Raw genomic sequence first — 144,179 nt, 5'->3', positions numbered from 1 at the left:
AGAAAGAACAGAGAGAGAGAGCAAGAAAAAAGAAAGATTAGAGAAAGAAAATGAGGGAAAGACAGAACAGAGAATGAGAAAGAAAAAGAAATAAAGATTCTATAAAGATACCATAGCAGCCCGGCTCCCGACGCAGGACATATCATGATCCGCTCACATGGCCGGCATCCCTGATTCCAAGGCAGTCCTGCTGTCTGCACTGTCGGAGGAGGACACGGTGATGGATCTGAAGCATTCCTAGTGCTATCATAATCTCCTCAAGAAATTATCTCATTTCCGGTCAGCTTCCAGCACATCACTTCAGGTGGAACGTCATGTGTATGTTTTAAAATGCTCCTCGGGGCTCCGCCATGTACTCCTGTGTCCGTGGGAAAAGCCCGCTTTGTATGCTTCGTACACACTTGGCTCAGCTCCGTACATCCCGTACACATATGGCTTCACTCCGTATACCCCATAAACACGCGGCTTCGCTCCGTACACCTCGTACACACGGCTCTGCTCCGTACACGCGCGGCACCGCTCCGTACACCTCGTACACGCGCCGTACCGCTCCATACACCTCGTACACACGCGGCTCTGCTCCATACACCTCGTACACATGCGGCTCTGCTCCGTACACCTCGTGCACGCGCGGCACAGCTCCATACACCTCGTACACACGGCTCCACTCCGTACACGCGCAGCTTCTCTCCGTACACCTCGTACACGGGCGGCTCCATTCAGCACACCTCGTACATGGGCGGCTCCACTGCGTACACCTCGTACACGCACGGCTCCGCTCCGTACACCTCGTACACGCGCGGCTCCGCTCCGTACACACACGGCTTCGTACACCTCGTACACACATGGCTCCGCTCCGTACACCTCATACACACACAGCTCTGCTACATCTACTCTGTAAACCCCTCCTGACCCCACACATACTTACCTCATCCAGCACCATGACAACAGCACTGCAGAGTCTTGCAGACACCAAGAGGCAAGGCTGAACGCACAGGACCTTTAATGAGGTCACAGGAGGGGCAGAGGCCAGGGTCACATGATCAGGGGTCTGGACAAAGGCTCCTGATCATGTGACCCCCCTGACTCCTCCCCTCCTGTGACCTCTCACAGGTCCTGTGAACAGAGAAGAGAGCAGGCAAGCGACGCTGTGAGTGGCTGCGGGGGGAGGTCTCATGCTACGGCGAGGATGGGGTGCATGGCGGCTTATCTCCCTGCAGTGCGGGAGGGTTGGAAGCTATCGGGCCGGCGGCAGGAACAGCAGCCAGGCCAGTGGTCGCATCAGGTGGCAAGTGGCCAGATGAGCAGGCGCTGCCGACCGCGGCCCACATGACAGCGGCCCAGCGGGAAAATGCCCGGTTGGTTATATTACCTATCCGGGCCTGCTACATATAGTCCTCACTTTAAAGACCATGTGAATCTCATCAGCCCTTTCAAAGTCAGATCACCACATAAAGAGGACATGGACACATCACTTTCTTCAAAAAGGAAAAATCCCGGTAAAGACTCTGAAAAATTTGCATCGCCAACCGACGCCTCAAGTTCTGACTCCGGAGACAACTCACCAAACCTTTCTCCAGAAAAATCAAAATTTAAGCTAGATAGCACAAATCCTGCTACTCAAAAAATGGATGTTGAATCCATCCACTCATATATGGACACACTTGCTCAGAAAATAGCATCTAGTGTGGCGCCCCTGAGGCTCAGTCGCCACAGAGGTACTGCACCTTCTCCTAAGGTGTAGTGCCCCACCACCTAAGTAAGTTGGGAACTCCTTTCCACACTCCAACACTCGCACCCCACACAACAAGGTAGTTCTGCACAACCACATTGAGGTGTCTCTCTCATTCTAGACATTAGGAGTGCCTTTGTGGTTCCCTGCATGGAACACTGGATGTGCTGGGAGGTGGGTGGAGTTGAGATCCATATAAAAGGTTGGGAAGGTTTAGAATTACAGTTTAATCTGGACAGTCAGTCAGGAGAGTCTGAGGACGGGTCCGAGAGGAAGGAGATCCCTAGAAGAGGGAGAGAAGGAGTGCTGCAGCTGCCTCAGTGATCTGAGCCAGCTGGCACGGGAGAGAAACAGAAGGAAAAAGACATAGAACTGCAATCTAAGCTTCAATAGGAAAGAGGAGTAGAGAGAACAGAGAGGAGTTGTGGGTCGGAAGAGGAACCCTGCCTATAGGTTCTCAGCGCAAGGCCGGGGCCCGGTCCCCGAGGTTGTTTGGACGCTTATGGTTCTGCAGCAGACACCGGTGGAGTAGTTGGCTGTAAATGCACTACTCCCATCTAAGACTTGGGGCACAACAGCAACTGAATAGAGAGCCAGGACTCTGGAGAAGGGAGTCCCCGAGAGAGGCTACAGCTGTCTGCCATACAAGTAGAGTTGTTAGGAACATCTGACAGGAGGAACTTCAGAGTACTACGGTACTGGAGCTCTTCACACCTTAAGGCGCAATAGAGGTGTCGTTCAGGAGAGGTACATGTTGGCGGAGTGTTGGAGAGGAGAATCCTGACTTGCCCGGGCGGATGATTGAGTCTCTGCCCCGGAGGACACGGCACGGAGGCAGGCACCAGTGTGTACCACGGACTGTGAGTAAAGCTTTGGAACTGCAAGCCCTGTTGTCTTCCATTCATTTGTGCGCTAACACCGTCAGCACCGTTACATCTGGGTACCAGCATTCCTCACACTGCCTGCGCCTATTCTCATCTATTGCCATTACACTGCCCTGGGGTTACAGCTTCACCTGTGGGGAGCTACACCATCTTTGCTGCAACACACCATCAGCCCCAGAGGATCTGCACGCAGCGTTGGCTTAACATCTTGCTTGCCAAACACCACAGGTGGTGTCACGAACTATCACATAAACTATATCACAAAACCACCATTGATTTGGGCGCCCAGGGCCACGGACCGGGTCACTGCTGCTGTGACACGTTTCCCCCTGACACCGGCCCGGTACCGAGTACCCCACAGTCCTGGGAGGGCGACCCACTAGTATTGCACAGTCTTTTGAAAAACAAACAAAAATCCTTCAATCCACTCTAGAAAAATTCAACAACAGACTAGAGAACCATGAAAAAAGACTAACTGAAGTGGAAGAACATACCAAAGATCTATCAAAAGACTACCAGGACATCAGATCAGAACTTCATAGACTCAAAATTAAAGCCACTGATATGGAGGACAGAAATAGGCGTAACAACCTAAAAATAAGAGGAATTCAAGAGTCTATTTCACCTGACAAACTTGAAGATTTCGTCAAAACCATATTCAATAATAACATAATAATAATAATAAATTTTATTTCTATAGCGTCGACATATTCCGCAGCACTTTACATTTCAGAGGGGACATGTACAGACGATAGACATTACAGCATAACAATAATCACATAGATCATAACAGATACCAAGAGGAATGAGGGCCCTGCTCGTAAGTTTACAATCTATGAGGAAAAAGGTAGACACGAGAGGTGGGTGGTAACAATTGCCCTGTTTGCTTGGACCAGCTATAATGTTAAGTGTGTAACAGTACAGACACAGAGGGCTAATGGATGCATAAAGCACGTGGGAACATGATGCGGGGAACCTGGTTATGGTAAAACTTTTGACTGTGCCACCCAGGGATAGATTAGGTTAATGTGTTGAGGCGATAGGCCAGTCTGAATAAATGCGTTTTCAGGGCAAGCTTAAAATTGTGGGGATTGGGGACTCATTGTATTGACCTGGGAAGTGCATTCCAAATAATTGGCGCAGCACGTGTATAGTCTTGGAGACGGGAGTGTGAGGTTCTGATTATTGAGGATGCTAACCTCAGGTCATCAGCAGAATGGAGGGCGCGGGTAAGGTGGTATACTGAAACAAGGGAGGAGATGTAGGGTGGTGCTGAGCCATGGAGGGCTTTGTGGGTGAGGGTAATAAGTTTATACTGAATTCTGGAGTGGATGGGTAGCCAGTGTAATGACTGGCACAAGGTAGAGGCATTGGTGTAACGATTGGTGATCCTGGCTGCAGCATTCAAGACAGATTGGAGGGGGGAGAGTTTGGTAAGAGGGAGACCGATTAGAAGAGAGTTACAATAGTCGAGATGAGAATGAATAAGAGAAACAATAAGAGTTTTTGCGGAGTCAAATGTAAGAAAAGGTCGAATTATAGAAATGCTTTTGAGGTGCAGATGACAAGAGAAAGCCAGTGATCGAATGTGGGGGGCAAAGTAAAGCTCGGAGTCAAGTATGACCCCCAAGACAGCGGGCATATTGCTGGGGAGTAATAGTGGAACCACACATAGAAATGGCAATGTCAGGTATAGGTACATTAGTAGAGGGAGGAAACACAAGGAGTTCAGTCTTTGACAGGTTCAGTTTCAGATTCAAAAAAATTCAAAAAATGCTTCCTTCTCTTACTGATCAAGAGCTTGTCATAGACAGGATCCACAGATTACCCAGACCACAGAACATAGATAAAGAGTTACCCAGAGACACCATCCTAAGGGTACATTTTTTTCAGGTCAAAGAAAAAATACAAAAATTTGTCAAAGACCAAGGAGGATTTTCAGAACCCTATGGCCACCTCAAATTATTCACGGACCTTTCAAAAGAAACTGTTGAAGGAAGAAAAGCTTTTAAAACAGTTACCTCTGTCTTGAGAGAAAATAACATTTCCTACAAATGGGGCTTCCCACTCAAACTCCTGATGAATTATAAAGGAAAGATGACCCCCCTATTTTCACCAACTGAAGGAAAAGATTTCCTATCATACTACAAGATTACCAACCGTCATAGAAGCTCCACTTATTAGGACCCCAAACCCTCCTCTGAGAATGGATGATCTTGCTAAGAGACCTTATCGGCAAAATTTCTCTTTTTTTCCCTAGGCCTCTACATAATTTATGAGTATTTGTTCTTAATATTTTATACTTAATGTTCTATTTCCTACAGGTTTCTCTATATCTCTAAAGTTGTTTTCCAAAACGGACTTGTATTTGGAATAAGGTTAATGTTCTCCTTCCAGGTCTACCTTTTTTTTTTTTTTTAAAGCAGCTGGAAATTTAAAAAGGATGCCTCCAAGGGGTCCCAGTTCCACAAACTTTCCCCACAAAAAAAGTAGAGCTTACCGGTTTGACTCCTTCTGGAGGACAATTTTGTTCCTGTTTTATGTGTCTTCTTCAGTGTTAGGCGTCAGGTTCCTGCCACTGCACAGCAGGAATCCAGATCCTTGCACCCAGCGGTCTCCCATTCTTCTTCGGCCACAGTGGAGCCTGCTCAGCAGATTCGTCAGTCCCGGTGCTCTGCCCAGGCCAACTCCATGGGTTTGCTTGCTGCTGCCACCTCTGGCACAGCTATTACAATGCATGCTGCTCAGCAGCGAGCTTCTCCAGGGACTAAGTCCTCATGTCGGGCCACTGAGCATGCCCGTGGAGTGATCTCCCATTGGAGATCAAGGGTCACATGCTCAGGTCCTGCTCGTGTTCGGATTGGCCCATCCGAGAAGCCAGGAAGGTCCCGGACACCCGTGGCTATAAAGGGTTTGCATGGCTGCTCGCCCATGCGCTAGTATAGACTGTATTTACAGACTATGTGGAGTGAGTGATGTATGCACGTATGAATGTCTCTGGTGAATGACTCTTTAAGAAACCCCTACCCTTGGTACGCATGTGTTGTGCAGCCTAGCCTCCTAGCACCCAGGCTTAGGCGTAGGTAGGTCTGAGGTTGAGTCAGGCATCTGGCCTCACCAGGAACTCGGCACGCCTCAGTGCACGTGCTCCATAGCCAGCGTCTATAGCGGCGCTCGCGGCAGCGACGCCGCGCGTTCAGTGGGCCTAGAAGGACTCTAATCCCATGTCCTTGGGGTAGAGTTCTGTGGCCGTACACTGTGCACTCTTTTGGCCGAGCTCTGTGAGTTAACAGGCTCTGGCATCTACTTTCAGTGGTGGTGGGGCTCTGTGCAGTAACAGAGTTCACCCTGTTCACATTGGGTGACGTAACCCACGTGTGACTGATTTCACACCGCTTAATTCTTCCGCCATTACTTAGCCGCAGTGTACCACCTCTGCACGGTGGACCCCAGGCTGTGAACGCACCTACTATTATTTTATAATTTGGTGCGTTCCGCCAGCCCTAACATTCTGTTACTGTTTAAATGGATTTAATATCTGCATTTTTTAACAAAAAGAATCGTATTTGCTGTTTCTGTTATTAATATACTGATTTCAGTGTTTCCTCAGGTTCCTGGGATCCCACGACCCAGACAAGTTTATTGGTAGTCAAATCTTGCAAAGGTAGGTGCGCTCCAGCTCACACAACTCCTCTATCGAAACCCATACTGTCCTAGCCATCCCCAAAGATGAAATTAAAGATTGTGACATACAACGTCAGAGGTCTAAATAGCCCAAGAAAAAGATTCTCTATTTGTAAAGAGGTTAACGGGTTGCACTCTGACGTGGTATGTATTCAGGAGACAAAGTTCAAAAAAGGCAACCACCCTCCTCTAAATCACAAAAACTATCCATTCGTTTTTGAGTCTTGCGACCCAAAGAAAAAGGCAGGGGTTTTAACCATGATTGGTAATTCGCTTTCCCTTGAGCTTCTCTCTGAGGTTAAGGATGAAAAAGGCCACTACCATAAATGGATCACCCTCCCAGGGCTGTGGGGTACTCGGTACCGGGCCGGTGGTTCAGAGGGAAGAGTCACAGTGGCGGTGACCCGGTCCGTGGCCCTGGGGCTCCATTGTAATAAAGGGGATGATGGATCAAAGTTTATGAATAGGTGATTCGTGACGCCACCTGTGGTGCTCGGCAAGGGAGGTGTTAAGCCGACGCTGCAGACAGATCCACTGGGACAGATGATAGAGTGCAGCCAAGATGTTATAGCCCTCCACAGGCAGGGTGCAGTCCCAGGGCAGAGTAGATGTAGAGATAATGGAGGAGATGTAGGTGGTGTGGTATTAGGCGCTGTGATGTAGCAGCTGGAATAACTGGAGGACACTAGGGCCTGTAGTTCCAAGCTTTACTCACAGTCAGTTGTAGTACAAAGGCCCGCATCCGTGTCGTGTCCTCCGAGTCAGGGGCTCAGTCAACCTCCAAGCCAGATGGAGCACTCCGTCCCAACACTCCGCCAACATATGACTTTCCTGAACGTCTCCTCTTTAGCGCCCTTAGTGAATTCCTCACAATACTGAGTTACACTGGAGTTTCTCCTTTCAGATGTTCTTATGAACTCTACTTGTACGGCAGACAGCTGTAGCCTGCTTCGGGGACTCCTTGCTACTAAGTCCCGGCTCACTATCATTGCTGTTGTGCCCCCAAGTCTTGTGTGGGAAAAAAGCATTTACAGCTTCCTATTCCTACGGTGTCTGCTGCAGGACCATTAGTATCCATACAACCTCGGGGACCGGACCCCGGCCTTGCACTTAGAACTTGGAAGGGGTTTTCCTCTAACCCGGTTTCCACAGGCCTCTTCTACTCCTTACGTTCCGTACTAATCCTTCCTTCTGATGGAGAATCAGGCTTTCCTTCAATGTCCCTTTCCTGTGCCAGCGGACCCAGATCACTGAGGTTGGCTGCAGCACTGCCTTCATCCATCCCACTCCGGGGATCTCCTCAGAACAACTACTCCTGAATCCTATCTTCTCCCACTCTTTGATGCAGACTAAGCTCCACCCACCTCCCAGCATGCTTCGTGTTCCAAGCAGGGAGCCACCAAAGGGTGCTTTGCTACACTACTATGTTGTGTGGGATGCAGGTGTTGGAGTGTGGTCAGGTGTCTCCACCTTATCTGGATGGTGGGGTACCACACCTCAGGAGGAGGTGCAGTACCTCTGTGGCGACTGAACCCTCAGGGGCACCACATACCACCCCATTAAACACAGCACATCCGGGGGCTGCAAGTGAAACATAGATGACAAATATCACAGAACATGCAAAATTTTTAGGCCATGTGCACACGATGCAGATATCCAGCGGATCCGCAGCGGATTTTTCCGCCCAGAAAAGTTGCATATCCGCATTGTGATGTACAGTAGCATGTTAGTCAATTGAAAAAAAAAAAACGCTGTGCAGACGCTGCTGATTTTTCCACGCGGTTTTCTTGTGGTTCAAAATATGCAGCATATCACTTCTTTTGTGCGGTTTTCCGCCTGCTCCATTCTCCAAATCCGCAGGGGGAAATCCGCAGGGAAAAACCGCAAGAAAACCGCAAGAAAACAGGAAGAAATCCGCAGGAAAAATGCAGGTCATTTGACCTGCGGATTTCTTCAATTCTGCGTGGAAAAATCCGCAGGGCAAAAAAGTACGTCTGAACTTAGCCTTATAATGCTAAATAAACAAAGCTTATACTAAATAACCCAATGTGGGAGGCACTGATTCTTGAACGTTGCAAACATTTTAACTATCTATCTAGAACTTAACATCCTGCTTAATTTTAAAGTGCTATCATCATCAACACAATTCTCTTTTCTCTCTTGTCTTGTCTCTCAAATCTTTCACTTTCTACTGTCTCTTCTAGACCTAGGGTGACAACCGCTGGTACCTACCTGAAATTTCAATTCTTTATTCAAAATTTACATTTTTATTTCAACATTAGTATAAGTCTAAACTCTGTATTCAATCCTAATTAAATACCTATTTATTACTATCAACTCAATCCTATAAAATCTGTTAAGGCACATCATACAATAGAACATCAATAATTCTTGAGAGTGCTGGACACCGCTCCCAACCGGGATCTCTTGCAGTGTCCTTGATGAGGAGCCACGCTCCACGTTGACGTAGTCCTTATTCGTAAAAGAGCTATGTAAAACCAAGAAAGGGCACCTAAAGAGGTGCAAACTATGTACATAACAGTTCTGGATCATTCAGCGTCCATGATCTCCACAGTTCCAATGTAAAGGCTGCCAATAAAACTGGGCAACAACTGGGAAAAACAAAAGCATGATAACCGAAAACAGAAAAAAGGCACAAAAAATATTACAAGGCACAACAGTGCAAATACCCTCCTGGGTAACAAGGTTAGTTACTTTGCCAAGGTTCTTTAGTTGTCTCCTCATAGGGTTCTGGAAGCTGGTTGCTTGGGCTGCTTCCAGGGGAGAACTTCAGGACATCCTCTTCCTGATGGTGGATTCACATAGGATGAGTTGGCAGCTGATTTAACTGCTGCCTGGGGTACAGCAGAGGTGGTGACTTGTACCATGGGCTGCGGTACCTTTGTGGACGTAGCCTGACTCATTGGGGTAGGCACAAACACAGTTTTGGTAACCACTGTGGGTGGAGGAACAGCGGTTTGCTCTTTCTTATAAGCCGCTATGAAATCCTCCGTGATGCGGCGTATGTTTAGAGCGTACCAGCCCCACAGCCCCTCATGCCGGGTGAAGGTTACATATTCCCCCGGTTGCAGGTCACGGGCAGGGTGTCCCTTCCGGAGGTGGGATTCCACGTCCCGCCGGTTAAAGAACAAGTCCGATATCCGCTTGGAGTAGGCGATGAAACCGAACCTCCGCTCATGGTTCACATTCAAGACCTGGCCCCATCCCGCTGAGTCTTTAGGACCAAAGTTACCAGCACGGGCTTTCTCCTTACGGTCCAGGTCAGGGCCCAACACTGCCAGCCTCTTCTGCTCCCGCGCCCTCTGCTCGGCTGCCAACTGGCGGATGGTCGCTTGGCAGTGGGCTCTCGTCTCCTCCTCTTCCCGGGACCGACCCCTGCCCACCGTGGACCGCAGCACCACTGTTAGGGGTTGAGATGTTTCCCCCCGGGCACTAGTATCCCAGTCCCAGACCCAGTCCAGCACTACCTGTCCGGCCGCTGTAGCCGGCGGGCACCCAGTGGCTTCCACCAACGTCAGGGGCGACGGGCATACCTGGGGCCTCCTGGCGGTGTGGTCTTGGCTTAGGTGCAGGCACGGTGCGGTTCCTGGTGGCAGCGGGGGTGGTTGGAGCTGCCCGGTTAGGTACCGGAGACGGCGGTGGAGCAGGCGGTGGCTCTGGGTCCACAGAGGACTCCGGTGGGACCTGCGCAGCCGCGCCAGGTCCAGGCAGGGGCTCAGCTTCCTCCGGACGGGCCTCGCTCGGCGGCGGTGACAGCGGAGTGATAGACGCTGCCGGTAGTATTGCAGCGACCACAGGCTCTGCAGGCTCTGCCTGGGGAAGATCCGATGCAGCAGTCGTGGGTACCAGTGACGGGGGTACTGATAGTGTAGGCCCCTCCTGGGCGTGCTGCCAGTTCATCCTCCATAGCGCCTCCTGTCTCAGCCGCAGATGGTTAGTGAGCCGGTCAATCTCATCCTCCAGCTGCTGACGGTCCAAGGGGGAAGCCAGATCGGAGCCTTCAGCCGTTGTGCCGGGGAGGTCCAGCTCAACCTCCCTTCGCTCTTCAGGCCTCCTCTCTCCTTCCATCATGGTGTTCTGGCGTTCTTCCTCCTTCCTGGGCTCTTTTCCCGCCATCGGCCCCCGCTCCTCCTTCTGGGGATGGCGTCTTCTTCCTATTCCTCCATACCAGGCCAGTTTACGAACCCCTCGGGGGGGGGCCATGTCGCTGTAGCATAGAAGTTCAAGCAGGGGAGGCCCAGGACTGTTCGCGGTCTTAGGACCACCCACACTGTCACGCCCTTCTTCACCATGCTGGCGGCGATTTTTAGGGTTAATTTTACAGTCTATCAAATGGGTTATTCGGCACATTTTCAGAAATTGTCAAATCCAATAAATCTTAGGCACACAGAACCTGGTGGAACCGGGCTTCGTCATCCTGTTCGTGACGCCAAAATGGATCGCCCTCCCAAGGCTGTGGGGTACTCGGTACCGGGCCGGTGGTTCAGAGGGAAGTGTCACAGTGGTGGTGACCCCATACATGGCCCTGGGGCTCCATTGTAATAAAGGGGATGATGGATCAAAGTTTATGAATAGGTGATTCGTGACGTCAACTGTGGTGTTCGGCAAGGGAGGTGTTAAGCCGACGCTGCAGACAGATCTGCTAGGACAGATGAAAGGGTGCAGCCAAGATGTTATAACCCTCCACAGGCAGGGTGCAGTCCCAGGGCAGAGTAGATGTAGAGGTAATGGAGGAGATGTAGGTGGTGTGGTAATAGGCGCTGTGATGTAGCAGTGCTGAGTGTGTCGCCGCCGGAAAACTGGAGGACACTAGGGCCTGTAGTTCCAAGCTTTTCTCACAGTCAGTTGTAGTACAAGGGCCAGCATCCGTGCCGTGTCCTTCGGGTCAGGGGCTCAGTCAACCTCCAAGCCAAATGGAGCACTCCGTCCCAACACTCCGCCAACATATGCCTTTCCTGAACGTCTACTCTTTAGCGCCCTTAGTGAAGCCCTCACAGTATTGAGTTACACTGGGGTTCCTCCTTTCAGATGTTCTTATGAACTCTACTTGTACGGCAGACAGCTGTAGCCTGCTTCGGGGACTTCTTGCTACTAAGTCCCGGCTCACTATCGTTGCTGTTGTGCCCCCAAGTCTAGTGTGGGAATAAAGCATTTACAGCTTCCTATTCCTCCGGTGTCTGCTGCAGGACCATTAGTATCCATACAACTTCGGAGACCGGACCCCGGCCTTGCGCTTAGAACTTGGAAGGGGTTCTCCTCTATCCTGGTATTCACAGTCCTCTTCTACTCCTTACGTTCCGTACTAATCCTTCCTTCTGATGGCGAATCAGGCTAACCTTCAATGACCCTTTCCTGTGCCAGTGGACCCAGATCACTGAGGTCGGCTGCAGCACTGCCTTCATCCATCCCACTCCAGGGATCTCCTCTGAACAACTACTCCCGAATCCTTTCTTCTCCTGCTCTTTGATGCAGACTAAGCTCCACCCACCTCCCAGCACGCTTTGTGCTACAAGTAGGGAGCCACCAAAGGGTGCTTTGCTACACTTCTATGTTGTGTGGGATGCAAGATATTGTGGAGGCTTTTGCTGATTATTACAAAAACCTATAGAATATCAACCAAGATAACCCCAATCTACAGCCTACTACACCGTCTGCAGAATTGTTAGGTAAGTTATATTTGAGCGGATTCTTTTTATTATTGAATGACAACTATGTTCTCAATCAACCCAAAAGACTCATAGATATCAAAGCTTAATATTTTTGGAAGTTGGAGTGGGTTTTTTTTAGATTTGGCTATCTTAGGAGGATATCTGTTTGTGCAGGTAACTATTACTGTGCATAATTATTAGGCAACTTAATAAAAACCAAATATATACCCATCTCACTTGTTTATTTTCACCAGGTAATCCAATATAACAACACAAAATGTAGAAATAAACATTTCTAACGTTCAAAAACAAAACAAAAAAATCAGTGATCAATATAGCTGCCTTTCTTTACGATGACACTCAAAAACCTTCCATCCATAGATTCTGTCAGTTGCTTGATCTGTTTACGATCAACATTGCGTGCCGCAGCCACCACAGCCTCCCTGACACTGTTACGAGAGGTGTAATGTTTTCACTCCCTGTAGATCTCACATTTTTTGAGGGACCACAGGTTCTCTATGGGGTTCAGATCAGGTGAACAAGGGGGCCATGTCATTATTTTTTCTTCTTTTAGACCTTTACTGGCCAGCCACGCTATGGAGTATTTGGATGCATGTGATGGAGCATTGTCCTGCATGAAAATCATGTTTTTCTTGAACGATACCGACTTCTTCCTGTACCACTGCTTGAAGAAGGTGTCTTCCAGAAACTGGCAGTGAGTCTGGGAGTTGAGCTTCACAAGTTCATTTTTGATGATACCAGCCTATACCACAACCCCACCTCCACCTTGCTGGTGTCTGAGTCGGAGTGGAGCTCTCTGCCCTTTACTGATCCAGCCTTGGGCCCATCCATCTGGCCCATCAAGAGTCGCTCTCATTTCATCAGTCCATAAAACCTTAGAAAAATCAGTCTTAAGATATTTCTTGGCCCAGTCTTGACGTTTTATCTTATGTTTCTTGTTGAAAGGTGGTCGTTTTTCAGCCTTCCTTACCTTGGCCATGTCCCTGAGTATGGCACACCTTGAGCTTTTTGATACTCCAGTAACGTTGCAGCTCTGAAATATGGCAAAACTGGTGGCAAATGGCATCTTGGCAGCTTCACGCTTGATTTTCCTCAATTCATGGGCAGTTATTTTGCGCCTTTTTTTATCAACACGCTTCTTGCGACCCTGTTGGATATTTGCCATGAAATGCTTGATTGTTCGGTGATCACTCTTCAAAAGTTTGGCAATTTCAAGACTGCTGCATCCCTCTGCAAGACATCTCACAATTTTTGACTTCAGAGTCCGTCAAATCTCTCTTCTGACCCATTTTGCCAAAGGAAAGGAAGTTGCCTAATAATTAAGCACACCTTATATAGGATTTTGATGTCATTAGACCACACCCCTCATTACAGAGATGCAAATCACCTGATTTACATAATTGGCAGTTGGCTTTCAAGCCTATACAGCTTGGAGTAGGACAACATGTATAGAAAGGATGATGTGATCAAAATACTCATTTGCCTAATAAATCTGCACACAGTGTAGTTGAGAGATTGAATCCTTTCTCTCAAGTATGAACCTTCCTAAACTCAACCCAGTTGAATTGGCAAGTTTGTCCTCTCCCTTCAATAAAGAAGAAATCCTTGAAACCATAAATATGCTCAAATTATTCAAATCTACCAGACCAGACGGGTTCAGTAATGACTATTTCAAAACTTTCAGCAGTATATTAGCCCCCCACCTAGTAAAGGTATTTAACGCGGCTTTCCAAACTGGTCATTTCCCTAGCGAGATGCTGGAAGCAGCTATTATTGTCATCCTCAAATCTAACTAGGACACAAGCCAGGTTAATAATTACAGGCCCATATCTCTAATTAACACAGACGTCAAAATATACGCAAAAATCTTGGCTAATAGATTAAACCAATTCCTCCCAAGCCTAATATCAAACGACCAAATAGGTTTCATCAAAGAAAGACAATCCACAGATGGAACAAGGAGGCTCATTAATATAATCAAGCTCATCTCTTCAAAAAAGCTTAAAGCAACCGTTATCTATCTTGATGCTGAGAATGCGTTCAACCGTTTTAACTGGTCTTATCTTGAAGCGACTCTCAAAAAATTCAGAATGCATTCTCGGCTCATGAGAGGTATCATAGCTTTGTACTCCAGCCCAGGGGCGAGGGTCTACTCAAACAATCATCTTTCCTCTATGTTCAAAAGAGCAATTGGGACCAGACAAGGTTGTCCTTTGTCGCCACTGCTATTTGCACTGGCTATTGAGCCTCTGGCCCAATTAATCAGAGATAACAGTAAGATCTCAGGAATAAAAACCTTGAATAGGGAATTCAAAATCGCTTTGTACGCAGATGATATTATATTCGCCCTTACTAAACCAAGCGACTCTATCACTGCTCTACAAAACCTGTTCAATGCATTCTCGAAGATTTCTTATTTTAAAATAAACAACTCAAAATAAAAAATTCTTGGCTTTATCCTTGGAGCCGATCAAGAGGAAATTGAGGGCCTCTCGCCTTGGGGTTGGCCTACTGATGGTCTGACATACTTAGGCCTAAAATTTACCAAAAACATTGATTCTCTAATAAAAACAAACTTGGAGCTCCTTACTAAGACAATTACTAGCGAATTTCACATTTCCGGAGATGGTGGACTCTCATGGTGGGGAAAAATCATGGTGGTCAAATCATACATATTCCCAAAAATCCCATATCTACTCAGGTCAATTCCTTTAAAAATACCCACTTCTTCTCTTACAAATCTCCAAGCTTCACTGAACTCCTTTATATGGGACAACAAGAGACCCAGGATAGCAAAAAATATCCTATTCAACCACAAATCTTATGGAGGAGCAGGCTCTCCAAACATCATGGCATATTACTTTGTAAATTTAGTAAAACAAAGCTCATACTGGTGGCCACATAAAATGTCACCTGCTTGGCATGAGCTAGAACTGTATTTCAATAATTACAAGCCTCTCCATCTACTAATGCTGAACCAGCTCCTCCATAAAAAACCGATCCAAAACCCCCATCCGATTTTCCAAGCTATTTCTGAAGCCTGGAAAAAATTCTCTTTCCTAAAAAGAGGGACAAACAGAGAAGTCACCCTACAAAATATGGCCTTATCAGTTATTTTCCAAGCATCCAATCAAACTATCGACCCTATTTGGTCTGAATTAGGAAACAGAAAGCTCAAAGACCTATACAATGGCACCATTTATATACCCTACAGCGAACTCAAGAAAAATCTCCACTCCTCGACTCCTGCCTTTCTACAATATGTCATCCTCAAGGACAGGATCTGTGAGTTTCTTTCCATCTCTCCAAGAATCTCCGAACCAGCAGTCAACCTTATTTGTAACCTAGAGCATAATATTTTCTGGAGTTTTGAATACACATACAAATGGTGTAACAAAAGCTTTGAAGTGGTCAAGACTCAAAATATTGTCAAATGGGAAAACGAACTTCACACAATTGACCCTTCTGATCTTCAACAGGTGTGTTCCCTCTCATACGCTTCAACTATCTCCTTTTCATTACAAGAGACCCATTTTAAAATCTTAACGAGATGGTATTACACTCCAGTAAGATTCCATAAAATTCACCCAGAAAATTCTCCAATCTGTTGGAGGGGATGTGGTAGACCAGGAAATATCATACATATCTTCTGGCAGTGCCCCAAAATTGTTCCTTTTTGGAGGAAGGTCTCAAGTCTCATAGATCTTGTCCTGGGAAAACGTCTTAATTTGTCTCCTCGGTTGGCCCTTCTATCCCTAGATTCCGACTCAGTTGACCCTCCCAATAGACTGTTAATTATGCATATCCTACTAGTCTCCAAAAACAGTATTGCTTTTCTTTGGAAGAACTCAAAACCACCAGCAATTAATGATATCATAGACCAAGTTAGTCTACACAGGTCTTTTGAATTAAAATTCGCAAACATAAATGACCAATTTGCAAAATATGCCAAGAAATGGACCAGGTGGCTGGAGCTGTTTAATTAGATAATAGCTGGAGTGCACCTACCTGAGACCCCTCTGATCTGGGTCGTTCGTTTGGTACTGACCTAACATGTTATATATCTATTTACATACTTTTGCTATGTTGCATTTCATAATGTGTATCTTTTCATACAAATGTGATTCATTGTTTATGTTCTTTTCTCTTTGTGTAATAATATTTATACTTGGACACTGTTGTCCTTCCACTGTCCCTTTCCTCCCCTTTTTCTCTCACCCATACCCCCTCCCACCTACTTTCCTCCCGTTCTTTTCCCATTTATTGATAAAAAACAATAAAAAGTTTGGAAAAGGAAAATGGAAACCGCAGTGCAGATGTTGCGGAATTTTCTGCGCGGATTTGCTGCTGTTTAAAATCTGCAGAAAGAATTGTCATGGCAATTCTTTCTGCGGATTCCGCTGCGGTTTAACATCTGCTCCATTGTAGAGGTGATAAACCGCAGGGTAAACCCGCAGTCTAATCCGCAGATAAACCGCAGGTCTTCTGACCTGCGGATTTACCTGCGGATTTTACTAAATCTGTGCAGGAAAATCCACAGACCATTCCGCAGCGTGTGCACGTATCCTAAGATTCAGAGCAGAGCCATAGGAGCAGAAAGGAAAAAGATGTGGGATAGGTTCCCACGTGTATCGCCGCAGAAATTGCGGCTTCCTCGGGGAAAGGATAGCTATCTTAAAATACAGCTAGCTAGTTATATTTTGGGTTGCAATTGAGGTGTTCCCTTGTATGTGGGCATGATCTTTTCTTATCCTTTGTTGTCTTGTTTGGGGCAAAGAACGCAATGACTAAGCATTAGATCAGTGGAAATTTGTGCTCTGGCCTGATGAGTCAAAATTTGAGATTTTTTCTTACCAATTGCCATCATTTGTTTTCCAACAGAACAATGGCCCAAAATACACCTCCATGTGGTGACCAAGAAGGGGAGGTATTGACTGCATCGCAAATACTCAGTAAGAGATTGCGGAGAAGAAAACTGGTGAAAAAGCAGGATACAAGTCATATAATGATCAGTTATATTATTTGTTATTCCTTATGTATAAACACAAGACTGCTTATTCTGAAACCATAATTAAGTATGGTTACCCTTTAACCCCCAAGGGTGGTTTGCACGTTCATGACCGGACCAATTTTTACAATTCTGCCTCTGTCCCTTTATGAGGTAATAAGTCTGGAACGCTTCCCTGGATCTGTAACAACCCTGCTGGCATCACTGCATGGCCTCCCATCCCCCGCACACTAACTTACTTTCTGCTTCAAGCCATGCTGTGAAATCTGTCTGTTGCCAGTCCTGTGCTCCGTGCCTCTGCTCTCCATGTTTCCTGACTGTGTGTATAGGGGGGCGGCGCCAGAACTCTCTGGTTCTTATGCAGTCAGGGTACACCTGTCTAATCTCTCCCTGACCAATCACAGAGAGCCCTTGACTATTTAGTTCCGCCACACCCACTGAAACATGGTCTGTGCAAACTGTCACGCTCGCACCTTGGCTGATAGGCGCCAGCCAGGGGGTTTGTGGCCCCACTGTGCCACAAACCAGACTATCCTGGAAGGGGCGTGACTACGACTGCTACCTCGGTCTTCACTGGAGCCTCTGATGGTGAGGTCAGGCTTGTGCGGCAGATAGCTGTCGGGTGCCCCTCCAGGGTGGTGTCTGGCTGTGGCAGCTGGTCCCACTTGGGGACAATTCACTTGGACAGAAGCTATAGACAGGCAAGCATGTAGACACGACAGGCACAGCTGAGACACTGGACAAGCAGGCGTGGCTTGGAGACACTGAGAAGCAGACGTGGCTTGGAGACACCGGGCAAGTGGGTACGGCTTGGAGACACAGGACAGGCGGGCACGGCTTGGAGACACAGGACAGGCGGGCACGGCTTGGAGACACAGGACAGACTGGCGTGGTATGTGAAGGAACAGGTAGGGACCTGTTCACACAGCAGGTGCAGGTGTAGGCAGGAGGGAGTGGCGTATGTTGGAACAGGATTTGGACCTGTTCACACAGGAGGTGCAGGTATGGATATAGGTAGGAGTGCGGAGTAGAGCTGAACCACAAGATCTGTGGAGAAGCTGCAGCAAGAAGGGACTAGCAGCCACAGCCAGACACCACCCTGGAGTGGCACCCGACAGCTATCTGCCGCACAAGCCTGACCTCACCATCAGAGGCTCCAGTGAAGACCGAGGTAGCTGTCGTAGTCACGCCCCTTCCAGGGTAGTCTGGTTTGTGGCTCAGTGGGGCCACAAACCCCCCGGCTCAAGCCAACCAGCCAAGGCGCGAGCGTGACAGGATCCCGGTGATTCTGACATTGTTTTCTCATGACATATTGTATTTCATGTTAGTGATAAAATTTCATTCAAATAACTTATGTTTATTTGTGAAAGAAATGGAAATTTGGCGAAAATTTTGAAAATTTCGCAATTTTTCAACTTTGAATTTTTATGCTCTTAAATCACAGAGATACGGCACACAAAAAAACTTAATAAAAATGTAACATTTCACATATATTTACTTTACATCAGCACAATTTTGTAAACAAAACTTTTTTTGTTAGGAAGTTATAGTGGTTAAAAGTTGACCAGCGATTTCTCATTTTTGCAACACCATTTTATTTTTACAGACCACATCACATTTGAAGTCACTTTGAGGGGTCTATATGATAGAAAATACAAGAAGTTTATTAACGCTTCAGGTGCTTCACAGGATTTTTTTGAATATTTAAAAAAAAAAAATGAACATTTACCGTATTTTTCGGACTATAAGACGCACCGGACCATAAGACGCACCCCAATTTTCAGTAGGAAAATAGGGGAAAAAAAAAATAATGTGCCAAATGGGGGTCCGTCTTACAGTCCGAATTCAGCTTACCTGGGAAGGGATCTGGCACAGGTGGAGGAGTAGTCACAGAGGTAATTCAGTGGTCCAGGTTCGTGTGGTGGCGGCTCTGTGCTGGGGCAGGTTGGTTGTGCTGGGGCAGATGCGCTGGGGCAGGGGCAGCAGTGCTGGGGCTGGGGCAGCTGTGCTGGGGCAGGGGCAGCAGTGCTGGGGCAGGGGCAGCTGTGCTGGGGCTGAGGCAGCAGTGCTGGGGCAGGGGCAGCAGTGCTGGGGCAGGGGCAGCAGTGCTGGGGCAGAGGCAGCTGTGCTGGGGTTGGCGCAGCTGTGCTGGGGCAGGGGCAGCTGTGCTGGGGCAGGTGGACTTTGCGATGGTGGCAGCGGGCGGTGCTCTGCGGTGCGGTGGTGGCAGCGGGCTGTGCTCCGGTGCAGGGGCGGCGGCTCCGCCGGCATTTCTTCGCAGCCCGGAGGCCCCCCGCACTTCCCTTGCTGGCCGCCGCCATGTTGCGGTGGCCTTCGGGAGCATGGACGCCGGAAAGATGGCCGCCGGTCCGGGGACGGCGCATGCGCGGGATCAGATCTCGTCCCGAGATCTCGGGGAATGAGATTCAAATCTCGGCAACGAGATCTCGTCCCCCGAGATCTCGGGACAAGATCTGAAGCTGTGCATGCGCCGTCCCCGGACCGGCGGCCACCTTCCCGGCGTCCATGCTCCCGGAGGCCACCGCAACATGGCGGAGGCCAGCAAGGGAAGTGCGGGGGGCCTCCGGGCTGCGAAGAAATGCCGGCGGAGCCGCCGCCCCTGCACCGGAGCACAGCCCTCTGCCACCACCGCACCGCAGAGCCCCGCCCGCTGCCACCAGCCACCAGCCAGAAGGTTAGTACCGTGTATTGCGACCATAAGACGCACCCCCCACTTTCCTCCAAAATTTTTGGGGAAAAAAGTGCGTCTTATGGTCGGAAAAATACGGTAACTTTTTTCACAAAAAAATTACTTCAGGTCCAATTTTTTTTATTTTACCAAAGGTAACAGGAGAAATTGGACTACAAAAGTTATTGTGTAATTTATCCTGAGTACGCTGATACCTGATATGTGGGGGGGAACCACTGTTTCGGAGCATGGCAGAGCTCAGAAGAGATGGAGCGCCATTGACTTTTTCAATGCAAAATTGGCTGGAATTCAGATCCGACGCCATGTCGCGTTTGGAGAGCCCCTGATGTACCTAAACAGTGGAAACCCCCCACAAGTGACCCTATTTTGGAAACTAAACCCCCCAAGGAACTTATCTAGATATGTGGTGAGAACTTTGAACCCACAAGGGCTTCACAGAAGTTTATAACGTACAGCCGTACAATTAAAACAATCATATTTTTTCCACAAAAATGATCTTTTCACCACCAATTTTTATTTTTCCAAGGGTAACAGGACCCTAAAAGTTATTGTGCAATTTGTCCTGAGTACGCTGATACCCCATATGTGGGTGTAAACGACTATTTGGGCACATGGCAGAGCTCAGAAGGGAAGCAGCGCCATTTGACTTTTTTGGCTGGAATTGCGATTGGACACCATGTCGCGTTTGGAAAGCCCCTGATGTGCCTAAACAGTGGAAACCCCCCACAAATTACACCATTTTGGAAACTAAACCCCCCAAGAAACTAATCTAGATGTGTGGTGAGCACTTTGAACCCCTAAGGGCTTCACAGAAGTTTATAATGCCTGGGCGTGACAATAAAAAAATGGTATTTTTTCCACAAACATGATCTTTTAGTCCCCAATTTTTTTATTTTCCCAAGGGTAACAGGAGAAATTGGACCCCAAAAGTTGTTGTCCAATATGTCCTGTGTATGCTGATACCCCATATGTGGGAGAAAACTACTGTATGGGCACACGTGAGGGCTCGGAAGGGAAGTAGTGACGTTTTGGAATGCAGACTTTAATGGAATGGTCTGCGGGTGTCATGTTGCTTTTGTAGAGCCCCTGATGTACCTAAACAGTGGAAACCCCCACAAGTGACCCAATTTTGGAAACTAGACACCCTAAGGAACTTAAACCAACCAAAAAGAGACTTAGATCATATCGTTGCCGATAAAGAGATCTAGAAAAATAATTAAAATATATATTTATTTATTATTAATTTAAAAAAAAAATTATATTCTTTAATAAAACAGCAAAAGTTTTACCCAGTAGAAGGGTAAGACACGCTGACAAAAATCTAATATATAAAGCTCAAAGTGTGTATGTATGTGTGTATGTATGTGTGTATGTCCAGGCTAGGCATCCGCACCGTCGCAGCTACAGCCATGAAATTTGGCACAGTCGCACGTCTGGACCCCGAGAGCGTCCTAAGCTATGTTGTGAGGCGAAATTTTAACCCCGCGTGTTCCAATTCACCAAACAATTTTGCCCCTATCTACATACTGGGGGAAAAAGTGTGTGCGTGTCAAGCCCCGCCCCTCATTATGATGTCATAATGCCCTTATTTGCATAATGGGGAAGCAGTGTGTGCACATCAAGCCCCGCCCCTCATTATGATGTCACAATGGTTGCCATGGCGACGCTGATGTCATCATAGGTTGCAAGCCCCGCCGCCGCTCATTATGATGTCATAATGGTTGACTATGGGATGGAGGATGTGTGATGGGTATATGGGCACTCGACTATGGGATGGCGAATATGTATGATGGGTATATGGGCATGGGACTATGGGATGGAGGATATGTATGACGGGTATATGGGCATGGGCCTATGGGATGGTGGATATGTATGACGGGTATATGGGCACGGGACTATGGGACTATGGGATGGAGGATGTGTGATGGGTATATGGGCACTGGACTATGGGATGGAGGATATGTATGACAGGTATATGGGCACAGGACTATGGGATGGACGATATGTATGACCGGTATATGGGCACGGGACTATGGGATGGAGGATGTGTGATGGGTATATGGGCACTGGACTATGGGATGGAGGATATGTATGACGGGTATATGGGCACGGGACTATGGGATGGCGGATATGTATGATGGGAATATGGGCACTCGACTATGGGATGGCGAATATGTATGATGGGTATATGGGCATGGGACTATGGGATGGAGGATGTGTGATGGGTATATGGGCACTCGACTATGGGATGGAGGATATGTATTATGGGTATATGGGCACGGGCCTATGGGATGGAGGATGTGTGATGGGTATATGGGCACGGGACTATGGGATGGAGGATAATTATAATTTGTTACTAGATTATGGCCCGATGCTATCGCATCGGGAGGATGCAACAGCTTCCACCCTCTTGCCATGTTAACCCTCAACACACACACTCCTCTCACCTTTCACCATCTCCACTCACTCTTTCACTTCACATACGACCCCTTCTCTCACTCCGTCTCTCATACTCACGCCGTCATCGCCGCTGCTCCACGATCCCCGACATCTTCTTCCGTTGGCGCCATCCTGGATCCAGACGTTGTCCACGCCGGCGACATGTTCTTGCAGCGACGCCGTCTTGAGTACCGTGAAATCCCGCGATACTCAAGATGTTGTAGCCGGAAGAACATTTCGCCGGCGTGGACGACGTCGGAATCCAAAATGGCGTCTGCGAAATCTCGCGAGTTTTCGCCGACACCATTTTGGATCCCAACGTCGTCCTCGCCGGCGACATGCTCTTGCGGCGATGCCATCTTGAGTATCACGGGATTTCGCCAATCCAAAATAGCGTCGCCGCAGGAACATGTCGCCGGCGTGGATGCCGTCGGGATCCAAAATGGCGTCTGCGAAATCTCGCGAGATTTCGCCGACGCTATTTTGGATCCCGACGTCCTCCACGCCGGTGACATGTTCTTGCGGCAATGCCATCTTGACTATTGCGGGATTTCGCCGATCCAAAATGGCATCGCCGCAAGAACATGTCGCCGGCGTGTAGGACGTCTGGATCCAGGATGGCGCCGGCGGAAGAAGATGTCGGGGATCGTGGATCAGCGGCGATGACGGCGTGAGTATGAGAGACGGAGTGAGAGAAAGGGTCGTATGTGGAGTGAAAGAGTGAGTGGAGATGGTGAAAGGTGAGAGGAGTGTGTGTGTTGAGGAGTGGTGTGTTGAGGGTTAACATGGAAAGAGGTGTGCGGTGACGTCACCGGTTACAACTGGACGGAAGTTGTTACAACAGGAAGCTGCTTAGGGCATTTATTTGTTACTAGATTATGGCCCGATGCTATCGCATCGGGAGGATGCGATAGCATCACACCTCTTTCCATGTTAACCCTCAACACACACACTCCTCTCACCTTTCACCATCTCCACTCACTCTTTCACTCCACATACGACCCCTTCTCTCACTCCGTCTCTCATACTCACACCGTCATCGCCGCTGCTCCACAATCCCCGACATCTTCTTCCGCCGGCGCCATCCTGGATCCAGACGTCGTCCTCGCCGGCGACATGTTCCTGCGGCGATGCCATCTTGAGTATCGTGGGATTTCGCCGATCCAAAACAGCGTCGCCGCAGGAACATGTCGCCGGCGTGGATGCCGTCGGAATCCAAAATGACGTCGGTGAAATCTCGCGAGATTTCGCCGACGCCATTTTGGATCCCGACGTCCTCCACGCCGGCGACATGTTCTTGCGGCGACGCCATCTTGACTATCGCGGGATTTCGCCGATCCAAAATGGCGTCGCCGCAAGAACATGTCGCCGGCGTGTAGGACGTCTGGATCCAGGATGGCGCCGGCGGAAGATGTCTGGGATCGTGGATCAGCGGCGATGACGGAGTGAGTATGAGAGACGGAGTGAGAGAAAGGGTCGTATTTGGAGTGAAAGAGTGAGTGGATGTGAGTGGAGATGGTGAAAGGTGAGAGGAGTGTGTGTGTTGAGGAGGAGTGGTGTGTTGAGGGTTAACATGGAAGGAGGTGTGCGGTGACGTCACCGGTTACAACTGGACGGAAGTTGTTACAACCGGAAGCTGCTTAGGGCATTTATTATTATAGATACTAACCACAGTTAGTTACTATGCCCGGGCAGCACCGGGCTCTTCAGCTAGTTGTATATAAAATGAAAATACTGGACCGAACATGACACAATGTGTCTAATTCCTCATAAGGTTGAGAACATCCAATTCACAATTATTGTGATAGCTTCCTGAAAAAATCATTATAATGCAGCTTTATATAAATTTTTTTTTTATATATAAATCAATCATAATTAGACAATGTGCAAATAAACCATGTGACCAAAAGACTGCAGCATTTTCAGGATGATTAGCATACGTATAAAGGGTTAATACTGCTAATGTGCAAATATAACAAAAATACCTAGAGACAATTAAATCTTCTAAAGTGACTGCTGTGCACATACCGGTTACCTGTAACTAGGCTATTACCCAAAGGGAAAAGGACCACATAAATATATTATTCACCTAAGTCGGCGGGGTCCGGATCACAAGAGCAGCGTGTCCACCTTCTCCACCCCAACGCGCGTTTCACAATGGCTTCTTCTGACACCCTAAGAAACTTATCTAGATGTGTGGTGAGCACTTTGAACCCCCCAGTGCTTCACAGAAGTTTATAACACCCGGGCGTGAAAATAAAAAAAATCATATTTTTTCCACAATCATCATATTCTAGTCCCCAATTTTTTATTTTCCTAAGGGTAACAAGAGAAATTGGACCCCAAAAGTTGTTTTGCAATTTGTCCTGAGTAGGCTGATACCCCATATGTGGGGGTAAAACACTGTTTGGGCGCATGGCAGAGCATGGAAGGGAAGAAGCACCATTTGAATTTTTCAACGCAAAATTGGCTGGAATTGAGATCAGACGCCATGTTGCGTTTGGAGAGCACCTGATGTGCCCAAACAGTGGAAACCCCCCAATTCTAACTCCAACCCTAACCCCAACACACCTCTAACCCTAATTTCAGCCCTAACCCTAGCCCTAGCCGTAACCCTAGCCCTAAGCCTAGCCCTAGCCCTAACCCTAACCCTAATGGGAAAATGGAAATAAATACATTTTTTTAATTTTATTATTTTTTATTTTTCCCTAACTAAGGGGGTGATAAAGGGGGTTTGATTTACTATTTATGGCGGTTTTTATGTTTGGCAGCTGTCACACGCTAAAAGACGCTTTTTATTGTAAAAATAGTTTTTGCATCACCACATATTGAGAGCTATAATTTTTCTATATTTGAACCACCGAGTCATGTGAGGTCTTATTTTTTGCGGGACAAGTTGATGTTTTTACTGGTACCATTTTCGGGCACGTGACATTTTTTGATCGCTTTTTATTCTGATTTTTGGGTCGCAGAATGAACAAAAACCAGCGTTTCCTGAATTTCTTTTGGGGGGTGCGTTTACACCGTTCCGCGTGCAGTAAAATTGATAACGCGGTTTTATTATTCGGGTCAGTACGATTACAGAGATAACTCATTTATGTCATTTTTTTATGTTTTGGCGCTTTTATGCAATGAAAACAATTTTATGTAAAAAATAATTATTTTTGCATCGCTATTTTGCATCGAGCTATAACTTTTTTAGTTTTTTCGCTGATGACGCTGTGTGGCAGCTCATTTTTGCGGGACAAGATGACGTTGCCATGGTTATTTATATCCGTCTTTTTGATCGTGCGTTATTGCACTTTTTGTTCGGTGGTAAGATGATAAATCATTATTTTTTGCTTTGTTTTTTATTTTTTAAGGGTTTCGCTAAAGGGGCTAACTAATGGGACAGATTTATAGGGCGGGTCGTTACGGAAGCGCCGATACCAAATATGTGTACTTTTATTGTTTTGTTTGTTTTTTTTTATTTCCAAAAAATGAATTTATTAGGGAATATATATATTTTTTGTAATTTATTTAGCAATTTTTTTTTTTTATAAATTATTTTTACACTTTTTTTTTTTTACTTTATTACACAGTCCCAGGGGGAACATCACTGTCATGTGACAGATCGCTGATCTGTCACATCACAGATCACAGGCACTGCAGAAGGCTTCCTCATGCCTGCGCTTTGCAGGCATGAGGAAGCCAGCTCCCTGCAGGCCCCCGAAGGTCCCCGCTGCCATTTTGGATCCGGGGACCTGTAGAGAAGGAGGCCCCCGCAGCAGTGCTGCACATTGCGCTGCGCTTGGGGTCTCAGGGAAGCACGGATGGAGCCTCCTCCCTGCCGATGCTTCCCTTAACCCCCGGTACACTGCGATCGTGTTTGATCCCAGTGTGCCAGGGGTTAATGTGTCGGGGGCGGTCCGTGACCATCCCTGACACATAGTGCCGGGTGTCAGCTGTGATAATCAGCTGACACCCGGCTGCGATCAGTGGCGCTCACTCTGTGAGCGCCGCTTATCGCTATGAAGTACTATCCCGTCCTTGGGAATTAAGTCCCAGGGCACATGGACGGGATAGTACGTCATATGGCAGAAAGGGGTTAAAGGGAACCTGCCAGGTCCGATAATGCTATTAGGCCGGCGTCACACTAGCGAATAAATCAGACGAATGCAATGCAGTAAAAAATCGCATTGCATTCGTCCCAATGTTATTCTATGGTTTAGCTCCCATCATCCAATTTTTTGTCGGATCTTTTCCTCGGACCGAGACAATCGCAGCATGCTGCGATTGTCACCAATTTTCGGATCGGACTCACCAATGCAAGTCTATGGGTGCGATAAAAAATCAGATTACAAACGGACCACAAGTGTCACGTGCGAGAAAATCGCACCCGGTGTCCTTTAACAAAAGCAGGAAATTCATTTTGCAATACAGTAAAATCACACTGACAGGTTTAATAAAGGATAGATATAGACACATAGAATACATATATATATACATGTCATTTAGACATATATATTTATAATTCATACAGGTCTTCATAGCAGAATAGCCGCTAATTCAATAGCCAGCTTTTGTAAAATCATTCCCCAACCCGACATGAAATGACACATGGTTTACATACAGTAAACCATTTCATTTCATGTTTTTTTTATATGTCCCTGACTAATAATTAGATGAGGGTTTGTGTGCAAAATTTGGGACATCTATGGGTTATTTTAAGGGGTTAATTCGTTGTAAAATAATGCGTGGGCTCCCGTGGTAAAATCGCAACCAGAGAGGTAAAGCAGGTGAGTGAGGGCAGATTTTTATAGCCTTGAGAGGGACCATTCTTTTTGACCCCCCCCGGCTACAAAAATCTGCCCCCAGACACCCCAGAAATGGCGCATCTATAAGATGTGCCTATTCTGGCACTTAACCTCTCTATTCCCATTGCCCTGTAGCGGTGGTGAATGGGTTAATAGCAAAGGGTTAATGTCACCATTTGATTGTAAGGTGACATTAAGCCGATTAATAATGGAGAGGTGTCAATAAGACACCGATCCATTATTAACCCTAGACTATGAAAGTGTTAATAAACACACACACAGACATTAATTAAAAAGTATTTTCATGAAAGAAAGACACCTAGGTTTTGACAAATTTTTATTCCTCTGGTAATCCAAAATAAAACCATTATCTGCAAATAAAATAACATAAACAATCAACAATATCCTTACCTCTCCGCTGCTCAGTCATGTCCCACGCTGCAATCCTTCACAAAGGGGTTAAATAGTTTACAATGAGGACCGGTGGTAATGCTACCAGCCCCACTGTAATCTACTGCAGAATGACTTATTTCAGCTCTGCACAGCCTCACTGGCTGCCTAGAGATGAAGTAATTACCGTGGGAAAGTTTCTGACTTTTTTACCACGCTCATTAGTTCACTTCAGGTCAGCCAGGGGACTCTCCGTGGCCTCAGTGACGTCAGCATGAGTCCCCGGCTGACTTGAGATGAACTAATGACTGTGGGAAAAAGTCAGAAAGTTTCCCATGGTAATTAGTTCATGTATGAATTACAAATATACACTCACTGGCCACTTTATTAGGTACACCTGTCCAACTGTGTGTTAAGACTTAATTTCTAATCAGCCAATCACATGGCGGCAACTCAGTGCATTTAGGCATGTAGACATGGTCAAGACAATCTCCTGCAGTTCAAACCGAGCATCAGTATGGGGAAGAAAGGTGATTTGAGTGCCTTTGAACGTGGCATGATTGTTGGTGCCAGAAGGGCTGGTCTGAGTATTTCAGAAACTGCTGGTCTACTGGGATTTTCACGCACAACCATCTCTAGGGTTTACAGAGAATGGTCCGAAAAAGAAAAAAAATCCAGTGAGCGGCAGTTCTGTGGCCGGAAATGCCTTGTTGATGCCAGAGGTCAGAGGAGAATGGGAAGACTGGTTCGAGCTGATAGAAAGGCAACAGTGACTCAAATTGCCACCCGTTACAACCAAGGTAGGCAGAAGAGCATCTCTGAACGCACAGTGCGTCGAACTTTGAGGCAGATGGGCTACAGCAGCAGAAGACCACACTGGGTACCACTCCTCTCAGCTAAGAACAGGAAACTGAGGCTACAATTTGCACAAGCTCATCGAAATTGGACAGTAGAAGATTGGAAAAACGTTGCCTGGTCTGATGAGTCTCGATTTCTGCTGCGACATTCGGATGGTAGGGTCAGAATTTGGCGTAAACAACATGAAAGCATGGATCCATCCTGCCTTGTATCAACGGTTCAGGCTGGTGGTGGTGGTGTCATGGTGTGGGGAATTTTTTCTTGGCACTCTTTGGGCCCCTTGGTACCAATTGAGCATCGTTGCAACGCCACAGCCTACCTGAGTATTGTTGCTGACCATGTCCATCCCTTTATGACCACAATGTACCCAACATCTGATGGCTACTTTCAGCAGGATAATGCGCCATGTCATAAAGCTCGAATCATCTCAGATTGGTTTCTTGAACATGACAATGAGTTCACTGTACTCAAATGGCCTCCTCAGTCACCAGATCTCAATCCAATAGAGCATCTTTCATTTAATTCCCTGTACACACTGGAGTTACCCAATGCGGTTAAATTAAGTTTCTTATGTAAACCCACATCCAGAATGGTAATTGATCCACCCTTATCCGACTGAACAATTTTTAGATCTTTATTCTTACTCAATTCTTGAAGAGCTTTGTGCTCATGGAATGTCAGATTATGATGGGTCAGTTCCACTCTGTTATTTAGTTCTACCAAATCCCTTTCCACCGCTTCTTTGCGGCAGTTATTCCATATCACTGTTGAGTTATTATTTAATGTTTATATCATTGGTCTGTGTACACAATATGTTCAATATATGTATTTTTCCAGCAACATTTTTGAACTGAGTTTCAACCATTTACTCAGGTGTTTTTAACTGGTTTGTTTCACTGCTTTTAATTAAGGGTCATTTGAATATGTTTCACAAAGGAGGATATATTGCCAGTGTTGGAGCTCAGTTCGAATAGGACCGTGAAGAAGGCACATAGTGCTGAAACATGTAGTCCCTTGCTGGAATGTTACCAATTGTTTGGAGTTCCTCATCTATGTTTTATATGAATTGATGGATAAATAAAGAAGAAGATTTTATAATTCTGGTGAACTTTCATCTTTTTGCTGGATCCCAATTCTCTTATATTTCTATATATATATATATATATATATAGCTCAAGTGTGTGTATGTGTGTGTGTGTGTGTATGTCCGGGATTGGCATCCTCTCCTGTGTGATACTGTCTGCGGAGCCGTGCATCTAATCCTATCCTGTGTGACGCTGACTGCTGAGCTGTGTATCTAATCCTCTCTTGTGTGATACTGTCTGCTGAAGCATGAATCTAATCCTATCCTGTGTGATACAGTCTGCTGATCCGTGTATCTAAAGTAATCCTATCCTGTGTGATACAGTCTGCTGATCCGTGTATCTAATCCTATCATGTGTGATACTGACTGCTGAGCCATGTATCTAATCCTATCCCGTGTGATACTGACTGCTGAACCGTGTATCTAATCCTATCCCGTGTGATACTGCTCTCCTGAAATACTCTGTGCTGCTGTCACCTTGCTGGTTTTATGTGTGAACTATATGGCGGCATTATGTGTGAAGGTTATGGCGGTATTATGTGAGATCAATATGGCAGTATTATCTGCTAAAAGGGGACCCGTTCTAGGGTGGTTTTGACTGAGCACCCGCACATGGGTCAGGGGTAATAGATGCAGTCAGGGGAGGGCTGGTGAGGCAGCTGAAGAGAGGGTCTCATTTTTATTGTTACTGTATGGCTACCTTTCCCCCAGCCTGCTTCCCAGCTTCACCCCGGACTGCGCCTGTCACCTCGCTTTCACACATCGCCAGGACAGGATCTGAGGAGGGGAATGGGGTCTTTGCATGCAAAGTCTGGATCAGAACAGGCCATCAATCAGCAGAAATGTTTCCTGGATTTCTGTGGTGCTGTCACCCTGCTCCTCCCCCATATATCTCCCTCTGTGCCCCCATAGACCAGCATACTGCTCTCCTGAAATACTCTGTGCTGCTGTCACCCTGCTCCCAGAATCCTTGCTGCCTGCCATCCTCAGTGACTGAAGACCCCATTCCTCTCCTCAGATCCTGTCCTGGCGATGTGTGAAAGTGAGGCGACAGGGGCCTGATATATGGTGGAAGGAGCAGGGTGACAGCAGCACAGAGTATTTCAGGAGAGCAGTGTGCTGGTCTATGGGGAGCACCCTGTTCGGTGCCAGGGATTGTACATAGAGTGCTGTGTTTTATACACATGGATGGACCGTCTGCTTGTCTGCGCCACAGAAATCCAGGAAACATTTCTGCTGATTGGTGACCTGTTCTGCTCCAGACTTTACATGCAATGACAGTCAGTAACTTTGCAGGCCCCATCAAAATGGCTGCTCACTGTGTTCCTACATGTCATCCTCTCTTTTCCCTTAGCAAACACCCAGAAGGGGAGGAGAGGAGTGACATCACACCCATGTCAGCAGATTCCGCCCATAATTACTGCAGGGCAGTAATGTGAGCTAGCTGTACACTAGGTTTTTATGCCAAATTTCAGTAGCTGCTCCCCCTAGTGTTAACAAGTGGAAATTCCAAACTTTTTAAAATTATTTTTCATATTTTACAAAATTAAAAACAAATGATAATATTTTTTAAGAAAATGTAAACATTAATTCTTTACATTTTTTCAATTGCAGAAAAAAATTATTTTGGATGGCAGGTTACCAGAAAATGGGTGGAGCAGCTGGAAGTGACCTCATTCTTAAACAGGTGGGGCCCAGGCGAAAAACTCGTGTGCAGCTGCCCGGCATCATTACGTGACACGGCGACGGCACCGATGCACCACTCCTGCACCTGGCACTGCGGCGGCATAGGTCGCATAGAGTGGAAATGGCAGCAGGAGGTGAAAAGAACCCGACCTGGATGACACGACGATGAGATCAGCGAGTGGTACCTGCCACCTGCGGAAGGATGTCACCGGCGGCTGTCGGAGTCTGAGTCATCACATCACAGCGAGCAGGAACACAATCTCCCGGAGCCAAAACCAGTGACCACCCCGATGGAGCACCTGCTGGAGGAACATGCCGCACCGGAGTCACATAAGGCAGAACCATTGTGTTTGGAGCCAGAACCACAGCTGCAGCAGGGGACCGGAAACAGAGACCACCCTTGAAGAGCCTGGGCCGAAAGTAAAGGCCGCGCCGGGACTTTGGCAGCAGGAGCTGAAGAATGCAGCTGCGCCCGCGGAAGGATCTGACACCTGTGGGACAGCTAATTCATCAAGGCCTCCAGCGGTGGGAGTACGGCGACTCCTGACACAGCAAGGACCCAACCCAAGCTGAGACGAGTGAGGACGGAGCGTCACGACCAACAGCGGTGAGTGAGCCCCGACCCTTGAAATCAGAGGGCTGGTCCTTACCGCACTCCTCTACTCCTCCAGGGTGTAAAATTCTTCGGTCCACTGTCCCAGGGAGCACCCCTTGATTTGTCCCACAGTCATCAGGCACGGGGGAACAGGCCTATTATTATTATTATTATTTATATAGCACCATTAATTCCATGGTGCTGTACATGAGAAGGGGGGTTACATACAAAGTTATAGATATCATTAACAGTAAACAAATTTACAATGACAGACTGGTACAGAGGGGAGAGGACCCTGTCCTTGCGGACTTACCGGCCCATGCAAGGTGCAGGTGCAGAGTCAGGCGCTCCCTGGGTTCGCAGAGCAGGACCAGTTTTTACTCCCAGAACAGTCCGCATGAATAGCGGACATAATTGCTGAAAAGAAACAACAGGACAAGGAGATTTGGGCCCAGCTACATCAGCACGGGGAGGGCGCTATGGCTGGACAATTGGTCTACACCAATGTGGACCAGGGGTGCGGTTTTATCCGGGAGGCAGGGACTAATGATAAAGTTTATATTAATGCTGCCTCGGTAAAACATGGGAGACCCCTAATGGAAGGAGACTGGGTCTCCTACTTCAAAGAGGACTGCCCCAGACACTACTGCGCAGTAGTGGTGACATTGTGCCAGGAGAATGACATATTGGAACTATATGCGGGCCCACGACAGGAATGATCAGTGCCTCGTGCGACATCCGCCTCCAGCACTACCCCTGCTGCAACCTGGCAGCCCACGGACTCTGCAGCCCTCTTCAGCCTGTACGCGGGCATGGAGCCCTGATGAGAAGGCGGCACGGGACGCGTGCTGATGAACAATGTGTATAATAACTGTGCTCTTGTTGCACTCTGCTATATAAGCATATTTTGGGACTGTTCTGCGTCTCCACTGGTAAAAAAACAATATGCACTTCCAGAGACGGGAGCAATATCATTGTGTTGAAAGTACGTTTTTCTTGTTTTGTTGCGCTTTTCTGCTGGATAGAAGAACTTCACTTTACTGCAGCAGCAGAACGGTGTACAGGCTGCAGCAACAGACTGTCCGTAATACAGGTGGCCTACACATCAGCGGAAGGACGGTGCTCTGCTCAAAGGAAAGGGGATTACCCTCTAAGACTGTGGACCCTACTGAAAGGGGTCACTAAATGGAACATTGGTGTTAATATGGACACCATCTGAGGACTGTCAAGAAGAGCACTTATTTTAACAACGTAGAGTACAGTTACTCTTTACGGACTCGGCTCTTTGACCTTTCCCTGCGCATGCGCACTGTAGGAGCGCGGTGCCGAGGAGACTGTGTGGATGATGCAGGGACGCGTTATCCACATGAAGCAAGCAGGCGGACGGGTATCGTAAGAAGATGGCTGGCGCCAGGCCAAGAAGAGCAACACCCCTCGGACCGGACCACCCCGCAGGTGAGTATAATAGGTTATTTTTCTTCTCTCTTAAAGGTCGGGTTGGGGGCAGATATACAGCATTATAGAATGCTATATATCAGCCCTGAAAGGTGGTGGCCGTAACTTATATTGGCCAAAACTGGTGATGGGTTGCCTTATATGGACATCTGTGTTTTGATTTCCCTTCCTCTGTGGATTGGATGGGTTGTTGCCGACATCTGGTGAGAATTTCATGTCAATAGCACCTTTAACAATATATTAACTTAGAAAATTGGTGACGTGATTAATACTACTTTCTCTGACGCACAAGCCTTCGTTCAACGGGTAGAAGAATAAATAATGAGAAATATGACTTCAGCACCTTCCTATCACTGGAATCTTTGGATTATTCACTGACAGGGACTACTACTCCCATTTTCTATGTGCCTCAGCACTGCAATATTACACCACAATCAGTTTTAGGATTTTTCTATCCCCATGGGTAATGAGCTGCGTGCTCGGACCTCTTATCATACGATCTCTCTGAGAAAGCTACCTAGGAAACGTTTGTCAGAGTTCTGGGGTTTTCCATTCATGTATTGGTCTCTTTATGGTTTGTGTCATTACTGCATAGCCACTAAGATTTATTTCACTATATTTAATTAATCATTTCCCTGTTCTATTTATGATCTGTACGGATTCGCTGAAATTGTATTTTTTTGCTATATACAATAAGTATAATTTTAGAGGACACAACACCATTATTATTATTCCTATCCCCCATACGTTTTTCTTTGTGAACTTTCTTTGTTGCTCAGCTTCCCTCCATTTTAATATTTTTTATTTATCTATATTATAGAAGATGAAGAGCTGAATTTCTCCATCTTCTCCACTGACTGTGCGAGTACATCGAGTGCAGTGTAATGTTTTACTCGCACTCATAGACTTGAATGGGCGAGTGCGATCCGACCATCGGATACACTTTCAGCTCTCTGCGATTGTTCTCTCATTGCGAATTGGCAGGAGAAGAAAATCACAGCTCTGCTCTGCCCCATAGTGTAATATTGGTCCGAGTGCAAACCAAATGTTAATTGGGTCGCACTTGTCCGATTTATACACTCGTGTGAGTGAGTCCTTAGTAGGATTACAGTCACACCTCCTGCACGGATATTACTAAATCCGCAGGTCAAATGACCTGCATTTTTCCTGCGGATTTCTTTTTTTTGGCGGTTTTACTGCCGTTTTTGTGCGGTTTTCCACTGCGGTTTTCGACCTGCAGATTTGTAGAATGGAGCAGGTGGAAAACTGCAGCAAAACCGCACAAAAGAAGTGTCATGCTGCTTTTTTTCCGCACAAAAACCGCGTACATCACTTGCAGTTCTGCTGCAGATCCGCAGCGGCATATCTGCTGCGGATCCGCAGAAGAAACCGCACCGTGTGCACAGACCCTAATTCTTCTATTTCTCTTCCGGCATAGTTATGTGAGGCCTCATTTTTTGTAGCATAAGTTGATGTCTTTATTCGTACTAATTTGAGGTTTATAGAATTTTTTTATTGCATTCTATTCCGATTTTTGGGAGGCAGAATGAACAAAAAATAGCAATTTAAGATTTATTCTTCAGGTCTGTACAATTCCAGTGATAACAAGTTTATAAAAGGTTTTGTTTAGGTTTTCCTACTTTCACACACTAAGAACAATTTTATAGGAAAAAAAGTTTACTTTGCCATATTCTGAGAACTATAACTTTTTTTTACATTTTTTTTAATTACAGGGAATGTATTTAGATACATTTTATCACATTTTATGTCTCTTTTTGTAATAATTAACAACTCAGCATTTTTGCTTTTTTATGTTGTTAACCCTAAGGGTTAAATAGTGTAACGGTTTTAAAATTTACCGTATATACTCGATTATGAGCCGAGGCACCTAATTTTACCTATGTACAAGTTGCACCCTTTATCTAAAAAAAATACACGCCCCCGGAAGAAGGCTAGTCACCGAAATGCGCGTAGGGACCCGGCAGCACAATTTGTTTTAGGTAAATAAGCCGTTGTTTCTATACCTAATATTGCAGCACTTTATTTTTTACCATATATATTGCACTGCAGCACTTTTTGCATTGTCTGTGGCAAGGCATTGCTGTGGTATTCGGTTATAGCACTTTATTTATTTGCACTTTATTTTACCACAGATATTATATTTTGCACTCTGTCACTTTGTGACATGAATTTTGGTTTTGCTTTGTTATTTTGCACAAATTTTTTTTTTCAATACCAACACTATTGTATTTGTGTTACCTTGTTAACGCTGTGCATATTCATTAAATTGAAACTATTAAGGTGCATTCTTTGATATCTATACAATATATTTTTCATTGATTTATTAGGTAGAGTGATTAAGATTTTTTATGATTGATTTATAGACATATTTTACATGATATTGAGTAATTTATATATTAATTATGGCTATTGTGGCTTATTTTACCGTGTTATTTAATTTTCTTTTGAAATTTATTTATATATATTTTTAAAACGTTCTCCAATCTGATTCATCTGTTTACATCTTATTTTATTCTCTATTATAATTCAATAAAATTAATTTTAAAATTATTTTTATTTTTTGTCTTTATTGCACAATTTTTTGTAGGATTTTATCAATCATTACATTTAGTACCTCTTCAAAGAGTAAAATTTAAAAAAAAACAACTTCCCTAAATCCTGCAGTGTCTACATGGACGCCTGTGACAGAAGTAAATTCTGGCACACATGGCATGTATGATTTGTTGGGCACCCAGTTGGTCACAGTGTTAGTGCTAGAATCAGCATTTTCATTCCCATTGCGCTGCCTATAAATATATGTATGGATTTTTTTTTATTATTTATTTTTGCTTTTTATATCTTTTTTTTTAACAAACACCAATTCCCTAAAATTGTACCTAATGCTAATATGGGTCGCCCCTCACACCCAGGGCAGCGGGGTACTCGGTACTGTGCCGGTGTCAGGGGGATGTGTCACAGCAGCGGTGACCCGGTCCGTGGCCCTGGGCGCCCAATATCAATGGCGGTGATGTCAATAGTGTTATAGAATAGTTTGTGACGCCACCCGTGGTGTTTGGCAAGTAAGATGTTGAGCCAATGCTGCGTGCAGATCCGCTGGGACTGGAGGTGTGGGCAGCAAAGATGGTGTAGCTGCCCACAGGTGGAGCTGTAGTCCCAGGGCAGTGTAGGTGCAATGGATGAGTAGAGGCACAGAATGGTATAGATGCTGGTACCCAGGTGTAGTGGTGCTGGAATAACTGGAGGACAACAGAGTATGCGGTTCCAAAGCTTTACTCACTGTTTGCAGTTCACACAAATGCCTGCCTCCGCACTGTGTTCTTCAGGACAGGGCCCCAGCCAACCTCCAGGCAGGATAGGATTTTCCCCTCCACACTCCACCAATATGTACCTTACTGAATGACTCCTCCAATGCGCCTTTAGGTGCGAAGCACTCCAGTACTTAGTTACTCTGGAATGCCTCTCTCTAGGTGTTCCTAGTCTCTACTTGTATGACAGACAGCTGTAGCCTGCTTCGGTGACTCCTCTCTGCATCCCGGCTCATTATCCATGTGCTGTTGTGTCCCAAGTCTATGATGGGAGTAAGGCGTTAATGGCTCACTACTCCTCTGGTGTCTGTTGCCGGACATAAAGATCCAATCAACCTTGGGGACCGGGCCCCGGCATTTGCGCTCTGGACTGCAAGGGTTATCTCTCTTTCTCAACCTGATTCCCACCGTCCTTCTATTCTCCTTCGTTCCGATCTGTTCTATCTCTCTTATGGAATCTGTAGTCTCCAGTCTACATCTCTTTCTCCTTCTCTTCCTACCCGTGTCAGCTGGCCCAGTTCACTGGGGCAGCTGCAGCACTCCTTCCTCCATCCTTTCTTCCAGGGATCCCCACTCCTCATTGAGTGGCTGTCCTCTCCTACTCCGCCTGCCCTCTTCTTCAGACTGACCGACTGACTGACTGAAATCCTACAACTTCCCTCTCTTTTATATCTAACTTCACCCTCCTCCCCAGCACCTCCCGTGTTACTAAGCCAGGGACCACAAAAGGCACCCTATGACCTTTCCAGCATAAAGCATGGATGGGTCCCTGCTGAACTATCCTGTGTGTGGGGTTCAGGTGTTGGAAAGTGGAAGGGAGTTCCCACCCTACCTGGATGGTGGGGCACCATAGGAGAAGGTGCAGTACCTCTGTGACGACTGAAGCCTCAGGGGCACCACAAATACCCATACCCTAACGTTAGCGCTAGATAACTATTTCTAATCTAATTGCTCCCGTAACTAACCTACACCTAACTAAAGCTATTGAATGATGGATGTATGGACAAGACAAAATAACATTGAAGAAAAAAAATGAAGATATAGAAAAATAATATATATAAAAAATGACATTAGAGGTGGGAGGAGCGACGGGGAGACTGCGGTGACACTGGGAGATATAGGTGATTTAGACTTTTAGAGATATAGCACCTATCTGACAGCAGTAAAGCTCTGATCTCCAAAATAAGTCACTGAAAGAATGAGCTGAGCTGCTCTTTCCCGCATTGGATACATAGCGTGAATGGATAGTTACACTGACCATCTAATCACAGTGATCAGAGAGCAGGGGACTACTGACACTGGTCCCCACATCTCTTCACAACCTTCTAAATGTCGCAATCACTTTTCATCGAGACATCTGGGGGGTTAATCAGGGAGGGGCAGTGCTGGCATTGTCCCTGGCTGTTACTGCAGGACCTCGGCTGTCATCTGAGCAGGGCTCCAGAGGTGATTGTGCAAGAAAGTGATAAGAGACAACTGTGGGCACTCAGCTGTCACTGTGTGTCGTCATTGTTTTCACAAAACGGAAATATGCCGAAAATTTTGAAAATTTTGCAATTTTAAAACTTTAATTTTTTATGCCCTTAAATCAGAGAGATGTATCACACAAATTTCTTAATAAATAACATTTCCCACATGTCTACCTTACTTAAGCACAATTTTGGAAACAACATTTTTTTTTGTTAGGAACATATAAGGGTTAAAAGTTGACTAATGATGTCTCATTTTCACAACAAAATTTACAAACCATTTTTTTAGGGACCACATCATATATAAAGTCATTTTGAGGGGTGTACATGACAGAAAATACCCAAAAGTGACTCCATTCTAAAAACTAGACCTCTCAAGGTGCTCAAAACCACATTCAAGAAGTTTATTAACCCTTTACGTGCTTCACAGGAACTAAAGCAATGTGGAAGGAAAAAATTAACATTGAACTTTTTGACTAATGATTTCTCATTTTCACAACAAAATTTACAAACCATTTTTTTAGGGACCACATCATATTTAAAGTCATTTTGAGGGGTGTACATGACAGAAAATACCCAAAAGTGACTCCATTCTAAAAACTAGACCTCTCAAGGTGCTCAAAACAACATTCAAGAAGTTTATTAACCCTTTACGTGCTTCACAGGAACTAAAGCAATGTGGAAGGAAAAAATTAACATTGAACTTTTTGTTGCAAAAATTTACTTCAGAACCAATTTTTTTTATTTTCACAATTGTTAAAAAAGAAAATGAGCCACAAAATTTGGTGTGCAATTTCTCCTGAATACGCTGATACCCAAAATGTGGGGGTAAACCACTTTTTCAGCGTATGGCAGCGCTCGCAAGGGAGGGAGCGCCGTTTGACTTTTTCAACGCAGAGTTGGCTGGAATTGAGATCGGATGCCATATTGTATTCGGAGAGCCCCTGATGTTCCTAAACAGTGGAAACCCCCAACAAGTGACCCCATTTTGGAAACTAGACCCATTAAGGAACTTTTCTAGATGTGTGGTGAGCACTTTGAACCTTCAAGTGCTTCACAGAAGTTTATAACGTAGAGTCGTGAAAATAAAAATAATTTTTTTTTCCACAAAAATGATATTTCGCCCCCAAATTTTTATTTTTACAAGGGCAACAGGAGAAATCATACCCCCACAGTTGTTGTGCGATTTGTCCTGAGTACGCTGATACCCAATATGTGGGGGTATACCACTGTTTGGGCGCACGGCAGAGCTCAGAATGGAAGGAGTACCGTTTGACTTTTTCAATGCAGAATTGGCTGGAATTGAGATTGGACGCCATGTCGCTTTTGGAGAGCCGCTTGTGTGCCTAAACAGTGAAAAACCTCTACAAGTGACACTATTTTGGAAACTAGACCCCCCAAGGAGCTTATCTAGATGTGTGGTGAGCACTTTGAACCCCCAAGTGCTTCACAGAAGCTTATAACGCAGAGCAGTGAAAATATTCACTTTTTTTCCCTCAAAAATGATAATTTAGACCCCTATGTTTTATTTTCTCAAAGGTAGCAGGAGAAATTGGACCACAAAAGTTGTTGTGCAAGTTGTCCTGAGTACGATGATACCACATATGTGGGGGGAACCACTGTTTGTGCGCATGGGAGAGCTCGGAAGGGAAGGAGCGTCATTTTGGAATGCAGACTTTGATGGAATGGTCTACGGGCGTCATGTTGCGTTTGCAGAGCCACTGATGTGCCTAAATAGTATAAACCCCCCACAAGTGACCGCATTTTGGAAACTAGACTCCCCCAAGGAGTTTATCTAGATGTCTGGTGAGCACTTTGAGCCTCCAAGTGCTTCACAGAAGTTTATAACGCAGAGCCATGAAAATAAAAGTCTTTTTGTTTTCCACAAAAGTGATTTTTTAAGTCCCCAATTTTTTTATTTTCCCAAGGGTAACAGGAGAAATTATACCCCCTAAGTTGGTAAATAGTGGAAACCCCTCAATTCTTGCTCCAACCCTAATCCCAACACACCCCTAATCCTAACCCTAATCCCTAATCCTAACCCTAATCCTAATTCGCTTTAACCCTAATTCTAACCCTAACCCTAATTCTAACCCTATCCCTAACCCTAATTCCAACCCTAACCCTAATTCTAGCACTAACCCTAGCCCTAACCCTAATTCCAACCCTAACCCTAATTCCAAACCTAACCCTAGCCCTAACCCTAACCCTAATGGAAAAATGAAAAAAAAAATATTTTCATTTCATTATGTTTGCCTAACTAAGGGGGTGATAAACGGGGGGTTATTTACTATTCTTTTTATTTTGATCACTATGATAGTTTATCATAGTGATCAAAATGAATTAATGGAAACTGCCAGCCGGCAGATTCGCGGCGGGCGCACTGCACATGCGCCCGCCATTTTCTTCCGGATCCAAGATGGCGGCGCCCACCGGAGGACGCCGGAGGGACAGAAGACCACCGGGAGGGAATCCAGGGTCACCGGGAGGTACAGGGGGGATCGGGGACCCTATTTCTCTCTCCTCTGATGTGCGATCACATCAGAGGAAAGAGAAATTAAATGCAAAATCGCAGCTTTTTTTGCGATCACCGTTATAGGGTTAATAACGGCGATCGCAAAAGCAGGGTCAGTAAAAACCGACCCGATTCATGTTCTCTGGGGTCTCGGCTACCTCCGGCAGCCGAGACCCCGGAAAATATCCGACACTGGAGGGCGCTATTTAGTTACTCCACAGCGCCGTGAGTTCATGGCGCTGTGGTTTAAGTACCCTTAATTACCACCGTTAAAAGGCGTATCGGCGGTCGTTAAGGGGTTAATGCATGACATACAGAGCACATCAAGGTGCGAGACGTAACACCTGTTCATGATGTGCTATATCAGTCACTTGTCACTAAGAAGTTAAGCCAGTTTTCTGCTATAAAACAACTTGAATCAGTGCAAAATGTTTGTACAATTTGCAGATATGCAAAAAATTAGACATTTGGCATTTAAACTCCCATTCTGATCCGTAAAAAACAATACCATGTGAACAGCTCCATAGATTATCAGATTCCCCACATTGTGCAGTTATTCCAATCACACTTGGAGAGTAGAATCCTAAGACTCAGCACCGGCGTTAGCACCCAGGTAAGTGGCAGGGCCCTGAGCAGGCGGGGGATCTTGCGGTCAAGGACACCAGTGCTACTAATACTTACCTCTCCCCATTTCTCCATTACGGCATCTTCCGCGTCTCCTGACTGTGAAGTTTCAGGTCAGTGGGCCGAGCAGAGCAGCAGCCACCAGCAAGGAGAGGTATTTCATTTTTTTAATGTTTGGAGCAATGTATGGGGACAATCATATGGGGCCCATTATATATTTAGCATTATATGGGGCCCATCATACATTGGAGCATAATATATGGGGCCTATTATATATGGAGCATCATATGGAGCCCATTATATGTAGCATTTTATTGGGCCCATTATAATTAGAGCATTATATGAGGCCTATTCTGTTTGGAGCAATATATAAGGCCCAGCTGTTATGAAAGAGTCACCGGAGGAGGAAAAAACAAAAATGCAAGCTAAGTCCAGAAAACCAGAGAGGTTGGTAGCTAGCAGATTGCAGACCCCTGATCCTATTCACAACAACTAACAGTAGCCGTGGAGCGTTCCTACGGTGGTCCTAGATGCCTCTTCACAGCCGGAGAACTAAATAAGCCTAAAGAAAGAAAGGGGAATTCTAAACTGCCCCAGAGCAGATCCCAAAGCAATAGACAGCAACATGAATTGTCGGTGAAAACAGATGAAAACACAAACACAGACAGAAAGACAGGCAGAGCAAACGATGGGGCCCAACTAACTAGATAGGAAAGGACTGCTGGCTGCAATCCACAAAAACCCTACCAAAAATGTCCCAACATTTCTGATAGGAAAAATGGCCCTGAAGTCACTAGTCTTCAAAATCCCTATATCAGCACTCCGATATATTCTGAAGACAGAGCAAAAGAGATTTAACCGATCAGGGACAAAAATGGAAATTCAGCAGAGCCCCAGCCGGGGCTGGCAGAACACAAAACTAAGCAAATCAGACGAAATCTCATGGAACAATAACAGAGCAAAACTTAGCTTTAGAAGACAGGAACTGAACTGGAGGCTAGAGCTCAGAGCAGAGAAATCACCAGCAACCCTACAGGGCGTCGGCTGCCTTATTTCCACTCAGAGATTCCAGATGTCCCATCGCAATCCACCTGATCAGGTGACAGGTTTCTCCCATCCAAATCAGTTTCACCACCTCCTTTCACCAGCAGAGGGAGTTCATCGGACATCAAAGGTGAACGAGAAAATGAGCTCACAACAGTACCTTCCCCTTGAGGAGGGGTCATCGAACCCTCATCCACGCCACCAGGCCGATCAGGATGGGCCCGATGAAAAGCACGAATCAATCCTTCGGCATGAATATCAGATGCAGAGACCCAAGAATTATCCTCCTGGCCATAACCCTTCCACTTAACCAAATGCTGGAGTCTCCGTCTAGCCAGACGAGAATCCAGTATCTTCTCAACCTCATATTCCACATTACCTTCAACCAATACAGGGTCAGGAGGTGCCACCACAGGAGCTACTGGCTCAACAAACCTCTTCAACAGAGACTTATGAAACATGTTATGGATCTTAAATGTAACAGGAAGAGCCAATCGAAAAGAGACCGGATTAAGAATCTCCAAAATCTTGTAAGATCCAATAAATCTAGGTTAAACTTTGGAGAAGCCACCTTCATAGAGATATTCTTTGATGACAACCAAACCATATCACCCACCTTAAACCGGGGACCAATGGTCCTATGCCGGTTGGAAAACCGCTGGGCCATTTCCTGGGAGAGAGACAACTTATCCACCACTTGGTCCCAAATCTGGTGCATTCTTTCCACCACAGTCTCAACACCTGGGCAGGCAGAAGACTCCACCTGCTGTCAAATTGGTACTGTAGGTTCTATGGAACTCGGTAGCATGGGTCAGAGAAGACAGACACAGTATATGTTCAAAGGTTCAGTATTGTAATGTAGCAACAGGTCACAGTATTATGCAAAGATAGTTCAGGGGTATTGCAGGAAGCAGGCTTCAGTATTACACGGTAAGCAGATATAAGTTCTGGCAACAGGTAGAGTCTGTACGAACCAACTGGCGAGAGTCTGAGTTCCGGGAGCACACAGTCCTAAAGTCCTGAGCCTGGACCGGGCTTCAAGCGGCGAGCAGGCCGCAGAGATGAATGAAGCAGAGCAGATCCGGACAGGAGAGGCGGTCAGGCAGGACGGCAGGTAAGTAACAAACGGGGAATCCCGAGGTATAGAAGAAGCAGGCACAATGCGAGTTCTCCAAGCTTGGCAGAAGGTGAAGATCCAGATACACAAGCACAGGTATAATGTGCTGAGTCCCTTTAGTACACAGCAGGCAGGAAACAGGAAAAGTCAAACAGGAACAAGATGGCCCCTTGTGAAGCTACTTACTCCATCTTTGATAAGGGCAAAAGTAAGGGCAAAGTCAAACAGGAACAAGATGGCCCCTTGTGAAGCTACTTACTCCATCTTTGATAATGGCAAAAGTAAGGGCGAAGTCAAACAGAACAGGAACATGGCTCAGAGCCTCACACTATTCCCTCCTTCAAGGATGTCCTCCGGACGACCTTAGATCAGGCTTAATGGGGTATCGGCTGTGGAACCGTTGGATCAGACGGGGAGCTCGAATGTTCTCCTGAGGTTCCCAGGAATTCTCCTCCGATGGGTAACCCTGCCATTTCACCAAGTACTGAAGTTTCCCCCTATGGATCCGAGAGTCGATGATCCCTTCCACGATAAATTCTTCTTGCCCGTCAATGAGAACCAGACCAGGTGGAACAGGTGTACGTCCAGGAAAAGGATTCGGTACTACCGGTTTAAGCAAGGAGACATGAAAAACAGGGTGTATTTTCAAAGATGTAGGCAACTTAAGACGGCAGGCTACAGGACTCACTATGTTGTCGATTTTGTATGGGCCAACATATTTCTGTCCCAACTTAGATGTCGGAATCCTTAATTTCAAATTTCTTGTCGAAAGCCAGACCATGTCTCCTACCTTGTATGTTGGTGCTGGTTTACGGAACCTGTCTGCAGCTCTCTTGTATCTCTCTTGAGCTGTAGCCAGCGTTTGTTTCAAAGACTCTAAATTCTGTTGTAAACACGTAATTCGGTCAGCTGCTGTGGGTACAGACGTGTCTATAGGGAGTCGAGGGAGGATGCTGGGATGATACCCCTTATTGGCGAAGAAAGGAGACTGCTTGGTGGAGGCACTCTGCGAGTTGTTATATGTAAATTCGGCCATCGGGAGTAAGTTTACCCAATCATCTTGCAAGTGGCAAACGTAGCAACGTAAATACTGCTCCAAGGTTTGATTAGTCCGTTCCGTTTGTCCGTTAGACTGCGGATAAAAAGCAGATGATAGATTTACCTTGATGTCCAGGGCGGCACAGAAGCTTCGCCAAAATTTTGAGGTAAATTGGACCCCTCGATCTGATATCACTTCGTCAGGAACTCTATGTAGCCGAAAAACATTTTGTACGATGAGGTCCGCTGTCTGTTTGGCTGTCGGAAGACCGATACAGGGAATGAAGTGGGCAGCCTTGGTCAAACGGTCGATCACTACTAGGATAGTGTTTTTCCCCTTAGAAGTAGGCAATTCTACCATGAAATCCATTGAAACAGACCCCCAAGGGCGAGATGGAATAGGGAGGGGTTGTAACAGTCCCGTAGGTGAGGAGCGGGGAACCTTTGATCTTGCACATACCTCACATGACGAGACGTAATGCTGAACGTCTCTCTGGTAGGTCGGCCACCAAAAGAAGCGAGACAAGAATTCCTGAGTCTTCTGGACTCCTCTATGACCGGCGATCTTTGAGTCATGCATTAATTTTAGTACACTTAGTCTGACCGTTTCCGGAATATACAGGCGTTGCCCCTGAAACCAAAGTCTGTTTTTCAAGGTTAGGTTTACCTGATTGGGGGGTCGGATCAGTAGTGGGTCTCTAGCGTAGGCTTCCTTAATACCTGTTAATAGATCTTGATTGTGTAACACTCCTATGAAGTTTCTTTCTGAGAGTATAGTCCTCGGAGGTAATGCTGGAGTTACGTTTCCTGAGTGAATCCTAGATAGTGCATCGGCCTTCCCATTACGAGAGCCTGGCCTGTAGGAAACAATGAAGTCAAACTGATTAAGAAATAAAGTCCATCGGGCCTGTCTAGGTTTTAGACACCTTGCCGATCTCATGAATTCGAGGTTCCGATGATCCGTAAATACAACAATCTGGTGAGATGCTCCCTGTAGTAGATGCCTCCATTCCTTGAATGCGGTTATAATGGCCAATAGCTCTTTATTCCCGACATTGTAATTTCTCTCTGCGGGCGACAATTTCTGCGAAAGAAAGGCACAAGGGTGTAAAAGATCTTTCTCACCTGTTCTTTGCGAGAGTATGGCCCCTATCGCACAGTCGGAAGCGTCTACTTCCATTATGAAAGCTCGATCCGGATCCGGGTGTACGAGGATCGGTGCTGATGTGAATTTAGCTTTTAACTTGGAAAATGCTGTCTGCGCTTGCGGTGACCAGACAAATGGTATCTTCTTCCGGGTCAATTGGGTGATGGGTATGACGATCTCCAAAAAATTTTTAATGAATCGTCTGTAAAAATTGGCGAATCCAATAAATCGTTGTACTTCTTTCACAGACTTTGGAATTGGCCACTCCTGAATGGCTTGAGTTTTACTGGCATCCATGCTGAGACCCTGAGGAGAAATAACATACCCCAAGAATTGGATTTCCGTCTTGTGAAATTCGCATTTCTCCAACTTGATATACAAGTGATTCTGCCGTTGACGATCCAAGACTACTCTCACGTGCTGCTGATGCTCCTCGATGTTGCTGGAAAAGATCAAAATGTCATCCAAATAAACAACAACAAAAATATCGAGTATGTCTCTGAAAATGTCATTCACCAAGTGTTGAAATGTAGCCGGCGCATTACGGAGACCAAAAGACATGACGAGGTACTCAAAATGCCCATAGCGTGACCGGAAGGCTGTTTTCCACTCGTCACCGGGGCGGATCCGTACTAGATTGTATGCTCCACGGAGATCTAATTTCGTGAAGATTTTAGAGTGTCGCACCCTTTCAAGTAGTTCGGGAATTAATGGAAGTGGATAGGAGTACCTGATCATAATTTTATTGAGTTCTCGGTAGTCAATACATGGGCGGAGTGAACCATCCTTTTTTTTTACAAAGAAGATTGGGGCACCCGCTGGGGAGGAAGATGGTCGTATAAATCCCTTGGCTAGGTTCTCATCGATATACTCCTTGAGGGCTTTTAGTTCTGGCCCAGCCAAAGGGTAAATGTTACCGAACGGAATCGCGGCACCAGGTAGCAGTTCCACGGGGCAATCGTACGGCCGATGTGGAGGTAATTTGTCTGCATTTTTTTTGTCACATACATCGATGAAATCCTGATACTCTATTGGTAGATTTAGGTCAACTGAGCATGCTGACCCAACTAAAGCTGGTTCTTTAGATGATATCTGTCTTCTTGGAAACTGTATTTCTTTTGTCTCCCAATTGACAGTATGGTTTTGCAGTCGTAGCCATGGTAATCCTAGGATTATGGGAAAATGAGGGGAAGAAATTAACAAGAAGGACAGTCTTTCTGAGTGATCTGCCCCCATACGGACTTTCAGTGACGTTGTTTCAAGGTCTACGGGCCCGGATACCAGTGGGGAACCATCCACAGTTTCCATCAATACCGGAGAAATCCTCCTTTGTGAACATATACTGTGTTCTTTAGCGAATGTAATGTCCATAAAATTGCTGCTGGCCCCTGAGTCAACCATAGCGAAACTAGTAATCCACTGGGACTGGGTCCATATCTTGATGGGGATATAACAGTGCGAGTCCTTCCTTGAGCCGTCCAAGGTCGAAGTAGTGGAACTTACTGATGAGATGGCTGCATTCACCGGTGAGAATATTTCTGAAGTACAGTCGGAGAAGTCGTGATTCCAGTCGACTATTTCCTTCCTAGGAGGGTTTGAGTGGGAAACTACTGAAGATACATCCGAAAAGTCACATTCGATTACCGCAGCCGTGGTCTTGCGATTCTTACCGGGACAATTTGAAATATAGTGACCTGATTTTCCACAATAGAAGCATAAATTTTCTCTAAAACGGTGCTCCTTGCGTGGGTCAGGAGGATCTCCGGACTGCATCGACCTGCATAGGTTCTGACTCAACCGGGAGGAAAGACTTGTTCTGAGCTTCCCTGGAGGGAGACGGCAAGGTTAAAAAATTACTGCGGTTAGCATCTGCCCATCTCTCTTGCCGGCGTTCTGCAAGACGAATATCAATACGAATGCAATGGTTTATGAAGTCTCCCAGGGCAGTGGGTGACTCGCCTCTAGCCAATTCGTCTTTAATTGCGGCAGATAACCCCCTCCTAAACACTGCGTATTTTGCTGAGTCGCACCATGTGGTATCCAACACCCACCTCCGAAATTCCATCGTGTATTCTACGACAGGACGCTTTCCCTGATGGAGGGCCAGCAATGCGGTTTCTGATGTGGCACTTCAGTTGGGGTCATCGAACATCTGACACATTGCGGAAATAAAGTCATTTAAAGAATTCAAACAGACATCATTAGTTTCAATCAGGGGATTTGCCCAAGCAAGAGCCTTGATGGTTAACAGCATTATCATAGCTAACACCTTGTCTCGTCCTGTTGGAAACTGAGCCGCATGCGCAGCAAAATACAGCTGACACTGATTTAGGAACCCTCGGAACATTTCTCTTTCGCCACCGAACCTGAAAGTTTAGGGAAAGCTGGAATCGAAGGTGGGGTTGCGGCTGGGGCTGAAACTGTAGTCTCTAGTTTTGAGAGACGAGTAGCTAACGCCTGAATGGACGTATCGGCTATGGTAGCATTATGGTTAGCTTGAGTCTCTAGTGCCGACAATTTTGTTTTGGTAGCCTGAAGCTCCCCTTGAAGTCCTGAGATAAATGTGCATATCTTTTTAAGGCGTACTTCCACAGAATCTGACCCAGCGAGCTCCATATTATTTGCTTGTGTATCCTGTCAAATTGGTACTGTAGGTTCTATGGAACTCGGTAGCATGGGTCAGAGAAGACAGACACAGTATATGTTCAAAGGTTCAGTATTGTATTGTAGCAACAGGTCACAGTATTATGCAAAGATAGTTCAGGGGTATTGCAGGAAGCAGGCTTCAGTATTACACGGTAAGCAGATATAAGTTCTGGCAATAGGTAGAGTCTGTACGAACCAACTGGCGAGAGTCTGAGGTCCGGGAGCACACAGTCCTAAAGTCCTGAGCCTGGACCGGGCTTCAAGCGGCGAGCAGGCCGCAGAGATGAATGAAGCAGAGCAGATCCGGACAGGAGAGGCGGTCAGGCAGGACGGCAGGTAAGTAACAAACGGGGAATCCCGAGGTATAGAAGAAGCAGGCACAATGCGAGTTCTCCAAGCTTGGCAGCAGGTGAAGATCCAGATACACAAGCACAGGTATAATGTGCTGAGTCCCTTTAGTACACAGCAGGCAGGAAACAGGAAGAGTCAAACAGGAACAAGATGGCCCCTTGTGAAACTACTTACTCCATCTTTGATAAGGGCAAAAGTAAGGGCAAAGTCAAACAGGAACAAGGTGGCCCCTTGTGAAGCTACTTACTCCATCTTTGATAAGGGCAAAAGTAAGGGCAAAGTCAAACAGGAACAAGATGGCCCCTTGTGAAGCTACTTACTCCATCTTTGATAAGGGCAAAAGTAAGGGCAAAGTCAAACAGAACAGGAACATGGCTCAGAGCCTCACACCTGCCCTGAAGAGAATCGAGGATGAAACCCAAAGTTAGAAAAAAAGGTTACATCAAAGTGGCAGAACTAGCTCTATTATTTAAAGCAAATTCGGCCAAGGGCAAAAATGAGACCCAATCATCCTGATTAGCAGAGATAAAACATCTCAAATAAGACTCCAAAGTCTGGTTTGTTCTCTCCGTCTGCCCATTGGTCTGAGGGTGAAACGCAGAGGAGAAGGACAACTGAATTCCCAGCTTGGAACAAAAATTCCTCCAAAATCTAGAGGCAAACTGAACTCCTCTGTCAGATACAATGTTCTCAGGAATCCCATGCAAGCGAACCACCTGTTGCAAAAACAAGGGCACCAACTCTGAGGAAGATGGCAACTTAGGGAGTGGTACAAGATGGACCATCTAAGAGAATCTATCACAAATCACCCAGATAACAGTCATTCTCTGGGAGATAGGCAGATCAGAAATAAAACACATTGAAATATGGGTCCATGGCCTCCTGGGCACCGGCAAAGGCATCAACAACCCAATAGAGCGAGAACAAGGTTTAGATCGGGAGCAAGTCCCACAGGACTGCACAAAATTTCTGACATCACGAGATAAGGCAGGCCACCAAAAAGACCGACTCCCCAAATGTCTAGTACCAAAAATACCTGGATTACCAGCCAATGCGGAGCAATGAACTTCAGACATTACTCTCTTCCTCCACTGGTCAGGAGCATACAATTTTCCAATGGGACAACACTCAGGTTTGTCCTCCTGAAACTCTTCCAGAGCACGTCTCAAATCAGGCGAGATGGCAAAAAGAACTACCCCCTCACCTAAGATGGTAGCATGCTTGGTCACAATAGGAGAATCAGCAATGAAACTCCTAGAGAGGGCGTCTGCCTTGACACTCTTAGTGCCCGGAAGAAAAGAGACCACAAAATCAAAACGTGTGAAAAACAAGGCCCACCTAGCCTGTCTAGGATTCAAGCGTTTGGCTGACTCAAGGTAAGGTAAATCAAATTCTTGTGGTCAGTGAGGACCACGACTTTATGTCTAGCTCCCTCCAACCAATGTCTCCACTCCTCAAATGCCCATTTCATGGCTAACAGTTCCCAATTCCCCACATCATAGTTGCGTTCAGATGGGGAGAACTTTCGGGAAAAGAAAGCACAGGGATTCATTTTAGATGTTACCGGATCTTTTTGGGACAAAACAGCTCCAGCACCAATCTCAGAAGCGTCCACCTCATCCTGAAACAGGAGTGAGACATCAGGTTGCCGCAAAGCGGGAGCAGAAGTGAACCTCCGCTTCAGCTCCTGAAAGGAAGAAACAATCTCTGGAGACCAATTCAGCACATCAGCACCCTTCTTAGTCAAATCAGTCAATGGTTTGGCAATCCCAGAAAAATTAGCTATAAATTTACGATAAAAATTAGCAAAACCCAAAAACTTCTGGAGGGTCTTCAAAGAAGTGGGCTGAACCCAATCATAAATGGCCTGTACCTTGGCCGGGTCCATTTCAATAGTTGACGGAGACAAAATAAATCCCAAAAATGAAATCCTCTGTACACCAAAAAGGCATTTCGACCCCTTAACATACAGGGAATTCTCCCTCAAAATCCGGAACACAGTCCGAACATGTTCCACATGAGAGTCCCAATCACTGGAAAAGATCAAAATATCATCCAGATAGATGATCAAAAATGTATCCACAAAGTCCCGGAAAATATCATTCATGAAGCACTGGAAGACAGAAGGGGCATTAGTGAGCCCAAAAGGCATCACCAGCTACTCAAAATGTCCCTCCGGAGTATTAAACGCCGTCTTCCATTCATCCCCATGCTTAATGCGAATAAGATTATTCGCCCCCCTGAGGTCAAGCTTGGTAAACCAGCAAGCACCTTTAACTCTGGAGAATAGATCAGAAATCAGGGGTAACGGATACTGATATTTAACAGAAATTTGGTGAGGGAACGATAGTCAATACAAGGCCTTAATGAACCATCTTTCTTGGCCACGAGAAAAAAAACAGCAAAGGGTGAAGAGGATGGTCTAATATGACCCTTCTCCAACGACTCCTTAATATAAGATCACATAGCCTCATGCTCGGGTACAGATAAATTGAAAAGTCGACCATTGGGAAATTTACACCCAGGGCTCAGCTCAATTGCACAGTCATAACTCCTATGAGGAGGCAAAGACGCAGACTTATTCTCACTAAATACATCATAAAAATCAGCCAAATAGTCAGGAACATCATGCGACTCGGGAGAGGTGGAGAAAACAGGAGTGTCACTAAGAGCACACAGACAACCCCAACTCACCACAGACACAGATTTCCAAACCAAAACTGGATTATGGATTTGCAACCAGGGAAACCCCAGAACAATGGTATCATGCAAATTATGCAACACCAAAAATCTGCAATTTTCTTGATGGTCTGGGGCGACCCGCATTACCAACTGGGTCCAAAACTGAGGTTTATTCTTCGCCAAAGGAGTAGCATCAATACCCCTCAAAGGGATAGGCATCCGCAGAGGTGTCATAGGAAACCCACAATGTTTAGCAAAATCCAAGTCCATCAGGTTCAGAGCCGCTCCTGAATCCACAAAAGCCTTAGCGGAAAATGTGGACAGGGAGCAGATCAGAGTAATTGCCAAAAGAAACTTAGGTTGTACACCACTTACAGCAAATGTGTGTGCAAAACGTTTCTCTCGTTTAGGGCAGACAGAAATATTATGAGAGGCATCTCCACAGAAAAAACACAACTTATTACGCCTTCTGAACTCCTGACGTTGCGCCCTAGACAAAACTCTATCACATTGCATAGGTTCAGATATTTGTTCAACAGGTGGCAACATTTCTCATGTAATTTTACGTTCATGTAAACACCGAGCAACCTGAATGGCTAATGACATAGAACCGTCAAGACCAGAGGGAACAGGAAATCCCACCATAGTATCTTTTACGGTTTCTGACAAACCCTTCCGAAAGAGAGCTGCCAAGGCACCATCATTCCAGGTAGTAAGGACCGCCCACTTTTGGAATTTTTGACAGTACAACTCTGCAGAATCCTGACCCTGGCTCAATGCCAACAGGGCTTTTTCAGCTTGATCAATAGCATTAGGTTCATCATAGAACAACCCCAAGGCTTGAAAAAATGCCTCCATATTAGTTAGAATAGGATCATCAGGTGTCAAAGAAAACGCCCAATCCAGGGGATCGCCGAGCAGCAAAGAGATGACAATTTTAACCTGCTGCACGGAGCTCCACAATGAGTTAGGCTTCAAGGCAAGAAATAATTTACAATTATTCTTAAAATTCAAAAATTTAGACCGATCCCCAAAAAACACATCAGGAGTAGGGATCTTTGGTTCAGCAGCATGTGAATGAGCAAGATAGGTGGAAATTCCCCGCACTTCAGCAGTGAGCTGCTCCACACGATCAGACAATTACTTAATCTCCATTAAGAAAAAATTCCTCCTACGGCCCCAGAGAAAAAGAGGAAAAAATATACATTAACTTTTTTTTTTTTTTACAATTCTTTCCTGTTATTGAGTACCCTAGAATCTGCGGTATGGCTGGTTATTCTGTTATGAATGAGTCACTGGAGGAGGAAAAAACAAAAATGCAAGCTATGTCCAGAAAACCGGAGAGGTTGGTAGCTAGCGGATTGCAGACCCCTGATCCTATTCACAACAACTAACAGTAGCCGTGGAGCGTCCCTACAGTGGTCCTAGACGCCTCTTCACAGCCGGAGAACTAAATAAGCCTAAAGAAAGAAAGGGGAAATCTAAACTGCCCCAGAGCAGATCCCAAAGCAATAGACAGCCCCCAACATGTATTGTCTATGAAAAGAGATGAAAACACAAACACAGACAGAAAGACAGGCAGAGCAAATGATGGGGCCCAACTAACTAGATAGGAAAGGACAGAAAAGATGCTGGCTGCCATCCGCAAAAACCCTACCAAAAATGTCCCAACACGTCTGATAGGAAAAACGGCCCTGAAGTCACTAGACTTCAAAATCCCTATATCAGTACTCTGATATATTCTGAAGACAGAGCAAAAGAGATTTAACCGATCAGGGACAAAAATGGAAATTCAACAGAGCCCCAGCCAGGGCTGGCAGATCACAAAACTAAGCAAATCAGACAAAATCTCATGAAACAATAACAGAGCAAAACTTAGCTTTAGTAGACAGGAACTGAACTGGAGGCCAGAGCTCAGAGCAGAGAAATCACCAGCAACCCTACAGGGCGTCGGCTGCCTTATTTCCACTCAGAGATTCTGGATGTCCAATCGCAATCCACCTGTCCAGGTGACAGGTTTTTTCCATCCAAATCAGTTTCACCACCTCCTTTCACCAGCAGAGGGAGTTCATCGGACATCAAATGTGAACGAGAAAATGAGCTCACAACACCCAGCATATACTGGAACATTACATGGGGCCCATCATATACTGTATAGAACATTATATGGGTGTTGTGAGCTCATTTTCGGGTTTGCCTCTGGCTTCTGGTGAGGGTTATTGAGCTGGCTGTGCTGACAGAGAAGTAGTGAGTTCTCTATCTGGACTCCCTCTGTTGGTGAAGGGAGGTAATGAAGCTGATCTAAAAGGCAGAGACGGCCACCTGAGGAAGAGGACTGTGATTCGACATCAGGAGTTTCTGATTGGATTTAAGGCAGCCGACTCCCTAGTTTCTTGCTGGTGTTTTTTCCTGACTGTGGCTTCTGGGTTTCAGTTTGGTTCCTGCCTTCTTAAAGCTAAGTTTTATCTGCTATTGTTCATATGAGTTTTTGTCTGGTTTACTTAGTTTTTGTGTTCAGCCAGCCCTGGCTGGGACTGGGCTGAATCCCAATTTTGTCTCTGATCAGTTGATCTCTTTTGCTCTGTCTTCAGAATATACCTGAGTGCTGATATAGGGAATTGAAGTCTAGCGACTTCAGGGCTTTTTTCTCTCAGACGTGTTGGACATTTTGGCAGGATTTTTTGCGTGATTGCAGACAGCAGCTTTTCTTTCCTGTCCTTTCTAGTTAGTGAGGGCCCCATCGTTTGCTCAGCCTATCTTTCTATCTGTGTTTGTGTTTTCATCTTGTTTCACCGACAATACATGTTGGGGGTTGTCTATTGCTCTGGGGCAGTTTAGATTTTCCCTTTTTGTTTCTTTAGGCTTATTTAGTTCTACGGCCGTGACGAGGCATCTAGGACCACCGTAGGCACGCTCCACGGCTACTGCTAGTTGTTGTGGATAGGATCAGGGGTCTGCAATCTGCTAGTTACCAACCTCTCCGGTTTTCTGGGCTTAGCTTGCTTTTTGTTTTTTTCTTCCTCAGTGACTCATTCATAACAATGGGGCTCATTATACTGTATGGAGCAATATACAGTACGAGGCTCATTATTCTATATAGAGCACTATGTGGTGCCCACAGTACTGTAAGGAGAAATATATGGGGCTCATTATTCTGTATGGAGCACTATGTCATGGCCATAATACTGTATGGATTACTATACTGTCCGATTACAGAGCTATTGTAGAATTTACAATAGCTATCACTCATGTAATAAAAGAAGTGAAATTTTTGGCATAGTACTATACCTATATTTCTCTGATGTATCTGTACATCATGCATTATAGTATAGGTTTAACCCCTTTCTGACATCTGACGTACTATCTCGTCCACGGGACCTTATGACCAGGAACAGGATAGTACGTCATCGCGATCAGCGGCGCTTCGGGGGGGCACCGCTGATCGCGGTCGGGTGTCAGCTGATTATCACAGCTGACACCCGGCACTATGTGTCAGGGGTAGTCATGGACCATCCCCGACATGTTAACCCCTGGCACATTGCCATCAAACATGATGGCAGTGTACCAGGGGTTTAGAGAAGCATCGGCAGGGAGGGGGCTCCCTCCGTGTTTCTCTCAGACCCCCAGCACAGCACGATGTGCTGCGCTGCGCTGAGGGCCTCCTTCCCTGCAGGTCCCCGGATCCAATATGGTGGCGGGGACCTTCAAGGGCCTGCAGGGAGGCGGCTTCCTCATTGCCTGCAGAGAGCAGGCATGAGGAATCCTCCTGCGCTGCCTGTCACATGGCTGATTTGTCACAGCGCTGTGTGATGTGTCAGATCAGCAATCTGACATATAACAGTGATGTCCGCCCCGGCACAATGTAATAAAGTAAAAAAAGAAAAAAATAGTGTAAAAATAATTTATAAAAAATCTTTAAATAAATATAAAAAAATATTCCCTAATAAATTCATTTTTTGGAAATAAAAAAACAAACAATAAAAGTACACATATTTAGTATTGCCGCGTCCGTAATGACCCGCCCTATAAAACTGTATGATTAGTTAACCCCTTTAGCGAACCCCTTAAAAAATAAAAATAAGAAACAAAGCAAAAACAATGCTTTATTATCATACCGCCGAACAAAAAGTGCAATAACGCACGATCAAAAAGACGGATATAAATAACCATGGTACCGCTGAAAACGTCATCTTGTCCCGCAAAAATGTGCCGCCATACAGCATCATCAGTGAAAAAATAAAAAGTTATAGCTCGAAGAATAAAGCGATGCAAAAATAATTATTTTGTATATAAAATTGTTTTCATCGCATAAAAGCGCCAAAACATAGAAAAAGACATAAATGAGGTATCGGTGTAATCATACTGACCCGAAGAATAAAACCACTTTTACCGGATGCGGAATGTTGTAAACTCACCCCCCAAAAGAAATTCATGAATTGATGGTTTTTGTTCATTCTGCGTCCCAAAAATCGAAATAAAAAGCGATCAAAAAATGTCACGTGACCGAAATTGGTACCAATGAAAACATCAACTCATCCTGCAAAAAATAAGACCTCACATGAGTCGGTGGGTCAAAATATGGAAAAAGTATAGCTCTCAAAATGTGGTGATGCAAAAACTATTTTTACAATAAAAAGCATCTATTAGCTTGTGACAGCTGCCAAACATAAAAACCCACCATAAATAGTAAATCAAACTCCCCTTTATTACCCCCTTAGTTAGGGAAAAATAATAAAATTAAAAAAATGTATTTATTTCCATTTTCCCATTAGGGCTAGCTTTAGGGCTAGGGTTAGGGCTGAGATTAGGGTTAGGGGTGTGTTGGGGTTAGGGTTGGAGTTAGAATTGGGGAGTTTCAACAGTTTAGGCACATCAGAGGCTCTCCAAACGCGACATGACACCCGCAGACAATTCCATCAAAGTCTGCATTCCAAAATGTCACTACTTCCCTTCAGAGCCACGACATGTGCCCATACAGTAGTTTTCTCCCACATATGGGGTATCAGCGTGCTCAGTAAAAATTGGACAACAACTTTTGTTGTCCAATTTCTCCTTTTACCCTTGGGAAAATAAAAAAATTGGGGACTAAAAGATTTCCATTTTCCAATTAGGGCTAGGGTTAGGGCTAGAGTTAGGGATGAGATTAGGGTTAGGGGTGTGTTGGGGTTAGGGTTGGAGTTAGAATTGGGGGGTTTCCACTGTTTAGGCACATAAGGTGCTCTCCAAATGCAACATGGCGTCTGATCTCAATTCCAGCCAATTCTGCGTTGAAAAAGTCAAACGGTGCTCCTTCCCTTCCAAGCTCTGCCATGCGCCCAAACAGTGTTTTACTCTCACATATGGGGTATCAGCCTACTCAGGACAAATTGCAAAACAACTTTTTGGGTCCAATTTCTCCTGTTAACCTTAAGAAAACAAAAAATGGGGGCAAAAATATCATTTTTGTGGAAAAAATATGATTTTTTATTTTCACACCCTGGCGTTATAAACTTCTGTGAAGCCGTTGGGGGTTCAAAGTGCTCACCACACATCTAGATAAGTTCCTTTGGGGGTCTAGTTTCCAAAATGGGGTCACTTGTGGGGGGTTTCAACAGTTTAGGCACATCAGAGGCTCTCCAAATGCAGCATGACACCCGCAGACCATTCCATCAAAATCTGCATTCCAAAACGTCACTACTTCCATTCCAAGCCCCAACGTGTGCCCATACAGTAGATTTCTCCCACATGTGGGGTATCAGTGTACTCAGGACCAATTGGTCAACAACTTTTGGGTCCAATTTCTTCTGTTACCCTTGGCAAAATAAAAAATGGGGACTAAAAGATCATGTTTGTGATTTTGTGTTTTTTTTATTTTCCCAGTGTTATAAACTTCTGATTAGCCCTTAGGGGTTAAAAGTTCTCACTACATATCTAGAAAGGTTCCTTGGGGGGTCTAGTTTCCAAAATGGGGTCATTTGTTGGGTGTTTCCACTGTTTAGGTACATCTTGGGTCTCTCCAAACGTGACATGGCGTCCGATCTGAATTCCAGCCAATTTTGCACTGAAAAAGTCAAATGGTGCTCCTTCCCTTCTGAGCTCTGCTATGCGCCGAAACAGTGGTTCTCTCCCACATATCAGGTATCGCCGTACTCAGTACCAATTGCACAATACCTTTTGCAGTCCAATTTCTCCTGTTACCCTTGGTAAAATAAAAAAAAAATTGGACCTGAAGTAATTTTTTTGTGAAAAAAAGTTAAATGTTCATTTTTTTAAGCATTCAAAAAATTCCTGTGAAGCACCTGAAGGGTTAATAAACTTCTTGAATGTGGTTTTGAGCACCTTGAGGGGTGCAGTTTTTAGAATTGTATCACTTTGGGGTATTTTCTATCATATAGACCCCTCAAAGTGACTTCAAATGTGATGCCGTCCTTAAAAATAAAATGGTGTTGCAGAAATGAGAAATCGCTGGTCAATTTTTAACCCTTATAACTTCCTAACAAAAAAAAATTTTGGTTCCAAAATTGTGCTGATATAAAGGAAACATATGGGAAATGTTATTTATAAAGTTTTTTATGTGCCATATCTCTGTGATTTTAGGCCATAAAAATTTAAAGTTGGAAAATTGCCAAATTTTCAAAATTTTTGCCAAATTTCCGTTTTGTTCACAAATAAACGCAAGTTATATCAATGAAATTTTACCACTAACATGAAGTACAATATGTCACAAGAAAACAATGTCAGAATCACTGGGATCCCTGGAAGCGTACCAGAGTTATTACCTCATAAAGGGACAGTGGCAGAATTGTATAAATTGGCCCGATCATGAACGTGCAAACCACCTTTGGGGGTAAAAGGGTTAAGAGTAGTGTTGAGCATTCCGATACCGCAAGTATCGGGTATCGGCCGATATTAGCTGTATCGGAATTCCGATACTGACTTGCGATACTTTTTTCATATCGGATAACGGAATCGGAAGTTCCCATAATGCTATGAGCCTGCTCGCTTTGATTCAGCCAATGGGAATCCTCAGAAGTGTGGGCACATCCTGTTAGGCATGTAGGCATGTTAACTATTGGCATGGCTGTGATTGGCTGCTGAAATGATGTGATGATGCACTATAAAAGCCACTGCTGCCGCCATTTCTGGTCATTCTGCTGTGAATTCAGTTAGGGACAAGCTGCTGTTGAAGACTGTGAGGGACAGTTAGAAATAGTGATTCTACAAAACATATTGTGCTTTAACCAGGCTACATAAACCACCACTGTAGCTTTCTTTTCCCTAGCAGCAGTGTTCACAGCTGTCTGCAAGGGCTGTGTGAGTGCAGCTCACGCTGTGGAGTGGGTCCTGTAGCCACATCTGGTTTAGGCCGCCCAGCGTGCCTCACTGCTGCCTCATACATATTTTTCTTCTTGAGCTGCTTATTTTTCAAAAATTCTATCTAGTGTGCTTCCATCCGTATCCATATACGTTGGTTGCAAACACTAGTAGTAGACAGCGGAGCCTTTCTGCAGCCTTTCAGTGCTAGTGCCCACTTAGCTGCACTGTTCACGGCTGTCTGAGAGGTCTCTGACTGTGTGTGAGTGCAGCTCACGCTGAGTAGTGTGTCCTGCAGCTACGTCTGGTTGTAGGCTGCTCAGCGTGCTTCACTGCCTCACACATATTTTTCTTTAATTGCAGCTCATTTTTTCTTCTCCTATTAGTGTGCATCCATCCGTATCCATCTACATTGGTTGGTTGCAAATACTATATAGGAGTAGATAGAGGAGCCTTTTTTCTGGCTTGTGCCCTTCATCTGCAGCCAGATTAGTATTACCCAATTTTTTTGGAGCCTCATCTTTTGCATTGTAGGTTTCCTGCCTGCATTGTAATAGCTCCAAAAAGTTGGTGATACTATCACTTTCAAATCTTTGGTCACATCCTTTTAGTTTTTAAAAAAAAAAAAAAAAAACAATAAAGTTCACCAAACACTACATTTGAAAGTTGTGTAGGCCACATTAGCTCCTATTAAAGTGTAGTCCACACACACACTTCATAAAATTAGTGTTTCTTCTACCTGTAACCAGCTGTTCAGGAATAAGCACACTAAGCCCCCCCTTTGTACTTTTCTGCCTATCTTTATCAGTCTAGCAAGATGAAGAAGGCAGGGAGTAAGGCACGTGCGCGTGGGCGTGGAGTTTCAGCAGGGAGAGGACGTGGGGATTCTGCAGGGAGAGGACGTGGGGATTCTGCAGGGAGAGGAAGTGGGGATTCTGTGCCTGCTGCAGGCACCAGTGAGTCAGCATCCCCCAGTTTTAGCAGGCAACAGTCCTTTATGCGCAGCTTTGTAGGACCTCGCCGTACCCCACTGCTGCGGGAGGAACAAATTGAGGCCGTTGTCGGATGGATGGCAGCTAACGCATCGACTTCAATGACTTCCACATCCTCTCAGGGCCAGAGCACCGAAGATCAACCAACTGTCTCTTCACCACCTGCCAAAGTGCCCAGGCAGTCAGAGAGCCCTGGACAGGAGCCATCACAGTCTCTACTTCTGTTCTCTGAATCTGTTGGCTTGGAAAGAGGGGGCCAGCCAAGCAGCATTCCAGAATGTGAAGAAGAGGGAGTATGCAGTGATGCGCAACTTCTTTGTCCCTCTGAATCTGAAGAGGCGGGTGGGCCAGTGCCTATGGTCAGCACACCACAGTACGCATCAGATGATGACGAGACACAGGTGCCACTTTCTGGTGCGTACGGTGCTGGCGAAACAACCCAGGAGAAGCAAGTGTTTGAAGAGGGGAGCGTAGATGATGAGGTCCTTGACCCATCATGGCGTGAGGAACAGGAAGGTGGTGGGAGCGGCTCTGAGGAAGAGATTCCCCGAACGGCCAAAACAGGAGGGAGAGGGAGGGGGCAGACTTGGTTGACTGTAGCCTCCACTTCAGCACCCGTTAGGAGCATTCCTCTTTCAAAAGCCAAAACGGGCGCTCCCAAGACTTGCAGTGCGTGGTCTGTTATGAATGAGTCACCGTAGGAGGCAAAAACAGAATTGCTAGCTAAGTCCAGAAAACCAGAGAAGTTGGCAGCTATCGGATTGCAGACCACTGAACCTAACAACAACAACTAGCAGTAGCCGTGGGGGGTTCCTACGGTGCCCTAGACCCCTCGATCACAGCCGGAGAACTACATAGCCTAAAGACAGAAAGTGAAATCTAAACTGTCCCAGAGTAGACCCCAAAGCAATAGGCAGCCCCCATCATATAATGACAGTGAAGCAAGATGAAAAAACACTCATACAGATAGAAAGATAGGCTGAGCAAATGATGGGGCCCAAGCTAACTAAATAGGACAGGATAGAAAAGCTGCTGTCTGCAATCCGCCAAAACCCTCTCAAAGCAAGAGCCAACAGACTGATAGGGAAAAAAGCCCTGAAGACGCTAGGCTTCAAAAGACTATATCAGTACTCAGGTATTTTCTGAAGACAGAGCAAAAAGGAATTCAGCTCACCCAGCAGGGAAAGGAAGAAATCCAGAAAAACAAGACAAAACAAAACCTAAGCACAAATGCAAAAAGCAGAGAAGAAAACTTAGCTTTTGAGGAGCAGGAATCAGACTGGTCTCCAAGAATCCCTCAGAGAAATCACCCGCAAGGCAGAAGGGTGTGGGCTGCCTTATATCCAGTCAGCAATTCCAGTCACCCAGTCATCATCATTCTGCTCAGATGCTTTGTAATCAGCCTCACTACCTTCCTTCACCAGAAGAGGGAGTTCATCAGACCTCAATGGTGAAGGGGAAAATGAACTCACAACAGTGGTCCTTTTTTGACACAGTTGCAGATGACATTTGCTTTGTCAAATGCAAGCTGTGTCATCAGAGAGTCAAAAGAGGGAAAAATGTCAGCAACCTCAATACCACTAATATGTGGAAACATGTGCGGACCAAGCATGAGGTGGAGTTACACACACACTGAAGACGTAGGCCAACGTACAGCACCACCTACCACCTCTTCAGCTCGTGTTGGGGCCTCTTCCTCCAGCTCACACACAGCTGGTTCGGCTTCCTCACAGGATCGCCAAGGAAGAACCTCTGGCACTGTTGTCTGGAGACCCTGTGACATTCCACCCACAGCACCACGTTTCCAGTCATCCTCACACTCCCAGGCCACTCGACAGCCATCGGTAGCACAGGCATGGTATAAAAGGTGGCCATACTCGGCAAACCATCCCCGAGCGCAGGCTCTGAATGCTGGTATTGCCAAACTACTGGCACTTGAAATGCTCTCATTCAGGCTGGTGGAGACTGACACCTTCCGGGACTTCATGGCATTGGCAGTCCCACAATACACCATGCTCAGCCACTTTTATTTCAGCAGGCGAGCCGTCCCTGCCCTGCAGAAACATGTGGAGGGAAAAATAAAACATGCGCTACTAAACGCCGTTAGTAGCAATGTCCACCTGACCACTGATGCGTGGACCAGTAACCATGGACAGGGACGATACCTTTCCCTCACTGTCCATTGGGTCAATGTTGTGGAGCCGGGTACAGATCTGGAGAGTGGCGCTGAACGTGTTCTGCCAACTCCACGGATTGCAGGAATCCAGTCTGTACACATAGACTCCTCCTACTCAAGTTCCTCAGAAACAGCGCAGCAGGAGCCTGTTATGACCGATATGAGCACAGCCGTGGCCAAACGTCAACAGGCCATACTCAAATTAATTTCTTTGGGGAATAGAAGCCACACAGCGCAGGAGCTCTGGAATGCCATCAAGCAGGAGAGCGACGTGTGGTTTGTGCCAGCGAATCTCCAGCCGGGCTTGGTAGTGTGTGACAATGGCCGAAATCTGGTGGCAGCTCTTGGCCTAGGCAACCTCACTCACATCCCACGTCTGGCACATGTGCTGAACTTGGTCGTGCAGAGCTTTCTGAGGGACTATCCGGATCTTGATGCACTGCTGCACAAGGTCCGCATAGAGTGCGCTCACTTGCGGCGTTCCAGCACGGCAAGATCGCGCCTTGCTGCTCTGCAGCGCCGATTCCGCCTTCCGGAACATCGCATCATATGTGACCTACCCACCAGGTGGAATTCAACGTTACATAGGTTGGAGCGGTTGTGTGAGCAGCAGGCAGCAGTCATGGAGTACCAGCTGCATCAGGCGCAAACAAGTCGCACTGCGCCGGTCACACTTCAGCACCACTGAGTGGGCCTCTATGAAGGACATCTGCCTCGATTTACGTGCCTTCGATGATTCCACGCGGATGGCGAGTGCAGATGATGCACTAGTCAGCATGACTGTCCCCCTTATCTGCCTGCTTCAAGAAACACTGCAAGCACTAAGGGAGGAGGTTTTGGAAGAGGTGGAGGATGAGGAGTCCCAAATGCCATCTGCTTCTGGACAGTCTGCGCAACGTGGTTCCTCACAAAGGCCTAGGCAGGGGACACTTTGTGAGGAGGATGAGGAGGAGTCGATGGAGGAGGAAGACATCTCTCCAGAGGAAGGAGGTACACAAAGCTCTAGTCAGTATGTACAGCGAGGGTGGGGTGATGCAGAGCAGGCAGAGATCACGCCTCAAGCAGGGGACAGCGGTTCTTTGGCAGTTGGGAGTCTGCAGCACATGGTTAATTTCATGCTGCAGTGCCTGAGAAACGACCGATGCATCGCCCACATTCTCTACATGGCTGATTATTGGGTGTACACCCTCCTAGATCCTCGCTACCGGGACAACTTACAAAGCCTCATACCAACGTTGAACCGGGAGCGTAAACTGCGGGAGTACCAAGACACACTGATGCAGTCCATCATGTTTTACATTCCACCCGACAGCAGTGGTGCTAGTGCTTTACAAAGCAGCTCTGTGTGTCGAGGCAGTGGAGGAAACACGGCACAAAGAGGGAGCAGAGGCAGCGCCTCAGCACAAGGCAAGACCACCATGGCCCAAATGTGCAAAGTTTTGTGTGTCCGCCACAATTGTCTACACCATCACAGACGGCTCCAGTCAGCAGGAGGCAACGTTTCTGTCAGATGGTGACAGATTACATGTCTTGCCCTGTCAGTGTACTCCCAGATGGCTCTTCCCCCTTCAAGTTTTGGGTCTCTAAGCTGGATACATGGCCAGAGCTTAGCCAGTATGCATTGGAGGTGCTGGCTTGCCCTGCTGCCAGTGTATTATCGGAACGCGTCTTTAGTGCCGTAGGTGGTGTACTAACAGACTGTCGTGTTATGAGCTCAATTTCTCCTTCACCTTTGATGTCCGATGAACTCCCTCTGCTGGTGAAAGGAGGTAGTGAAATTGATTTGGATGGGAAAAACCTGTCATCTGAACAGGTGGAGTGTGATTGGACATCCGGAATCTCTGAGTGGATATAAGGCCGCCGACGCCCTGCTGGGTTGCTGGTGATCCTCTCTGAGCTCTGGCCTCCCGTTTAGTCCTGTTTACTAAAGCTAAATTTGTGCTCTGCTATCGTTCCATGAGATTTTGTCTGGTTTACTTAGTTTTTGTGTTCAGCCAGCCCTGGTTGGGACTGGCTGATCTCCATTTTTTGTTTCTGATCAGTTGATCTCTTTGCTCTGTTTTCAGAATATACCTGAATGTTGATATAGTGATTTTGAAGTCTAGTGACTTCAGGGCCTTTTCTATCAGATGTGTTGGACATTATTTTTGGCAGGGTTTTTGCGTGATTGCAAACAGTTGCCTTTCTTTCCTGTCCTATCTAGTTAGTGAGGGCCCCATCATTTGCTCAGCCTGTCTTTCTGTCTGTGTTTGTGTTTTCATCTGTTTTCACTGTCAATACATGTTGGGGGCTGTCTATTGCTTTGGGGTCTGCTCTGGGGCAGTTTAGATTCCCCTTTCTTTCTTTAGGTTTATTTAGTTCTCCGGCTGTGAACGAGGTGTCTAGGACCACAATAGGAACACCCCACGGCTACTGTTAGTTGTTGTGAATAGGATCAGGGGTCTGCAATCCGCTAGCTACCAACCTCTCCGGTTTTCTGGACTTAGCTTGTATTTTTGTTTTTTCCTCCTCCGGTGACTCATTCATAACAGAATCACCAGCCATACCGCAGATTCTAGGGTACTCAATAGCAGGAAAGAATTGAAAAAAAAAAAAAAGCGTCAGAATTTTTTTTTTCAATGTATATTTTTTCCTCTTTTTCTCTGGGGCCGTAGGAGGAATTTTTTCTTAATGGAGATTAAGCAATTGTCTGATCGTGTGGAGCAGCTGGCTGCTGAAGTGCGGGGAATTTCCATGTATCTTGCTCATTCACATGCTGCTGAACCAAAGATTCCTACTCCTGATGTGTTTTTTGAGGATCGGTCTAAATTTTTGAATTTTAAGAATAATTGTAAATTATTTCTTGCCTTGAAGCCTAACTCATCGGGGAGCTCTGCGCAGCAGGTTAAAATTGTCATCTCTTTGCTGCGCGGCGATCCCCTGGATTGGGCGTTTTCTTTGACACCTGATGATCCTATTCTAACTAATGTGGATGCATTTTTTCAAGCCTTGGGGTTGTTGTATGATGAACCTAATGGTATTGATCAAGCTGAGAAAGCCCTGTTGGCATTGAGCCAGGGTCAGGATTCTGCAGAGTTATACTGTCAAAAATTCCAAAAGTGGGCGGTCCTTACCACCTGGAATGATGGTGCCTTGACAGCTCTCTTTCGGAAGGGTTTGTCAGAAACCGTAAAAGATACTATGGTGGGATTTCCTGTTCCCTCTGGTCTTGACGATTCTATGTCTTAGCCATTCAGGTCGATCGGCATTTACGTGAACGTAAAAGTACACGAGACATGTTGCCACCTGTTGAACAAATGTCTGAACCTATGCAATGTGATAGAGTTTTGTCTAGGGCGCAACGTCAGGAGTTCAGATGGAGTAATAAGCTGTGTTTTTTCTGTGGAGATGCCTCTCATATTGTTTCTGTCTGCCCTAAACGAGAGAAACGTTTTGCACACACATTTGCTGTGGGTGGTGTACAACCTAAGTTTCTTCTGGCAATTACTCTGATCTGCTCCCTGTCCACATTTTCCGCTAAGGCTTTTGTGGATTCAGGAGCGGCTCTGAACCTGATGGACTTGGATTTTGCTAAACATTGTGGGTTTCCTATGACACCTCTGCGGACGCCTATCCCTTTGAGGGGTATTGATGATACTCCTTTGGAGAAGAATGAACCTCAGTTTTGGACCCAGGTGGTAATGCGGGTCGCCCCAGACCATGAAGAAAATTGCAGATTTTTGGTGTTGCATAATTTGCATGATACCATTGTTCTGGGATTTCCCTGGTTGCAAATTCATAATCCAGTTTTGGATTGGAAATCTGTGTCTGTGGTGAGTTGGGGTTATCGGTGTGCACTTGGTGATGCTCCTGTTTTCTCCACCTCTCCCCAGTCGCATGATGTTCCTGACTATTTGGCTGATTTTTATGATGTATTTAGTGGGAATAAGTCTGCGTCTTTGCCTCCTCATAGGAGTTATGACTGTGCAATTGAGCTGAGCCCTGGGTGTAAATTTCCCAAGGGTCGACTTTTCAATTTATCTGTACCCGAGCATGAGGCTATGCAATCTTATATTAAGGAGTCATTGTAGAAGGGTCATATTAGACCATCCTCTTCACCCTTGGGTGCTGTTTTTTTTTTCGTGGCCAAGAAAGATGGTTCATTAAGGCCTTGTATTGACTATCGTTCACTCAACAAAATTACTGTTAAATATCAGTATCCGTTACCCCTGATTTCTGATCTATTCTCCAGAGTTAAAGGTGCTTGCTGGTTTACCAAGCTTGACCTCAGGGGGGCGTATAATCTTATTCGCATTAAGCATGGGGATGAATGGAAGACGGCGTTTAATACTCCGGAGGGATATTTTGAGTACCTGATGATGCCTTTTGGGTTCACTAATGCCCCTTCTGTCTTCCAGTGCTTCATGAATGATATTTTCCGAGACTTTGTGGATAAATTTTTGATCATCTATCTGGATGATATTTTGATCTTTTCCAGGGATTGGGACTCTCATGTGGAACATGTTCGGACTGTGTTCCGGATTTTGAGGGAGAATTCCCTGTATGTTAAGGGATCGAAATGCCTTTTTGGTGTACAGAGTATTTCATTTTTATGATTTATTTTGTCTCCGTCAACTATTGAAATGGACCCGGCCAAGGTACAGGCCATTTATGATTGGGTTCAGCCCACTTCTTTGAAGGCCCTCCAGAAGTTTTTGGGTTTTGCTAATTTTTATCGTAAATTTATAGCTAATTTTTCTGGGATTGCCAAACCATTGACTGATTTGACTAAGAAGGGTGCTGATGTGCTGAATTGGTCTCCAGAGGCTGTTTCTTCCTTTCAGGAGCTTAAGCGGAGGTTCACTTCTGCTCCGGTTTTGCGGCAACCTGATGTCTCACTCCCGTTTCAGGTAGAGGTGGACGCTTCTCAGATTGGTGCTGGAGCTGTTTTGTCCCAAAAAGATCCGGTAACATCTAAAATGAATTCCTGTGCTTTCTTTTCCCGATTGTTCTCCCCATCCGAAGGCAACTATGATGTGGGGAATCGGGAACTGTTAGCCATGAAATGGGCATTTGAGGAGTGGAGACATTGGTTGGAGGGAGCTAAACATCAAGTCGTGGTCCTTACTGACCACAAGAATTTGATTTAACTTGAGTCGGCCAAACGCTTGAATCCTAGACAGGCTAGGTGGGCCTTGTTTTTCACACGTTTTGATTTTGTGGTCTCTTTTCTTCCGGGCACTAACAATGTCAAGGCAGACGCCCTCTCTAGGAGTTTCTTTGCTGATTCTCCTATTGTGACCAAGCCTGCTACCATCTTAGGTGAGGGGGGTAGTTCTTTCTGCCATCTCGCCCGATTTGAGACGTGCTCTTGAAGAGTTACAGGAGGACAAACCTGAGCGTTGTCCCATTGGAAAATTTGTATGTTCCTGACCAGTGGAGGAAGAGAGTAATGTCTGAAGTTCATTGCTCCGCATTGGCTGGTCATCCAGGTATTTTTGGTACTAGAGATTTGGGGAGTCAGTCTTTTTGGTGGCCCGCCTTGTCTCGTGATGTCTGGAATTTTGTGTAGTCCTGTGGGACTTGCTCCCGGTCTAAACCTTGTTATCGCTCTATTGGGTTATGATGCCTTTGCCTGTGCGCAGGAGGCCATGGACCCATATTTCAATGGATTTTATTTCTGATATGCCTGTCTCTCAGAGAATGACTGTTATTTGGGTGATTTGTGATAGATTCTCTAAGATGGTCCATCTTGTACCACTCACTAAGTTGCTATCTTCCTCAGAGTTGGTGCCCTTGTTTTTGCAACAGGTGGTTCGCTTTCATGGGATTCCTGAGAACATTGTGTCTGACAGAGAAGTTCAGTTTGTTTCTAGATTTTGGAGGACTTTTTGTTCCAAGCTGGGAATTCAGTTGTCCTTCTCCTCTGCGTTTCACCCTCAGACCAATGGGCAGACGGAGAGAACAAACCAGACTTTGGAGTCTTATTTGAGATGTTTTATTTCTGCTGATCAGGATGATTGGGTTTCATTTTTGCCATTGGCCAAATTTGCTTTAAATAATAGAGCTAGTTCTGCCACTTTGATGTCACCTTTTTTTTGTAACTTTGGGTTTCATCCTCGATTCTCTTCAGGGCAGGTGGAGTCTTCTGCCTGCCCAGGTGTTGAGACTGTGGTGGAAAGAATGCACCAGATTTGGGACCAAGTGGTGGATAAGTTGTCTCTCTCCCAGGAAATGGCCCAGCAGTTTTCCAACCGGCATAGGACCATTGGTCCCCGTTTTAAGGTGGGTGATATGGTTTGGTTGTCATCAAAGAATATCTCTATGAAGGTGGCTTCTCCAAAGTTTAAACCTAGATTTATTGGACCTTACAAGATTTTGGAGATTCTTAATCCGGTCTCTTTTGAATTGGCTCTTCCTGTTACTTTCAAAATCCATAATGTGTTTCATAAGTCTCTGTTGAAGAGGTTTGTTGAGCCAGTAGTTCCTGTGGTGGCACCTCCTGACCCTGTATTGGTTGAAGGTAATGTGGAATATGAGGTTGAGAAGATACTGGATTCTCGTCTGGCTAGACGGAGACTCCAGTATTTGGTTAAGTGGAAGGGTTATGGCCAGGAGGATAATTCTTGGGTCTCTGCATCCGATATTCATGCCGAAAGATTGGTTCGTGCTTTTCATCGGGCCCATCCAGATCGCCCTGGTGGCGTGGATGAGGGTTCGGTGACCCCTTCTCAAGGGGGAGGTACTGTTATGAGCTCAATTTCTCCTTCACCTTTAATGTTCGATGAACTCCCTCTGCTGGTGAAAAGAGGTAGTGAAATTGATTTGGATAGGAAAAACCTGTCATCTGAACAGGTGGAGTGTGATTGGACATCCGGAATCTCTGAGTGGATATAAGGCCGCCGACGCCCTGCTGGGTTGCTGGTGATCCTCTCTGCTCTGAGCTCTGGCCTCCAGTTTAGTCCTGTCTACTAAAGCTAAGTTTTTGCTCTGCTATTGTTCCATGAGATTTTGTCTGGTGTACTTAGTGTTTGTGTTCAGCCAGCCCTGGTTGGGACTGGCTGAACTCCATTTTTTATTTCTGATCAGTTGATCTCTTTGCTCTGTTTTCAGAATATACCTGAGTGCTGATATAGTGATTTTGAAGTCTAGTGACTTCAGGGCCTTTTCTATCAGACGTGTTGGACATTATTTTTGGCAGGGTTTTTGCGTGATTGCAGACAGTTGCTATTCTTTCCTGTCCTATCTAGTTAGTGAGGGCCCCATCGTTTGCTCAGCCTGTCTTTCTGTCTGTGTTTGTGTTTTCATCTGTTTTCACCGTCAATACATGTTGGGGGCTGTCTATTGCTTTGGGGTCTGCTCTGGGGCAGTTTAGATTTCCTCTTTCTTTCTTTAGGTTTATTTAGTTCTCCGGCTGTGAACGAGGTGTCTAGGTCCACCGTAGGAACACCCCATGGCTACTGTTAGTTGTTGTGAATAGGATCAGGGGTCTGCAATCCGCTAGCTACCAACCTCTCCGGTTTTCTGGACTTAGCTTGTATTTTTGTTTTTCCTCCTCCAGTGACTCATTCATAACACCGTCGCACGCGACTATCTTCTGATAACGTCGACCGGCTTACTTTTCTGAAAATGAACAAGGCCTGGATCTCTCCAGAATTTGCCAGTCCTCTTCCCGACTAAATAATTGGTTGGCAACTTTATCCAGGTCTCCTGGTTTGTTCATGTTTCTACCACCTGAACTATAATCCCTGGGTTTCAACACAGCCAGTTGTCGCTCAGTTGTCGCACTAGCTCCTGTGTTAGTGGGGTTCAGTAACGACAGCTGCTCCCCTGCTGTGTGGACAGCAAAGTCTTCTGCTCCATCCACATTAAAACTCCTACTGATTTTTAACCGTGCTCCACTTAGGCCTCTGGCTCCACTGTCTCTAGTATTTCCCCTGGCCTCCAACCCCACCTGTTACAGCTCTGAAGTGGCGTCTGCACAATCCACACTTGTTCCTGTGTTACTTGGGCTCAGTCACGTCAGTTGATCCCCTGATGTGTGTCCGGCAAGGTCTTCTGCTCTGTCCACATTCCCACTAGTAGTGTAAATGAGGACAGAGCAGGAGACCTTGCCAGACACACATCAGGGAATCATCTGACGGGACTGAGCCCCAGTAACACAGGAACAAGTGTGGATTGTGCTGACGCCACTTCAGAGCTGTAACTGGCGGGGTTGGAGGCCAGGGGAAATACTAGAGACAGTGGAGCCAGAGGTCTAAGTGGAGCACGGTTACAATCAGTTGTAGTCTACAACCTCTAGAAAACCAGCTGCAAGTTGGCCTCCGCCTGCTGGATGCCTCATGCTGAGCTCCAACAACGACTGTTGGTGTTCAGAAGTGCCATCTTCACAGAGAAAAACACACTAGCTCCTGTGTTAGTGGGGTTCAGTAATGCCAGCTGTTCCCCTGCTGTGTAGATGGCAATGTCTCCTGCTGCCTCCACATGCCAACAACATCAGGCCTCAGCCTGCTCCATGCCTCATCCTGGGCTCCAATAACGCCAGTTGGTGTTCAGAAGTGCCGTCTTCCCAGAGAAAAACACACTAGCTCCTGTGTTAGTGGGGTTCAGTAACTCCAGCTGCTCCCCTGCTGTGTAGACGGCAATGTCTCATGCTGACTCCACATGCCCAAAACATCAGGCCTCAGCCTGCTCCCTGCCTCAACCTGGGCCCCAACAACGCCAGTTGGTGTTCAGAAGTGTCATCTTCCCAGAGAAAAACACACTAGCTCCTGTGTTAGTGGGGTTCAGTAACACCAGCTGTTCCCCTGCTGTGTAGACGGAAAAGTCTCCTGCTGCCTCCACATGCCAACATCAGGCCTCAGCCTGCTCCATGTCTCATACTGGGCTCCAACAACGCCAGTTGGTGTTCAGAAGTGCCATCTTCACAGAGAACAACACACTAGCTCCTGTGTAAGTGGGGTTCAGTAATGCCAGCTGTTCCCCTGCTGTGTAGACGGCAAAATCTCCTACTGCCTCCACATGCCAACAACATCAGGCCTCAGCCTGCTCCATGTCTCATACTGGGCTCCAACAACGCCAGTTGGTGTTCAGAAGTGCCATCTTCACAGAGAACAACACACTAGCTCCTGTGTAAGTGGGGTTCAGTAATGCCAGCTGTTCCCCTGCTGTGTAGACGGCAATGTCTCCTGTTGCCTCCACATGCCAACAACATCAGGCCTCAGCCTGCTCCATGCCTCATCCTGGGCTCCAACAACGCCAGTTGGTGTTCAGAAGTGCAGTCTTCCCAGAGAAAAACACACTAGCTCCTGTGTTAGTGGGGTTCAGTAACGCCAGCTGCTCCCCTGCTGTGTAGACGGCAATGTCTCCTGCTGACTCCACATGCCCAAAACATCAGGCCTCAGCCTGCTCCCTGCCTCAACCTGGGCCCCAACAACGCCAGTTGGTGTTCAGAAGTGTCATCTTCCCAGAGAAAAACACACTAGCTCCTGTGTTAGTGGGGTTCAGTAACACCAGCTGTTCCCCTGCTGTGTAGACGGCAATGTCTCCTGCTGACTCCACATGCCCAAAACATCAGGCCTCAGCCTGCTCCATGCCTCAACCTGGGCTCCAACAATGCCAGTTGGTGTTCAGAAGTGTCGTCTTCCCAGAGAAAAACACACTAGCTCCTGTGTTAGTGAGGTTCAGTAATGCCAGCTGTTCCCCTGCTGTGTAGACGGCAAAGTCTCCTGCTGCCTCCACATGCCAACAACATCAGGCCTCAGCCTGCTCCATGATTCATCCTGGGCTCCAACAATGCCAGTTGGTGTTCAGAAGTGCTGTCTTCACAGAGAAAAACACACTAGCTCCTGTGTTAGTGGTGTTCAATAATGCCAGCTGTTCCCCTGCTGTGTAGACGGCAAAGTCTCCTGCTGCCTCCACATGCCAACAACATCAGGCCTCAGCCTGCTCCATGCCTCATACTGGGCTCCAACAACGCCAGTTGGTGTTCAGAAGTGCCATCTTCACAGAGAAAAACACACTAGCTCCTGTGTAAGTGGGGTTCAGTAACGCCAGCTGCTCCCCTGCAGTGTAGACGGCAATGTCTCATGCTGACTCCACATGCACAAAACATCAGGCCTCAGCCTGCTCCCTGCCTCAACCTGGGCCCCAACAACGCCAGTTGGTGTTCAGAAGTGTCATCTTCCCAGAGAAAAACACACTAGCTCCTGTGTTAGTGGGGTTCAGTAACACCAGCTGTTCCCCTGCTGTGTAGACGGAAAAGTCTCCTGCTGCCTCCACATGCCAACAACATCAGGCCTCAGCCTGCTCCATGTCTCATACTGGGCTCCAACAACGCCAGTTGGTGTTCAGAAGTGCCATCTTCACAGAGAACAACACACTAGCTCCTGTGTAAGTGGGGTTCAGTAATGCCAGCTGTTCCCCTGCTGTGTAGACGGCAAAGTCTCCTGCTGCCTCCACATGCCTAAAACATCAGGCCTCAGCCTGCTCCATGTCTCATACTGGGCTCCAACAACGCCAGTTGGTGTTCAGAAGTGCCATCTTCACAGAGAACAACACACTAGCTCCTGTGTAAGTGGGGTTCAGTAATGCCAGCTGTTCCCCTGCTGTGTAGACGGCAATGTCTCCTGTTGCCTGCACATACCAACATCAGGCCTCAGCCTGCTCCATGCCTCATCCTGGGCTCCAACAACGCCAGTTGGTGTTCAGAAGTGCAATCTTCCCAGAAAAAACACACTAGCTCCTGTGTTAGTGGGGTTCAGTAACGCCAGCTGCTCCCCTGCTGTGTAGACGGCAATGTCTCCTGCTGACTCCACATGCCCAAAACATCAGGCCTCAGCCTGCTCCCTGCCTCAACCTGGGCCCCAACAACGCCAGTTGGTGTTCAGAAGTGTCATCTTCCCAGAGAAAAACACACTAGCTCCTGTGTTAGTGGGGTTCAGTAACACCAGCTGTTCCCCTGCTGTGTAGACGGCAATGTCTCCTGCTGACTCCACATGCCCAAAACATCAGGCCTCAGCCTGCTCCATGCCTCAACCTGTGCTCCAACAATGCCAGTTGGTGTTCAGAAGTGTCGTCTTCCCAGAGAAAAACACACTAGCTCCTGTGTTAGTGGGGTTCAGTAATGCCAGCTGTTCCCCTGCTGTGTAGACGGCAAAGTCTCCTGCTGCCTCCACATGCCAACAACATCAGGCCTCAGCCTGCTCCATGATTCATCCTGGGCTCCAACAACGCCAGTTGGTGTTCAGAAGTGCCGTCTTCACAGAGAAAAACACACTAGCTCCTGTGTTAGTGGGGTTCAGTAATGCCAGCTGTTCCCCTGCTGTGTAGATGGCAAAGTCTCCTGCTGCCTCCACATGCCAACAACATCAGGCCTCAGCCTGCTCCATGCCTCATCCTGGGCTCCAACAACGCCAGTTGGTGTTCAGAAGTGCCATCTTCACAGAGAAAAATACATTAGCTCCTGTGTAAGTGGGGTTCAGTAATGCCAGCTGTTCCCCTGCTGTGTAGACGGCAATGTCTCTTGCTGCCTCCACATGCCAACAACATCAGGCCTCAGCCTGCTCGATGCCTCATCCTGGGCTCCAACAACGCCAGTTGGTGTTCAGAAGTGCCGTCTTCCCAGAGAAAAACACACTAGCTCCTGTGTTAGTGGGGTTCAGTAACGCCAGCTGCTCCCCTGCTGTGTAGACGGCAATGTCTCCTGCTGACTCCACATGCCTAAAACATCAGGCCTCAGCCTGCTCCCTGCCTCAACCTGGGCTCCAACAACGCCAGTTGGTGTTCAGAAGTGCCGTCATCACAGAGAAAAACACACTAGCTCCTGTGTTAGTGGGGTTCAGTAATGCCAGCTGTTCCCCTGCTGTGTAGACGGCAAAGTCTCTTGCTGCCTCCACATGCCAACAACATCAGGCCTCAACCTGCTCCATGCCTCATCCTGGGCTCCAACAACGCCAGTTGGTGTTCAGAAGTGCCGTCTTCCCAGAGAAAAACACACTAGCTCCTGTGTTAGTGGGGTTCAGTAACGCCAGCTGGTCCCCTGGTGTGTAGACGGCAAAGTCTCCTGCTCCATCCACATTCAAACTACTATTGATTTTTAACCCTGCTCCACTTAGGCCTCTGGCTCCACTGTCTCTAGTTTTTCCCCCGGCCTCCAACCCCGCCAGTTGCTGCTCTGAAGTGGTGCCTGCACAATCCACACTTGTTCCTGAGTTACTGGAGCTCAGTCACGTCAGTTGATCCCCTGATGTGTGTCTGGCAAGGTCTCCTGCTCTGTCCATATTCCCATTACTAGTAGTGTGAATGAGGACTGAGCAGGAAACCTTGCCAGACACACATCAGGGGATCAACTGACGTGACTGAGCCACAGTAACACAAAAGCAAGTGTGGATTGTGCAGACGCCACTTCAGAGCTGTAACTGGCGGGGTTTGAGGCCAGGGGAAATACTAGAGACAGTGGAGCCAGAGGCCATAGTGGAGCAAGGTTACAATCAGTAGTAGTCTACAACCTCTATAAAACCAGCTGCAAGTTGGCCTCTGCCTGCTGCATGCTTCATCCTGGGCTCCAACACAGCCAGTTGTAGCTTGGAAGTGTCGTCTGCACAGATAGAAACGCTCGCTCCTGTGTCTGTGGGGTTCAGTAACGCCAGCTGTTCCCCTGCTGTGTGGATGGCAAAGTCTCCTGCTGCCTCCAAAATCACGCAACATCTTATTTTCTACTTGCTCCAAGTATGCCTCAGCCTGCTCGGAGCATTGATCCTGGGCTCCAACACAGCCAGTTGTAGCTTGGAAGTGCTGTCCGCACAGATAGAAACACTCGCTCCTGTGTCTGTGGGGTTCAGTAACGCCAGCTGTTCCCCTGCTGTGCGGATGGCAAAGTCTCCTGCTGCCTCCAAAATCACGCAACATCTTACTTTCTACTTGCTCCAAGTAGGCCTCAGCCTGCTTGGAGCATTGATCCTGGGCTCCAACACAGCCAGTTGTAGCTTGGAAGTGCCGTTCGCACAGATAGAAACACTCGCTCCTGTGTCTGTGGGGTTCAGTAACGCCAGCTGTTCCCCTGCTGTGCGGATGGCAAAGTCTCCTGCTGCCTCCAAAATCACGCAACATCTTATTTTCTACTTGCTCCAAGTAGGCCTCAGCCTGCTCGGAGCATTGATCCTGGGCTCCAACACAGCCAGTTGTAGCTTGGAAGTGCCGTCCGCACAGATAGAAACACTCGCTCCAGTGTCTGTGGGGTTCAGTAACGCCAGCTGCTCCCCTGATGTGTGAATGGCAAAGTCTCCTGCTGCCTACACCGTCACACTACTGCTGATTTTTAACCGTGGTCCACTTCGGCCTCTTGCTCTACTGTCTCTAGTATTTCCCCTGGCCTTCAACCCCGCCAGTCGCTGCTCTGATGTGTCGTCTGCACAATCCACAGTTGTTCCTGTGTTACTGGGGCTCAGTCACGTCAGTTGATCCCCTGATTTGTGTCCAGCAATGTCTCCTGCTCTGTCCCCATTCCCATTACTAGTAGTGGGAATGTGGACAGAGCAGGAGACCTTGCCGGACACACATCATGGAATCAACTGACGTGACTGAACCCCTGTAACCCAGGAACAAGTGTGGATTGTGCAGATGACACTTCAGAGCAGCAACTGGCGGGGTTGGAGGCCAGGGGAAATACTAGAGACAGTAGAGCCAAAGGCCGAAGTGGAGCACGGTTACAATCAGTAGTTGTGTACAACCAATATAAAACTCGCTCCAAGTATGCCTCACCCTGCTGCATGATTGACCCCTGGGCTCCAACATCGCCAGTTGCTGCTCTGAAGTGTCTTTGGCACGGGTACTCCCTCCTGCCCAGCCTGTTTCCAGCACGCCTGCTGTTTCCGGGTAGTGTCAACGTCACTTTGCCACCGATACGTTGTCCTGTCGTGTTGCGGTCGGGTTAGCCGAGTCTATGGTGCCTGTAGATTCGGTGCTTCCTATGTGGGCTGCGGGTTCTGGTACTAAAGGCTGGTTCCATAGTGCCAATAGGACAAGCACCCCCTGTTGGACTATGGGATTCGGTAACTGCGTCCTGCTCGCGGCCTTGCAACTGTCACGTCCGCCATGTCTGTTCTTCTCAAGAACTCCTGGAGCGATGTGCATGCGCATGTTTTGTCTGCTGTCCTGCATGTTCCCTAGAGCAGTGTGCAGACTCACCTCATGTCTGAGCTGCAGGATGCCTGCGTTTCTGCTCTGCCTTCTGTGATCTTTTCGTCATGTCTGGAGTCCTTGATCATGTGACGTTTCTTAAGATCCTGCACTGTCTGATTCTGCATTCATCTCGTCATGTCTAGAATCCCGGATCATGTGTTCTTCCTAGGATCCTGCACTGGTTGGTTCGGTGATCATCTCGTCATGTCTGAAACCCTGATCATGTGATGTTTCCTAAGATCCTGCACTGTCTGGTTCTGCTATCATCTCGTCATGTCTAGAATCCCGGAAGTGCTCCCCTGGTCCTGACCTGGAGGAGGAGGTGCTATGCCCTATATCAGGCCGCCTTTTCCTATGCTCAGGGCCTGATTATTGTGTTGCTTCCCTGCAAGGCTCTGGGTCTGTGGGCTTGCTCCCTCTATTCTGTTCCCTTGCACTTTGCTCTGTAGTGCGTCTCTGCACACGCTCCGTGCTCGTATTCCGCCTCTTGTCTTGTGTTGTCTCTCGTGCCATGTTTGTCTTTGCCTTGCTTTGCCTTGTAGTTCTTCTGCTGTTCTTTGTCTTAGTCTGTTTTGCTATGTCTCGCCTTAGCTATGCTTTGACTTGTAGTCCTTCCTGTGTTCTCTGCCTCGCCTGTTTTGCCATGTCTTGCTTTTGCTATGCTTTGACTTGTAGTCCTCCCTGTGTTCTCTGCCTTGCTATTCCTTGCTTTGTGTTCCTCCCTATGGTCTCAGTCTTTGCTTGCTCTGCTTCGCTCTCTCCTATGGTGCTCTGTAGTGCTCCCTGGCACATGCACCATTTCTCCTCTCCTTAGTGCTCGTTTCTATGTCTAGTCCCAAGGTCTTCCCTTGGCCCGGCTTTGGGCTTCTGCCTACGCTCCGCTGCTAGACTCTGTCCTCGCTCTGACCTGGCTCTGTTTCTGCTTGTGTTCCTTGCCTTGCTCCCTGCCTTGTCCTTGCATTGAACCCCGGTATGGGTTCCCCTTGGCCGTCTCCTGTGCCGTGGTAAGTGCCACGTGTTTGTGTACAGCCGTGTGCACTGGCCAGTGTGGCTTGCCCCCTGCGTGGCTCCTAGCACGCAGCCCTTCCTTGTGCCCTGGCATGGCTCCTAGCACGCACCATGCCTTGAACCCTGGCGTGGCTCCTAGCACGCACCCTGCCCTGAACCTGGCGTGGTTCCTAGCACGAAGGTTCCTTTGCCCGCCTCCTGTGCCTTAGTCATGCCTCGTGCTGGCGTTACAGCCGTGTGCATTGGCCAGTGAGGTGTGCGTCTCTGCGTGGCTCCTAGCACGCAGCCCTGCCTTGAACCCTGGCGTGGCTCTTAGCACGCACCCTGCCTTGAACCTTGGCATGTCTCTACACGCACTCTGTCTTGTACCTTGGACCCTGGCGTGGCTCTACACACGCACCCTGTCTTGTGCCTTGGCGTGTCTCTACACGCACTCTGTCTTATACCTTGTGCCTTGGCGTGTCTCTACACGCACTCTTTCTTATCCTATGCTTTGGTGTGGCTCTACACACGCACCCTGTCTTGTTTTTGAACCTTGGCGTGTCCCCTACACACGCACCTCGCTTTGAACCCTGGCGTGTCCCCTACACACGCACCTTGCCTTGCACCTAGCCTTGAACCCTGGCGTGTCCCCTACACACGCACTTAGCCTTGAACCCTGGCGTGTCCCCTACACACGCACCTAGCCTTGGACCTTGGCGTGTTCCCTAAACACGCACCCTGCTTGGATATCTGTCGTGCCTCCTTGCCTGAACACTGGTTTGCCTGCCGGATGCCCGGAACCTGCCGACCGTTGCCAGAGGTCCGGAACCAGATGACTACGGCCTGATGTCCGGAGCTGACGTCCGCAGCCTGATTCCTGGACCCTGTCGGTTTGCCAGCAGTCCGGAGTCCGATGCCATCATGCCATTACCTGTGCCTAGGCGTGCCACCTGGCATGTACCATGTTATGGACCTTGGCGAGCCCACGCGCGCACCTTGCACGTTTTGCTTGTTTACTCTGTATGTGATCCTGTGTTATTCTAATGAAGATACCTTGCACCTACGTCTAGTCTCGTCTTGCTTCCTGCTCGTCCTTGTCGTCAGACACTAGTCTAGTGTCCCCTGAGCTGGCCGTCTGGTCCCAGCAGTCGTGGTGGCTCACCCCCTTGGTCTTGCCCCTGACACTCCCTGTATAGGGGGTGGATTCTCACAAGGTCAGCTCGCTCTCGGTGGGTGGGTGCCACGACCCAGAGGGTCCACTCAAAAAATGGGCTCAGCTGGAGCTGAGTCCGTCACAGCAACTTTGTTGATTATGGGTACCTTCTGCTACCCATCCGGGTTCCAGCACCATCAGCTGGTTCTCGGCAATGTCTTTGGCATGGGTACTCCTGCCCAGCCGGGTTCCAGCACCGTCAGCTGTTTCTCGGCAGAGCCTTTGGCCGAGGTGCCTCCTTCTCGGTGTCCGAGTTCCAGCAACGTCTGCTGGTTCTTGGTAGTGTTTTAACGCACTGGTACCTCCTGCTTAGAAACCATGTTCCAGCACCGTCAGCTGGTCCACAGTTGTGCCATTGGCTCTTGTTCCTTCTGCTACCCATCCGGGTTCCAGCACCGCCAGCTGGTTCTCGGCAGTGTCTTTGGCACGGGTACTCCCTCCTGCCCAGCCTGGTTCCAGCACGCCTGCTGTTTCTGGGTAGTGTCAATGTCACTTTGCCACCAATACGTTGTCCTGTCGTGTTGCAGTTGGGTTAGCCGAGTCTATGGTGCCTGCAGTTTCGGTGCTTCCTTTGTGGGCTGCGAGTTCTGGTACTAAAGGCTGGTTCCGTAGTGCCAATAGGACAAGCACCCCCTGTTGGACTGTGGGATTCGGTAACTGCATCCTGCTCGCGGCCTTGCAACTTTGTTGATTATGGGTACCTTCTGCTACCCATCCGGGTTCCAGCACCGTCAGCTGGTTCTCGGCAGAGCCTTTGGCCTAGGTGCCTCCTTCTTGGTATCCGAGTTCCAGCAACGTCTGCTGGTCCTTGGTAGTGCTTTGTAGCACAGGTACCTCCTGCTTAGTAACCGTGTTCCAGCACCGTCAGCTGGTCCACAGTTGTGCCATTGGCTCTTGTTCCTTCTTCTGCCCCTCCGGGTTCCAGCACTGTCAACTGGTCCTCGCTAGTTTCATTTGCTATTGTTCCTTCTGCTACCCATCCGGGTTCCAGTACCGTCAGCTGGTTCTCAGCAGTTCCTCAGCCTTCTTGTACCTTCTGCTACTTTTCCAAGTTCAAGCTTTTGGAAATGGTTTTTGATTCTCACTCTGGTTCTCCCTGACAATGACCCTGAAGACGATGACCCTGAAGACCACACAGAAGAATACCGAAAAGATGACCCTGAAGAAGATGACCAAGAGGACAAAGAACTTGAAGACAACCACCAAGATGCAGAACAACAAGAGACAGAAGAACAAGAAGCATAAAAACCAAAAGCAGAAGAACATTAAGCATAAGATTAAAAATCTGAGCAAATGATATCTAATTTATAAGCAGAAGAAGACTAAGCAGTGTATGGGGGTGAGTCCGTTCCTCCTCGTTTTGCCCCTGGAAAAGGCCTGCTGCTGCAGGCCAAACTGAACGCGGACAAATCCTGTTGTAAATCTTTTGTGACAGGCTGAACGGAAGGTGTAATCTTCAAACTTTTATAGATTATAACTACAGGAATGCCTGACACAAATAAGAATATGATGAAGAAGAATAGGAAGAAGATGAAGAAGTAGAATATGAAGAAGAATAATAGTTGAATAAGAAGAATATGAAGAATGTAAAAAAAAAAAAAATAGGAAGAAGGTGAAGAAGAAGAAGAAGATGAATGAGGTGAAGAAGAAGTTGATGAAAAAGATGCTGCTGAGGATGATGAAGGAGAAAGTGTGGGAGAAGTAAAAAAGAAGGTGAAGAGCATGGAAGTAGTGAAACATACATATCTGACAAAATATTAAAGACTTTAACATAGTCAATATCTTTGTAACTACGAACGTCTTTAAAAAAAAAAAAAATTACTGCTATTCCATTTGATTGGGCTAAACCTCTATGGCTTTAATATCTCCTACACCTCCCACAATACATTCTACATTATTATTAGTTGTTTTTCTTCATGTAGAATTAACCTACAGGGAAAAAAAGGGTTTTTTTATTCCGATATTTCTGTTCCATTGACTTGAATGGGACTTCCGGGATCGGAATTGGCGATACTCTATACTTTTTTTAGATCGGCCGATCCATTCCGATCCGATATTTTTCAGTATCGGGTGGTATCGCTCAACACTAGTTAAGAGGCACACTGAGATTCTGTTGCCCTGGGCCCAGGAAAACCTAGAGCCGGCACTGTTACGACTATCAGTGATCAATGAGGAGGAAAAGTTGTTATCCTAAGAAGGCTGAAAAAGCAATGAATAAACTGTGTGTGACAGGATCCTAACTTAATAATCCATGGGATCCACTGGTATTTATTTGCTTTTTTAGCCTTTATTGGTTTAAAGAGTTGTTGTACAGCTGTTTTGTGATGACAATTGTATGGACTTGTTTTTAATTATTTTATTTTTGAATTTATGCTTTTAAAATAACTTAGAAAAAGTTTGCTGTATGGAGCAATATGAGGGGCTCATTATTCTATATTGAGCACTATGTGGTGCCCATGGTACTGTAAGGAGGAATATATGGGGCTCATTATTCTGTCTGAAGAACTGTGTGGTGTCCTTAATACTGTATGGAGAACTACACTCACTGGCCACTTTATTAGGTACACCTGTCCAACTGTGTGTTAAGACTTAATTTCTAATCAGCCAATCACATGGCGGCAACTCAGTGCATTTAGGCATGTAGACATGGTCAAGACAATCTCCTGCAGTTCAAACCGAGCATCAGTATGGGGAAGAAAGGTGATTTGAGTGCCTTTGAACGTGGCATGATTGTTGGTGCCAGAAGGGCTGGTCTGAGTATTTCAGAAACTGCTGATCTACTGGGATTTTCACGCACAACCATCTCTAGGGTTTACAGAGAATGGTCCGAAAAAGAAAAAAAAACCAGTGAGCGGCAGTTCTGTGGCCGGAAATGCCTTGTTGATGCCAGAGGTCAGAGGAGAATGGGCAGACTGGTTCGAGCTGATAGAAAGGCAACAGTGACTCAAATTGCCACCCGTTACAACCAAGGTAGGCAGAAGAGCATCTCTGAACGCACAGTGCGTCGAACTTTGAGGCAGATGGGCTACAGCAGCAGAAGACCACACTGGGTACCACTCCTCTCAGCTAAGAACAGGAAACTGAGGCTACAATTTGCACAAGCTCATCGAAATTGGACAGTAGAAGATTGAAAAAACGTTGCCTGGTCTGATGAGTCTCGATTTCTGCTGCGACATTCGGATGGTAGGGTCAGAATTTGGCGTAAACAACATGAAAGCATGGATCCATCCTGCCTTGTATCAACGGTTCAGGCTGGTGGTGGTGGTGTCATGGTGTGGGGAATTTTTTCTTGGCACTCTTTGGGCCCCTTGGTACCAATTGAGCATCGTTGCAACGCCACAGCCTACCTGAGTATTGTTGCTGACCATGTCCATCCCTTTATGACCACAATGTACCCAACATCTGATGGCTACTTTCAGCAGGATAATGCGCCATGTCATAAAGCTCGAATCATCTCAGATTGGTTTCTTGAACATGACAATGAGTTCACTGTACTCAAATGGCCTCCTCAGTCACCAGATCTCAATCCAATAGAGCATCTTTGGGATGTGGTGGAACGGGAGATTCGCATCAGGGATGTGCAGCCGACAAATCTGCGCCAACTGTGTGATGCCATCATGTCAATATGGTCCAAAATCTCTGAGGAATGCTTCCAGCACCTTGTTGAATCTCTGCCACGAAGAATTGAGGCAGTTCTGAAGGCAAAAGGGGGTCCAACCCGTTACTAGCATGGTGTACCTAATAAAGTGGCCAGTGAGTGTATATGGAGCTCATTATACTGTATGGAGCACTACGTCGTGGCCATAATATTGTATGGATGACTATACTGTCCGATTTCAGAGCTATTGTAGAATTTACAATAGATATCACTCATGTAATAAAAGAAGTGAAATCTTTGGCATTGTACTATACCTATATTTCTTTGACGTATCTGTACATCATGCATTATAGTATAGGTTTAAGGGGCCCACTGAGACTCTGTCGTGCTGGGCCCACGGAAACCTAGAGCCGGCACTGTTACGACTAAAGTGATCAATGAGGAGGAAAAGTTGTATCCTAAAAGCACTGAAAAAGCGATGAATAAACTGTGTGTCACAGGATCCTAACTTAATAATCCATGGGATCCACTGGTATTTATTAGCTTTTTTTAGCCTTCATTGGTTTAAAGAGTTGTTGTACAGCTGTTTTTCATGGACTTTAGCTCAGCGTTCAATACCATTGATCCGAATTTACTTCATAAGAAAATGGTAGCTCTTGGAGTCCCTCTCAACTTATGCTTGTGGATTTATAACTTCCTGACAGCCAGGATACAGAGTGTAAAAGTTGGACCATTCACTTCGGACACCTTGGTCACAAACATCGGGGCACCTCAGGGGTGTGTTTTGTCACCGTTACTGTTTTCTCTCTATACGAATGATTGCATCTCTTCAGCAGACTCAGTAAAAATCTTGAAATTTGCCGATGATATGACACTGATTGGTTTCATCAGGGGAAATGCTGAAGACTTGTATCGGAGAGAGGTGGAAAGAATATGTGACTGGTGTAAAGCCAATAATCTTGTACTCAACACTAAAAAAACTGCTGAGATGGTTGTGAATTTTAGGAAAGATCAACATGAGATACTTCCAATCTACATCCATGACGAAGTGGTTCTTAGGGTCACAGAGACCAAATTCCTTGGTGTTATCATGTCTCATGATCTTAAATGGGGGAAAAACGTGGATGCTGTTTTAAGAAAAGCACAACAGAGGATGTTCTTCCTGTGTCAGCTGAAAAGATATGGTTTGTCTAAGAATTTGCTGATCTTATTCTTTAATGCTGTCATCAGATCTGTGATTTGTTCCTCTCTGATAGTCTGGTATGGGGGAGCCACTGCGCATGACAAACTCCGCTTACAAAGGACTTTCAGAACAGCAGAGAGAATTATAGGTTCCCCCCTGCCTAAAATCCAGGATCTTTATGATAAGAGTATTCGATCCCACGCATTGAAAATGTCATCCGATCCCTCTCACCCGGGACACTCCTCATTCCAACTACTCCCTTCAGGACGTCGCTTCAGAGTTCCCAAATGCAGCACCAACCGCCATATGAACAGCTTCTATCCACTCTCTGTTCAACAATTAAATCGTCATGTGTAGACTATATACTGTATCTGTCTTGTTAGATGTTACTTGTTGTATCTGTTGTTATATATTATGTTGCCTCTTTGCCACAAAGAATTCCTTGTATATATGTAATATGTACTTGGCGATAATAAAAAAATTTGATTGAATTTGATTTGATTTGATTGTTTTGTGATGACAACTGTATGGACTTGTTTTAATGATTTTATTTTTGAATTTATGCTTTTAAAAGAACTTAGAAAAAGTTTGCTTTGTGGTGTAATTTGCTGGACTCCATTTTTTTATATTTCTGCAGATACACCTACAATTGTACTCAAAAGTTTACATACCCCAGCAGAATTTTTGCTTTCCTGTCCTTTTTTCAGAGAATATGAATGTTAAGACCAAAACTTTTTCTCCACCCATGGTTAGTGGATAGGTGATGCCATTTATTGTCAAACTTCTGTGTTTTCTCTTTTAAAATCATAATGACAACCCAAGACATACAAATGACCCTGTTCAAAAGTTTACATACCCCATTCCTTAATACCGTGTATTGCCCCCTCTAACATCAATGACAGCTTGAAGTCTTTTGTGGTAGTTGTGGACAAGGTTCTTTATTTTCTCAGATGGTAAAGCTGTCCACTCTTATTAGCAAAAAGCCTCCAGTTCCTGTAAATTCCTGGGCTGTCTAGCATGAACTGCGTGCTTGAGATCTTCCCAGAGTGGCTCAATTGATACTTAGGTCAGGAAACTGAGAAGGCCACTCCAGAACCTTCTATCACAATCCATTTTTGGATCTGTGTCGGTTTGGGCTGCCCACATAAAAACTTTTTTCCTTTCAGGCCATTGGGGGTTAATATTATTTTTTCCCCCGGTGGCCACTGGTGTTACTACATGTTTAGTTAGTCTGTGTGTGCTGGTGGTGACCAATCCCACCTTCCTATATCTTCCTATATAAGGTCACCTGGTGCATCAGCTGACTGTTGGTTATGACAGGTCCTTTAGGGATACCAACCGTGGTGAAGACTGGAACTACCTGGTGCAGTGGTGGTTCAGCTTATCTGGAGCATTGGTGATACTGCTGAAAGCTGAGTTCAGGAGCCTTACTCTGCTGCTTGGAGCATTGGCAGCGGAGAAAGCTAAGTGTTTTTTTTTTAGCCCTGTCTGTATCTCCCCTTTGTGTTTATTAGTGCAGTGGTGGGACCAGTGTCTGCACTTACCAATTCCTTAGTGAGGGATAGGTGCAGGTTAAGTGAGGGACAAGGTATCCTGCTTGGCGACAGGTTAAAAGAACCTGTATAGGGATGCTAGTAAGAGCAGGGCACATGCTCAGGAGATTGCAGGAGGTGTCAATTTCCCCATTTCGTATCGCAGGGCCCACCATTGTAATTATTTCCCCAGTGTCCCCTTGTTTGTCCAGTTGTTTTGGTGACTGACCGATCTTTGGGTCGCGTCACGCAGGGCCAGTCACATATCGTGACATTATATCCAAACGCCCATTTTTTCTGGTGAGCCATGTCCCAAATGCAGACCTTTGTCCAATTGCTTCAGACCCTCACTGAGGAGAGCGGGGTGCTGCGTGGTGTGGTGGAGTAGCAGCTGCAGCAGTTGGTGGGGTTCGGGGCCTCAGCTCAGGTTCAGGCTCAACCAGAACCCAAGTTCTCTCTCCCAGACAGATTTTCTGGGGGGGAGAGATAATTTTCTGGTTTTTCAGGAGGCCTGCAAGCTAAACTTCAGGCTCCCCCTCGTTCTTCAGGGAGTGTGGAACAGCGGGTGGGATTCATCATATCCCTTCTTAAGGGTGATCCCCAATCCTGGGCCTTCTCCCTGCCATCCGATTCACCAACTCTACGGTCGGTGGACGAGTTTTTTGCGGCTTTGGCTAATATGACCCATGTAGTTCTTGCTAGGGAGGAGGACACACTGTTGTAGGCGGACAAGCCCAGGCAGTTGGGAGGAGTTGGTTCACCAGCGGTGTTGCCTGCGGTTCGTCGTGGTTTGGGGGCATTGGGGGCATGTTTTTGCTGTGGGCAGACTGGTCATTTTTTTATGGTCTGCCCGGCTCGCGCCAAAACTTCTGTATCACCAAAGAAGCCACGTTCCCCTGATGGTGTGGAGGGAGGCGACCAGGGAGTGTATATTTCCTCCATTTTATTCTCTCAATGAACTATATCAGCAGAAGTGGTTGTTGGCAGGGTACCTGAGGGCATACTGGTGTTTGTGGACAGTGGAGTGGGAGTCAATCTGGTGGACGCTCACTTTGTCCAGACCCATGGCCTGAGGTATAGGATGCTGGCCAAACCCCTAAGTGTCCAGGCCATTGACTCTGTCCCACTGAGCCAGGGGAGGCTGACCCAAGTCGTAGAAAATATACATCTGCATATAGGGACTCATCATGAAGAGTCCCTGTCATGCTACGTCTTGGGGGCTATGCCACCACCTATCATTTTAGGCCTCCCTTGGCTGGAAAGACACAACCTGGTAATAGATTGGCGGTCTAGGGAAGTAGTCAGCTGGGATCAGTCATGTGAGGGCTGTTGTCCGGGGGCTACTATCTCTGCCGCCTTTCTATAACCGTCCCTTTCTTCTCCAGTGGGGGCAGCAGCAGTGCTGCCAGGGAGTAGGGGAATGTCTCAACTCTCACCATTAGCCAACCCTGAGAGGCAGAGTCCTCAAGGAGGAGGGGTCGGAGGAGGGTGGTGGTTCCCTCTCAGAATTGTGGGGGTGTGAGTGTTGTGACACAGGAGGACACCTCTGTTGTCAGTTCCTTAAAGAGTTTACCTTCTTGTGGAAAACGTGTGCATGGCAATAAATGTTCCGGTCCGGACTTGTGTGTAAATGAGTATGTATGGGTGTCCACCAAAAACATCCAGTGGAAGTGTGCTGCTGGGGTCTGGAGTTCTCGGGTGATCAGGCCGTATCAGGTGTCAGCCATCCTTGGCCAGGGGACTTAGCAACTGGAGTTACCCCCAGTAATGCCCATACTCAACTCATTCCCCAGGTCGGTGCTCGGGAGATTTGCGGTGCCTCCAGAGCATACGTTGTCACCTCCATCAGCTCACGTTTGCCATGAACCTGAGAATCAGGTGGTTGCTGAGGTGAACTCTGCTGGATTTAGGAGTCCTCTCTGTAGGTGGTTTTCCGATGAGGTGTGCTAGTTTGGGCTGCTCCCATATAAACTTTTTTTCCTTTCATGCCATCGGGGGTTAATGTTAGTTTTTCTCCCCGGTGGCCGCTGGTGTTACTACATGTTTAGTTAGTCTGCGTTTGCTGGTGGTGACCACTTCCACCTTCCTATATAAGGTTACCTGGTACATTGGCTGACTTGGTTATGACAGGTCCTTTAGGGATACCAACTGTGGTGAAGACTGGAACTACCTAGTGCAGTGGTGGTTCAGCTTATCTGGAGCAGTGGTGATACTGCTGAAAGCTGAGTTCAGGAGCCTTACTTTGTTGCTTGAAGCATTGGTAGTAGAGAAAGATAAGTGTTGTTTTGTTTAACCCTGCCTTTTGTATCTCCCCTTGGTGTTTATTAGTGCAGTGGTGGGACCAGTGTCTGCACTTACCAATTCCCTAGTGAGGGACAGGTGCAGGGTAAGTGAGGGACAAGGTATCCTGCTCGGCGACAGGTTGAAAGACCCTGTATAGGGACGCTAGTAAGAGCAGGGCACATGCTCAGGAGAGTGCAGGAGGTGTCCTTTTCCCCATTCCCTATGACAGGCCCATCATTGTAATTGTCTCCCTGGTGTCCCCTTGTTTGTCCAGTTGTTATGGTGATGGACCGATCTTTGGGTCGTGTCACACAGGGCCAGTCACATATTGTGACACCTTCACTGTGGTCTGCTGTAGCCTATGACAGGTCAACTTGGCCTTGTGTTTTAGATCCTTGTCATGTTAGAATGTCCAAGTACGTCCCATGCGCAGCTTCCGGACAGATGATTACAAATTTGCTGATAATGTGCTTCATTCATCTGTCCTTCAATTTTGACCAAGGTAATGATTATACAAAGTAGTCAAGTGCTATGTATATTCTTCTGTATTATAAAGATCCATAAAATAAAGCGCAGATACACATGATATACCCTGACTTCATTAATAACTTTATTCAAGTTGGATAATGTGAAAGTTTCCATTAAAAGTCAGGACAATAGTCTTAAATGTGGCCCTGATGATGATGGGCCCTTGACTCATGAAGAGTCATCCTTTAACAGGAGAGGAAAAACCCCCAGTGGAGGAAACCTCTAGGGAACCATGGTTAAAGGAGTGCCCTTCCCTTGGGCTGCGAATAGGTGAGAGCAGAGACCGAGCCCGGAATCTGCCTCTTCTTACAGCCTGTACCTCACCTGTGTCGTGAGTACACTTGGCTGCTGAAAGTCTAGTAAATGTCATATCCATAGGTGAGAGCAGTCCAAGCCTGGAATCTGCCTCTTCATGCAGCAGGTAAGTCACTTGTCTGTGAACACGTCTGACTGCGGAAAGTCCGGTAAGTGTCATATCCATAGGTGAGAGCAGTCCAAGCCTGGAATCTGCCTCTTCATGCAGCAGGTAAGTCACTTGTCTGTGAACACGTCTGACTGCGGAAAGTCCGGTAAGTGTCATATCCATAGGTGAGAGCAGTCCAAGCCTGGAATCTGCCTCTTCATGCAGCAGGTAAGTCACTTGTCTGTGAACACGTCTGACTGCGGAAAGTCCGGTAAGTGTCATATCCATAGGTGAGAGCAGTCCAAGCCTGGAATCTGCCTCTTTATGCAGCAGGTAAGTCACTTGTCTGTGAACACGTCTGACTGCGGAAAGTCCGTTAAGTTTCATATCCATGGGTGAGAGCAGAGACCGAGCCCGGAATCTGTCTCTTTTTGCTTAATCTCGGGTTGCCTGATCCTCACATGGTAGCCACCATGTAAGGGATTTGTAGTGGAGTCATCGTCTCCTGCTAGATACCTTGAGTTCTTTTCTCAGTCTGTTTGCTATTCTGACTTCTGCCACGTATGGTACTGTGTGGATTTCAGCATACAGCTAATCCTTATCCACTTCCCCCGTAAACAGACTGTATCTATGCTTACTACTGTATTTAGGAAGGTGATCATGTGAATGATGACGATGGGCAATCACAGACCATAATCGACGATGTGGTCGATTTTGTGGCTGATCTTGTGACGGACGATATAGTGGAGAACGGGTGAAAACTACAAGGGAATAAACAGCGTATCAGTAGTGGCAGATAACAGAGACAACAGCATGATACAGAGTGCAATTACATCAGTAACTAACATAAAAGAGGCTGCACAGTAACATTACAACACAGCTATGGCAACGTTCATGCTCTAACACTATCTTGCTCTATTCAGAAATGCAACCTATCTGTAATCAGTGTAAAGCATTAACTAAACTAAGAGATACAGACTACACAGAGGCTGTTTAACACAAACACATAAATGAATTCTAGTCTCACCGGAATCCGCTGGTCAGAAACAATGCTTTGTAGGGAGTTTAAAGTGAAGCGAGACAGCCAGGATACTAGTGTATCACTAAGAAAAGCCCAGGAAAGATGTGTACATTTCTCTTTCTACCTGGGAAAACTAAGGAGGCATTCTATGCATAACACACTATTCCTTAAAGGAGAATTCTCTCTTGTACACAGAAACAAGAAAATGAGTTTAATATAACTTCTAAAGGCTGTAACTGGTAATACACTATGAATTTTAGCTTGCTGCACATGAATGGGCAGAATACTCCCCGCTTGGCATCAGCCTGGAAATTCGCCAAAATGTTGTGACGTTTCAAAGCTTGATCCGTAACAATACTGATGTAAAAGTTTTGATAATCGGGGCCCTAAGCACTTTTGTAAGAAATTAAAGATGGTCTTTTGATAAACTTTGAGCTGACATATGAAAATCACTCACTTCTTTTAAGGCCTTGTTTGAATCGTAAATATCTCGTTTGATGTCCAGGTTGTGAGGACTTAGAATCATATGTATAATCATTTAAGTCTGGATCAATCTTCGACTCTTTCACCTCCAATATACCGGCCTTGTGTGGCATTGTAATGTCGCCAGAAGGACAGGAAATGTCAAATTCTCCTGTAACACAAAATATTGAAATTAGATTTAATAAAATGCAAGATTCTATGTGATTAAGATTGTTGTTAACATTTACAGGTTATTATAACTTCTAAATAGAACATTAGACTGAAAGGGACCCAAGGGACCCAATCTCCAGAGAAATGCTCCAGCGTTCAGAGAAAACATAGTTTTCTGCTGAACCATGTGACTGTAAATCGGACTGGATATCACAATGTCTTTCTTATGTGAAGACTGGAAGTTGCTTTCTCATTATAAGTATATGCAACCTCGCCCTGATTCTCATAGGCTGACATTGGGGAAAGCGCTACCGCACCACATATAAGACATATTAATGTAAAGTCCTTGTTGGTGTAACTCTCCTATAATAATAGGTGCGCACTCCCGAAAATTAATGAAGTAATTGATAATAATCTAGGGGCCAATTTCACCTTAGATAAAGGCAGTGGCTACATTACAGTACAGATACATTTAAAATAAATTTATTTTATTAATGACGTTGGGAAACAAAGTAAAGTTAAAATTAAGAACGGTGCACCTAGGTTATTATCAGTTACCACACATAAGACGCCGTGTGAGCCGACAAAGCTGAATCGTGCTCACATGGTTCAGAAGACGACCAGAATGGCTCTGGAAACCAGAGAAGACGGCAAATGGTAAGTATTTTACCGCATGTACACTACACTACTGATATATCTAGAAGGGGTTAGACAATACATATGGAGCTGGAGAGCTTCTGTGATGTCAGATTTATCCGGCTGTAGTTACCATTTAGTTTGGTGTTGCTCTCTGTAAAGTCGTCGGCACAATATTGGCTTTCAGCATCTTGCATTGGCTTTTTCTTTTTCAGACAACTATAAGAATTGCAAAAATAAAAGTCACATTGTAAATCACAAAGTAAAACATCTGTATTCTGCAGAATGCGAGAATGAAACATTTTATCTAGTCCTATCTGTAGAGAGATCACCAGTCAGTCATTTTGATGTCTTTGACAATCAGCAATTTAGTTTAGTAAAGTATATACAAGTTGTAGCAGAGCCAGGTAGGAAAGGGTTAAGTCCGAGCTTTGCAGGATTTGATAAGAAGCCCCTATAACTTTTTGCTGAAACCAGGGCCTGTGTTCACCAGATGTTTCAGTCTGCTGGATGGAGCTTGTGAGCTGGAGATTTATGAAAGGAATAAAGCTGCACCGGTCTGGACCAAACCTCATTGACTGTGTGAACGCTGCGTAATCCCTGCCTGAGAGCGTGAATCCCTACAAAGTCTAATATGTACCCATCAGTTACCCACAGGGCACAGCCCTAGGGGTGACGAGTGTGTGAACCACAAGAGGCCTACATAAAATATTCCCATTACTGGAGTAACCTGAAGATGTGACATTTCCTCTACAGACTCCTGTGTAGCCCATAAATCATGACTTACTATACTTACCAATAGAAGATAGCAATGGCGCCAATGATTACTGCGAGGACGAAGACAGTGACGGCAGCAGGTATAACAATCCTACAGACTGGATCCTCAGATGTTTTTGGAGGCACGGTGACATTCTCTAAAAAGCGAAAGAACATAAGTGATCAGGTGACCAGAGCTGGAATGTGTTCAGAAGTGGAAACCAAATACATGGACTGGGCGGACTGAGGAACCAAGTATGACTATTAAAAGAGGGGAATTTAGTTTGGAAAAATGATGGATTATTTTTCCGTCATGTCAATATATAATGGACAATACAGAGATCTGTTCTTTTATATCCACATGATGGGAGATGTCACCTGAAATTACAAGTAACACATGAAAAATCCTCCATTCCACTCGTATTATGTGACGTCATATAAATCCCCAGTCACAGAAGAGAAGTTACAGAACCCCTAATGACACAGAGAAGACGCTCATAAACTGGGCCCTAATAATGGATCCTAATAGTTTCTGGGGCCGGAGGTGAAATGTTACATGTGAAGGACATATCTGATTTCTGAGCTGCTTATTGCCTGTCTCTTGTGGGCGCCTTCTGCTACATGTAGGAGTCAGTGCATCCAGCAAGGAGAGAGCAGTATTAATGCTCGGTGTCTCCTCTATGGGTTATTAGATTGGACACTGGAACCCAAACTGCATCTTTCCCCAATTTCACATTGAATGGTAAAATGAATGGTGTCATTCAAAACTACAACTCGTCCCGCAAAAAGATAAACAATCCTCATACGGCCATATGAAGGGAAAAAGTTATAGCTTTTGGAAGAAGTAGAGGAGGAAAAAGCCCAAAAATTAAAATTCGCTGAGGCGGGAAGGGGTTAACTCCATAGTCAGTGTATATGTGATAATGCCCTTACCTGCATAGATCCTGTCCTGCGCTCGTCTTGATAGATGGTTGAGAATAAAGATAGGCGCACCCTCTGCAGGTGCTAATAGCACGCTGAGAACTAGAAGTAGTCTAAACAGCATTGGAGCCTGGAGGAACATCGCTTACTGTGTACGGCACAATCAGCTTCTCCAGACAAAGGATCTCACTGCAAAATCGCTGGTTATAGCCAAGGATTCCGTGACATCACAATTGGAACCTAATTGTGACATCACGGGAGGCGGGGCTACACATGAGTGACATCATGGGGGCGGGGCTACACATGAGTGATGTCACAATTGGCGCTCATCCACAGGTGAGCAAATAAACTGACAATACAGAAACCTTCTCAGATTCAGCAAGAGAGAACGATATCAAGATATTACATTGTATGAGCTGCAGGACGACCTTAGTCATTTATCTTACAACTTGCCCTTGTGGTCTGATTTATGCTCACATAAAAACGTAGGAATTGAGAATCCGGATCCTTGAACACATGAAGGATATTAAGGCGGCAGAAAAGATGCCACAGGAAGACTTGGGTGCGAATGTAAAATTTAACCCTTTAGCCTAATATTTTTGAGACTTCCATCAGTGGCACTTACTCTGCTTGTGGGGAATTGATTGTCTTTATCCAGGTAATAGACGAGGTGACATGACCCAGAAATTGGCCCAATTAGAAAGCAAATGGATCACACCATTAAATGCATGAAGCCAAGGGGTTCAATGAACAATGGAGCTTTGGGAGTTTCCTATAAAATATTGATCTCGTGTCTGTTACTATATAGAGGTCAGATATTTATCCTTGGCTCTTATGTCTTTTCTTTCCCAATTTTACATATACTGTAAATACTTTTTCTGGCAGTGAATACTTACTTTTTGCCATTTTTAGTTGTCTGGATGGCGTGTTATCAATTATAATAAAATAATTTTCTTTTTGTATTTTTTCTAGGCTGTAGGATATAACACACATATGTCATCTTATATATTTATATATATCCTTGTTGTCACTTGGAATTTATCTTTTTGTTCCCTTAAAATTTATATATTTATTGTCTATTTTTTGTCAACAGATATTCTGATTTTTTTTATTAATTTGTTATCACACATTTATGTTTATATATTGCCTGCATTTATACATATTTATTTCTCAAAGCTTATCATGCAATACCCAGATCTGATTCCAGTAGGACACGTCCCTTTCCCCTCCCGTTTTTATATATATATTTTAATAATGTCTCTTGTTTCATGTTGTCCTTACTAATAAAGTTGATAATTTGCCGTCTTTTGAATACATTTCTTTGGGGTGTACATATATTTCGGTGAGAAATTACACATCACATTCAATGTGTATACCTTAAAGTGATATACACATTATCCCTTCCTTTGTGGATTGGATGGATTGTTGCTGATATTTATTGAGAATTTCATGTCAATAGCACTTTTAAAAATATATTAGCTTAGAAAATTGGTGACGTGTTTAATACTACTTTCTCTGACACACAAGCCTTGGTTTAACGGGTAGAAGAATAAATAATGAGAAATATGACTTCAGCACCTTCCCATCACTGGAATCTTTGGATTATTCACTGACTGTGACTACTACTCCCATTTTCCATGTGCCTCAGCACTGCAATATTACACCACAATCAGTTTTAGGAATTTTTCTATCCCCATGGGTAATGTGCTGCGTGATCGGACCTCTTATCATATGATCTCTCTGAGAAAGCTACCTAGCGAAACGTACGTCAGAGTTCTGGGGTTTTCCATTCATGTGTTGGTCTCTTTATGGTTTGTGTCATTACTGCATAGCCACTAAGATTTAGGCTGTGTGCAGACGGACTTTTTGGCCCTGCGGATTTTTCCGCGCAGAATGGAAGAAATCCGCAGGTCAAATGACCTGCATTTTTCCTGCGGATTTCTTCCATTTTTCATGCGGTTTTCATGCGTTTTTTGTGCGGTTTTCCATCGCGGTTTTCCCCCTGCGGATTTGGTGACAGGGGAGATGGAAAACCGCACAAAAGAAGTAACATGCTGCGGATTTTGTACCGAGGAATGCACACGGCTGGTAAGCGCAGACGACGCCATCCTAAGCATGAGCATCCCACTTATGCGTCTGCTCATGCAAACTTTGATGCACCTTAAGGAGCAGGCGTCTGCAGCCAATGTTGACGAGGAGGAAGAGGTGGAGGGAATCCTTGATGACATTCAGCCATTGTCTGCTCAGGGACCTCTCCTGGACAAGTTGGAGGAAGAAGAGGAGGATGATGATGGGGATGATTACTTAGGGGAGGAGGATGCATCTCGTGGGGCAAGTGAAAATGTTGGCGTGGCAAGGTCTGGTACAGGGTTTGTGCGTGACTGGAGGGATGTGGATTTGCCAGAAAGTGCTCCTCCAACCAGCACTCGCAGTGCATCATTGACACCGGGAACATTGGCCCACATGTCAGATTATGCCTTGCGGATTCTAAAAAGGTACCCCCGCATTGCCAAAATGATGAACGATGACGACTACTGGTTGGCCAGCATCCTGGATCCACGCTATAAAGGCAAATTACAAAACATCATGCCACAGGAGAACCTTGACCTAATATTGGCTAATAAACAAGCAACTCTGGTAAATCGGTTGCTTGAGGCATTCCCAGCACACAGCAGCGGTGATGGTTCTCACCACGAGCCGTACGGGCCGGGCGCAGCTTGGCAGAGGTGCTCATGGTGCACACAGCAGAAGTGGCGTTGGAGACAGGGGTTTCATGACAATGTTGTGGACTGATTTTTCAAGTACCGCTCACACAACTGGTAATACAGCATCGATGGAAAGTGACAGGAGACAGCAGTTGTCAACTATGGTTACAAACTACTTTTCCTCCCATATCGATGTTCTCCCACACAGGTCATTCCCCTTTGACTATTGGGCTGCTAAACTGGACACCTGGCCTGAATTGGCACAATATGCCTTACAGGAGCTCGCTTGCCCAGCTGCAAGTGTGCTATCGGAATGAGTCTTCAGTGCAGCTGCATCAATCCTGACAGAAAAAAGGACCCGTCTGTCAACACAAAATGTGGATGATCTAACCTTCATTAAAATGAACCATGCATGGGTTTCCAAGGATTTTGTCCCACCTTCCCCTGATGACACATAGGGTGACAGAAAAATGGCTTGCTTTGGTCCACCTCTTCCTGGGACTTGACTTATTTCGCCTTTTGCATCAGCTGAATGTCCAACATCAGCATATGCCACTACCTAAAACTCCCTAACTGTGCTGCCTCCCCCCCCCATGGCCGGGGTCACCACCTAGCGCACGACACCGTGCGAGTGCCGTTGCCCTGGACAGGTGGGTAGGCCGACTCTTGGGCGCAGGCACTGGCACAGGGTCCCTCATAGTGCAATCAAGTGTCTCTGACGGTGGTGGTGCACACCCGCCGTCAGACACACCGCCGTACTATGAGGGGCCCAGTGCCAGTACCGACGCCCACGAGTGGGCCCCCTTGCTTGGGCAGGGCCCCAGCATTTGCAATCTTTACCTCTCCCTGCTCCTCCACTGTGTAGTCTGGGCCGTCAAATCCATACTGTGCCTGACACCGTCTGAGCCTGCCTCCTGGTGTATTGACATATATTTTGAATGTGTACGCTATCCATACATGTTATCCGGGGATACGGTACCCTTTCTCACCTTTGTGCAATCACGTGCAATCCATACTAGGCCTAACACCGTCTGAGCCTGCCTCCTGATGTATAGACATATCTTTTGAATGTGTACGCTATCCATACATGTTATCCGGGGATACGGTACCCTTTCTCACCTTTGTGCAATCACGTGCAATCCATACTGGGCCTAACACCATCTGAGCCTGCCTCCTGATGTATAGACATATCTTTTGAATGTGTACGCTATCCATACATGTTATCTGGGGATACGGTACCCTTTCTCACCTTTGTGCAATCACTTGCAAGCCATACTGTGCCTGACACCGTCTGAGCCTGCCTCCTGATGTATAGACATATCTTTTGAATGTGTACGCTATCCATACATGTTATCCGGGGATACGGAACCCTTTCTCACCTTTGTGCAATCACGTGCAAGCCATACTGGGCCTAACACCATCTGAGCCTGCCTCCTGATGTATAGACATATATTTTGAATGTGTACGCTATCCATACATGTTATCCGGGGATACGGTACCCTTTCTCACCTTTGTGCAATCACTTGCAAGCCATACTGGGCCTTACACCGTCTGAGCCTGCCTCCTGATGTATAGACATATATTTTGAATGTGTACGCTATCCATACATGTTATCCGGGGATACGGTACCCTTTCTCACCTTTGTGCAATCACTTGCAAGCCATACTGTGCCTGACACCGTCTGAGCCTGCCTCCTGATGTATAGACATATCTTTTGAATGTGTACGCTATCCATACATGTTATCCGGGGATACGGTACCCTTTCTCACCTTTGTGCAATCACGTGCAATCCATACTGGGCCTAACACCATCTGAGCCTGCCTCCTGATGTATAGACATATATTTTGAATGTGTACGCTATCCATACATGTTATCCGGGGATACGGTACCCTTTCTCACCTTTGTGCAATCACGTGCAATCCATACTGGGCCTAACACCGTCTGAGCCTGCCTCCTGATGTATAGACATATCTTTTGAATGTGTACGCTATCCATACATGTTATCCGGGGATACGGTACCCTTTCTCACCTTTGTGCAATCACTTGCAAGCCATACTGTGCCTGACACCGTCTGATCCTGCCTCCTGATGTATAGACATATCTTTTGAATGTGTACGCTATCCATACATGTTATCCGGGGATACGGTACCCTTTCTCACCTTTGTGCAATCACGTGCAAGCCATACTGGGCCTAACACCGTCTGAGCCTGCCTCCTGATGTATAGACATATATTTTGAATGTGTACGCTATCCATACATGTTATCCGGGGATACGGTACCCTTTCTCACCTTTGTGCAATCACTTGCAAGCCATACTGGGCCTTACACCGTCTGAGCCTGCCTCCTGATGTATAGACATATATTTTGAATGTGTGCGCTATCCATACATGTTATCCGGGGATACGGTACCCTTTCTCACCTTTGTGCAATCACTTGCAAGCCATACTGTGCCTGACACCATCTGAGCCTGCCTCCTGATGTATAGACATATCTTTTGATTGTGTACGCTATCCATACATGTTATCCGGGGATACGTTACCCTTTCTCACCTTTGTGCAATCACGTGTAACCCATTCTGGTCGTGAGAACGACTGGCGAGCTGTTAAGCAAGCTACAGCACCTGTGGTTTGCACACGTAAGTTTTTCATTTTTTTCAGGAATGACGGTTAGGCCTAATTCCGGAACTGCGGTTGACCTGCACTTACTGGGAAATCATCGTTCGCGAGTAATAATTGTAATCAATGATCCCCATCACTATCGTTGTTCAGCGGGTTATCTGCACCTGTAAGCGACAAACGCTGGCCTTTTCAGTGTAGCGCACATACAGCCACGGACATGTAAGGGCATGACACACCATTTATTGGCCAATCTCATGTGCCAGAGCCTCACGTGTCCCTCTAGTAAGCCAGACTCAGACCGCGGGGCATGACGGAGTCTCGTTCGTTAATGGAATTAAGCTTGCAATGTGTGCATCTGTTCTGTAGCTGGCATGGTTGAAGTTGCCCGTGTTGAGTCAAATTACGCCGTAGGCTCCACTCCTGGTGGTGCCCTTCTGGACATTCCTTTAAGGTTCAGCTTTGCAACCATACTGCCCACTTAAAACAAACACTTTGCCTTCATGAACGCTGTTTGGAGGGTCATGACTCGTGGGAATAACGCCGCCCAATCAGTTAACCTGCTAGAGAGATCCTTCGTTGCTCCCAAGCATGACATCACACTCCCTAGGAGGAAGGTAATGCCACTGTGGGGACCGTACTCCTGGGGGCGACACAAGTGCACTGATGCCCAGCCACTGCTCGATGAATCTGCTGGTACATTGACCCAGACCACTACATTCCCCTCGCACGCTACCCGGCCTGAATCTGACCCTGATGAAACTCAGGTTACCCTTCCCATATACAGTTCCATCTTACACGGTGACAAAGAGGAAGCTGCAGATGAAAGTGCAGGTTCGGCCCACCCGCCATCAGACACACCACCGTACTATCAGGGGCCCTGTGCCAGTGCCGTCGCCAACGAGTGGGCCCCCCCTGCTTGCTCAGGATCATAGCACTTGCAAGGTTGAACTACTGTGCAGTGAGATGGAAGATGGGGACGACGAGGAGTCCAGACTAGTACAGGGATTCCCTAGCGCGGAGACTTATTTGATTGTTTTCAATGTTGGGACAGCAATTTTTGGGGAGCACTATACTCTGGAGAATGATAGATGGGGCCCTCCATACACTGGAACATTCCAAAGGTGGACATCAGACACTTGAGCAGCATTTACAGGGCCCATTATACACTAGAGCATTAGAAATGGGGCCCATTATGTTTGGAGCATTATTTGGGCCCATAAGACAGTGGAGCTTCATCCATGGGGACCAACATATACTGTAGCATTATGTGGAGCTCATCATATACTGTTTCAAACATTATATGGGACCAATGATTCTGTATGGAGAAACAGATGGGCCTCGTCATGAGATGTAAAAAGTGAAGTACTTTTCATTGTACTATACCGCTATTTCTCTGCCGTATCGGAGCATGATGAGTTGTGGTATTATGTGTTAAAGGGGCGCTCTTTCGCCCAGGGCACATGAAAACCTGGAGCCAGCCCTACCCCCCCACAACTTTAGCCAAATAACCCCCATTTTTCAGTGCGTAACTTGTATTATGAAGTTAATTAAGGTTGACCAGCTTAAGTAAGAAGAATTGATGCTTTTGGCATTCAAATGAGCACTGTAGGTGTGTTTCCTGTCCTCCTCTCACTGTCGACTTTTATTCCCCATTGACTTACATTGGGTTTCGTGTTTCGGGACGACCCCGACTTTTCCCTATAATCGGCCGATCTTGCTCGACCCGACTTTTGGAAAAGTCGGGTTTCACGAAACGAAACTCGACCATAAAAAAACAAAAGTCGCTCAACTCTAATGATGACGACTGCGCGGAACCCAGTCTTACTGGAAGATAGTCACAGTACCTAGGTCCCATCCAATTTGCTGATCTCTGGTGTACAGAACCCAGTACAGTGTAATGATAATAATGAATCTGACTAGTGCAAATAACCCATTCCAGGATGGTGACGAAGACAGGTGTACAGAGCCCAGTCCAGTGTGGTGATGATGATGATGATGACTGGGGCACAGAACCCAGTCAGTGTGGTGGTGGTGATGATGGAGATGACTGGTGCACAGAGCCCAGTACAGTGTGGTGATGGTTGATGACTGGTGCACAGAACCCAGTCCAGTGTGGTGATGGTGGTGATGATAATGATTGGCGCACAGAGCCCAGTACAGTATGGTGATGATGGTGGTGGCGATGATGATGACTGGTGCACAGAGCCCAGTCCAGTGTGGTGATGGTGGTGATGATGATAATGAATGGTGCACAGAGCCCAGTATAGTGTGGTGATGGTGATGATGATGACTGGTGCACAGAGCCCAGTCCAGTGTGGTGATGGTGGTGATGATAATGATTGGTGCACAGAGCCCAGTACAGTGTGGTGATGATAATGACTGGTGCACAGAGTCCAGTACAGTGTGGTGATGGTGGTGGTGATGATAATGACTGGTGCACAGAGCCCAGTACAGTGTGGTGATGGTGATGATGATGACTGGTGCACAGAGCCCAGTCCAGTGTGGTGATGGTGGTGATGATAATGATTGGTGCACAGAGCCCCGTACAGTGTGGTGATGGTGATGATGATAATGACTGGTGCACAGAGCCCCGTACAGTGTGGTGATGGTGGTGGTGATGATAATGACTGGTGCATAGAGCCAAGTACAGTGTGGTGGTGGAGATGATGACTGGTGCACAGAGCCCAGTACAGTGTGGTGACGGTGATGATGATGACTGGTGCACAGAGCCCAGTCCAGTGTGGTGATGGTGGTGATGATAATGATTGGTGCAGAGCCCAGTACAGTATGGTGATGGTGGTGATGATAATGACTGGTGCACAGAGTCCAGTACAGTGTGGTGATGGTGATGATGATGACTGGTGCACAGATCCCAGTACAGTGTGGTGATGATGATGACTGGTGCACAGAGCCCAGTACAGTGTGTGATGATGGTGGTGATGATAATGACTGGTGCACAGAGCCCAGTACAGTATGGTGATGGTGGTGGTGATGATAATGACTGGTGCACAGAGCCCAGTACAGTATGGTGATGGTGGTGGTGATGATAATGACTGGTGCACAGAGCCCAGTACAGTATGGTGATGATGGTGGTGATGATAATGATTGGTGTACAGAGTCCAGTACAGTGTGGTGATGATGGTGGTGATGATAATGATTGGTGCACAGAGTCCAGTACAGTGTGGTGATGGGGGTGGTGATGATAATGACTGGTGCACAGAGCCCAGTACAGTGTGGTGATGGTGGTGATGATGATGACTGGTGCACAGAGTCCAGTCCAGTGTGGTGATTGTGCTGATGATAATTATTGGTGCACAGAGCCCAGTACAGTATGGTGATGGTGGTGGTGGTGATGATGATGACTGGAGCACAGAGCCCAGTACAGTGTGGTGATGGTGATGATAATGACTGGTGCACAGAGCCCAGTCCAGTGTGGTGATGGTGGTGATGATAATGATTGGTGCACAGAGCCCAGTACAGTGTGGTGATGGTGGTGATGATAATGATTGGTGCACAGAGCCCAGTACAGTGTGGTGATGGTGGTGATGATAATGATTGGTGCACAGAGCCCAGTACAGTATGGTGATGGTGGTGGTGATGATGATGACTGGTGCACAGAGCCCAGTCCAGTGTGGTGATGATGGTGGTGGTGATGATGATGATGACTGGTGCACAGAGCCCAGTCCAGTGTAGTGATGGTGGTGGTAATGATAATGACTGGTGCACAGAGTCCAGTACAGTGTGGTGATGGTGGTGGTGATGATAATGACTGGTGCACAGAGCCCAGTACAGTGTGGTGATGGTGGTGGTGGTGATATTGACTGGTGCACAGAGCCCAGTACAGTGTGGTGATGGTGGTGGTGGTGATGATGATGACTGGTGCACAGAGCCCAGTACAGTGTGGTGATGGTGATGATGATGACTGGTGCACAGAGCCCAGTCCCCAGCGTGGTGTTGGTGGTGGTGATGATGATGACTGGTTCATAGAGCCCAATACAGTGTGGTGGTGATGATGATGACTGGTGTACAGAGCCCAGTACAGTGTGGTGATGACTGTTGTGGATCTTTTATTCCATGACCGTGTGAGAAGACAGGCGTTTAGCACCATAAGGCTGGTTTCACATTAGCGCTTTTTAAGCGCACGCACGGCCGGGGGTAGCTCCGCCCCCGAGCCGTCTCTCTGCCCGGCGTGCCCGCCCCTTGCTTGTAGCGCCGCCTTCTAGCGCACAGCGGCGCCTGCGATCGGCTCACCCTATCTTTAGCATAGGGTGCGCAGATCGTGCGCCGGCCGTGCGCTAGTTGCGCTTTGACCTGCGCTGCGCACTTTTGACGGTGCGCCGTGCGCGCCAAAATCAAACTTTTCGGATTTTGGCGCGCACGGCGCACCGTCAAAAGTGCGCAGCGCAGGTCAAAGCGCAACTAGCGCACGGCCTGCGCACGATCTGCGCACCCTATGCTAAAGATAGGGTGCGCCGATCGCAGGCGCCGCTGTGCGCTAGGAGGCGGCGCTACAAGCAAGGGGCGGGCACGCCGGGCAGAGAGCCGGCTCGGGGGCGGAGCTACCCCCGGCCGTGCGTGCGCTTAAAAAGCGCTAATGTGAAACCAGCCTTATACGTTTTCTCTGGCACCTGGGAAATCTAGATAACGCCATGTGTCTGTGGTGCCTGGTATGATGTGTACATGGCGCCCACTTGCATTTGCCATTTTACTGGTTCTCTGTCTTCTGTGCCAGTGAGACCCCCTTCTCTGGAGCATGACAGCACCAGGCCGGACCCTGTAAGCACCCCACCCATCTGTACTTAGTTCTTGGCAGTGAATTAGGAATTGGAAACTTGGCACCATGTTGTGTTTGGCAGGGGGGCATATCCGGAGCCTGGTCATGCTTCCCTATGGTTTGCTGGATGGTATTTTCGGTGCGTGCACAGAGGAGTGGTCAATTTATTGAAAATTGGTGAACCTTGCTTGGAATGAGCACAGGTTTGAAGCCACTAGTGACGAATGAGCGTTCTCAGGTGTTATTGTGGCGTCCCTTAGGCTCAGTCGCCAGAGAGGTACTGCACCTCCTCCTGAGGTGTGGTGCCCCACCATCCAGGTAAGGTGGGAAGCTCCTGACCACGCTCCAACACCTGCACCCCACACGACAAAGTAGTGTAGCAAAGCACCTTCGGCGGCTCCATGCTTGGAGTATAGCAAAGCACCCATTGGTGGCTCCCTACTTGGAACACGAAACGTGCTGGGAGGTGGGTGGAGTTGAGTTTACATTAAAAGAGCGGGAAGAGTTTAGGAGTGATTCAGTCTTTCAGTCAGCCACTGAGAGTGAGTGAGGATGCAGAAGGACAGAGAGTGAGACAGAGAAGATCCCTGTGAGAGGGATGGATGAAGGAAGTGCTGCAGCAGGCCACAGTGACCTGGGTCTGCTGGCACAGGAAAGAGACATAGAAAGGAAACCTGATTTTTCCATAGAGAGAAAGGATTAGTACGGAACGTGAGGAGTAAAAGAGAGAACAGAGGACGTGGGTTAGAGGACAACCCTGCCTAGGAGTTCTAAGCACAAGGCCGGGGCCCGGTCCCCGAGGTTGTATGGATACTAATGGTCCTGCAGCAGACACCAGAGGGAATAGAAGTTAACCATACTTTATTCCCACATCAGACTTGGGGGCACAACAGCAACATTGATAGTGAGCCGGGACTAGGAAGCAAGGAGTCCCCGAAGCAGGCTACAGCTGTCTGCCGTACAAGGAAAGTTCATAAGAACATTGGACAGGAGGAACTCCAGTGTAACTCATTACTGGGAGTACTTCATTTATAGGCGCTATAAGAGGAGACGTTCAGAAAGGCACATGTTGGCGGAGTGTTGGAAAGGAGTGTTCCACCTGGCCTGGAGGTTGACTGAGTCCCTGACCCGGAGGACACGGCACAGAGGCAGGCACCTGTTTGCACAACAGACTGTGAGTAAAGCTTTGGAACAACATGCCCTGGTGTCCTCCACTTATTCCTGTGCCAACACATCTACACTGCCCTGGGACTACAGCTTCACCTGTGCGGAGCTTTTACATCTTTGCTGCACCATACCATCAGTCCCAGAGGATCTGCATGCAGCGTCGGCTTAACACCTTCCTTGCCGAACACCACAGGTGGCGTCACAAACTATTCATTTAATCAACTACATTCCACCATTCAATCTCCCTTTTACTTGGGCGCCCAGGGCCACGGACCGGGTCACCGCTGCTGTGACACCTTCCCCCTGAGTGACCGGCCCGGTACCGAGTACCCCACAGCCCTGGGAGGGCGACCCATTATCAGAGTATGGCTGGTTTTACATTTACCTTGTTCTTGTGGGCCGATTTTGCGGCCTCAGTAGATTTCTATGGGGCCGCAAAATCGGGCCGGAAAAAAAGTCCACTGTGTGCCGTAAGGCTGTGATGGCCTTTTTAGCGGCTGTGATAAAAGATCGAGCTTGCTCAATTCTTTTATATGGCGTAAGGACACGGCCCCCATTGTAACCAAAGGGGCCACAAAAACAAACGGGTTTTTTGTATGGCGCTCTGTGAGTTCGGGTTTTGCCGAACACGTTTTTTTTTCCCCAATACTATTTCCATAGTATTGGAAAATTGAAAAACAGCGATCACAAACTTTTTTGCAGTCCATTATTGCGGCAGACCACAAAAAATGCGGCGAAAAGGGCAGCAATAACGGGCTGCAAAAAAGCGGCAAGTGTAAAAGCAGCCTATGTCCTGTGTGCTCCAATAGTATGTTCAGTCCCTGCGGCTGCATGTTAGACAGTCACAACACATCTGGGATATTGCCTAACAAACAGGAATCCCCACGTGTTGCTGCTGTCTAACAGCCGAGAGACCTGCAGCCTTGGGGACTGAACATACTAATCGGGCACGCCGAGGACACTCGGATACCACCTTACCTGAGCACGCTCGCTCATCAGTAGAAGCCACTTTATGGTTGATCAGCACAGGGAGTAAAACAAATGTAGAAAATCTGCGACTAATCTGCTGCAAAATCTGCGTGAGACTCTGTTCTGGAGGGCAATTTGTGTTTAGATTCTGTGTGGAATTTTTTTGCAGCGAGTGGGAGAGATTTGGTACAATCACATCCACTTTGTTACTGTTACACCCAGCAGACTTTTCACCTAGAGTATCGGATGTAAAAAGTGTACAGATCGGAAACCGCACAATGCCGCGCACTGTATAGAGCAGCTCCGCTTTACTGAAGTGAATAGGAGCTGATCTGCAGTACCTGAGAACGGCCACTACACAGTGTGAGGCGCTGTGCTGTTCTGCCTCTGCACGCTGTTTACAGCTGATTGGTGGGGAGTGTCGGCTTTCAGATCACCACCGATCTCATATTGATGACCTACCCACAGGACAATTGTTATATCTGAGTACCAAAAAACCCCTTTATTACCAGGAGAATCAAAATACTGTTTTTTTATGTCACTTACTGTAGAAATAAATCCAAAAATGAACTTGGCTTCTAGAATGTGTCCATCTGACTATTGTAGGAGGATCTTTACCTGTCACAAGAAGGATTCAGGAGTAAATCTGGGCAACGATGAGGAAGCAAAATACAGCCGCCATGTCCTGCCGTCTGTAATCTGTCCCCTCAGTGTTGCTGTATATTGCCCCCCACTGAATCTGACCTTCACTGGTGAGTTCAGACCTATGTGGTGCGCAATATAAGGACTGACCAGAACCTGACATCCTCCTAGGAGTATATGATGTGTTCAGGTCAGGAGACCCGCGGCCGGTCCATGCGGTCAGTCCGTGCATCGTGGTCCGGACGCTGTCTGTGGTACGCTCTTTAGGGCTCTCGCTGCCATATGTAGTGGTTATGCAATGAATTTTATTGAGTCTGGCTGAAAGAACAATAAATCCTTGGTCAGCCAGCAGTAGTGACTCTAGGCCGCTAATCCTTGACGGACACTTGCTCAGTAGTGACCAGTAGATGCTGTCGTGCGCACTTAGGCCTCTTCCACATATCAGTTTTTTGTCATCAGTCACAATCCGTCGAATTTTGAAAAAAACGGATCTGGTGACTGATGCCGCTGGATCTGTTTTTTCTCATAGATTTGTATTAGCGACAGATGGCCGCACGTTTCATCCGTCGTTCAACGGATCTGTCGAAAATTCTTTGTCCGTCGGCCGGAGACAACGAACATAGGAAGATTTTTTGTCACCGTCGAAAAATGGGACAGCTCTCCGGTATTTGCTAGAATGGAAGCCTATGGGCGACGCATCCGTCTCTGTCCGACAAATGATGGAATCCGGCAACGGATTCCATTTTTTTTTTAACTGTGCATGTGCTGACACTGTGCCTGTGTGGTGTGTGCGGGCTGTGTGTGTGTGCCTGTGTGACGGGGGGTATGCGTGTATGTGTGTGTGCGTGCAGGCATCGTCCGATGGGACTACAAGTCCCATCCGGGCTCTGCCTTCCACAGTGACAGTGATTGACTTCTGCCCAGTTGCTTGCCAGCAGCATGGATGCTTCTCTAAATCAGGTCTCATAAAGTCATTCCAACATTTCAGGTTACCACAGGCAAGGTGATAACTTGTGGATTCGTGCAGCTCTGAGCTCTACCCACTATACACCGCTGTCTCTGGCAGTGCCATAGAGAATGAATAGAGCAGACGCCCCTTGTGACATTTCACAAGCCTGATCGCCGGATCTGTTGGGATCCCAGCGGCTGGATAGCTGATACCATTTGAAATGTTGAAAATAACCCTTTAAAGCAACTTTACACTCTGGGACTGAGAAATATTCACTTCACATGTATAGTCACCATCCTAGTGCCCTCTGTTTGCTTCCCGATGCCTCTTTCTCTGAGGCCAGCATTCCTTTCCTTCCAAGATGGCCGCCTCAGTGGCATAAGGAGTGAAGTAATCGCTCTAAGTCACCCCTGCTATTCCTATTCCATGTAACAAGGATGGTAAGGGAGGTGGCTTAGACTTATTGATGCACTTCTCAAGCCAATTTTGCAACCATTTTGCATATGGGAGGAAAGCAACACTGGCCTCAGAGAATGGGGCATCGCCAGCCAAATGGAGGGCACCAAGCTGTGACTAAACTGTGAAGTGTATCGTCCCTTTCCAGTCACAGTTTTAACATCTTGACAGAATATACTATATTATATTCATGAAGAGAGAGATTGCTGTCTGCGCGGCAGGCGGTGGCCGTGTAGCGCGGCAGTCGGTGGCCGTGTAGCGCGGCAGGCGGTGGCCGTGTAGCGCGGTAGGCGGTGTCTGTGGAGCGCGGCAGGCAGTGGCTGTGGAGCGCAGCAGGCGGTGGCCGTGGAGCGCGGCAGGCGGTGGCTGTGGAGCGCGGCAGGCGGTGGCTGTGGAGCGCGGCAGGCGGTGGCTGTGGAGCGCGGCAGGCGGTGGCCGTGGAGCACTGCAGGCGATTATATTATAATCAAAAGTATTGACCAAAAAATACATCTAAATAAAGTGCAGTGCATATATAAAGCGATTTCTAGTCAAAAAAGTACATATCAGTAAAAAATAAATCCCACACCCCACACCCCAACGCGCGTTTCACACGTTGCTTCCTCAGGGAATTGTTCTTTAATATTTAAATTTATTATGGGATTTATTTTTTACTGCTATGTACTTTTTTGGCTAGAAATCACTTTATATATGCACTGCACTTTATTTAGATGTATTTTTTGGTCAATACTTTTGATTATAATTTATTAAATTGGATTGCTACTATATGGAATATATGTGCTGCTTCACTTCCCCCTCTTTTTGCTTTTTTATTGTCTTTTTGTGTTGGGATTTTAATGTGTCCTATGGTGTCCTTAATAAAAGTATTTATATTGATTTCAATATTGTAATTGTGTTATTGGCTCTTTTTGGATAGGTGGCTTTTTTTTGTTTTATCATACCCAAACATGTGTGGATCCTAAGGGTGCGTGCACAAGCTGCGGATTCTGCTGCGGATTTGGCCCTGCGGCTCCCCAGTAGAATCCGCTGCATTGTACAGCACCATTAGGCTATGTACACACGCTGCAGATTTGGCCCTGCGACTCCCCTGCAGAATCCGCTGCGTTGTACAGCACCATTAGGCTATGTACACACGCTGCAGATTTGGCCCTGCGGCTCCCCTGCAGAATCCGCTGCGTTGTACAGCACCATTAGGCTATGTACACACGCTGCAGATTTGGCCCTGCGGCTCCACAGCAGAATCCGCTGCATTGTACAGCACCATTAGGCTATGTACACACGCTGCAGATTTGGCCTCTGCGGATCCGCAGCAGTTCTGCAGTGTACAGTACAAGGTAAGTCTATGTGACTTACACTCCGCGGTGCCCACGCAGCGGATTTTTAACTGTGGAAAAGCTGCAGTTTTGAATCCGCAGAATTGACGTCAATTCTTTCTGCGGATTCCGCTGCGGTTTGCCATCTATTCCATCGTCCAGGTGGCAAACCGCAGGGGAAAAGCACAGGCCAATCCGCAGGTCATTTGAGCTGCGGATTTATCTGTGGATCCGCAGATACAAACCCGCGGGTGAATCCGCAGCGTGTGCACATGGCCTTATAATGAATGGAAACCGCAAGGGGGCGTGGCTTGAGCTGGCTATGGAGTAGCAAGCACAGCTCAGGAGCTCTGAGGAGGCATCCTCCAAATCTACGATTGTGCCCTCCAAAAGTGCCAGTGTGCCTGCATTTAGGCACAATCCCCGGTTCTGTGTGGTGCCGCGGGGGTTAGAACGAAGGCGGAGGGATCTAAAGCTCCTCAGCGTCCTCTCTCTTGAGCGCTACCTTCCCTGCATCTAGGAGACGTGAGGCGGAAGGACACAAAATAATCCTAAAGTTGTACACTCTTACTTGCGTTGGGCCCGCCTACCGCCTAAAAAAGAATTGTCATTTTTCCTGGTTGGTCCCCACCTGTACCGGGCCCCTTGTGGGTCGCTGGGCGCTAGCATTCAGCCCTACTGCTGTGAATTGTGCGGCGCTGTGGGAAATAGAACGGGGCGGAAGACTCTACTCCCCCAAGCTGTGTGGAATATTGGCCGTCGGCCTGTCATAGCCGCACGGCGGAAGGACACAAAATAGTGCCAAAGTTGAGCTCATCCTAGCGACGGACTTACTTGTTGCTTAATTAAAGGTCTTTAATTAATTCTGGAGGGACCCCCCACCTGTACCGGGGCTATCATTAATTGCCGTGTTCCTGCATTTAGCCTCACTCCTCTCCATTACTGAGCGGTGCTGCGGCTCACAACAGAGGTGGAGGAATCTGCATCTCATTAGCTGCACTATTTTCGCTGGGCGGAAGGACACTAATTACTAGTTTACGGCGGTTTCTCCTTACACTTAAAAAGGAAGAATTGTAAGCTTCTCTGGGAAGTCCCCCGCCCGCCGGGCCCTCTGAAAGGGCAAGAGTGCTTTCATTTAGCCCCATTCTACGCTTGTACTGAGCGGTGAGTCATAGGAGTGACAGAGGGGGCGGAGGGATCTGCCTCATTCTGTCAGCGCCATGCTCCTGCTCCCAGCTTGTGTGCAGCTGATTCCTCACTGACCGCTGCGGCCGCAGCTGTTATACAGTAGTGGTGGGAAGTTCGGCTCTTTTTGGTGATTCGGCTCATTCGGCTCCGCTCACCATAAAGAGCCGGCTCTTTTGGCTCCTTAAACGGCTCTTTTTTTTAATAGAAATCCGTTTTCCCCAGTCCTGGTTCTAGGTCTTTGCCTGTGCAGTGAGGGCCTCATTCTCCCCCATGTGACGCGGTGCAGACTGTTACTCAGCATTGCTGCTTCCTCAGATTGTCAGCTCTTGTGATCAGGCCCCGGCTCCTCCTCGGTTTTAGTCTTACCCTGTATTGTGGCATTTTTTGTTCATGTCCTTTGTGAATTAGTAAGTGCTGTGATATGTGTCGGTGCACCTGATGGATCGTGAGGCAACCGCAGCTCCGTGCGTCCCTATGTTCAGTATAGGGATCTAATCTGGATCAGGAGGCATCAGGATTGCTGCACATCCCAACGCACCGCACCAAAACACTAGTGGGCTGTATCCTACCATGCTGGGGGGCTATATACCATGCTGGGGGGGCTATATACCATGCTGGGGGGGCTATATACCATGCTGGTGGGCTATATACCATGCTGGGGGGGGCTATATACCATGCTGGGGGGGCTATATACCATGCTGGGGGGGGCTATATACCATGCTGGGGGGGGCTATATACCATGCTGGGGGGGCTATATACCATGCTGGGGGGGCTATATTATACCATGCTGGGGGGGGCTATATTATACCATGCTGGGGGGGGCTATATACCATGCTGGGGGGGCTATATACCATGCTGGGGGGGCTATATTATACCATGCTGGGGGGGCTATATTATACCATGCTGGGGGGGCTATATACCATGCTGGGGGGGCTATATTATACCATGCTGGGGGGGGGCTATATTATACCATGCTGGGGGGGCTATATACCATGCTGGGGGGGGCTATATACCATGCTGGGGGGGGCTATATACCATGCTGGGGGGGCTATATACCATGCTGGGGGGGCTATATACCATGCTGGGGGGGCTATATTATACCATGCTGGGGGGGGCTATATACCATGCTGGGGGGGGCTATATACCATGCTGGGGGGGTTGTATTATACCATGCTGGGGGGCGCTATATACCATGCTGGGGGGGCTATATACCATGCTGGGGGGGGCTATATACCATGCTGGGGGGGGCTATATACCATGCTGGGGGGGGCTATATACCATGCTGGGCTGTATACCATGCTGGGGGGGGCTATATACCATGCTGGGCTGTATACCATGCTGGGGGGGCTATATACCATGCTGGGCTGTATACCATGCTGGGGGGCAATATACCATGCTGGGCTGTATTATGCCATGCTGGGGGGGCTATATACCATGCTGGGCTGTATTATACCATGCTGGGGGGGGCTATATATTATACCATGCTGGGCTGTATTATACCATGCTGGGCTGTATTATACCATGCTGGGGGTGCTATATACCATGCTGGGCTGTATTATGCCATGCTGGGGGGGCCATATACCATGCTGGGTTGTATTATACCATTCTGGGGGGGCCATATACCATGCTGGGCTGTATTATACCATGGTGGGTTGTATACCATGTGTTGCTGGGCTATACACTATGCGGGTGTGTTATATACCATGGTGGTACATTATATACTATAAGGGGAGTCTGTTATAATATGGGGGGGGGCTACATTATATTCTATGGGGAGGTGGGCTGTATTATATTCTATTTGGGGGCTACATTATATTCTATAGGGGGCTGTATTATATTTATTATATTCTATGGGGGTTGCATTATATTCTATGGAGGGGCTACATTACACTATATAAGGGGCTGCATTATATCCTATGAGGGGGTTGCCATATATTCTATGGAGGGGCTGCATTGTACTATATGGGGGGGACTGCATTATATTCTATGGGGGGGTTACATTATATTCTATGCAGATATTATATGCAGCCCTGCATAGACTCAATATTAGATAACAAATAACTTTGTTGCCCTATGAAGGGCGGGCCCGAAAAATTTCTTACACAGGGGCCCACTACAGTCTATGTCCGCCCCTGCACTAGTGTGAACGCAGCCCCACTCATGCAGCCCCTAACCAGGACCCCCATACATGCTCCCAATACATTTAATTATCATTACCACAGCACAGGGCACAAGCCTTTCTAGTGAGGCAGGAAAGATCACTGTATGACAGAGCAGCATGCGGACATAGTCTATATTATGTCTGCAGACTGATCCCATACAGCTAGGGCCGGCGTCAGCACCCGGCGTACCCGGGCAAGTGCCTGGGCACTGGCGAGACGGGGGGGCCCACTCGGCATCTGAACAAGTTTTTTTTTTTTTTTATTTATATGTCCGCTCATACTGACCACTGTCTTTTTTCCTGTGTGTGAGAGCATGCGACCAACATGTTACCGCTCATTAAGGTCTTGAATTTGGATGCCACTCCTCTCCCACAGGCGTGGCGCCCATATTAATGACCTTAATGAGCGGTACCACGTGACCGCGCGCTAGCCTCTCACAGGAAAAGGTTACCGGCGCCTGGACTCAGGTGAGCGGCGTTGCAGTGTTGAGAATGAGCGGCGGCGGGGCCAGGGGGAGAATGAGCAGGGGGGGCCCAGCCCCCAGGGAAAATGAGCGAGCCGGGGGAGATGAGAATGAGGGGCAGGAGATGTATGAAGCATTATATGGGGCCCATTATCCTGTATGAAGCATTATATGGGGCCCATTATCCTGTATGAAGCATTATATGGGGCCCATTATCCTGTATGAAGCATTATATGGGGCCCATTATCCTGTATGAAGCATTATATGGGGCCCATTATCCTGTATGAAGCATTATATGGGGCCCATTATCCTGTATGAAGCATTATATGGGGCCCATTATCCTGTATGAAGCATTATATGGGGCCCATTATCCTGTATGAAGCATTATATGGGGCCCATTATTCTATATGGAGCATTATATGGTTTCCATTATTCTGTATGGAACACTACAGTGGGGCAAAAAAGTATTTAGTCAGTCAGCAATAGTGCAAGTTCCACCACTTAAAAAGATGAGGCGTCTGTAATTTACATCATAGGTAGACCTCAACTATAAGAGACAAACTGAGAAAAAAAAATCCAGAAAATCACATTGTCTGTTTTTGTTTCATTTTATTTGCATATTATGGTGGAAAATAAGTATTTGGTCAGAAACTAAATTTCATCTCCGGGGGGGCGCCGCTGATCGCGGGCGGGTGTCAGCTGATTATCACAGCTGACACCCGGCACTATGTGTCAGGGGTAGTCATGGACCATCCCCGACATGTTAACCCCTGGCACATTGCCATCAAACATGATGGCAGTGTACCAGGGGTTTAGAGAAGCATCGGCAGGGAGGGGGCTCCCTCCGTGCTTCTCTGAGACCCCCAGCACAGCACGATGTGCTGCGCTGCGCTGAGGGCCTCCTTCCCTGCAGGTCCCCGGATCCAATATGGTGGCGGGGACCTTCAAGGGCCTGCAGGGAGGCGGCTTCCTCATTGCCTGCACAGAGCAGGCATGAGGAATCCTCCTGCGCTGCCTGTCACATGGCTGATTTGTCACAGCGCTGTGTGATGTGTCAGATCAGCAATCTGACATATAACAGTGATGTCCGCCCCGGCACAATGTAATAAAGTAAAAAAAGAAAAAAATAGTGTAAAAATAATTTATAAAAAATTCCCTAATAAATTCATTTTTTGGAAATAAAAAAAACAAACAATAAAAGTACACATATTTAGTATTGCCGCGTCCGTAATGACCCGCCCTATAAAACTGTACGATTAGTTAACCCCTTTAGCGAACCCCTTAAAAAATAAAAATAAGAAACAAAGCAAAAACAATGCTTTATTATCATACCGCCGAACAAAAAGTGCAATAACGCACGATCAAAAAGATGGATATAAATAACCATGGTACCGCTGAAAACGTCATCTTGTCCCGCAAAAATGAGCCGCCATACAGCATCATCAGTGAAAAAATAAAAAGTTATAGCTCGAAGAATAAAGCGATGCAAAAATAATTATTTTGTATATAAAATTGTTTTCATCGCATAAAAGCGCCAAAACATAGAAAAAGACATAAATGAGGTATCGGTGTAATCATACTGACCCGAAGAATAAAACCACTTTTACCGGATGCGGAATGTTGTAAACTCACCCCCCAAAAGAAATTCATGAATTGATGGTTTTTGTTCATTCTGCGTCCCAAAAATCGAAATAAAAAGCGATCAAAAAATGTCACGTGACCGAAATTGGTACCAATGAAAACATCAACTCATCCTGCAAAAAATAAGACCTCACATGAGTCGGTGGGTCAAAATATGGAAAAAGTATAGCTCTCAAAATGTGGTGATGCAAAAACTATTTTTACAATAAAAAGCATCTATTAGCTTGTGACAGCTGCCAAACATAAAAACCCACCATAAATAGTAAATCAAACTCCCCTTTATTACCCCCTTAGTTAGGGAAAAATAATAAAATTAAAAAAATGTATTTATTTCCATTTTCCCATTAGGGCTAGCTTTAGGGCTAGGGTTAGGGCTGAGATTAGGGTTAGGGGTGTGTTGGGGTTAGGGTTGGAGTTAGAATTGGGGAGTTTCAACAGTTTAGGCACATCAGAGGTTCTCCAAACGCGACATGACACCCGCAGACAATTCCATCAAAGTCTGCATTCCAAAATGTCACTACTTCCCTTCAGAGCCACGACATGTGCCCATACAGTAGTTTTCTCCCACATATGGGGTATCAGCGTGCTCAGTAAAAATTGGACAACAACTTTTGTTGTCCAATTTCTCCTTTTACCCTTGGGAAAATAAAAAAATTGGGGACTAAAAGATTTCCATTTTCCAATTAGGGCTAGGGTTAGGGCTAGAGTTAGGGATGAGATTAGGGTTAGGGGTGTGTTGGGGTTAGGGTTGGAGTTAGAATTGGGGGGTTTCCACTGTTTAGGCACATAAGGTGCTCTCCAAATGCAACATGGCGTCTGATCTCAATTCCAGCCAATTCTGCGTTGAAAAAGTCAAACGGTGCTCCTTCCCTTCCAAGCTCTGCCATGCGCCCAAACAGTGTTTTACCCTCACATATGGGGTATCAGCCTACTCAGGACAAATTGCAAAACAACTTTTGGGGTCCAATTTCTCCTGTTAACCTTAGGAAAACAAAAAATGGGGGCAAAAATATCATCTTTGTGGAAAAAATATGATTTTTTATTTTCACACCCTGGCGTTATAAACTTCTGTGAAGCCTTTGGGGGTCTAGTTTCCAAAATGGGGTCACTTGTGGGGGGTTTCAACAGTTTAGGCACATCAGAGGCTCTCCAAATGCAGCATGACACCCGCAGACCATTCCATCAAAATCTGCATTCCAAAACGTCACTACTTCCTTTCCAAGCCCCAACGTGTGCCCATACAGTAGTTTTCTCCCACATATGGGGTATCAGTGTACTCAGGACCAATTGGACAACAACTTTTGGGTCCAATTTCTTCTGTTACCCTTGGCAAAATAAAAAATGGGGACTAAAAGATCATGTTTGTGATTTTGTGTTTTTTTTATTTTCCCGGTGTTATAAACTTCTGATTAGCCCTTAGGGGTTAAAAGTTCTCACTACATATCTAGAAAGGTTCCTTGGGGGGTCTAGTTTCCAAAATGGGGTCATTTGTGGGGTGTTTCCACTGTTTAGGTACATCTTGGGTCTCTCCAAACGTGACATGGCGTCCGATCTGAATTCCAGCCAATTTTGCATTGAAAAAGTCAAATGGTGCTCCTTCCCTTCTGAGCTCTTCTATGCGCCGAAACAGTGGTTCTCTCCCACATATCAGGTATCACCGTACTCAGTACCAATTGCACAATACCTTTTGCAGTCCAATTTCTCCTGTTACCCTTGGTAAAATAAAAAAAAATTGGACCTGAAGTAATTTTTTTGTGAAAAAAAGTTAAATGTTCATTTTTTTAAGCATTCAAAAAATTCCTGTGAAGCACCTGAAGGGTTAATAAACTTCTTGAATGTGGTTTTGAGCACCTTGAGGGGTGCAGTTTTTAGAATGGTATCACTTTGGGGTATTTTCTATCATATAGACCCCTCAAAGTGACTTCAAATGTGATGCCGTCCTTAAAAATAAAATGGTGTTGCAGAAATGAGAAATCGCTGGTCAATTTTTAACCCTTATAACTTCCTAACAAAAAAAAATTTTGGTTCCAAAATTGTGCTGATATAAAGGAAACATATGGGAAATGTTATTTATAAAGTTTTTTGTGTGCCATATCTCTGTGATTTTAGGCCATAAAAATTCAAAGTTGGAAAATTGCCAAATTTTCAAAATTTTTGCCAAATTTCCGTTTTGTTCACAAATAAACGCAAGTTATATCAATGAAATTTTACCACTAACATGAAGTACAATATGTCACGAGAAAAACATGTCAGAATCACTGGGATCCCTGGAAGCGTACCAGAGTTATTACCTCATAAAGGGACAGTGGCAGAATTGTATAAATTGGCCCGATCATGAACGTGCAAACCACCTTTGGGGGTAAAAGGGTTAAGAGTAGTGTTGAGCATTCCGATACCGCAAGTATCGGGTATCGGCCAATATTAGCTGTATCGGAATTCTGATACTGACTTGCGATACTTTTTTCATATCGGATAACGGAATCGGAAGTTCCCATAATGCTATGAGCCTGCTCGCTTTGATTCAGCCAATGGGAATCCTCAGAAGTGTGGGCACATCCTGTTAGGCATGTAGGCATGTTAACTATTGGCATGGCTGCGATTGGCTGCTGAAATGATGTGATGATGCACTATAAAAGCCACTGCTGCCGCCATTTCTGGTCACTCTGCTGTGAATTCAGTTAGGGACAGGCTGCTGTTGAAGACTGTGAGGGACAGTTAGAAATAGTGATTCTACAAAACATATTGTGCTTTAACCAGGCTACATAAACCACCACTGTAGCTTTCTTTTCCCTAGCAGCAGTGTTCACAGCTGTCTGCAAGGGCTGTGTGAGTGCAGCTCACGCTGTGGAGTGGGTCCTGTAGCCACATCTGGTTTAGGCCACCCAGCGTGCCTCACTGCTGCCTCATACATATTTTTCTTCTTGAGCTGCTTATTTTTCAAAAATTCTATCTAGTGTGCTTCCATCCGTATCCATATACGTTGGTTGCAAACACTAGTAGTAGACAGCGGAGCCTTTCTGCAGCCTTTCAGTGCTAGTGCCCACTTAGCTGCACTGTTCACGGCTGTCTGAGAGGTCTCTGACTGTGTGTGAGTGCAGCTCACGCTGAGTAGTGTGTCCTGCAGCTACGTCTGGTTGTAGGCTGCTCAGCGTGCTTCACTGCCTCACACATATTTTTCTTTAATTGCAGCTCATTTTTTCTTCTCCTATTAGTGTGCATCCATCCGTATCCATCTACATTGGTTGGTTGCAAATACTATATAGGAGTAGATAGAGGAGCCTTTTTTTCTGGCTTGTGCCCTTCATCTGCAGCCAGATTAGTATTACCCAATTTTTTTGGAGCCTCATCTTTTGCATTGTAGGTTTCCTGCCTGCATTGTAATAGCTCCAAAACGTTGGTGATACTATCACTTTCAAATCTTTGGTCACATCCTTTTAGTTTTTTTTTTAAAAAAAAACCAATAAAGTTCACCAAAAACTACATTTGAAAGTTGTGTAGGCCACATTAGCTCCTATTAAAGTGTAGTCCACACACACACTTCATAAAATTAGTGTTTCTTCTACCTGTAACCAGCTGTTCAGGAATAAGCACACTAAGCCCCCCCTTTGTACTTTTCTGCCTATCTTTATCAGTCTAGCAAGATGAAGAAGGCAGGGAGTAAGGCACGTGGGCGTGGGCGTGGAGTTTCAGCAGGGAGAGGACGTGGGGATTCTGTAGGGAGAGGACGTGGGGATTCTGCAGGGAGAGGAAGTGGGGATTCTGTGCCTGCTGCAGGCACCAGTGAGTCAGCATTCCCCAGTTTTAGCAGGCAACAGTCCTTTATGCGCAGCTTTGTAGGACCTCGCCATACCCCACTGCTGCGGGAGGAACAAATTGAGGCCGTTGTTGGATGGATGGCAGCTAACGCATCGACTTCAATGACTTCCACATCCTCTCAGGGCCAGAGCACCGAAGAGCAACCATCTGTCTCTTCACCACCTGCCAAAGTGCCCAGGCAGTCAGAGAGCCCTGGACAGGAGCCATCACAGTCTCTACTTCTGTTCTCTGAATCTGTTGGCTTGGAAAGAGGGGGCCAGCCAAGCAGCATTCCAGAATGTGAAGAAGAGGGAGTATGCAGTGATGCGCAACTTCTTTGTCCCTCTGAATCTGAAGAGGCGGGTGGGCCAGTGCCTATGGTCAGCACACCACAGTACGCATCAGATGATGACGAGACACAGGTGCCACTTTCTGGTGCGTACGGTGCTGGCGAGACAACCCAGGAGAAGCAGGTGTTTGAAGAGGGGAGCGTAGATGATGAGGTCCTTGACCCATCATGGCGTGAGGAACAGGAAGGTGGTGGGAGCGGCTCTGAGGAAGAGATTCCCCGAACGGCCAAAACAGGAGGGAGAGGGAGGGGGCAGACTTGGTTGACTGTAGCCTCCACTTCAGCACCCGTTAGGAGCATTCCTCTTTCAAAAGCCAAAACGGGCGCTCCCAAGACTTGCAGTGCGTGGTCTGTTATGAATGAGTCACCGTAGGAGGCAAAAACAGAATTGCTAGCTAAGTCCAGAAAACCAGAGAAGTTGGCAGCTATCGGATTGCAGACCACTGAACCTAACAACAACTAGCAGTAGCCGTGGGGGGTTCCTACGGTGCCCTAGACCCCTCGATCACAGCCGGAGAACTACATAGCCTAAAGACAGAAAGTGAAATCTAAACTGTCCCAGAGCAGACCCCAAAGCAATAGGCAGCCCCCATCATATAATGACGGTGAAGCAAGATGAAAAAACACTCATACAGATAGAAAGATAGGCTGAGCAAATGATGGGGCCCAAGCTAACTAAATAGGACAGGATAGAAAAGCTGCTGTCTGCAATCCGCCAAAACCCTCTCAAAGCAAGAGCCAACAGACTGATAGGGAAAAAAGCCCTGAAGACGCTAGGCTTCAAAAGACTATATCAGTACTCAGGTATTTTCTGAAGACAGAGCAAAAAGGAATTCAGCTCACCCAGCAGGGAAAGGAAGAAATCCAGAAAACAAGGCAAAACAAAACCTAAGCACAAATGCAAAAAGCAGAGAAGAAAACTTAGCTTTTGAGGAGCAGGAATCAGACTGGTCTCCAAGAATCCCTCAGAGAAATCACCCGCAAGGCAGAAGGGCGTGGGCTGCCTTATATCCAGTCAGCAATTCCAGTCACCCAGTCATCATCATTCTGCTCAGATGCTTTGTAATCAGCCTCACTACCTTCCTTCACCAGAAGAGTGAGTTCATCAGACCTCAATGGTGAAGGGGAAAATGAACTCACAACAGTGGTCCTTTTTTGACACAGTTGCAGATGACATTTGCTTTGTCAAATGCAAGCTGTGTCATCAGAGAGTCAAAAGAGGGAAAAATGTCAGCAACCTCAATACCACTAATATGTGGAAACATGTGCGGACCAAGCATGAGGTGGAGTTACACAGACACACTGAAGACGTAGGCCAACGTACAGCACCACCTACCACCTCTTCAGCTCGTGTTGGGGCCTCTTCCTCCAGCTTACACACAGCTGGTTCGGCTTCCTCACAGGATCGCCAAGGAAGAACCTCTGGCACTGTTGTCCGGAGACCCTGTGACATTCCACCCACAGCACCACGTTTCCAGTCATCCTCACACTCCCAGGCCACTCGACAGCCATCGGTAGCACAGGCATGGTATAAAAGGCGGCCATACTCGGCAAACCATCCCCGAGCGCAGCTTCTGAATGCTGGCATTGCCAAACTACTGGCACTTGAAATGCTCTCATTCAGGCTGGTGGAGACTGACACCTTCCGGGACTTCATGGCATTGGCAGTCCCACAATACACCATGCTCAGCCACTTTTATTTCAGCAGGCGAGCCGTCCCTGCCCTGCAGAAACACGTGGAGGGAAAAATAAAACATGCGCTACTAAACGCCGTTAGTAGCAATGTCCACCTGACCACTGATGCGTGGACCAGTAACCATGGACAGGGACGATACCTTTCCCTCACTGTCCATTGGGTCAATGTTGTGGAGCCGGGTACAGATCTGGAGAGTGGCGCTGAACGTGTTCTGCCAACTCCACGGATTGCAGGAATCCAGTCTGTACACATAGACTCCTCCTCCTACTCAAGCTCCTCAGAAACAGCGCAGCAGGAGCCTGTTATGACCGATATGAGCACAGCCGTGGCCAAACGTCAACAGGCCATACTCAAATTAATTTCTTTGGGGAATAGAAGCCACACAGCGCAGGAGCTCTGGAATGCCATCAAGCAGGAGAGCGACTTGTGGTTTGTGCCAGCGAATCTCCAGCCGGGCTTGGTAGTGTGTGACAATGGCCGAAATCTGGTGGCAGCTCTTGGCCTAGGCAACCTCACTCACATCCCATGTCTGGCACATGTGCTGAACTTGGTCGTGCAGAGCTTTCTGAGGGACTATCCGGATCTTGATGCACTGCTGCACAAGGTCCGCATAGAGTGCGCTCACTTGCGGCGTTCCAGCACGGCAAGATCGCGCCTTGCTGCTCTGCAGCGCCGATTCCGCCTTCCGGAACATCGCATCATATGTGACCTACCCACCAGGTGGAATTCAACGTTACATAGGTTGGAGCGGTTGTGTGAGCAGCAGGCAGCAGTCATGGAGTACCAGCTGCATCAGGCGCAAACAAGTCGCACTGCGCCGTTCACACTTCAGCACCACTGAGTGGGCCTCTATGAAGGACATCTGCCTCGATTTACGTGCCTTCGATGATTCCACGCGGATGGCGAGTGCAGATGATGCACTAGTCAGCATGACTGTCCCCCTTATCTGCCTGCTTCAAAAAACACTGCAAGCACTAAGGGAGGAGGTTTTGGAAGAGGTGGAGGATGAGGAGTCCCAAATGCCATCTGCTTCTGGACAGTCTGCGCAACGTGGTTCCTCACAAAGGCCTAGGCAGGGGACACTTTGTGAGGAGGATGAGGAGGAGTCGATGGAGGAGGAAGACATCTCTCCAGAGGAGGGAGGTACACAAAGCTCTAGTCAGTATGTACAGCGAGGGTGGGGTGATGCAGAGCAGGCAGAGATCAGGCCTCAAGCAGGGGACAGCGATTCTTTGGCAGTTGGGAGTCTGCAGCACATGGTTAATTTCATGCTGCAGTGCCTGAGAAACGACCGACGCATCGCCCACATTCTCTACATGGCTGATTATTGGGTGTACACCCTCCTAGATCCTCGCTACCGGGACAACTTACAAAGCCTCATACCAACGTTGAACCGGGAGCGTAAACTGCGGGAGTACCAAGACACACTGATGCAGTCCATCATGTTTTACATTCCACCCGACCGCAGTGGTGCTAGTTGTTTACAAAGCAGCTCTGTGTGTCGAGGCAGTGGAGGAAACACGGCACAAAGAGGGAGCAGAGGCAGCGCCTCAGCACAAGGCAAGACCACCATGGCCCAAATGTGGCAAAGTTTTGTGTGTCCGCCACAATTGTCTACACCATCACAGACGGCTCCAGTCAGCAGGAGGCAACGTTTCTGTCAGATGGTGACAGATTACATGTCTTGCCCTGTCAGTGTACTCCCAGATGGCTCTTCCCCCTTCAAGTTTTGGGTCTCTAAGCTGGATACATGGCCAGAGCTTAGCCAGTATGCATTGGAGGTGCTGGCTTGCCCTGCTGCCAGTGTATTATCGGAACGCGTCTTTAGTGCCGTAGGTGGTGTACTAACAGACTGTCGTGTTATGAGCTCAATTTCTCCTTCACCTTTGATGTCCGATGAACTCCCTCTGCTGGTGAAAGGAGGTAGTGAAATTGATTTGGATGGGAAAAACCTGTCATCTGAACAGGTGGAGTGTGATTGGACATCCGGAATCTCTGAGTGGATATAAGGCCGCCGACGCCCTGCTGGGTTGCTGGTGAAACTCTCTGCTCTGAGCTCTGGCCTCCAGTTTAGTCCTGTTTACTAAAGCTAAATTTGTGCTCTGCTATCGTTCCATGAGATTTTGTCTGGTTTACTTAGTTTTTGTGTTCAGCCAGCCCTGGTTGGGACTGGCTGATCTCCATTTTTTGTTTCTGATCAGTTGATCTCTTTGCTCTGTTTTCAGAATATACCTGAATGTTGATATAGTGATTTTGAAGTCTAGTGACTTCAGGGCCTTTTCTATCAGATGTGTTGGACATTATTTTTGGCAGGGTTTTTGCGTGATTGCAGACAGTTGCCTTTCTTTCCTGTCCTATCTAGTTAGTGAGGGCCCCATCATTTGCTCAGCCTGTCTTTCTGTCTGTGTTTGTGTTTTCATCTGTTTTCACCGTCAATACATGTTGGGGGCTGTCTATTGCTTTGGGGTCTGCTCTGGGGCAGTTTAGATTCCCCTTTCTTTCTTTAGGTTTATTTAGTTCTCCGGCTGTGAACGAGGTGTCTAGGACCACAATAGGAACACCCCATGGCTACTGTTAGTTGTTGTGAATAGGATCAGGGGTCTGCAATCCGCTAGCTACCAACCTCTCCGGTTTTCTGGACTTAGCTTGTATTTTTGTTTTTTCCTCCTCCGGTGACTCATTCATAACAGAATCACCAGCCATACCGCAGATTCTAGGGTACTCAATAGCAGGAAAGAATTGAAAAAAAAAAAAAGTGTCAGAATTTTTTTTTTCAATGTATATTTTTTCCTCTTTTTCTCTGGGGCCGTAGGAGGAATTTTTTCTTAATGGAGATTAAGCAATTGTCTGATCGTGTGGAGCAGCTGGCTGCTGAAGTGCGGGGAATTTCCACGTATCTTGCTCATTCACATGCTGCTGAACCAAAGATTCCTACTCCTGATGTGTTTTTTGAGGATCGGTCTAAATTTTTGAATTTTAAGAATAATTGTAAATTATTTCTTGCCTTGAAGCCTAACTCATCGGGGAGCTCTGCACAGCAGGTTAAAATTGTCATCTCTTTGCTGCGCGGCGATCCCCTGGATTGGGCGTTTTCTTTGACACCTGATGATCCTATTCTAACTAATGTGGATGCATTTTTTCAAGCCTTGGGGTTGTTGTATGATGAACCTAATGGTATTGATCAAGCTGAGAAAGCCCTGTTGGCATTGAGCCAGGGTCAGGATTCTGCAGAGTTATACTGTCAAAAATTCCGAAAGTGGGCGGTCCTTACCACCTGGAATGATGGTGCCTCGACAGCTCTCTTTCGGAAGGGTTTGTCAGAAACCGTAAAAGATACTATGGTGGGATTTCCTGTTCCCTCTGGTCTTGACGATTCTATGTCATTAGCCATTCAGGTCGATCGGCGTTTACGTGAACATAAAAGTACACGAGACATGTTGCCACCTGTTGAACAAATGTCTGAACCTATGCAATGTGATAGAGTTTTGTCTAGGGCGCAACGTCAGGAGTTCAGATGGAGTAATAAGCTGTGTTTTTTCTGTGGAGATGCCTCTCATATTGTTTCTGTCTGCCCTAAACGAGAGAAACGTTTTGCACACACATTTGCTGTGGGTGGTGTACAACCTAAGTTTCTTCTGGCAATTACTCTGATCTGCTCCCTGTCCACATTTTCCGCTAAGGCTTTTGTGGATTCAGTAGCGGCTCTGAACCTGATGGACTTGGATTTTGCTAAACATTGTGGGTTTCCTATGACACCTCTGCGGACGCCTATCCCTTTGAGGGGTATTGATGATACTCCTTTGGAGAAGAATAAACCTCAGTTTTGGACCCAGGTGGTAATGCGGGTCGCCCCAGACCATGAAGAAAATTGCAGATTTTTGGTGTTGCATAATTTGCATGATACCATTGTTCTGGGATTTCCCTGGTTGCAAATTCATAATCCAGTTTTGGATTGGAAATCTGTGTCTGTGGTGAGTTGGGGTTATCGGTGTGCTCTTGGTGATGCTCCTGTTTTCTCCACCTCTCCCCAGTCGCATGATGTTCCTGACTATTTGGCTGATTTTTATGATGTATTTAGTGGGAATAAGTCTGCGTCTTTGCCTCCTCATAGGAGTTATGACTGTGCAATTGAGCTGAGCCCTGGGTGTAAATTTCCCAAGGGTCGACTTTTCAATTTATCTGTACCCGAGCATGAGGCTATGCAATCTTATATTAAGGAGTCATTGGAGAAGGGTCATATTAGACCATCCTCTTCACCCTTGGGTGCTGTTTTTTTTTTTGTGGCCAAGAAAGATGGTTCATTAAGGCCTTGTATTGACTATCGTTCACTCAACAAAATTACTGTTAAATATCAGTATCCGTTACCCCTGATTTCTGATCTATTCTCCAGAGTTAAAGGTGCTTGCTGGTTTACCAAGCTTGACCTCAGGGGGGCGTATAATCTTATTCGCATTAAGCATGGGGATGAATGGAAGACGTCGTTTAATACTCCGGAGGGATATTTTGAGTACCTGATGATGCCAGTTGGGTTCACTAATGCCCCTTCTGTCTTCCAGTGCTTCATGAATGATATTTTCCGAGACTTTGTGGATAAATTTTTGATCATCTATCTGGATGATATTTTGATCTTTTCCAGGGATTGGGACTCTCATGTGGAACATGTTCGGACTGTGTTCCGGATGTTGAGGGAGAATTCCCTGTATGTTAAGGGATCGAAATGCCTTTTTGGTGTACAGAGTATTTCATTTTTATGATTTATTTTGTCTCCGTCAACTATTGAAATGGACCCGGCCAAGGTACAGGCCATTTATGATTGGGTTCAGCCCACTTCTTTGAAGGCCCCCCAGAAGTTTTTGGGTTTTGCTAATTTTTATCGTAAATTTATAGCTAATTTTTCTGGGATTGCCAAACCATTGACTGATTTGACTAAGAAGGGTGCTGATGTGCTGAATTGGTCTCCAGAGGCTGTTCCTTCCTTTCAGGAGCTTAAGCGGAGGTTCACTTCTGCTCCGGTTTTGCGGCAACCTGATGTCTCACTCCCGTTTCAGGTAGAGGTGGACGCTTCTCAGATTGGTGCTGGAGCTGTTTTGTCCCAAAAAGATCCGGTAACATCTAAAATGAATTCCTGTGCTTTCTTTTCCCGATTGTTCTCCCCATCCGAAGGCAACTATGATGTGGGGAATCGGGAACTGTTAGCCATGAAATGGGCATTTGAGGAGTGGAGACATTGGTTGGAGGGAGCTAAACATCAAGTCGTGGTCCTTACTGACCACAAGAATTTGATTTAACTTGAGTCGGCCAAACACTTGAATCCTAGACAGGCTAGGTGGGCCTTGTTTTTCACACGTTTTGATTTTGTGGTCTCTTTTCTTCCGGGTACTAAGAATGTCAAGGCAGACGCCCTCTCTAGGAGTTTCTTTGCTGATTCTCCTATTGTGACCAAGCCTGCTACCATCTTAGGTGAGGGGGTAGTTCTTTCTGCCATCTCGCCCGATTTGAGACGTGCTCTGGAAGAGTTACAGGAGGACAAACCTGAGCGTTGTCCCATTGGAAAATTTGTATGTTCCTGACCAGTGGAGGAAGAGAGTAATGTCTGAAGTTCATTGCTCCGCATTGGCTGGTCATCCAGGTATTTTTGGTACTAGAGATTTGGGGAGTCGGTCTTTTTGGTGGCCCGCCTTGTCTCGTGATGTCTGGAATTTTGTGTAGTCCTGTGGGACTTGCTCCCGGTCTAAACCTTGTTCTCGCTCTATTGGGTTATGATGCCTTTGCCGGTGTGCAGGAGGCCATGGACCCATATTTCAATGGATTTTATTTCTGATATGCCTGTCTCTCAGAGAATGACTGTTATTTGGGTGATTTGTGATAGATTCTCTAAGATGGTCCATCTTGTACCACTCACTAAGTTGCTATCTTCCTCAGAGTTGGTGCCCTTGTTTTTGCAACAGGTGGTTCGCTTTCATGGGATTCCTGAGAACATTGCGTCTGACAGAGAAGTTCAGTTTGTTTCTAGATTTTGGAGGACTTTTTGTTCCAAGCTGGGAATTCAGTTGTCCTTCTCCTCTGCGTTTCACCCTCAGACCAATGGGCAGACGGAGAGAACAAACCAGACTTTGGAGTCTTATTTGAGATGTTTTATTTCTGCTGATCAGGATGATTGGGTTTCATTTTTGCCATTGGCCAAATTTGCTTTAAATAATAGAGCTAGTTCTGCCACTTTGATGTCACCTTTTTTTTGTAACTTTGGGTTTCATCCTCGATTCTCTTCAGGGCAGGTGGAGTCTTCTGCCTGCCCAGGTGTTGAGACTGTGGTGGAAAGAATGCACCAGATTTGGGACCAAGTGGTGGATAAGTTGTCTCTCTCCCAGGAAATGGCCCAGCAGTTTTCCAACCGGCATAGGACCATTGGTCCCCGGTTTAAGGTGGGTGATATGGTTTGGTTGTCATCAAAGAATATCTCTATGAAGGTGGCTTCTCCAAAGTTTAAACCTAGATTTATTGGACCTTACAAGATTTTGGAGATTCTTAATCCGGTCTCTTTTCGATTGGCTCTTCCTGTTACTTTCAAAATCCATAATGTGTTTCATAAGTCTCTGTTGAAGAGGTTTGTTGAGCCAGTAGTTCCTGTGGTGGCACGTCCTGACCCTGTATTGGTTGAAGGTAATGTGGAATATGAGGTTGAGAAGATACTGGATTCTCGTCTGGCTAGACGGAGACTCCAGTATTTGGTTAAGTGGAAGGGTTATGGCCAGGAGGATAATTCTTGGGTCTCTGCATCCGATATTCATGCCAAAAGATTGGTTCGTGCTTTTCATCGGGCCCATCCAGATCGCCCTGGTGGCGTGGATGAGGGTTCGGTGACCCCTCCTCAAGGGGGAGGTACTGTTATGAGCTCAATTTCTGCTTCACCTTTAATGTTCGATGAACTCCCTCTGCTGGTGAAAAGAGGTAGTGAAATTGATTTGGATAGGAAAAACCTGTCATCTGAACAGGTGGAGTGTGATTGGACATCCGGAATCTCTGAGTGGATATAAGGCCGCCGACGCCCTGCTGGGTTGCTGGTGATCCTCTCTGCTCTGAGCTCTGGCCTCCAGTTTAGTCCTGTCTACTAAAGCTAAGTTTTTGCTCTGCTATTGTTCCATGAGATTTTGTCTGGTTCACTTAGTGTTTGTGTTCAGCCAGCCCTGGTTGGGACTGGCTGAACTCCATTTTTTATTTCTGATCAGTTGATCTCTTTGCTCTGTTTTCAGAATATACCTGAGTGCTGATATAGTGATTTTGAAGTCTAGTGACTTCAGGGCCTTTTCTATCAGACGTGTTGGACATTATTTTTGGCAGGGTTTTTGCGTGATTGCAGACAGTTGCTATTCTTTCCTGTCCTATCTAGTTAGTGAGGGCCCCATCGTTTGCTCAGCCTGTCTTTCTGTCTGTGTTTGTGTTTTCATCTGTTTTCACCGTCAATACATGTTGGGGGCTGTCTATTGCTTTGGGGTCTGCTCTGGGGCAGTTTAGATTTCCTCTTTCTTTCTTTAGGTTTATTTAGTTCTCCGGCTGTGAACGAGGTGTCTAGGTCCACCGTAGGAACACCCCATGGCTACTGTTAGTTGTTGTGAATAGGATCAGGGGTCTGCAATCCGCTAGCTACCAACCTCTCCGGTTTTCTGGACTTAGCTTGTATTTTTGTTTTTCCTCCTCCAGTGACTCATTCATAACACCGTCGCACGCGACTATCTTCTGATAACATCGACCGGCTTACTTTTCTGAAAATGAACAAGGCCTGGATCTCTCCAGAATTTGCCAGTCCTCTTCCCGACTAAATAATTGGTTGGCAACTTTATCCAGGTCTCCTGGTTTGTTCATGTTTCTACCACCTGAACTATAATCCCTGGGCTTCAACACAGCCAGTTGTCGCTCAGATGTATCGTCTGCACAGAGAAAAAACACACTAGCTCCTGTGTTTGTGGGGTTCAGTAACGACAGCTGCTCCCCTGCTGTGTGGACAGCAAAGTCTTCTGCTCCATCCACATTAAAACTCCTACTGATTTTTAACCGTGCTCCACTTAGGCCACTGGCTCCACTGTCTCTAGTATTTCCCCTGGCCTCCAACCCCACCTGTTACAGCTCTGAAGTGGCGTCTGCACAATCCACACTTGTTCCTGTGTTACTTGGGCTCAGTCACGTCAGTTGATCCCCTGATGTGTGTCCGGCAAGGTCTTCTGCTCTGTCCACATTCCCACTAGTAGTGTAAATGAGGACAGAGCAGGAGACCTTGCCAGACACACATCAGGGAATCATCTGATGGGACTGAGCCCCAGTAACACAGGGACAAGTGTGGATTGTGCTGACGCCACTTCAGAGCTGTAACTGGCGGGGTTGGAGGCCAGGGGAAACACTAGAGACAGTGGAGCCAGAGGTGTAAGTGGAGCACGGTTACAATCAGTTGTAGTCTACAACCTCTAGAAAACCAGCTGCAAGTTGGCCTCCGCCTGCTGGATGCCTCATGCTGAGCTCCAACAACGCCTGTTGGTGTTCAGAAGTGCCATCTTCACAGAGAAAAACACACTAGCTCCTGTGTTAGTGGGGTTCAGTAATGCCAGCTGTTCCCCTGCTGTGTAGACGGCAATGTCTCCTGCTGCCTCCACATGCCAACAACATCAGGCCTCAGCCTGCTCCATGCCTCATCCTGGGCTCCAACAACGCCAGTTCGTGTTCAGAAGTGCCGTCTTCACAGAGAAAAACACAGTAGCTCATGTGTTAGTGGGGTTCAGTAACGCCAGCTGCTCCCCTGCTGTGTAGACGGCAATGTCTCATGCTGACTCCACATGCCCAAAACATCAGGCCTCAGCCTGCTCCCTGCCTCAACCTGGGCCCCAACAACGCCAGTTGGTGTTCAGAAGTGTCATCTTCCCAGAGAAAAACACACTAGCTCCTGTGTTAGTGGGGTTCAGTAACACGAGCTGTTCCCCTGCTGTGTAGACGGCAATGTCTCCTGCTGACTCCACATGCCCAAAACATCAGGCCTCAGGCTGCTCCATGCTTCAACTTGGGTTTCAGCAACGCCAGTTGGTGTTCAGAAGTGTCGTCTTCCCAGAGAAAAACACACTAGCTCCTGTCTTAGTGGGGTTCAGTAATGCCAGCTGTTCCCCTGCTGTGTAGACGGCAAAGTCTCCTGCTGCCTCCACATGCCAACAACATCAGGCCTCAGCCTGCTCCATGTCTCATACTGGGCTCCAACAACGCCAGTTGGTGTTCAGAAGTGCCTTCTTCACAGAGAACAACACACTAGCTCCTGTGTAAGTGGGGTTCAGTAATGCCAGCTGTTCCCCTGCTGTGTAGACGGCAATGTCTCCTGTTGCCTCCACATGCCAACAACATCAGGCCTCAGCCTGCTCCATGCCTCATCCGGGGCTCCAACAACGTCAGTTGGAGTTCAGAAGTGCCGTCTTCCCAGAGAAAAACACACTAGCTCCTGTGTTAGTGGGGTTCAGTAACGCCAGCTGCTCCCCTGCTGTGTAGACGGCAAAGTCTCCTGCTGCCTCCACATGCCAACAACATCAGGCCTCAGCCTGCTCCATGCCTCATCCTGGGCTCCAACAACGCCAGTTGGTGTTCAGAAGTGCCGTCTTCCCAGAGAAAAACACACTAGCTCCTGTGTTAGTGGGGATTAGTAACGCCAGCTGCTCCCCTGCTGTGTAGACGGAAATGTCTCATGCTGACTCCACATGCCCAAAAAATCAGGCCTCAGCCTGCTCGCTGCCTCAACCTGGGCCCCAACAACGCCAGTTGGTGTTCAGAAGTGTCATCTTCCCAGAGAAAAACACACTAGCTCCTGTGTTAGTGGGGTTCAGTAACACCAGCTGTTCCCCTGTTGTATAGACGGCAATGTCTCCTGCTGACTCCACATGCCCAAAACATCAGGCCTCAGCCTGCTCCATGCCTCAACCTGGGCTTCAGCAACGCCAGTTGGTGTTCAGAAGTGTCGTCTTCCCAGAGAAAAACACACTAGCTCCTGTCTTAGTGGGGTTCAGTAATGCCAGCTGTTCCCCTGCTGTGTAGACGGCAAAGTCTCCTGCTGCCTCCACATGCCAACAACATCAGGCCTCAGCCTGCTCCATGATTCATCCTGGGCTCCAACAACGCCAGTTGGTGTTCAGAAGTGCCGTCTTCACAGAGAAAAACACACTAGCTCCTGTGTTAGTGGGGTTCAGTAATGTCAGCTGTTCCCCTGCTGTGTAGACGGCAAAGTCTCCTGCTGCCTCCACATGCCAACAACATCAGGCCTCAGCCTGCTCCATGTCTCATACTGGGCTCCAACAACGCCTGTTGGTGTTCAGAAGTGCCATCTTCACAGAGAACAACGCACTAGCTCCTGTGTAAGTGGGGTTCAGTAATGCCAGCTGTTCCCCTGCTGTGTAGACGGCAATGTCTCCTGTTGCCTCCACATGCCAACAACATCAGGCCTCAGCCTGCTCCATGCCTCATCCTGGGCTCCAACAACGCCAGTTGGTGTTCAGAAGTGCAGTCTTCCCAGAGAAAAACACACTAGCTCCTGTGTTAGTGGGGTTCAGTAACGCCAGCTGCTCCCCTGCTGTGTAGACGGCAATGTCTCATGCTGACTCCACATGCCCAAAACATCAGGCCTCAGCCTGCTCCCTGCCTCAACCTGGGCCCCAACAACGCCAGTTGGTGTTCAGAAGTGTCATCTTCCCAGAGAAAAACACTCTAGCTCCTGTGTTAGTGGGGTTCAGTAACACCAGCTGTTCCCCTGCTGTGTAGACGGCAATATCTCCTGCTGACTCCACATGCCCAAAACATCAGGCCTCAGCCTGCTCCATGCCTCAACCTGGGCTTCAGCAACGCCAGTTGGTGTTCAGAAGTGTCGTCTTCCCAGAGAAAAACACACTAGCTCCTGTCTTAGTGGGGTTCAGTAATGCCAGCTGTTCCCCTGCTGTGTAGACGGCAAAGTCTCCTGCTGCCTCCACATGCCAACAACATCAGGCCTCAGCCTGCTCCATGATTCATCCTGGGCTCCAACAACGCCAGTTTGTGATCAGAAGTGCCGTCTTCACAGAGAAAAACACACTAGCTTCTGTGGTAGTGGGGTTCAGTAATGCCAGCTGTTCCCCTGCTGTGTAGACGGCAAAGTCTCCTGCTGCCTCCACATGCCAACAACATCAGGCCTCAGCCTGCTCCATGTCTCATACTGGGCTCCAACAACGCCTGTTGGTGTTCAGAAGTGCCATCTTCACAGAGAACAACACACTAGCTCCTGTGTAAGTGGGGTTCAGTAATGCCAGCTGTTCCCCTGCTGTGTAGACGGCAATGTCTCCTGTTGCCTCCACATGCCAACAACATCAGGCCTCAGCCTACTCCATGCCTCATCCTGGGCTCCAACAACGCCAGTTGGTGTTCAGAAGTGCCGTCTTCCCAGAGAAAAACACACTAGCTCCTGTGTTAGTGGGGTTCAGTAACACCAGCTGCTCCCCTGCTGTGTAGACGGCAATGTCTCATGCTGACTCCACATGCCCAAAACATCAGGCCTCAGCCTGCTCCCTGCCTCAACCTGGGCCCCAACAACGCCAGTTGGTGTTCAGAAGTGTCATCTTCCCAGAGAAAAACACACTAGCTCCTGTGTAAGTGGGGTTCAGTAATGCCAGCTGTTCCCCTGCTGTGTAGACGGCAAAGTCTCCTGCTGCCTCCACATGCCAACAACATCAGGCCTCAGCCTGCTCCATGTCTCATACTGGGCTCCAACAACGCCAGTTGGTGTTCAGAAGTGCCATCTTCACAGAGAACAACACACTAGCTCCTGTGTAAGTGGGGTTCAGTAATGCCAGCTGTTCCCCTGCTGTGTAGACGGCAATGTCTCCTGTTGCCTCCACATGCCAAAAACATCAGGCCTCAGCCTGCTCCATGCCTCATCCTGGGCTCCAACAACGCCAGTTGGTGTTCAGAAGTGCAGTCTTCCCAGAGAAAAACACACTAGCTCCTGTGTTAGTGGGGTTCAGTAACGCCAGCTGCTCCCCTGCTGTGTAGACGGCAATGTCTCATACTGACTCCACATGCCCAAAACATCATGCCTCAGCCTGCTCCCTGCCTCAACCTGGGCCCCAACAACGCCAGTTGGTGTTCAGAAGTGTCATCTTCCCAGAGAAAAACACACTAGCTCCTGTGTTAGTGGAGTTCAGTAACACCAGCTGTTCCCCTGCTGTGTAGACGGCAATGTCTCCTGCTGACTCCACATGCCCAAAACATCAGGCCTCAGCCTGCTCCATGCCTCAACCTGGGCTTCAGCAACGCCAGTTGGTGTTCAGAAGTGTCGTCTTCCCAGAGAAAAACACACTAGCTCCGGTCTTAGTGGGGTTCAGTAATGCCAGCTGTTCCCCTGCTGTGTAGACGGCAAAGTCTCCTGCTGCCTCCACATGCCAACAACATCAGGCCTCAGCCTGCTCCATGATTCATCCTGGGCTCCAACAACGCCAGTTGGTGTTCAGAAGTGCCGTCTTCCCAGAGAAAAACACACTAGCTCCTGTGTTAGTGGGCTTTAGTAACGCCAGCTGCTCCCCTGCTGTGTTGACGGAAATGTCTCATGCTGACTCCACATGCCCAAAAAATCAGGCCTCAGCCTGCTCCCTGCCTCAACCTGGGCCCCAACAACGCCAGTTGGTGTTCAGAAGTGTCATCTTCCCAGAGAAAAACACACTAGCTCCTGTGTTAGTGGGGTTCAGTAACACCAGCTGTTCCCCTGCTGTGTAGACGGCAATGTCTCCTGCTGACTCCACATGCCCAAAACATCAGGCCTCAGCCTGCTCCATGCCTCAACCTGGGCTTCAGCAACGCCAGTTGGTGTTCAGAAGTGTCGTCTTCCCAGAGAAAAACACACTAGCTCCTGTCTTAGTGGGGTTCAGTAATGCCAGCTGTTCCCCTGCTGTGTAGACGGCAAAGTCTCCTGCTGCCTCCACATGCCAACTACATCAGGCCTCAGCCTGCTCCATGTCTCATACTGGGCTCCAACAACGCCAGTTGGTGTTCAGAAGTGCCATCTTCACAGAGAACAACACACTAGCTCCTGTGTAAGTGGGGTTCAGTAATGCCAGCTGTTCCCCTGCTGTGTAGACGGCAATGTCTCCTGTTGCCTCCACATGCCAACAACATCAGGCCTCAGCTTGCTCCATGCCTCATCCTGGGCTCCAACAACGTCAGTTGGTGTTCAGAAGTGCCGTCTTCCCAGAGAAAAACACACTAGCTCCTGTGTTTGTGGGGTTCAGTAACGCCAGCTGCTCCCCTGCTGTGTAGACGGCAAAGTCTCCTGCTGCCTCCACATGCCAACAACATCAGGCCTCAGCCTGCTCCATGCCTCATCCTGGGCTCCAACAACGCCAGTTGGTGTTCAGAAGTGCCGTCTTCCCAGAGAAAAACACACTAGCTCCTGTGTTAGTGGGGTTTAGTAATGCCATCTGCTCCCCTGCTGTGTAGACGGAAATGTCTCATGCTGACTCCACATGCCCAAAAAATCAGGCCTCAGCCTGCTCCCTGCCTCAACCTGGACCCCAACAACGCCAGTTGGTGTTCAGAAGTGTCATCTTCCCAGAGAAAAACACACTAGCTCCTGTGTTAGTGGGGTTCAGTAACACCAGCTGTTCCCCTGCTGTGTAGACGGCAATGTCTCCTGCTGACTCCACATGCCCAAAACATCAGGCCTCATCCTGCTCCATGCCTCAACCTGGGCTTCAGCAACGCCAGTTGGTGTTCAGAAGTGTCGTCTTCCCAGAGAAAAACACACTAGCTCCTGTCTTAGTGGGGTTCAGTAATGCCAGCTGTTCCCCTGCTGTGTAGACGGCAAAGTCTCCTGCTGCCTCCACATGCCAACAACATCAGGCCTCAGCCTGCTCCATGATTCATCCTGGGCTCCAACAACGCCAGTTGGTGTTCAGAAGTGCCGTCTTCACAGAGAAAAACACACTAGCTCCTGTGTTAGTGGGGTTCAGTAATGCCAGCTGTTCCCCTGCTGTGTAGACGGCAAAGTCTCCTGCTGCCTCCACATGCCAACAACATCAGGCCTCAGCCTGCTCCATGTCTCATACTGGGCTCCAACAACGCCTGTTGGTGTTCAGAAGTGCCATCTTCACAGAGAACAACACACTAGCTCCTGTGTAAGTGGGGTTCAGTAATGCCAGCTGTTCCCCTGCTGTGTAGACGGCAATGTCTCCTGTTGCCTCCACATGCCAACAACATCAGGCCTCAGCCTGCTCCATGCCTCATCCTGGGCTCCAACAACGCCAGTTGGTGTTCAGAAGTGCAGTCTTCCCAGAGAAAAACACACTAGCTCCTGTGTTAGTGGGGTTCAGTAACGCCAGCTGCTCCCCTGCTGTGTAGACGGCAATGTCTCATACTGACTCCACATGCCCAAAACATCATGCCTCAGCCTGCTCCCTGCCTCAACCTGGGCCCCAACAACGCCAGTTGGTGTTCAGAAGTGTCATCTTCCCAGAGAAAAACACACTAGCTCCTGTGTTAGTGGGGTTCAGTAACACCAGCTGTTCCCCTGCTGTGTAGACAGCAATGTCTCCTGCTGACTCCACATGCCCAAAACATCAGGCCTCAGCCTGCTCCATGCCTCAACCTGGGCTTCAGCAACGCCAGTTGGTGTTCAGAAGTGTCGTCTTCACAGAGAAAAACACACTAGCTCCGGTCTTAGTGGGGTTCAGTAATGCCAGCTGTTCCCCTGCTGTGTAGACGGCAAAGTCTCCTGCTGCCTCCACATGCCAACAACATCAGGCCTCAGCCTGCTCCATGATTCATCCTGGGCTCCAACAACGCCAGTTGGTGTTCAGAAGTGCCGTCTTCCCAGAGAAAAACACACTAGCTCCTGTGTTAGTGGGCTTTAGTAACGCCAGCTGCTCCCCTGCTGTGTAGACGGAAATGTCTCATGCTGACTCCACATGCCCAAAAAATCAGGCCTCAGCCTGCTCCCTGCCTCAACCTGGGCCCCAACAACGCCAGTTGGTGTTCAGAAGTGTCATCTTCCCAGAGAAAAACACACTAGCTCCTGTGTTAGTGGGGTTCAGTAACACCAGCTGTTCCCCTGCTGTGTAGACGGCAATGTCTCCTGCTGACTCCACATGCCCAAAACATCAGGCCTCAGCCTGCTCCATGCCTCAACCTGGGCTTCAGCAACGCCAGTTGGTGTTCAGAAGTGCCATCTTCACAGAGAACAACACACTATCTCCTGTGTACGTGGGGTTCAGTAATGCCAGCTGTTCCCCTGCTGTGTAGACGGCAATGTCTCCTGTTGCCTCCACATGCCATCAACATCAGGCCTCAGCCTGCTCCATGCCTCATCCTGGGCTCCAACAACGCCAGTTGGTGTTCAGAAGTGCCGTCTTCCCAGAGAAAAACACACTAGCTCCTGTGTTAGTGGGGTTCAGTAACGCCAGCTGCTCCCCTGCTGTGTAGACGGCAAAGTCTCCTGCTGCCTCCACATGCCAACAACATCAGGCCTCAGCCTGCTCCATGTCTCATACTGGGCTCCAACAACGCCAGTTGGTGTTCAGAAGTGCCATCTTCACAGAGAACAACACACTAGCTCCTGTGTTAGTGGGGTTCAGTAATGCCAGCTGTTCCCCTGCTGTGTAGACGGCAATGTCTCCTGCTGCCTCCACATGCCAACAACATCAGGCCTCAGCCTGCTCCATGCCTCATCCTGGGCTCCAACAACGCCAGTTCGTGTTCAGAAGTGCCGTCTTCACAGAGAAAAACACAGTAGCTCATGTGTTAGTGGGGTTCAGTAACACCAGCTGTTCCCCTGCTGTGTAGACGGCAATGTCTCCTGCTGACTCCACATGCCCAAAACATCAGGCCTCAGGCTGCTCCATGCTTCAACTTGGGCTTCAGCAACGCCAGTTGGTGTTCAGAAGTGTCGTCTTCCCAGAGAAAAACACACTAGCTCCTGTCTTAGTGGGGTTCAGTAATGCCAGCTGTTCCCCTGCTGTGTAGACGGCAAAGTCTCCTGCTGCCTCCACATGCCAACAACATCAGGCCTCAGCCTGCTCCATGTCTCATACTGGGCTCCAACAACGCCAGTTGGTGTTCAGAAGTGCCATCTTCACAGAGAACAACACACTAGCTCCTGTGTAAGTGGGGTTCAGTAATGCCAGCTGTTCCCCTGCTGTGTAGACGGCAATGTCTCCTGTTGCCTCCACATGCCAACAACATCAGGCCTCAGCCTGCTCCATGCCTCATCCTTTGCTCCAACAACGTCAGTTGGTGTTCAGAAGTGCCGTCTTCCCAGAGAAAAACACACTAGCTCCTGTGTTAGTGGGGTTCAGTAACGCCAGCTGCTCCCCTGCTGTGTAGACGGCAAAGTCTCCTGCTGCCTCCACATGCCAACAACATCAGGCCTCAGCCTGCTCCATGCCTCATCCTGGGCTCCAACAACGCCAGTTAGTGTTCAGAAGTGCCGTCTTCCCAGAGAAAAACACACTAGCTCCTGTGTTAGTGGGGTTTAGTAACGCCAGCTGCTCCCCTGCTGTGTAGACGGAAATGTCTCATGCTGACTCCACATGCCCAAAAAATCAGGCCTCAGCCTGCCCCCTGCCTCAACCTGGGCCCCAACAACGCCAGTTGGTGTTCAGAAGTGTCATCTTCCCAGAGAAAAACACACTAGCTCCTTTGTTAGTGGGGTTCAGTAACACCAGCTGTTCCACTGCTGTGTAGACGGCAATGTCTCCTGCTGACTCCACATGCCCAAAACATCAGGCCTCAGCCTGCTCCATGCCTCAACCTGGGCTTCAGCAACGCCAGTTGGTGTTCAGAAGTGTCGTCTTCCCAGAGAAAAACACACTAGCTCCTGTCTTAGTGGGGTTCAGTAATGCCAGCTGTTCCCCTGCTGTGTAGACGGCAAAGTCTCCTGCTGCCTCCACATGCCAACAACATCAGGCCTCAGCCTGCTCCATGATTCATCCTGGGCTCCAACAACGCCAGTTGGTGTTCAGAAGTGCCGTCTTCACAGAGAAAAACACACTAGCTCCTGTGTTAGTGGGGTTCAGTAATGCCAGCTGTTCCCCTGCTGTGTAGACGGCAATGTCTCCTGCTGGCTCCACTTGCCAACAACATCATGCCTCACCCTGCTCCATGTCTCATACTGGGCTCCAACAACGCCTGTTGGTGTTCAGAAGTGCAATCTTCACAGAGAACAACACACTAGCTCCTGTGTAAGTGGGGTTCAGTAATGCCAGCTGTTCCCCTGCTGTGTAGACGGCAATGTCTCCTGTTGCCTCCACATGCCAACAACATCAGGCCTCAGCCTGCTCCATGCCTCATCCTGGGCTCCAACAACGCCAGTTGGTGTTCAGAAGTGCCGTCTTCCCAGAGAAAAACACACTAGCTCCTGTGTTAGTGGGGTTCAGTAACGCCAGCTGCTCCCCTGCTGTGTAGACGGCAATGTCTCATGCTGACTCCACATGCCCAAAACATCAGGCCTCAGCCTGCTCCCTGCCTCAACCTGGGCCCCAACAACGCCAGTTGGTGTTCAGAAGTGTCATCTTCCCAGAGAAAAACACACTAGCTCCTGTGTTAGTGGGGTTCAGTAACACCAGCTGTTCCCCTGCTGTGTAGACGGAAAAGTCTCCTGCTGCCTCCACATGCCAACAACATCAGGCCTCAGCCTGCTCCATGTCTCATACTGGGCTCCAACAACGCCAGTTGGTGTTCAGAAGTGCCATCTTCACAGAGAACAACACACTAGCTCCTGTGTAAGTGGGGTTCAGTAATGCCAGCTGTTCCCCTGCTGTGTAGACGGCAATGTCTCCTGTTGCCTCCACATGCCAACAACATCAGGCCTCAGCCTGCTCCATGCCTCATCCTGGGCTCCAACAATGCCAGTTGGTGTTCAGAAGTGCAGTCTTCCCAGAGAAAAACACACTAGCTCCTGTGTTAGTGGGGTTCAGTAACGCCAGCTTCTCCCCTGCTGTGTAGACGGCAATGTCTCATGCTGACTCCACATGCCCAAAACATCAGGCCTCAGCCTGCTCCCTGCCTCAACCTGGGCCCCAACAACGCCAGTTGGTGTTCAGAAGTGTCATCTTCCCAGAGAAAAACACACTAGCTCCTGTGTTAGTGGAGTTCAGTAACACCAGCTGTTCCCCTGCTGTGTAGACGGCAATGTCTCCTGCTGACTCCACATGCCCAAAACATCAGGCCTCAGCCTGCTCCATGCCTCAACCTGGGCTTCAGCAACGCCAGTTGGTGTTCAGAAGTGTCGTCTTCACAGAGAAAAACACACTAGCTCCGGTCTTAGTGGGGTTCAGTAATGCCAGCTGTTCCCCTGCTGTGTAGACGGCAAAGTCTCCTGCTGCCTCCACATGCCAACAACATCAGGCCTCAGCCTGCTCCATGATTCATCCTGGGCTCCAACAACGCCAGTTGGTGTTCAGAAGTGCCGTCTTCCCAGAGAAAAACACTAGCTCCTGTGTTAGTGGGGTTTAGTAACGCCACCTGCTCCCCTGCTGTGTAGACGGTAATGTCTCATGCTGACTCCACATGCCCAAAAAATCAGGCCTCAGCCTGCTCCCTGCCTCAACCTGGGCCCCAACAACGCCAGTTGGTGTTCAGAAGTGTCATCTTCCCAGAGAAAAACACACTAGCTCCTGTGTTAGTGGGGTTCAATAACACCAGCTGTTCCCCTGCTGTGTAGACGGCAATGTCTCCTGCTGATTCCACATGCCCAAAACATCAGGCCTCAGCCTGCTCCATGCCTCAACCTGGGCTTCAGCAACGCCAGTTGGTGTTCAGAAGTGTCGTCTTCCCAGAGAAAAACACACTAGCTCCTGTCTTAGTGGGGTTCAGTAATGCCAGCTGTTCCCCTGCTGTGTAGACGGCAAAGTCTCCTGCTGCCTCCACATGCCAACAACATCAGGCCTCAGCCTGCTCCATGATTCATCCTGGGCTCCAACAACGCCAGTTGGTGTTCAGAAGTGCCGTCTTCACAGAGAAAAACACACTAGCTCCTGTGTTAGTGGGGTTCAGTAATGTCAGCTGTTCCCCTGCTGTGTAGACGGCAAAGTCTCCTGCTGCCTCCACATGCCAACAACATCAGGCCTCAGCCTGCTCCATGCCTCATCCTGGGCTCCAACAACGCCAGTTGGTGTTCAGAAGTGCCGTCTTCCCAGAGAAAAACACTAGCTCCTGTGTTAGTGGGGTTTAGTAACGCCAGCTGCTCCCCTGCTGTGTAGACGGCAAAGTCTCCTGCTGCCTCCACATGCCAACAACATCAGGCCTCAGCCTGCTCCATGTCTCATACTGGGCTCCAACAACGCCAGTTGGTGTTCAGAAGTGCCATCTTCACAGAGAACAACACACTAGCTCCTGTGTAAGTGGGGTTCAGTAATGCCAGCTGTTCCCCTGCTGTGTAGACGGCAATGTCTCCTGTTGCCTCCACATGCCAAAAACATCAGGCCTCAGCCTGCTCCATGCCTCATCCTGGGCTCCAACAACGCCAGTTGGTGTTCAGAAGTGCAGTCTTCCCAGAGAAAAACACACTAGCTCCTGTGTTAGTGGGGTTCAGTAACGCCAGCTGCTCCCCTGCTGTGTAGACGGCAATGTCTCATACTGACTCCACATGCCCAAAACATCATGCCTCAGCCTGCTCCCTGCCTCAACCTGGGCCCCAACAACGCCAGTTGGTGTTCAGAAGTGTCATCTTCCCAGAGAAAAACACACTAGCTCCTGTGTTAGTGGAGTTCAGTAACACCAGCTGTTCCCCTGCTGTGTAGACGGCAATGTCTCCTGCTGACTCCACATGCCCAAAACATCAGGCCTGAGCCTGCTCCATGCCTCAACCTGGGCTTCAGCAACGCCAGTTGGTGTTCAGAAGTGTCGTCTTCACAGAGAAAAACACACTAGCTCCGGTCTTAGTGGGGTTCAGTAATGCCAGCTGTTCCCCTGCTGTGTAGACGGCAAAGTCTCCTGCTGCCTCCACATGCCAACAACATCAGGCCTCAGCCTGCTCCATGATTCATCCTGGGCTCCAACAACGCCAGTTGGTGTTCAGAAGTGCCGTCTTCCCAGAGAAAAACACACTAGCTCCTGTGTTAGTGGGCTTTAGTAACGCCAGCTGCTCCCCTGCTGTGTAGACGGAAATGTCTCATGCTGACTCCACATGCCCAAAAAATCAGGCCTCAGCCTGCTCCCTGCCTCAACCTGGGCCCCAACAACGCCAGTTGGTGTTCAGAAGTGTCATCTTCCCAGAGAAAAACACACTAGCTCCTGTGTTAGTGGGGTTCAGTAACACCAGCTGTTCCCCTGCTGTGTAGACGGCAATGTCTCCTGCTGACTCCACATGCCCAAAACATCAGGCCTCAGCCTGCTCCATGCCTCAACCTGGGCTTCAGCAACGCCAGTTGGTGTTCAGAAGTGTCGTCTTCCCAGAGAAAAACACACTAGCTCCTGTCTTAGTGGGGTTCAGTAATGCCAGCTGTTCCCCTGCTGTGTAGACGGCAAAGTCTCCTGCTGCCTCCACATGCCAACAACATCAGGCCTCAGCCTGCTCCTTGATTCATCCTGGGCTCCAACAACGCCAGTTGGTGTTCAGAAGTGCCGTCTTCACAGAGAAAAACACACTAGCTCCTGTGTTAGTGGGGTTCAGTAACACCAGCTGTTCCCCTTCTGTGTAGAGGCAATGTCTCCTGCTGACTCCACATGCCCAAAACATCAGGCCTCAGGCTGCTCCATGCTTCAACTTGGGCTTCAGCAACGCCAGTTGGTGTTCAGAAGTGTCGTCTTCCCAGAGAAAAACACACTAGCTCCTGTCTTAGTGGGGTTCAGTAATGCCAGCTGTTCCCCTGCTGTGTAGACGGCAAAGTCTCCTGCTGCCTCCACATGCCAACTACATCAGGCCTCAGCCTGCTCCATGTCTCATACTGGGCTCCAACAACGCCAGTTGGTGTTCAGAAGTGCCATCTTCACAGAGAACAACACACTAGCTCCTGTGTTAGTGGGGTTCAGTAATGCCAGCTGTTCCCCTGCTGTGTAGACGGAAAAGTCTCCTGCTGCCTCCACATGCCAACAACATCAGGCCTCAGCCTGCTCCATGTCTCATACTGGGCTCCAACAACGCCAGTTGGTGTTCAGAAGTGCCATCTTCACAGAGAACAACACACTAGCTCCTGTGTAAGTGGGGTTCAGTAATGCCAGCTGTTCCCCTGCTGTGTAGACGGCAATGTCTCCTGCTGCCTCCACATGCCAACAACATCAGGCCTCAGCCTGCTCCATGTCTCATACTGGGCTCCAACAACGCCAGTTGGTGTTCAGAAGTGCCATCTTCACAGAGAACAACACACTAGCTCCTGTGTTAGTGGGGTTCAGTAATGCCAGCTGTTCCCCTGCTGTGTAGACGGCAATGTCTCCTGTTGCCTCCACATGCCATCAACATCAGGCCTCAGCCTGCTCCATGCCTCATCCTGGGCTCCAACAACGCCAGTTGGTGTTCAGAAGTGCCGTCTTCCCAGAGAAAAACACACTAGCTCCTGTGTTAGTGGGGTTCAGTAACGCCAGCTGCTCCCCTGCTGTGTAGACGGCAAAGTCTCCTGCTGCCTCCACATGCCAACAACATCAGGCCTCAGCCTGCTCCATGTCTCATACTGGGCTCCAACAACGCCAGTTGGTGTTCAGAAGTGCCATCTTCACAGAGAACAACACACTAGCTCCTGTGTTAGTGGGGTTCAGTAATGCCAGCTGTTCCCCTGCTGTGTAGACGGCAATGTCTCCTGCTGCCTCCACATGCCAACAACATCAGGCCTCAGCCTGCTCCATGCCTCATCCTGGGCTCCAACAACGCCAGTTCGTGTTCAGAAGTGCCGTCTTCACAGAGAAAAACACAGTAGCTCATGTGTTAGTGGGGTTCAGTAACACCAGCTGTTCCCCTGCTGTGTAGACGGCAATGTCTCCTGCTGACTCCACATGCCCAAAACATCAGGCCTCAGGCTGCTCCATGCTTCAACTTGGGCTTCAGCAACGCCAGTTGGTGTTCAGAAGTGTCGTCTTCCCAGAGAAAAACACACTAGCTCCTGTCTTAGTGGGGTTCAGTAATGCCAGCTGTTCCCCTGCTGTGTAGACGGCAAAGTCTCCTGCTGCCTCCACATGCCAACAACATCAGGCCTCAGCCTGCTCCATGATTCATCCTGGGCTCCAACAACGCCAGTTGGTGTTCAGAAGTGCCGTCTTCACAGAGAAAAACACACTAGCTCCTGTGTTAGTGGGGTTCAGTAATGTCAGCTGTTCCCCTGCTGTGTAGACGGCAAAGTCTCCTGCTGCCTCCACATGCCAACAACATCAGGCCTCAGCCTGCTCCATGTCTCATACTGGGCTCCAACAACGCCTGTTGGTGTTCAGAAGTGCCATCTTCACAGAAAATAACACACTAGCTCCTGTGTAAGTGGGGTTCAGTAATGCCAGCTGTTCCCCTGCTGTGTAGACGGCAATGTCTCCTGTTGCCTCCACATGCCAACAACGTCAGGCCTCAGCCTGCTCCATGCCTCATCCTGGGCTCCAACAACGCCAGTTGGTGTTCAGAAGTGCCGTCTTCCCAGAGAAAAACACACTAGCTCCTGTGTTAGAGGGGTTCAGTAACGCCAGCTGCTCCCCTGCTGTGTAGACGGCAATGTCTCCTGTTGCCTCCACATGCCAAAAACATCAGGCCTCAGCCTGCTCCATGCCTCATCCTGGGCTCCAACAACGCCAGTTGGTGTTCAGAAGTGCAGTCTTCCCAGAGAAAAACACACTAGCTCCTGTGTAAGTGGGGTTCAGTAACGCCAGCTGCTCCCCTGCTGTGTAGACGGCAATGTCTCATACTGACTCCACATGCCCAAAACATCATGCCTCAGCCTGCTCCCTGCCTCAACCTGGGCCCCAACAACGCCAGTTGGTGTTCAGAAGTGTCATCTTCCCAGAGAAAAACACACTAGCTCCTGTGTTAGTGGAGTTCAGTAACACCAGCTGTTCCCCTGCTGTGTAGACGGCAATGTCTCCTGCTGACTCCACATGCCCAAAACATCAGGCCTGAGCCTGCTCCATGCCTCAACCTGGGCTTCAGCAACGCCAGTTGGTGTTCAGAAGTGTCGTCTTCACAGAGAAAAACACACTAGCTCCGGTCTTAGTGGGGTTCAGTAATGCCAGCTGTTCCCCTGCTGTGTAGACGGCAAAGTCTCCTGCTGCCTCCACATGCCAACAACATCAGGCCTCAGCCTGCTCCATGATTCATCCTGGGCTCCAACAACGCCAGTTGGTGTTCAGAAGTGCCGTCTTCCCAGAGAAAAACACACTAGCTCCTGTGTTAGTGGGCTTTAGTAACGCCAGCTGCTCCCCTGCTGTGTAGACGGAAATGTCTCATGCTGACTCCACATGCCCAAAAAATCAGGCCTCAGCCTGCTCCCTGCCTCAACCTGGGCCCCAACAACGCCAGTTGGTGTTCAGAAGTGTCATCTTCCCAGAGAAAAACACACTAGCTCCTGTGTTAGTGGGGTTCAGTAACACCAGCTGTTCCCCTGCTGTGTAGACGGCAATGTCTCCTGCTGACTCCACATGCCCAAAACATCAGGCCTCAGCCTGCTCCATGCCTCAACCTGGGCTTCAGCAACGCCAGTTGGTGTTCAGAAGTGTCGTCTTCCCAGAGAAAAACACACTAGCTCCTGTCTTAGTGGGGTTCAGTAATGCCAGCTGTTCCCCTGCTGTGTAGACGGCAAAGTCTCCTGCTGCCTCCACATGCCAACAACATCAGGCCTCAGCCTGCTCCATGATTCATCCTGGGCTCCAACAACGCCAGTTGGTGTTCAGAAGTGCCGTCTTCACAGAGAAAAACACACTAGCTCCTGTGTTAGTGGGGTTCAGTAACACCAGCTGTTCCCCTTCTGTGTAGAGGCAATGTCTCCTGCTGACTCCACATGCCCAAAACATCAGGCCTCAGGCTGCTCCATGCTTCAACTTGGGCTTCAGCAACGCCAGTTGGTGTTCAGAAGTGTCGTCTTCCCAGAGAAAAACACACTAGCTCCTGTCTTAGTGGGGTTCAGTAATGCCAGCTGTTCCCCTGCTGTGTAGACGGCAAAGTCTCCTGCTGCCTCCACATGCCAACTACATCAGGCCTCAGCCTGCTCCATGTCTCATACTGGGCTCCAACAACGCCAGTTGGTGTTCAGAAGTGCCATCTTCACAGAGAACAACACACTAGCTCCTGTGTTAGTGGGGTTCAGTAATGCCAGCTGTTCCCCTGCTGTGTAGACGGAAAAGTCTCCTGCTGCCTCCACATGCCAACAACATCAGGCCTCAGCCTGCTCCATGTCTCATAATGGGCTCCAACAACGCCAGTTGGTGTTCAGAAGTGCCATCTTCACAGAGAACAACACACTAGCTCCTGTGTAAGTGGGGTTCAGTAATGCCAGCTGTTCCCCTGCTGTGTAGACGGCAATGTCTCCTGTTGCCTCCACATGCCAACAACATCAGGCCTCAGCCTGCTCCATGTCTCATACTGGGCTCCAACAACGCCTGTTGGTGTTCAGAAGTGCCATCTTCACAGAGAACAACACACTATCTCCTGTGTACGTGGGGTTCAGTAATGCCAGCTGTTCCCCTGCTGTGTAGACGGCAATGTCTCCTGTTGCCTCCACATGCCATCAACATCAGGCCTCAGCCTGCTCCATGCCTCATCCTGGGCTCCAACAACGCCAGTTGGTGTTCAGAAGTGCCGTCTTCCCAGAGAAAAACACACTAGCTCCTGTGTTAGTGGGGTTCAGTAACGCCAGCTGCTCCCCTGCTGTGTAGACGGCAAAGTCTCCTGCTGCCTCCACATGCCAACAACATCAGGCCTCAGCCTGCTCCATGTCTCATACTGGGCTCCAACAACGCCAGTTGGTGTTCAGAAGTGCCGTCTTCCCAGAGAAAAACACACTAGCTCCTGTGTTAGTGGGGTTCAGTAACGCCAGCTGCTCCCCTGCTGTGTAGACGGCAAAGTCTCCTGCTGCCTCCACATGCCAACAACATCAGGCCTCAGCCTGCTCCATGTCTCATACTGGGCTCCAACAACGCCAGTTGGTGTTCAGAAGTGCCATCTTCACAGAGAACAACACACTAGCTCCTGTGTTAGTGGGGTTCAGTAATGCCAGCTGTTCCCCTGCTGTGTAGACGGCAATGTCTCCTGCTGCCTCCACATGCCAACAACATCAGGCCTCAGCCTGCTCCATGCCTCATCCTGGGCTCCAACAACGCCAGTTCGTGTTCAGAAGTGCCGTCTTCACAGAGAAAAACACAGTAGCTCATGTGTTAGTGGGGTTCAGTAACACCAGCTGTTCCCCTGCTGTGTAGACGGCAATGTCTCCTGCTGACTCCACATGCCCAAAACATCAGGCCTCAGGCTGCTCCATGCTTCAACTTGGGCTTCAGCAACGCCAGTTGGTGTTCAGAAGTGTCGTCTTCCCAGAGAAAAACACACTAGCTCCTGTCTTAGTGGGGTTCAGTAATGCCAGCTGTTCCCCTGCTGTGTAGACGGCAAAGTCTCCTGCTGCCTCCACATGCCAACAACATCAGGCCTCAGCCTGCTCCATGTCTCATACTGGGCTCCAACAACGCCAGTTGGTGTTCAGAAGTGCCATCTTCACAGAGAACAACACACTAGCTCCTGTGTAAGTGGGGTTCAGTAATGCCAGCTGTTCCCCTGCTGTGTAGACGGCAATGTCTCCTGTTGCCTCCACATGCCAACAACATCAGGCCTCAGCCTGCTCCATGCCTCATCCTTTGCTCCAACAACGTCAGTTGGTGTTCAGAAGTGCCGTCTTCCCAGAGAAAAACACACTAGCTCCTGTGTTAGTGGGGTTCATTAACGCCAGCTGCTCCCCTGCTGTGTAGACGGCAAAGTCTCCTGCTGCCTCCACATGCCAACAACATCAGGCCTCAGCCTGCTCCATGCCTCATCCTGGGCTCCAACAACGCCAGTTGGTGTTCAGAAGTGCCGTCTTCCCA

This window comes from Dendrobates tinctorius, unplaced genomic scaffold (assembly GCF_039654945.1).
Source record: "Dendrobates tinctorius isolate UK_male_01 unplaced genomic scaffold, ASM3965494v1 ptg000129l, whole genome shotgun sequence".
NCBI lineage: Eukaryota > Metazoa > Chordata > Amphibia > Anura > Dendrobatidae > Dendrobates > Dendrobates tinctorius.
Note: the sequence above shows the minus strand (reverse complement) of the source record.